This window comes from Ochotona curzoniae, unplaced genomic scaffold, assembly GCF_017591425.1.
Source record: "Ochotona curzoniae isolate NIBS_2020 unplaced genomic scaffold, NIBS_Ocur_1.0 contig_2210, whole genome shotgun sequence".
Classification (NCBI taxonomy): Eukaryota; Metazoa; Chordata; class Mammalia; order Lagomorpha; family Ochotonidae; genus Ochotona; species Ochotona curzoniae.
This window is the reverse complement of record NW_024465369.1, coordinates 47,644,386-47,752,546: the sequence shown is the minus strand read 5'-3', so window position 1 is coordinate 47,752,546 and position 108,161 is coordinate 47,644,386. Positions and strand designations below refer to the sequence as shown.

The window sequence follows — 108,161 nt, the reverse complement described above, 5'->3', positions numbered from 1 at the left end:
GAACTGTATCGTGAAACACACACACACACACACACACACACACACACACACACACACGCAAAGATCATCTTAATTGTCATACTAAGGCAACTCAGAATGTATCTTCCCTTTTGTTTTTTTAAGACAAACTAATTTTAAGACCAGTTGGTTGATGAGGGAGCATGTTTATACTGTTGCATCCACTCTATGGTTAAAACAGAATGTTAAATATACCAGTGAAAGTCACCACAAAGTTTTAATTACAATGAGAGGTAACTGACTGACCATCCGGGGCTGACACCCCTTAGCGGAGTGCGGCCCCCAAACAGCACATTTACAGGGTTTTTTAGGGGCAGTTTACGGATGGCTTGCAGTGTAACAGGAGAGGAGGCACTGCTTGTTCCCTGCCTATCTCAGCTGGGCAGCCTGTGCCCATCTCCCCTCCGGTCCAGCAGTCCAGATAACCAGACTCAGGCCTAGACGACATCCGTGAGATAACCCGACTCAGACCTGAATCCCTGGGAACTGGGAGCTATTGGTGCCGAAGGTCTCGTAGGGGTTCAGCCTGCGAGCTTGCAGTCTCATACAGGTTCATAGCCAAGCAAGCAAAGCAGAAGTTACAAAAGTGAAAAGTATTGCAGTTAGCAGTGAGCCATGTTTACTCCATTTTTATTTCAATTGTACAATACCCCCTTTGTACTCTGAAGTGTGATGGATTTATGAGCTGAAACATGCGTGTCTGTGTTAGGTAAGCAACCAAATTTCCAATTTGCTATTGGAACATAAAAGAAAAAAAAAGCTGTCAAAAGGGAAAACAAAGAAACTGGCTTTATTTATAAAAGGGGGAGTGGACCCTTGATGTTCTTGGTGGTGTGGGTGGAATAAGGGATTATCGCTAACAGCTCTGAGAACTCAAACCCCACAAGTTAAGAGTCTGAGAGGCACGGATCCCTCGCATTCCTCCTTTTGCTCCGTGCAGACTGGCGCGGGGAGCGGGACGACGTAGCCCCAGGATTCTGTGGTGTGGGTCCAGGCCTCAGCCCAAGTAACCAGGCCTGCACGCAGGCCGACCCGGGCCAGGTGAGGCGGGTTAGGGTGGGCGAGGGCCTAGCAGCCCCTAGGGCACGGCCAGGGCGGGCGCCTCGGGCGACTCCTCCTCCAGGGAGGCGGTGTCTCCGCCTGGCCCGCGTCCGGGCCTCACCGCCCCCTTCCGCCCCCTTCCCCCGGCTCCTCGAGTTCCCCCGCCATTTGATTTTGGCCGCCGGCCCCCAAGGCTCGGGTGGCGCGGAGCGAGGCCCAGAGGAGGGATGCGGCCGCCCCTGGGGCCCTGGTGGCCGCTGCTCTGGCTGCCGCCCCTGACCCCACTGCCCGCGGGCGGCGTGCGCGGGGAGGAGGCGGCGGCGTTGTCAGGTAACCCCGGGCTCGGGGCAAGGCGCGCACCGGCTCGGCCGGCCGGGGGTGGGCGCTCTCGGTCTCTCTTCCTGGGTCACCCCGGTCACCCCGCGCGCGTGGGCGCTGGCAGAGCTGGCAGCCTTCCCGCCTGTCGGGCTTCGCTGGCATCTCTGCTGGCAGTGGGACATTGCCTGATGTTAGGTTCAGAAGCAGAGGCACACAGTCGGGCCCAGCTCCCTCATAGCGCAGAAGCAGCCGAGGCCCGGAGACGGTTTGGTTTGTACAGGATCACACAGCTAGTCCCGGTCGGGGAGCATCGGTTCCTTTGGACTGTAGGAGCTTCCGGTTTTAGCTGGACCCGGGTTCTGCTGTCTCTGAGCACTGGTAAAACTGGTTGCTTGTAAAATGCAGGAAAGATTCGAGACTGTTGTGTTTCCGGCAAGCATAGCGCAGGAAACAAGTGGTGGCTGCTGTGGAGTGCTCTGGAGGCCATGACATGCAAAGGGGATTCAGAAAATGCGAGCTTTGACTGCAGAACCCTCTACTAATTTTACCGTGAACTTAACATTTCCTGTTTCACTCCTGGATTCCCCCATAAAGTGCCTGAAAGCTTTCCTGGAGGCACTCTTTGTCAGAGTCACTGAGTGGAGGTCTGTGGAGTGCTTACCACGTGCCAGGCAGTGTTGCCAGTGCTTGAACTGCATCATCTGCCCTGTTTAATGTTCCTGGAAGCCTTTTTAGGGGAAGGTACACTGTATAATTGTGGAAACAAAAGCCGAATAAATATTACTGGTAAAAAAGCAAAAAAACAAAGCAATTATCTCTAAGAAGTGTTTTTAGACATGACAACAAAATTAGGAAATGAAATGTCATCTGAGCCCCTGGTTTCTTGTTCGCCCACTTCTTTCTGCACCCTCGGTGAGGTGCATGGCCTGGCGCCTGGCCTGGCTTCTCTGAGCATTTCGGTTTTCCCCTCTATTTTGTAGATATGCGGAGTCGCCTGCTAAAGGGTTTCAGCCAGGGTCCCCTGAACCCCGAGATCACTTGCAGACACATAGGAATTCCTGTCAGGACTTGGCTTGTTGCTGGGACCTGCAGGTGCCCACCAAGCTGGTCAAGTTCTAGTTCGGTGTGGTATGCTCCTGCCTACCCGTGAGCCAGGAAGCAGCCAGGACCCCATGGTGTGCCAGTGACACTTGTTGCACAGTGGGGAGTAGACCAGGCCTAAGAATCCTTGTGGCTCCAAGAGAGGTTTTATGAGGGAACCCGAGATGGTAGGGTAGTCCCCCCTTACCTATGGGGGATGTGTTCCAAGACCCACAGTGGGTCTCTGAAACCTCAGGTAGAACTATATCCTGGCTCTACCATTTTTGTTCCTGTAGATCCATACCCGTGAAAAAGTTTAATTGATAAATTAGGTGCAGGTAGATATTAACACTGCTAATGATAGAATAAGGACAACAGTATATAGTGGTAAAAGTGGCTTGAGGCTTATGAATTGTTTACTTCTGGAACTTCTCAGCGTTTTCAGACCTTGGTTGGCTATACATGCCTGGATAAAGACAATGAAATCACAGGTAAAAGGGGACTGCTGTATTTCCTTCTGTAAAAGAGGGCCGCTTTGTAACAGCTTGGATTGGCTGATCCAGAAGGCCCTTCCTGTTTTGTAGGTCTCTGTTGTACACACACAGGAAGAGAGGACATTGGTCCGAGATCAGCTTCCAGTTATCTTGTTTAAGGACAGTTAGAGGCACTTGGCACAGGAGGGGCACAAGGTGGTCTAGCTGACAGGAAGGGGCACTTGCAGCTTAGAGTCATCCATCATTTGCAGCTCGTCGGTGAAGTCCCTAGAAAACCATGTGTTTGCCTGAGGTTCACTTCATGCCAGTAGTTTCCCAAGCATGAAGCAGCAATAGGCCCTTTCAAATCCACAGGCTTCAGAATTGTCTATTGCAAAGAAAAATCTGCTTACCATTATAATCAGATTTCACTATGCATCAGTCTGTGTTAATTTCAGTTTCATTCTCATGTTCTTGGGAGAAGCAAAAATCAAGATTCAGGTTAAAACACTTTGCTTAGCAGAATGGGGAAGTTAGCTTTGTAACTTTGTACTTTTGCTGCTGTATGCTAATATCTCTGAAAATAGGAATTTAAAAGAAAAAGAACTGCAAGAAAACTAACTTTATTTGAAACTCCTTGATTCCATTTAGGATCTCACAAGTTAAGGTTCACCAGTTTTTGGTTTGTTTTTCCTGCTCTTCCTCTCCTCCCTTGTCCCCAAAGCAAAATAGTCATGTCAAATGGAGAAATTAGCAGCATATTTTTAAGGACATTATATTCTGATTATCTTGTAGTTTCATTTGAAGATAAAATCTTTCCATATAAGGACTGTGTATGGCTAACATTTTGAAAGGAACACAGGTGAAAAATTTTTGTATTAAAAGTGACTTTAAGATCCACTTAAGATTTAAGAAGCCTTTGTGCTTTGTAGTATATTCTGCAAGTCCGTTTTAAGTACTTCCTGCTCTCCTCTGAAGTTTTGATTGAATATTTTTTTTCAAGATTGGTAATTTTTGTTTCTTAAGATTTATTTATTTCTATTGGAAAGGCAAATCTACAGAGAAACATAAAGATCTTCCATCTGCTAGTTTACCCCCCAAACAGCTGCAATGGTCGGAGCTGAGCTGGTCCGAAACCAGGAGCCAGGAGCTCCTTCTGGGTCTCCCATGTGGATGCAGGGTCCCAAGGCTTTGCACCTTCCTCCACTACTTCTCCAGGGTATAAGCAAGAAGCTCGATAGGAGGGGGAGCATCCAGGACATGAATCAGCACCCACTTAGGATGCTGGCGCTTACAGGAGGAACATTAACCAGTTGAGCCTTCATGCTGGCCCCGATGGAATATTTTTACTAAATATTTGATTATCAAACTCATTAACTTAAATATAGACATGCACATTTGGGAAAACTAAATGACAGCAACAAAAACCATACAAGGAAGCAGCTTTAAAAATTAGTTAACTGCATCAAGTGCAGTGTATACCAATGTAACTTTATCTTCAGGAAGTAATAGTTAGACTTTATGTGTACTGTGTTTTTTCTTATGCATCCATATACATATAAAGTTTATAGAGTAGACACAGAAATCATCAACAGAAGTAAAATAGAACAATTGTAATAACGGACTGTAATGACAGTTCTTTAAAAGTTAGGAATTGTTGATTTCTATAGTTTGCCATTGAGTTTTGCTTTTGGACTGTAGTTGGTGACTGAAACTATAGGAAGTGAAACCAGGTGAGGGGGAACTGCTATAATCCTAAAATTAGATTAGTTGAGTATTTGTAAAAAGGGGTATGCAAAGTGAACCAAGGGATCTGCTTTGTCTAGTAAGGCAGCCCTGACCTTTGGTGATAAAATTAATGCCACAGGTACTTGTCCTAACAGTTAAGACATAACAGCAAAAAATATGCTGATCTCCAAAAGCTGTGTTTCTTGGGAGGATTGAGAGCCTGCTAAGGATGGCCAGGAGTTAAAGGGCAGTGCTCATGGTGGGGCTTACAGACCAGTCTCACCTCAGAAACCATAGGCCGCTGTGGAGAACTGCAGTGGGGACCCTGTTGGCAACATGCTTTCAGTAGCATGCCTGTGGTTATCTCTATAGGCACCACGGCCTCCCTCCAGCCGTGCTTTCCCTAACCAGGATCAGCACTGCAGGAAGATGTAAGGCAAGCCCTTGTGCCCAGGATGGACTGAGGCACCCTTAGGAGTACTGTGGTTCATGTGTGTCCACAGACGTTCCTGTGCTTCAGGATCCATCTCCATTGGGCAGGATGGAAGTAGCAGAACCAGGAAGAGATAGGGCCTAGTGGAAGGTTAGCAGGTCATAGGGACACCCCTCTCAAAAAGAGTTCAGGCTGGTGTGATAGCATAGCCATTGAAGTCCTCACCTTGAACGCACTGGGATCCCATATGGGTGCAGGTTCTAATCCCAGCAGCTCCACTTCCCATCCAGCTCCCTGCCTGTGGCCTGGGAAAGCAGTGGAGGACGGCCCAAGGCTTTGGGACCCTGCACCCATGTGGGAGACCTGGAGGAAGAAGTTTCTGGCTCCTGACTTTGGATCAGTGTAGCATAGGCCTTTGCAGTCACCTGGGGAGTGAATCAGTAGATGGAAGATCTTCCTCTCTCTGTCTTTCCTCCTCTCTGTATATCTGAATTTGCAATAAAAAAATAAAATAAATCTTAAAAAAAAGAAAAAAAAGGAATCCATGCAAGTCTCATGGTACTAGACTATCTCTCTCCCCCCTCCCACCACTGCCCAGATTATAAAGGGAACCTGGTCCCTTCCCCAGCCCTTGTTCTGCAGGAACCGCTCTTTGGTGCAGGTGCTCCTGCCTGCTGTCCGAAGGCCATCTACCTTGAGGCCTGCACCCAGACTGATCAGATGCCAGAGCTGTGTCCTTGAACCTCTAGAAGTACAAGTGAAGCAAATCTTCTTAAATAAATAAAGGACTTGGGGGTGGTGGTTCTTGCATCAAGAGAACACGAACCCATGAATTAAACGAACAAACTTTTGGCTCCTTCTTTCCTCCTCCCACCCTCCTCTGCCTCTTCCCCGTGGCATATTAAGGGTTACAGCACTCAGCCCTCTAATTAAAGGTGTGTGGATGCTAGGGTGGGGTGGGGCTGTAGTCTGTGGCTTCCAGAATGGATCTTAGGCTGTGAGGAGATGGCAAGGGTTCAGGCTGGAGAGGATGTCCTCTTAATTCTAGGGATTTTAAGGAAAGGGCTGATGTGTATCTCCTTTTATGGTGCAGACTGGCAGCAGCCAGGCTCAGAGTTTCACTGAGCTCTCAACTGACTAGGGTAGCATGCCAGGGCAAGCCACTGAACCTCTCAGATGGCAGCATGTGTGGCGTGCATGCACACACACACAGCGTTTAAAGATAAATATTTAAATGAGGCTAAAATAATGAATCTGGAAGGTCTCTAACTCACAGAGAGATGGTATAGACTAATAAATGCCTGTGGAATATAAGGAGTAAAGCATAGCCAGAAGAAAGCTGAGAGCACTTGGGTGCCCAAATTCACACAGTGGATCCAAGAAGCCTTCATGAGAGGGTGAAATTTGAGCAAATACAACAGTCATTAGAAGGCACAAGCTCTGGAGAAAGAAGGATAAAACTTGAGGTTTAACACAGGTGGAGGCTGGGATCTTGAAGACAGGAGGGTTAATGTGACTGGAGCGCTGGAGAGAGGGGAGGAAAGATGTGGGGGGTCACCGAGGGGCTCCGGTGCTTGGGTGGGGTTGGGGTTCTGGCTCAGTGTGGTCAGGAGACTTGTGAGCAGGTGAATAATGCTGTGTGGTGGATCCTTTGGAAAGGTCCAGATGCTGACTGGAGAAAAGGTTGTGCGAGCGGGGATTGTGAGGCACAGTGGAAAGTGGAGAGACTAACAGGAAGGCTGTCACAGTGTCCCACCTGCAAGATGCCTGTGTGTTGGCTAACAGAGCAACATTTACTCCTGAATGCATGAAAATTGCATTATCTTGCTGTTAAGAACTATAGTTACCAAATGATTTAGGAGAAAGTCTTAAGAGCAAATGGACAAAAGCTTCCTTTGGAGCTAGGATTTGGTTGCAAACCCCAGGTTCAACAAAGAAGACATTCCTGCAGATTGCTAATGAAAGAGACCGTTCTGTGGGAGCCAACTGTGGGAGCCAACTTGGTTAGCAGGGCCACTTCAGAGAGGTGGCACCCACAGGGAAGCCACCTGAGCCTCGGGGCTTTGCGGCTGGGAGTGAACCTTCTCAGGCCACTACTGCCCTGGGTACGTCCGGGGTGATGGGGAGAGCCTCTTGCATGGAGGACTCCAAGTATGCAGGTCACCCAGTTTTCCCTGGGTCTTGCTGAGAGGCCCACAGGACTTGGCAGAAGCAGCATGTGGGCTCCCAGAAGGCAAGTCCAGAGACCTACCCCCCACTTCTGCTGGTTTATTTTCATGTGCTTATCCAGGTCCCACGCTGCCTTCAGCATTTCCTCTTTTCCATAGCTGGCTGCCAGCCTTGCCCTCTCAGAAATGCCCCTTCCCTAATGCTACTGTTGGCCAGGAAGATGTGTCTGCATTGCTTGCTTTGTATTTGTAACATTGATTTTGCATTCTGCTTTGGGCTCTTATGTATGAACAGACCATGCAGGAACACTTTGTTCTCTCCCTTTCTTCCATTTGCTCGTTCACCTCCCAAATGGCCCCAGCAGCCAGGTATAGGCCAGCCAGAAACCGGACCACCATCCTAGTCTCTCATATGGGTGGCAGAGGCCCAAAACTTGGGTCATTAACTGCCGCCGTCCCAGCTCATTAGCAGGGAGCTGCATAGGAAGCAGAGGCGCCAGGGCTCAACCCCAGGCAACCTGACAAGAGGTTCAGAGGCCTCCTCAGTGGCGTTTTAACTCACTGTGCTGCAGCACCTGCCCTGTTGATAATTTAAAGCATGTGCATTTCCTCAGAACTGAATAAGATGAAATGATATGATTGTCACAGTGGAATGCATTGATCCTTGTATAATTTTCCTGGGCTATATTACCACCTGGGAACCCTGACACTTAAAGCAGTTTGCGTTTCATGTGGTGAGGGTTCCTGGGATCCTTTCCTGAAGTCTGCCTTTCACTTTTCTCCAACGTAGTAACAAGAACATTTCAAGTCAGGGCAGGGACTGAAACTGAGCTTACTCAGTATTATTCTTTAAATGGATGTAATTGTTGACTATTTATTGCTTGTTTCCCAATCCATCCCCGGTGTTGGCCTACCAGGTTGTGTTCCAGCTTGATTTCAGATTTTTCTGGAGAAGCATTTCAGCACACTTTCCTTAGAGTTGTCAGTAGAGTGTAAGGCTGTGTCTGCGTGCATCCATGCACGTTTCCGGTTTCTGTCTTGCATTGAGGAGTACTTGAGACTTTCATCCCATTTCATTTCAAGTTGTAGCTGCAGAGGACCATATATTAAGTGGAAAATTCCAGAAATTATTCATTTTGGATTATACATCTTTCTGAGTACCATGATGAAATCTCACACCATCCTGCTGTGTTCTGTGTTGGACGTAAGTAATCCTTTTGTCCAGTATATCCAAGCTATATGTCCTATCCTCCTGTTAGGCACTTATAGCCATCCAGGTTATCAGCTGTCACTGTTTCATAGTGTTTGTGTGTTCAACTCTTTGTTTTACTTCCTTATGGCCCCAAAATACCAGAGTAGAGACTGAGAGGAGGCACCCAGGCATCAAAGTGTGGTACTGCAGGCATCAACTTTGGTACTGCATGGCCATGCTTCATAGCATGGGGGAAAAACATGTACAGGGCTTGGTACCATCCACAGTTTCAGGCATTATAGCCATGGAGCGTGTCTCTCATTCCTAAGGGAAACTACTTTCCCCTCAGCAGCTTGCTGCTTCTCCAGTTATTTCTTACCTGGTTGAAAAGCCTGACTCTCCACTGACTCACTGGAAACCTTCATGTCATCTTCTCCTTCATCAAAGGGATCTTTAAAGCGTGTTAGTCTTACTTCCAAAGTGCTCCTGCACCTGTTCTCTCTCCCGCCTCGCTCATCTCACTTCTTGCTTGGATTTCTGTAGGCTCCTTTGTGGTTCACCCGGAACTCCCCATTGCTCACTACATGCTCTTTTCTAACAGACACATGTGTTCCTATCACTTGCTTCTGCCTGGGCAACTCCCATTGTTTGTTTGTTTTTCCTACAGATGCATTGTCCGCCCTTCCATTCCCTTGCCTAGAGCCTAGGCAGCTGGCCTCCACAGACTGCATCATCTAGACTTCTTTGCCCTTGGTTTTCCTCTTGGTTTGGCTAAGGCGGCACACTGCCAGGTCTGCTCCCCACATCTTCCTCCACATTCCTCCCAAGTTCTGGCAGTGACTTAAGCCACCAGAGCACTGCGCCCCCCACTCCTATAGCTCTAGTAATGGGCACTCCTCCCGTGGTCATTTGGAGCCTAAAGGTGTCAAATGCTTCCTGCCCACATCTTTGTTGCAGTTTTCAGCTAAGCCATTTTCTGAGTGTCAGCTGTAATTGTTGTGTGCTCTGATTTTAGGCTGATGGCCACATTGGTTAAGCAGCAGTGACCCTTGCTCAGCTCTCCCCATGCTAGTGTCCCTCACTGCAGTTTGGCCTCCTCACCAGCAGTAGTCAGGTGTTACTACACTGAACCACCCATGATCTCTCTGACCTCTGCCGCACACATGTGCCCCCCAACCCCGACTTCCATCTCATCGTCTTCTGCTTAACCTCTGCTCCCCAACTCCTGTTTCATCCTTGCTGGGAAGGAGGCCCGGTGTCAGCGTGTCCTGTACTTCAATTCTGAAAGAGTATATTCTCTCTGTTCTTGGGAAACACTGGACTGTAATATTTTATCTGTTACAGGTTAAAAAGTACGTAGACTGTTATTACTAGGTAGAAGAAGTATTTCCTATGTGTTATTACTTCCCTATGAGTTTTTAAAAAAAAGGAAATTCTTTGCAGATTAACTGTTAAGGAAATTATTCTATTTTCCAACTTTCAGTTTCAAAGTGCACAATGTTAAAGGAGATAGATTCAATTAAAACTTTTCAGTCAAATTGTTACTGCTACAATCAACATTCCCAAATGGAGTGGACAGCTATTTGGTCAACTGTGCAGGTAAGGTTACTTTTTTTCTTAAGATTAATTCTTTTTGGGGAGAGGGGAGAAAGGCAGATTTATAGCTAAAGAAGAAGAGACAGAGAGTGGTCATCTGTCCACTGATTCAGTCCGCAAATGGCCGCGACAGCCAGAGCTGGGCTGGTTTAAAGTTGGGGGGTGGACGAGCTTCTTCTAGATCACCTACATAGGTGCTGCTTCTAGATCACCCAAGTACTTGGACCACCTGCTGCTGCTTTACCTAGGCATACTAACAGGAAGCTGGATTGGAAGTGGAGCAGTCAGCATTCGAACTGGCACCCATATGCACCACAGTTGGAGGCTTAACCTACTATATCCAGGTGCCAGCCTCATAAGATTACTTTTAAATCACATCTGAGGAAACTAAAATATTTCAAGAGAAGGGAAAGTCTCTGGTGTGATGTGGAACAGAGTGTCAGGATGGATGCTAATGTGAGGATCTGAGGAGTAGTGTGGTAAAATGTGTGGGGAGATTACTTCCTGCCTACTCTTCAGCCTCTCCCCAGACCACCTCAAGTGAATATGAGTTCAGGAGATCGTAGCGTGCAGCGTGCTCCTGTCTCAACTACAACGCAAGATAACACTCACTCAGCTGCTTTCTGAAATAATTGCATCTCAAGTTCTTACGTGTCAACCTTGTGGAGCAGCCATGATGCCGGTTGCTGTCAGTAGCCCAGGCCTCTGCTTCATTGAACATCTAGTGAATGTTTAGTGAGCACCTCCTATGTGCCAGGGACCACTCTAGGCTGTTAGGATCTATAAATGAACAAAACAGATCCCTGCCCTTGTGGACATTCACATTATTGGGGTGGAGAATAGCAAGCGGAAAATGCAATGAAGATGACAAAGCAAATGTGCACTATGAAAATGGAAAATGTTAAGTAAGGTAAGTAGGACAAGAAGACATTTGAGACAGATTCTGATGAAATGAGCAAGTTACCTCAGGGAGAAATCTGGGAAAAAAGAGTGCTAGGCTGAGGGAACAGATGGGCCCTTGTAGGAGCGAGGTGGATTTGGACCTTACTGGTAAGGCATACCATGTGGGGCCCTTGGTAGGGTGGTATTGGTTAGGTTTTTCCACTGTAAACTTCACTGTTTTCCCTTTAGTGAGTATTTTGGGAAAATGATTTGAGATGCCCATATCCAATTCCTCATCAAATTTTCACCCTCTAGACTCATCGTCTATCGGTGGTGCTTATTTTAATCAGCTGTCACCATAAAGCTTATCAATGGTGATTTTTTAAAAAATTCCTTTATTCTGTGCTGATTGACATTCTTCTATAAGGAAACATTTCTTCCTCTTGTTTATATAAATCCGCATTATCTCATGAATTGTTAATTTATTCAGTGGACAGCCTAATGCTCGCAAAATTTATTTTGACACTCAAATCGTTCTATATTTGTCCGGTAGGAACTCCTTCAAGCTAACCCCTGTGTCCTCTTAACTTGTGCCTGTCATTTTTGATCACTTATTCATGCTCTAATAAATCCAGGCATTCCAAGTTCATGTTGTAGTTTCCTAGCTCCAGCTATAAAACCCTACATTTTGCAAGGAGTATTCAGCATTAGGTGTGTTCCTTATTAACTGGTATGTCACTGCCATGTGTTTATCCACTCACAAAACTACATACATATCTGTTTCCATCTATCAAAAACCAAGGTTCCAATATCTGCAATAACAAAGGAGTTCATGCTAATCTTCCACTTTTTGGTGTCTAACTCCATTCTCTAATAGTGAGAAATCTGGTTCCCATTATTCTCAAGGTATGTATGTGTTTGTTTGCCTAGTCCTGGAATGTAGTGAAAGTGGCTTCAGAATTGCTAAGTCATACAGTTGTGAAAGACGAACCTGGAAGCAGGAACTCAGTATTTGTTTACACTGTTTATCTTCTATGTGACCATGGCTGGTCTGAATACTGTGCCCAGAGGTTCCCTGAGTGAACTGATTCCCAGGCCACAGCCTGCCCTTTAGTATAGTCTGATTAGTGATTCAACATGTAGTTGGTTTTAGTTGTTTTCATTTCAGGCTTTCTTCCTGTCCTGGTTGATGCTATCACCACAATTTCTGAGTAAATATAAAACTGAGGTGGCAAAGTCTGAACTCTAAAGGTATTTTCAGGTATTCTTTCACTCCCCCTCATCCCTTCTTTGAATTCCTACCCCACCTTTGTTGGGAGTCCATCTCAGCAGTTTCTGGTGGATTGTTCCTGTATGTCTACTGATGACAGCAGGTGGTGAAGCATGCAGGTGGGACTTGCAGCTGTGAGACTAAGGAATAATTGTAGATGGAGAGACCCAGAAGGACCTGGAAGAGCAGGGAGAGAAGAACTGGCCTGAAAGTTCAGGGAAGAGAGTGTAACAAAGAAAAGAGAGCTGTTGGTATGTTACACAGCATGACTGAGGATTCATTGGATGTTTGAGTTAGCAACATGGAGACTGAGGTGCCCTTGCCAAGGGCAGCCTGTTGGGGACAGAAGCCTAATCGTAGTGGGCTGATGAGAGAACAGAGGGAGAGGAACTGGGGACTGGAGTGTTGGGAACTTTTTAACGGAATTTTGTTGCAAGGAACTGGAAAAAAATGGGGGTAACTGGTGGGGCAAAGGGAGTCCTTGTAAGATTGTGTGTGTGTGTGTGTGTGCACGCGCACATTTTTGATGGGAAAAATATCTTTGTTAAGTGGGGGAAATATCAGTATATTCTGATAGGAATGATCTAGCAGAGGGAAAACATGTGGATGGGATGTCCTTGAGCAGAGGTTGATGGAATCCAGTGCACAAACTGGGGGCCGGCCTTTAAAGGAGAATGTAAGTTTCCTCCATGGCAGGAATGTTCTCTCCACAGGCAGGAAACAGGGCTCATGTCTACAGATGTGAGCAGGTGGATGGATATAGGCATAGCAGCCAGCCTACATTTCTTGCTGATTTCTTCCTTTTTGGTGAGTAGGAAGACTTTTTGGCCATAAGTAAGGATGGAATGGGTACTGGAGAGTCTAAGAAGGAGAAGTTGTAATGTCGTTTGTGGAGAGTAGATGGACAGGAATGTGTGACACAAATGATTGCAGCTTTCAAGTCTCACTTCAGGTCCACAGTCTGGACTTAACAAGTGAAGCCACTGTGCATGTCTGTAGCACAGTGAGTGGCACAAATGCCAGAGTGGAATACTTAGAGTTGGATTTTTTTTTCAGTGAGATTGACAAAGCAAGAGAAGTCCAAGGGACTCCAGACTCCTGCATGTGGATAATGCAGCACTGAGCATGGAGTTGAGCTGTGTAGGAAGGGATGGAAGACATGAAGAGGGTGAGGAACAGGGGAGGGCTACTCAGACCCTGAGCAAGATCAGAATGCTGAGAGGATGTGCTGGTCATGTAGGCAGGGTGTCAGCCAGTGCAGGAAGTACTGTGGGGACGGGTGGCAGTTTGGTAGAGAGCGTGGCCAAGGCAGTATTTGGCGGAAGGGTATAGGGTGAGAGCACACAGAGAGTTCTGGGGCCTGGGGAGTTAGAGCACTAGGAGGAGTTTTGGTATGTAGACTCTATAGGTTAAAAATCCCCAAGAAGAATGACAAAGGTACAGCTGTGTGCCTGGAACCCAAGTCCAAGAGAATTGAGGGTTTGGTGGGCGACACTTCCTGGTGACAGAGTCTAAACTAGTGCCTTCACTCCACTGTAGACTTATTCTACTGTGGGGCAAAGAGAAGGAATGTTAGGAGGCACAGCCAGGAGTGGCATCAGTGCTTGCTGACCATGGAGTTGTCACCATCTGCTGGTAGCTGTCAGTGGTTGTATAGCTGGTATAAGAGCCAAGGCTGGGATCTGGTCCTTCTTCAACAAGCATGGTCAGAGAAGCCTGAGCTATGTACAGAATCAGCTAGTCCACAAGGAAGCATTTTTCCTTCATTTTAATACACGTTGGTACAGACAGAGACCCTGTTTTCATTATGTTTGAAACTGAATAGTTTGCCACGCTAGCATGGAGGCTTAGCAGGCTGATCCTCAGCCTGTAGCTTTTGCACTCCATATGGGTGCTGGTTTGGGTCCCAGCTGCTACAGTTCTGATATGGTTCCCTGCCTGTGCCTGGGAAAGCAGTGGAGGATGGCTGTAGCTTTGGACCCCTTCACCCATGTGGGCTCCCTGGAAGAAGCTTCCGTTTCCTGGCTTCAGGTCATCAGCTCAGTTCTGACAGTTGCAGCCATCTGGGGAGTGAACCAGCAGATGGGAAAATCTCTATCTCCGTCTCTGCGTATAAATCTGCTTCTCAAGTAAAAATTTTTTTTTTTGTAAAGATTTATTTATTTTTATTGCGAAGTCGGATACACAGAGATGAGGAGAGACAGAGAGCCAGACCATTTGTCAATGATTCATTCCCCAAGTGGACCAGAAACAGCCGAGATGCTCTGCCTATCAGAAAACTTCCTCCAGGGTCAACCACGCTGGTGCAGGGGGCACTAGGCTTTGGGCTATCTCCAAGCTTTCCCAGGCCACAAGGAGGAGCTGGATGGGAAGTGGAGCTAGCCAGAACTAGAAGGGGCCATTGGGTTCTGGGTTCATTCAAGGTGAGAACTTTAGCTGTTTGGCCATGAGTACCGGGCCCAACTTAGAACTTTTAAGTCATGGTCATTTTTATATCTAATTTGCAGAGGATCTTTTCATGAAGTTTTTTTTATTCTTTTTTTTCGATTTATTGATTCTTGATTACTTCACAATTCCTTATGCAGAGATACAGGTTTGTTTGGGGTTGAAAATAATAGTACTGTTTCAGATTGACCATCAATTTATAACAACCACTTCAACAACAACACTAACAACGTCGACAAACAAAGTATAATCACCTGATAAAATGTTAAACCATTGAATAGCAACACATGCTGACAAAAAGGAACACACAGAAAATCTCTCGGGAAAAATGATGCCATCATATACTTCATAAGCACATGATGGAATTCAATACTAGAGAATAAAGTTATTTGAAGCAAACCAAATGAAGTAAAAACATCAAAAAAACCGATAGATTGGACTGTTGGAGGTACGCTTTCCATGTTGGCTTCCTATATGAGAGAGAATATATGGTATTTGTTCTTTTGGTGTTGACTCATTTTCATCAGCATAATTGTTTCTAGTTGGGGTCACTGTTGAAATAGAATAATTTGTTTTTCTTATAGCTGCATAATATTCATGGTGTAGATTTTTTTTTTTTTTTATACCCAGTTTCTTAACCACTCTTTCCTTGGACGCACATTGGTTTGCTTCACGTATTTGCTATTTTAGATTGTTGTGCTATAAATATTGAATTACAGATCCCTTTCACAGCAGATTCACTCCTTTTGGGTATATTTAGGAGGGGATGCTGGGTCATATGGCGGTTTATGCATTTTTCCAGCCACTCCATACTAATTTCCATAGTGGTTGTACTAGCCTACACTCCCACCAGCAGTGAAGGAGGGTACCTTTCTCAAGTAAAAATTTAAACATGAATCTTTAAAAAGTAGTTTGTCATCTATTCACTTTCTATCTCCTCCTTCTGTATGTATCTCTTGCCCACAGTAACGTGCTAGTACAGAGCTCAGCTCCGGGGAAGGAACGTGTTCTTTCGGGGGCTTCTGTGGCCCGGCGTATGTTTGGACTGAGATGCAGACCCACGGGATCAAACCCAGGGTTGGAACGTGACCATGCATGTCGGAGTGTCTGTCCTCAGCCAGTCTCCTCTGCGCAAATCTAGAAACTGCTTAAAGGAAATGTGTCCTTCTCTGCTCATGGATTTCCCTGTTTTTGTTTTGTAGGTGAAAATTACTAGTCCAGGCCTGTTCACCATTGTGTATATCACAGAAAGCCATCATTGCCAGTATCCAGAAACCATTCTTTCTTTTACCAAATGTGTGATTCATAACTTTTGGGCACCAAAGGAATCTAATGATGTGACCATAATCATCCATCCGTATGTGGAGATGGCGTGTTTCTCTGTGAAGCCTGCTGGGGAGATGCTGGCCTACAAGATAAGTGTGAAACGAAACAGTGAGTCTGTGTTTATTGTACTCAACTTTTTAGATTCAGTGTTTCTGATGTGACATTTTAATAAATCAACTTTTCTTTCACCAACATTACATTGACACAAAATATTTGTTGTGTGTCTTTTTTTACTCCAGTTGTAGATTTCAAACTCTTGCTTGCATGTGTGGTGGGCGTTTTTATGTTCTTCCGCGCAAAGGTCTTGAGTCAGTAAGTATACATTTTTACCTTCTTTGTGAATCAAAAGGAGAGTACAGGAACCAGCGTGTAGCACACCAGATCAAGCTGCAGCCTGTGACACCGGCATCCTCTATGGGACTACCACTGAGATCCCATTTCCTGTGGAGCTTCCTGCTAATATGCATGGGAATGCAGCACATGATGGCCCAAATGTTTGGAGCCCTGCCGCCTGTGTGGGAGACCTAACTGGAGTTCATGGATCCCGACTTCAGCCTGGTCCAGCTTGGGCTGTTGCAGCCATTTGGGAAGTGAAGCATCTTATGGAAGAGCATTCTGTGTCTCTTTCTCTTTGGCTCTGCCTTTTAAGTAAATAAATCTTTAAAAGTAATTGTGGGAGTATAGATCACTTTGACCCTAGGCTAAATGTTTTTATACAAATGTATAGCTCTTGTTTCAAGTTTCTCAGATACTGGATCTGAGGATTGTGCTTGGAAGATCTCGAAGCAGGAGCGGTTATCTGTAGAGCATGATAGTCCAAGTTACACAATGCTTTCGCGCACATTGTTTCATTTTATGTCTCAGCCCATCATCACACAGCTGGTTATCAGCTGAACTGAGATGTGCACACAGCCTTTTAAATGCCAGGTGCCTTGCTCTGTATTCTGTTAGAGCTGCCTCACAGATATGTGGCTCTGGGCCAGAAGCTAAACTCAATAACTGACTCTTGGATAAACATTCTGATGTCTAGTTTCTTGCTGTTTTTGTCTTGAAAACACACACACACATACAATACTTCATAATATTTTATTTGCTTATGCTAGTTATAACCCAACATTTATCAGCTGTCTTTGAAAAACGTGTTGTATCTATTTGAAAGGCACTGGGAGAGAGAGGGATAATGAGAGAGATTTCCTATTCAGTGGTTCACTCTCCAGAGGCCTGCAACAGCCAAAGCTGGGAATTCCATGGGTAGCAGGCATCAACATCTTGAGCCATCACCTGCTGTACCCTTCAGGGGACACATTAGCAGGAATGGGGAACAGAGCTGGGACTTTGAACCCAAGTACTCTGGTTTGGGAGGCAGGCATCTCAGTTGACATCCAAACCATCACTCCAGACAACCTGCCCCATTGTCATCTATTCTCAGTGTTGTGCATTATTAAGCTTTTCCTTATAGTGCATGTGTTAGGGAACCTTTTTTCTGCCAAGGACATTTTGAACATTAGAACATCACTTGCAGGCCATTCAAAATTATTAACTTAAAACTTAGCATGCTATCTATCTATAGAATTTCAAGTCTCACCTATGGTTACCTTGGTAGGGCCAAACTGAATGTTCTTGTGTACCTTGTATGTCCTACTGGACAGGTACTCCTCACTCTATGTATGTTGAATGTCATCCATGGGCCTCTAAACCAGACAGACCAGGCAATGGGTACATAGCACGAATAGTAAAGTTTGGACTCAGAATTCCAAATTCTGAAATCCAGAATCCTCCAGTTAGTAGATAACTGGCTTGAGGAAGGTCCTGTAACTTCTTAGTGAGTTAGTTTCCTCCTTTCTAAAACATAAGTGGAGGCAGGGGAAAGGGGAATGTGGCTTATTTGACGGCTGTTATAAAAGCCATGAAAATACCTGCTGTGTGATTCGTTCTCAGCAATTATTGCTGGATTAGATTCTGAATCTAGAAGGTAACACAGGCATTCTGTTTTGAGTTAGTGGCAAGGTATTTACCATAAACTTGAGTACTTGAGTACTGATTTAGTTTTTAAGAGTACACTCACAGTATGTAATTTCAACTGCATCTGAGGTTTTTTTCCTTTTTGGCTATTGTCACCAGACTAAATCATGTGTTTCATATTGACAGTGCTCCTTGGCAGCTCAATGATTTCTGTGTGCTTATCTTAACAGGAGTCCTGTTTTCTATTACTCTTCGGGGACTGTGCTAGGTGTTCTAATGCCATTAGTCTTCATCCTGCTCTGGGGCAAAAGGTACATCCCAAAGGTAAGCATGCTATGTGCAAATGAATAAAAAGTAGAAACTGTGATTCCACAGACATGGCTCACTAATCAAGATCAATTAGCGTACTGCAGTTTCCGGTACAGAGTGTGTTCCTCTCTCTATTCGAACTGGTTTCCAGTGCTCGCTTCGGCAGCACATATACTAAAATCGAACTGGTTTCCAGTGTGTTGGTGTCTTGATTTTGTTCTGTTTTTTGGAGATTTGCTTTTATTATTATATGTAGGTCTGAGTATTACATTTTGGGGATACTTTTTGTTTTCCTCTGGTTTCATGTGTCTTGCTTCTGAGTGGCAAGAAGCTGAGTCTGTGTGGAGTTTCTGTTACCTTGACAAGCCTAGGAACCTCAGGTTACTGACCTTCGAAGCCTTAAATAAGAGAATTGCTACATCTTGGGTTTTCTCTGTTCCTATTATTAGCTCCCCAACAGACTGTGAATTAAATCATGTTCTAGACTTAGTTTAGAACAAATAAATAAATCACATAGTAAAAACAATCATCAACTGATTAAAGCTTGCCACACGCCAGCATTATTTTTGCAATAGTTCTTTTCTTCATGGCCGTGATTCAACCTTAACATCCACACCAGCCCCTTGGGGTAGCTTGTCACCATTCAAGTTTGGTTGAGCAAGGGGCAGCTCCTGGGCAAGCTGGAGCCTGCATCCTGTGGACCGTCTGGTGAGGCTCGGCTTTGTAGAGAGTTCCTTAGGTCCAGTTCAGAGTGATGGGAGTTTCTCAAGCCAGGGGTTTATTTGCTTGCTGCTGTTTTTGACAATGAACAAACAAACAAAAAAAATTGTATCATTTATTTTCTTCCACACACAGTATAGCACCTTTTGGGCTCTAATGGTTGGTTGTTGGTTTGCTTCAGTTTATGTTGTGTACCAATTGATGGAAGATATGAACTGGCTGTGGTATGAAAACAGAATATTTGTATTAGGTAGGTAAATTTTCTAACAGTATGTTCTGTTATTGGTAAATCTGAAGAGTGCCACTAGAGACCTTCTTTTGACATCTGTTTCTCTTTGGTATCTCAATTTCGGTTTTTGGAACTAAAAGGAAGTGCTGTTATAATATTGTGTTTTATTTGCAGAAGCTGGTGATTTTAGCTATTTGAAACTTTGTGTTCAATTATTTTCTACTATAGCATCTTCTGTAGCTTTTTATACTTGTGCTCAAAATAGCAAAAAAAAAAAGAAGATATTAACTGCACATGCTTCTGAATTGGGAATAAGCTGTACCATATCTAACTTATAATGTAAAAGTTACTGTAAAGTGTGGCCTTTAGCTTCTTCATATTCAGTGTAAAGGTGAGAAATCCTAAAAATAGATGATTAATGAAAAAGTGACGTTTCAGAAAGGGTCTGAGAAAGCATTCGTTTTCCTTTTGTTTTTGAGACGAAAATTTTATTTTGTCCACTGCTTAGAAGCAAAGCGAGTGAAAATTAAAGTGTAACATGCACATCAGTGGATGTTCCAAAGTAAAAGTAATAACAGTGAAATATTTGCATAAAAATTCATCAAAAGCACAAAACAATGGCACTTTATGAAGAAAAGCTGTGAGTTAAATGTAAAAACACTTTTATGTTTAAATTTAAAACATTGAAAGTTCTTATCCTTGATCTAAAATGAATTTTGATTAGTTTTGATCTAAAATTTTTACATTCTCCAGAACAGTAATACTTGCTTCTGCTCATTATTTGGCGTATTCTTAGAAAATATTTAAAAAATTAGTTTATTTTAATTAGGAAATAATGACCTTGGCAGAATGAATTTTCCCCCAACTTTTAGGACCAAGTTCCTCTTTTTTTTTTTTCCTACTTAAAGAACTTGTTTTAAGTTTATTTTTCTTTTTATGTTAGTTTTCTTCCAAAAGTAATTACAGGTATCATGTACGTTACAAAGAATACTTCAGGATTCATTTCTTTTCTTTCTTTTTCTTCTTTTCTTTTCTTTTCTTTTTTTTGAAAGAAAAGGAAGGGGAGAAAGAGGAAGAGAAAGGTGTTCCATCTGCTGATATATTGCCCAGCAGACTATGACAGTGGACCTGAGCCAGGCTGAGGCCAGGGGCCAGGGGTGGCCAGAGCCCAAACACATGCCATCTTGTGCTGCTTTTCCCAGGTGCATTAGTGTGGAGTCGGAAAGTGGCACGGCTGGGATGTGAATGAGCACCAGCATGCGATGTTCATCTTGCAATTTGAGGCTCTACCTGCCATGCCACAAAGCCAGCTCACATGATTCATTTCTAAAAAGCAAGAGCGTTGGTGGGCGGGGGGTGGTGCTGGATAAAGACGCCAGCATGCCGTATGAACACCGGTTTGAGCCCTGGCTGCTCTACTTCTGATCCAGTTCCCCGCTAGTATGTCAGGGAAATCAAAGGAGGGTGGCACTTGGACACCTACCATCCCCAGAGACCCAGCTGGGATTCCTGTCTCTGGCTTTGGCCTCGCCTAATCTGAGCTTCAATGGCTATTTGGCAATTGAACCAGCAGATGTAAGATATCTCTCTCTTTCTCTCTCTCTCTCTTTCTCATCTGTCTCCCTCTCTCTGTGAAGCACTCTCCCTTTTAAATAACTGGACTAAAATATATGAAAATAAAGGCAAGAGCATTTTCCTGTACAATCATCAAATATTAAATTAAAAAATCATCTGTTCTCCAGGCCATATCAAGATTTCTCACTCATCCTTGATGATTAGTTTTTATGAACCAGGGTATAGTCCAGAACCACATTTTGCAACTGTGGGTCCCTTTAAATCTGTAACAATGCCTGTTTTCCGCACAGCGATGTGCTGAAGGGGCCAAGTTCACTGTCCTGTAGGATGCGTGCTAGAATCTTCATGGCCAGAGACCGAATGTTTTACAATTCATCCATGAGGAACAGGGAGACTAAATTGCAGATTGTCATTTAAAAAAAAATTCTTATTCCTGACCAAGGTAGTATTTTTCTATCTAGACCAGTTCTGGCTGACATTGTTTACCTTCTTCTGCTTTCCCAGGCTACGTCCTGACATCCGGACCTTGCAGCTTTGCCGTCTGTTACAGACACGGCCCACTCACTGACAGCAGGAGCCTGCTGATGTGGACACTGCGGTTCCTGTCCCTGGCTCTCATATATGCTGGCATGGCCATGCCTCAGATAGCCTACACACTCATGGTCCTTCTTGTGTCCTTCCGCTATTGGGGCTACCCATTGAGAGCCTTCAGCTATATCCGCTGGTGCGTATCTTCTGTTGTGGTTGTTGGAGCGCTGGTTTTACTAGTTTTGGGGGACGTGAGGAGACATACTGTATTGACGTCATAATCAGTGCAGTGATTTCACTTTGAGGGCAGGGAAGAATTCTGATCCCATCTCCATTTCTAGTGTTTGTTCATCTTTCAGAGGAGCATCAGCAATGACCTTTGTGGAAATCAGTAGCTGAATTACTTGGACTTTTCTACTTTTATTCAACATTGTCATTCTTTAGAGTTTTAGGGGTGATAGTTGGCTCTTAGAAGAATTAGGAAACAAATGAATCGTAAATAATTGGAAAATATTATTCAAGATTTTCTTTTCTCCTAGGTTTCCTGTTAAAGTGTAACTAAGCCCAGAGATAGCATAGAAAGATGAGGTGGCCTCTGCCATCACAGCTGTGTGTTGCCTCTCTGCTGTCACTGAGGCCAGCACCTGTTGGTGTGTCAGGCGCACAGATGGAGGTGATGTCTCCCCTCAGATGTCCTTGCTGAGACACAGGTGTGCGTCTCCATTTCTTATCAGTGTTAGGGTATAGGCTTGCCCAGGACTTGGAGGATGTAAAGAAGGTTTAAGACTACTTTGCTAGAGAAGCTGTTACTGGGGGGAGACTTAAAGATGAATCAAAACAGCCAGAAGAATGGGTGCAGAGGTCTTACCTGACAGGGAGAAAGCCCCTACAGCACTTAGTGATACAGTTGGTGCTATTGCTGCTGCATGGGCAAGGCAGGTCCAGGCCTGTTGCTGGGGCACCAGAGGCAGGATCAGATCTGGTTCCTTCGTGGGGCCTGGGATGCCATTTTGACTTATTTGTTATGCTTCAGCGCCCAGTAGCAGCTCCCGCAGGAAAGCCTTGGTGAACTTTGGATTTATGACTCCTGTCTGAGCTGCATCAGAGAGAGAGTACTTTTTTAAAAGCTGGAAAAGTGAATTAGGATATGAATATGATTTTTAATTGGCAGCTAATCTAATTAGTAATACATCCAACAAACAAACCAGCATCCATGAACACCAGGAGACACCTGTAACACAGCCCAGCCCTCAGTCAACCCAGTGGCCCAGGCAGTAGCCAAGGAGAGCCTGGGGTGAGTCAGGGGACCCAGCACTAGCAGGTACTCAGTCACCTTGTCCTGAGGAAGGAGGTCTGGTGAGTGGTGTGGCCTTGTCCTAAGGCACCAAATGGAGATCGGTGGCAAAGCTGAAAGACAGCAGTGCAGGTCAGAGGAGTTGCCCTCCCTGCTGTGCGTTCCTGTGCTTGCTGTGTGCCTTAGGAGCCAGGATGGACTCTGCCTCCCTCACCTTGCTGTGTCGCTAGTGAACCAGTGTTTGAGGAACTAAGGAATCAAGCAGGAGTCTACAGGTTAAACAGTAAGCCAGAGAAAGAAAATGACTTGATTGTGTGTAGTACGTACTAGTGTGCAAAGAGCTGTTTTGGTGTATTTTAATAATCCATAGTTGTATCATCCTTGTGGGACACACGCACTGTGCCAGCTCCTGTACACAGACTATCTCATCTAATCTGATTGGAGACCTCCTAAGGTGGATAGTCCTGCTCTTGTTCATTTTTTACATGAGCAATGTGGGGCTTAGTGCCCTGGGAGGTGCCCAGTTCACACAAGCCTAGAGCTGGTCTTCTGGCTCAGAGTCCAGGGGTTTCCATCTCGGGACAGCAAGGTGGGCCTTCAGAAAAGGAGAAGGACATGTTAGGGGGCTCCTTGACCCGGCTCGTCAGCCATCACAGAATTGATAAAAGATAAAAGGTTTTTCGATTCCTTCTTCCCCAGGAGTAAATATTTGGGACCTCCTGGTGATTCTGAGTCTGATTTGATGCGTTCAGACTTGGAAACCTGGCTAAATGTAAAACTGCCTCAAAGTGTTTTTTTTAAAGTTCTTTGGCAAGTGTGGTATAAATGGTTTTAAAACCTCAGTATCGTTGTCCTTTTTATGCAGCTCTCAGATTCCTAAATCTTTAGATGCCTACATTTTATGAGATTTGGGGTTTTGTTGGTGGAAAAAATATATATAAGAATTTTCAGTTGTGAACACTCAGCATGTAGTGAAAGAGGAATTATTGTAAATTGTACCTAAAAGACCTTTGTGCAGTAGTTCCTGTTTCTAGGATTAGTCAAAATCCCTGCCACTAGGTGGAACCGACACACTGCAGACGGAGCTGCTAGGCAAGAGTAAGGTGTTTTCAGCTGGCTGTCTGCAGGACATCTGTCTCCAAGGTGGGCTTCTGTTAGCGCCCAGCAAGTTCAGCAAGTCAGGCATGAGGAAGGCAGACTCGGTCATCTGATTGCAGCATTAGAAGCCACCAAGAAAGTTAGAACAAGCAGCACTAATAGAAGTTGATTCTTAGATGTCTCCAGAAATGATTTATGCTGGTTCAGGAAGTAGGGAATGCGTCGTTAGACTGTAAGTTACCTGTTCTGTATACTTTAGTCATGGTAACAATAAAAATGTGTAGCTGTAATATAAAGGGGGTTTTGAAATGCTGCTGTCTGAGAAACATATATTTTTTGTAAAATTTAAGGATTGGATTGGACAGGAAGCTAGCAACCAAATGCTCCATGTTTTCAGGAAAATGAAGGAATGGTTTCAATCGAAAAAGCTGGTGGTGCGGTTTCTTAGCGAAGAGGAGTACAGGGAGCAAGCTGAAGCCGAAACGACCAGTGCCCTGGAGGAGCTGCGCCAAGCCTGCCGCAGAGCTGACTTCCCCTCATGGCTGGCCGTTTCCAAACTCCAGGCTCCGAAAAAGTAAGCCCTGCTCATCCGTTCCAGCCAGAGCCTGGCCGAGGGGTCCCCTGAACATGGGGGGCTTGAGGGCTTGGTACAGGCACCTGGACCTAGACAGTGACTGCTGCCTGCTCAGGCTGGCAGATGGCAGACAGGTGGCCAGGGGAGATTGTGCTTCAGCGTGTGGATGTCAGGATTACCTTTAGTGTGATATTTTGTAAGGAAGGCCTTGGAGATGACTTCCATGTGAGAAGGAAGAAGGGATGGCGTGCATGACCTTGTTTCCCTTTCGGCTGGGACGGAAAATAGTCTTTGTAGAGTTTACTGTGAACGCACGTATGCCCCTGTGTCTTCCCTTCTTCCTAGCTGTGTATATATGGGCTGTCACCCGTGCAAAGATTGAAGGGGCCAAAGTTGTTTGCCGCTAAGATTAACCAAGTAATTCAACTAATATAGCATGGCCAGGAGACAGAACTGGGAAACAGGAGTGGGGATGTTGGGCTGCCCTGGATGCTAGATCTGCTTCTCTCCCCTTTTTCTGAGCAGTAGCTGCCTCAAAGGCGATCACTTAAGCCATTCCCTGTGTTTACACCTGGTGTGTAGATGCCTAGCTCTCCACTAAAGGGGGATCTATAGCAAGGGAAAATGTTATCATTCAAATGAACCTTTCTGTGACAATATTGACTTCATTTCAACCTAACCAACCCTTCACACCTCCCTACCCCACCAATGTCTTAGATTTGCCGAGTTCGTCCTTGGGGCAAGCCACCTGTCGCCTGAAGAGATCCGTCAGCATGAGGAACAGTATGGCCTGGGGGGTGCCTTCCTGGAAGAGCAGCTCTTCAGCCTGCAGGCCGACGGTCTGCCCACGAGCTGACCTGCTGTGCAAGGCAGCCAGGAGGAAGACACAGCTCCTGCCACAGTTGGGTGCAGCTGGTTATAATGGACAGGGACAAAAGCCATCTGCTGTGGAGAACATATGAGCCCCCCACCCCTGAGAAGGTCGTGTGTTGAGGCTCACTCTCCTTGCAGAGGAATATTTCAGTGGGTGGCACAAAGGTTGTGTGTGTCATGACCACTTTCCTTGCATGGAGACTTTCATCAGGAACCAAGGAGCCATGTTCAAAGAGCCAACAACCATGAACATGCACCTTGGCGGCACCAGGACACTCGCACTGTCTTCATTCCCAGAACCTGTGTCACCATGCTGCACTATTCGTCCCACCTTTGATCACCATTGGTGCTCCAAGAGACCTAAGACATTGCTGGACCAGTGTGAACCAAAGACTAGTCCAGAGCCCACCACTGAGTACTAGTGGGATTCTGAGGGAGTCAGTTATTTACAGAATTAAACCTGTATCCTGGAGGACTTTTCAGAGCCTTCAAATGCGCATTGTGTGCTTGGCTTCTGCCTTCATAGGACCAAAGAAGCCTTTTTTTTTCCATGAGGATAATATACCTGGGAACAGGTTTAGAAAATGCCGATGATGGTTTGGTGGCATTGAGGTTTGGGGAGCTTCAGTAACTTGTCCAAGACTGCATGTAAAGGCAGCACGGAATAGAATCCCAGCCCTCTGGAGTGAGAAGAGGTCATCAGATGCAAGCTGAAGGGACTGCAGCCTGGGGTCTCACAATCTTTTTATTTTTTAATAATGTCTAATTAGCCATTTAATAACTGGGATACAGAGAAATATTTCTTAAGATATGTTTTAAATTTTGATATGATTTTTATACATATAAAGATTAGAAACTAATTCCTTTCTTGACTTGTGTTTGTGTGTTAAGTTGGAGCCATTTACCCTCTTGACGTTTACAATAGACATCACCATTATAAATAATTGTATCTATTTGTAACAATTTTCCACCAAACACACTGTGATCTTTTTGCCAGAAAGCAGTTTTTTTTTTTTCTCAATTCATAATACCAGACTCCAGTGGGAGCTTTGACCCTGGGGCAAGGTGGCCAAAGCATAGATCTGAGTAAAGATTTGGGCATGGCAACCCATTCATGAAGTTAAAATGTTGCTACACCAACTCCCTGGGGTCTCACACTTGACTTTTTTTTTTTAACCTGGATGAGACCACAAAGAATGAGATCAGTGCTATTGTGTTCCTGAGCCCAGTTGAGTGGAACTTCTCTGATAAAAGTGCAGCCCAGCTGGAACTTTCTAGATTGGTTTTCAAATGATATGCCCTCTGTGAAGCAGTATTTAAATATATATATATCTAATATTAGGAGTTTTGTCTTTTTGGCCAAAATCTATTCATTCGAGCTATGCCTTTATGTAGACTGACTTGCAGAATTCCACTCAGGTTTCTAAGGAGAACTATTTGGCAAGTATAAGCACAAGTTCTGACATTGTTTTATTGCACTTTCATGTGACTTTATTTTTTTATCCTTTTTATGGTGACACACTATAAGTGTTGTAGATGTGCTGATGCTTCTGCTGCAGAAGCTCACCTCCCAGGGGTGTCTCGTGGAGTGGGAGTGTGACTTAGCGCAGCCCACCTGCTGGAATTGCCAGCTGGAATCGTCATTGTGACCCTTGCCGAGCCGGAGAAAAGAGGCAGTGCCCGCGGAAGGGGGTCATCCCGAGAGGGCTGAGGAGCCGACGTGGCCATCCCAAACCGGCAGCTAGAGAAGAAACAGCCAGTCTTCTTGGATGTTGTTTCTCATGTTACAGTGCGTCCGTACTCTGTCCATGTCAATGTCCTCTCTGCCCACACGCCTAGAGGAAATCACGTATTTGTCATTTTCTATTGTATGAGTGTGGTGAACTGCTGAATAATGAGAAATTATTACTTGTGCCATTTCTGGTGTCTTTCTGTTTCGATTTGGGCTTTAACAGCACTGCTCACAGGTCTCAGCTCCATCAAGCAATGCACAGACAACGTTCAGAGGTTCTTCTTCTCCTCCTTGCTCTCTCCCGTGGGGTCTCCCCCACAGATTCCTTTAGTACCCCATTGCCAGAGGGGATGAGCCTGCTGCCCACCACCCAGCCTCCCGGCCCGCGAGAGACAAACACACGGACAGGGGTTCTGTCTAAGCAGTTCCGATTTATTGGGGAAATTCGATTTCTTATATAGGGTAAGGTATAGCCTCAGGCTAGGAACTTTGGGAATTCCAGGAGGGGAGAAACTAGGAGCCAATTACTAGGAGAATGACTGTGGAAGCCACCTCCCATAGACCAGGTATAGGTGAGCGAGATGGCCCTGGTCAATCAGTATTTCCTTGGAGCTGTGTGACTCCTGCCCTGGTTCATGCCCAGGGCTCTGTCCTTGGCTGCCATCTTGCCCTCCAGTGACCTGGATTATTAGTCGCCATCTTGTTGACTCAGTGACCTCTTTGCCCCTGAGCCCCACATCTCCCAGTGGTTCCTTATTCTCTCCATGTTGAGATGTCCTCTCTGCCCTGTCTACGGGCCTTTGCCTGGTGTGTGCAGCTGTGTAGGTCAGCACCGCCCAGGCTGTGCACTGTGGAAAGCTGGGCTTTGTTGTGTTGCAGCTTGCGCCAGGTGCCTCACGAATGCTTACTGTTACCTGACACCAGGCGTGTGGGTGAGAAGTGGCCAAGCTTAAGCAGTCATCCCATACAAATGGCATCTGAAAAGGCTTTTAAAATGTATTTTGTATATCACAAAAAAATCCACTTGTGATTAGTTGCATAGTTTGCTAGTATACAGCTGAATTTAGGAGAGTGTTCATGTGACACCTAAGACAGTGCTTCACTTTGACTTTTTTAAATTGTGGAAATTTAAGGGATTTTGCAGTAGATGATAGGTTACATCAATATATGTAACTGTGTGCATGACTTAAGACCCTGTAATGTCAAAAATGGGATCCTATTCTCCAGAATTAGACATACACTTAAAACACTTTTTAAAATCATTTTATTTGAAAGGCAAAGATCTCCTAAGCCCCTGTGACAAACACCGCCCAGAGAAGTGCCCTAATCATGTCAACTGCTCTTGTGCACCCACAGGTAAGAAAGATGATGTCTGATCTTGAAGCAGCCTGCAGTAACACAAAAGTATCTCTAGGTGGCGCATTCTGCTATGCGGCATGGTCCCTATTTTCAATGTCACACCTTCAGGCCTATACCCTTAGCTATAAGGTGTCTCCACTTAGTGATTCAGTCATAAACATAACTGGCACAAGGATAAGAATGCCTGATTTGCTCTGCAGTCTCTCCAATGAGATATGATAGGGATCAGATTATAGCAGGAAGGCTGCATGGACAGCACAGTTACATAGTTCACGTCTGGTGTCTGAAGCCAAAGTCTTCATCTAAATAGCCACAGTGGGCTGGCTAAGTGTGAAGACAGCCAATGTGAAGGCTAGCACCTGGTCAGCTTCTGCTGCTTTGCTCAAGCCCTGTCAATCCATCCCCCCCAGAAGTCTTAATGTATTTCTAGTCTTGTTGTGGATCAGCATCCCATTCCCTTCTTCAAGGCCTTTTTCCCTCTCTGTCGTATGTTGCCCTCTTTGTCTAGCCTAGGATTCAAGTTGTCTCTCTTTAAGATTTATTTATTTATTTATGTTGGAAAAGCAGATTTGCAGAGAGGAAGATCTGTCTACTGATTCACCTCCCCAAGTGGCTGCAATAGCTGGAGCTGAGCTGATCCAAAGCCAGGAACTCCCTCCAGGTCTCCCACATGGGTGCAGGGTCCCAGTGCTTTGGGCCATCCTCGACTGCTTTCCCAGGCCACAAGCAGGGAGCTGGATAGGAAGTGGAAGAGCTGGGACATGAACCAGCACCCATATGGAATCCTGGCATATGCAAGTCGAGTACTTTAGCCACTAGGTTACCACACCCTCAAGTTGTCTTTTAAGGTAAGTTTGTCTGTTTTTGCCACAAACACTAAATGATACCTTAAAGAGGTATCCCAGAGATTTGGGATGAGGATTTGTTTTCTAGCACAAGTCCTGGAAGATGCATCAGAGTGGTAACTGCTTTATTATTTGGGGGATCTACTTGCGTTTAACATTGGATCCCTTTTTCCAAGAAGGAAGTAATCAAGAGGAGAAAGGTAGGGATCTTGCCCTGTCCTGGAGCCCCATCAGCCCCTGCTGGGTGGAGATCCATCTGGAGGTTGAGCATCCCCTAGGCCCATATGTGAAAGGTTTGGGCTCCAAGGGTGGATGCAGGGTCTCCCCTACAGGTTCCTTTAGTACCCCGTTGCCGGAGGGGATGAGCCTGCTGCCCATCACCCAGCCTCCCAGCCCACAAAAGACAAACACACGGACAGGGGTTCTGTCCAAGCAGTTCTGATTTATTGGGGAAATTCAATTTCTTATATAGGGTGAGGATTAGCCTCAGGCTAGGAATTTTGGGAATTCCAGGAGGGGAGAAACTAGGAGCCAATTACTAGGAGAATGACTGTGGAAGCCACCTCCCATAGACCAGGTATAGGTGAGCGAGATGGCCCTGGTCAATCAGTATTTCCTTGGAGCTGTGTGACTCCTGCCCTGGTTCATGCCCAGGGCTCTGTCCTTGGCTGCCATCTTGCCCTCCAGTGACCTGGATTGTTAGTCGCCATCTTGTTGACCTCTTTACTCCTGAGCCCCAAGGTGGAAACATTCCTATTACGATGTCTGAAGTTGCGGAACCCAACCTAGTAACTGGGTTGAGTTAGGCTGGTAGAGTGAGGCCTTCAAGGTGAAATCCAGTTGGCATTATAAGGTCGCACCGAGACAGACACGCACCCTCTCTTGTCATGCTCTGCACCACCTCAGCCCTCTGCAAGAACACATCACCAGGAGTAGTGACAGCGAGGCCCCCTGATCGTGGAGTGTGACCCTCTAAAAGCAGGAGCTAAAACCAACCTCCCTTCCTGCCAAAGTAGCTTGCCTTAAGTATTTTTTTTTTCTGTAGTAATGAAAATGCTGTAACACTAGCTGGGGACCTTCTGTACCTCTTCATGTGAATCTCAAAACCACTCTGTGATGTGTTTTAAAGCCCTTTGTAGCTGAGGGAAGACAAAAGAAGCAGGGTACTGACACACATACACCTCAAGGGACAGAATCAGAATTTAAGCACTAATACGTCTGCTGCTGGGGCCCACGTGCTTCCTGTTTCCTCAAGGAAGGGGTCGATAACACATTCAAGAGATGACTGCATCTGTCAGTGTTCTGGCATCCAGCGACGTGTGCCTTGGAGCTCTGTAGGCTATGATCAGAGTAATGCTCCTGAAACTGGGGTGATGCACCAGGGCCACCTCCTAGCCTCCAATCATTACAAGTAAAACATTCGTGAGAAATACTTCAAAGTGCATTAGCAAAGTGAGGCAACCTTTAAACATGCAGGCAAAACTTAAGTGGAAGGATCAGATGCCAGGATGTCACCACAATGTCAAATCGCCATGCCATGTTTAACATGCTTCATTCTTGTTTTATCAACACACCTGACAGAGTCTGCAGGTGACACCCACCCACAGCCACACCAAGGAACACTGCTCTTCCATCCGCTGGTTCATTTCCAAATGGCTGCAACAGCCAGGGCTGAGCCAGGCCAAAGCCAGTAGCCAGGAATTTCATCTGGGTCTTGCAGATGCGTGGCAGCCACCTTCTGCTCCCTTGTCAGGTACATTAGCAGGGTGCTTGATCCAAAGCTGGGACTTGAACCCATGCTCATATGGGATGCCGGCATCGCAGATGGCAGCTTCACTGCACTGCACCACAACACTGGCCCTTTATTTAAGTTTTGTCTGTGACCACCTATTGTTTACAATGCATGTTGGCAATGAAACACCTTATACTTAGCTAGGTATAGATAAATTATCATGGCACAATGATTTGGGAGAGTGAAACAGAATTATGAAAAAAAGTACAAAGAGGCAGGCCCTCCCTGGGAAAGCATTCTTGCGAGCCTCAGCTCTGCCACACTACACAGTGGCAAAGCATTATGACATGAGCGTTGGCTGTCACGTATTTCACTCAGACATCAGAACATGGACAGCAGGGGAGGGGTTCTGTGTATCGGGGAGACTAAGGCACACAGCGTGCTCCTCACCCAGCAGGCTGAGGCCTCCGGGGTGCTGCCCTGCGGAAGTGGGTCTGAGTGAGCTGTGTGAGGGCCCCACATCCTAAACGGCAAGCATCCAGTTCTTTCCTTCCTGTAAGCTCGTCCTTTCAGAAATTACCTTCCAACTTGAAAAACTTCCCTTTCCTCTTCTGTCCCTCTTGTGTTCTGCCCCCGTCCAGATGCCAGCTTCTTTGCCACTTCAAAGGCACACTCTCACACACACATTTTCTATCTGCTGGTTCACCTCCCAAAATGGTGCCAGAGCTGAGCCAGGCCAGAGCCAGGAGATCATGGTTTTCCCTTGTGGCGGCAGGAGCCCAAGCACTCAGGCCGTCCTCTGCTGTCTTCCCAGGCACATTTGGAACTGGATGGGAAGTGAGGCAGCCAGGACATATGGAGTAGCAGTGCCCATAAGAGATGCTGGCACTGCAGTTGGCACTGTTTGTTATGCCACAGTGCTGGCTCCAAGGCCAGGCGTTCTTCAAGCTTTGCTGCAAGTACACGAGTGAAGCCTGAGAATTGCCTTAGAAACCGAGTTTTCTCCCCAAGAAGTGGTGGCACAAATATGCGTCATCTTCAGAACATGACATCACCCTAAAGATGGGGAAGCAGGCTCAGGGATCTCTAGAGGTGATCTCTCTACCCAGGCTGTCAGCCAGGAGCCCACAGGTGGGTGGCTGGAATCAGAAATTGAATTCCTGAGACACACTAGCCACGTGCCTAGTGTGTGGCTGTTTCCTGTGGCTCAGGACACCCACGCTCTGCGCAGAGGACATCCCGGCTGCCCAGTGAGCCGTGCTGTACTGCATGCCTACCGCCCTCCCAAACTCCAGGTTCTCTCTGCAGAGTTGTCAAACCCCCCAACTCACCTGCAGAGTGAAGTAGCTGGAGTTTGAAGGTGCTGATAATATAATAATATTCTGATAATAATATGCAGAAATTCTAGATGGACATCAAACCACATGTGTCTCAGACACGGATGGTCATAGTTTGGGTCATGGCTTGCTTTGTGGTTTGCTCTGGCACAGCGAAAGCAGGGATAGCTTTGTGGCATCAGGAAAGGTGTTGGGATGACCAGCGCATGGGTATGGAAGGATCTGCATTTGGATCCTGCCTTTGTGACTTAGTTTCTACTAGGTAAGCTCTGTCAGTTCCCAAATCCTCTTACTTGAACAGGGGACAGTGACATGTACCAGGAGGGTCTTGGTAAGAGGATCGTCTCAGTGTGTGGTAAACATGTAATGGCCATGCCTGTGAGTCTCCTTCCCCAGGCTCAGTGCCTATCTGCTGAAAGGAACGCGGGTTAATTGCTGCCCCCAGCCCACCTGCAATGCCAGAAAGACCTGCCTATCCCAGAGCAGTTTTCATCAGCTGTTGGTGTCATGCGGCCACTAGCAAGACCTTAAGCCAGAGAAGTGGCATTGTCTTTCCTAGGAACTTGACAGACTTTCTATGAGGCTTCCCTCCTACTGAAGGCTGTCTATATGATAACTGTCCTTATGGCTTTGGGGGATGGTCACCTGCAGTCCTAGGGCATTTCCAGGGGCTTGACAAGGGCTGTTATATGCTCAAAATGCAATCTGCATTCACTTTAGTGCTTTTTAAGGTGGCATGTGGCACCACCAGGACAGAAAGAAAACAGGTGCAGTGTTCACAAACCCTGAAGGGTCAACCAGCAAGGCCAGGAGTCCAGCGTGCCCGAGTCCACGCTGGCAGGCAGTGTTCCCCACCAGAGGCAGCCTGAGTGGGGCTCTCATAGAGACAATGACTTGATTTGGTCACATCTTACTCAGTGAAGAAATATTTAAAAATGGTCTTTTTATTTCCACATGTCAACTGTGCATTTCCCAAACAGCAGGCTTTTTGGAGGAATGAATCAGAACTGTAAACACAGGAAACAATGTAAGTGTCTGACTTCCAGCAGTCAGGTGCACAAATCCACAGGCTACATTCACGGGTGAGAGTCCGCCTGTCACCCACTCCTTTACTTCCATCATTACGCAAGCATAATAAATAGATCTAAATTTAAAGGTCACTTAAAATGAATCATGATAATTTACAGTACAGTACATTTCAGTTCAAGTGCAAAAATAACTATTTGCTTAGTTCTGTTTCTTCCACCTACATTTTAAGCTGTGGCTTGTGGTGAAGTGAGATATGCTTGTGTAGCATTTCTTTCTCCCAGGTGCAGTCTCAGGCAGAACTGAAGTGTCATGGAGAACCCCCGTCTACACGGACCCTGTGTGACCAAGGTCACAGGGTAAGGGGAGGCACCCATCTAGAACTCCCGGTCTTTGCTTCCTGCCCTGGCCTCGTCCACCACTATTGGACACAATAAAACCGATCTTCCTTCAGCTATAGCAGCCTTCCTGTTCCACAGCGCTTCCTGTCCACCTCCGCTGCCATGTTCAGCGACAGCAAGCTTTCTCGTGGCGCCCCTGGCATTGCTCCAGCTGTACTCGCCAACTGCACAGTTGCATTTCCGTGTTCACTGTCCAGCGTCTGACCAACTGTGTCTTGGAAAAGAGCATGCTGAGATTTTTTTCATCCTGGCAAAGAACTTCCTACCCCTAATCTTCCCATGCTGGTTTCCTCTTTGCCACCTCCCCAGAAACAAAACCAAACCGACCCCTTGTGTCATTTTTAAAAACAGTATCCCTCCCCCAGGCACTTAAATCGTATACTGTTAATTGTCTGCAGTACTGCTTCCTTATACGAACCCCTGGGAATTCAGTCATTTGTTTTTATTCCCATTAGCTAATTAGAGCCCAGATACTACAAATAGCAAATAGGGAGCTATTTACAGTATCAACATGTGATGTAAACCCTTGCCTGTCAAGCCACATGATACTGATTGGTTGATGTATTTTTTTTTAATAGTCCCTCATTTCTGGTCATTTCAAAGCCCATTTAAAACAAAAGGCATCTTAAAGCTCAGCTAAGCTGGCAGTAGCCACTCATGGCTTCCACTGCTCAAGAAATCGACTGCTTCAATGTATATCACACACATAGAAAAATACATTTACTAGGGAGATGCAAAGTCTCTGATGAAACAACTTCTTAAACAAAAGCGTATGTTTTATGTAACTTGTATCTGGTTATTTTTTAAATCTTTTTTTTTAAATGGTTTACTTGAAGGAAAAACAAAATTACAGATCTATAGTGTTTCTTCCCTGTTTGCATCAAGAACCAAATCAGAAGATAGAAATTAAATCAGCCATCCCCGTGACACACCTTAGCTCCCTACCACTGGCTGGCTGCTGGCTTCTGCCCTCGGGGTCTTGGAGAGAGGCCCTCAACCAGCCAACCCCAGCCAACCAATTCCAGTCCTCACTGCACCCCAGCACACTGGGGCAGTTTGTACTGCAGCTCCTGAGGGCTGAAGTTCCCGCATGAAGCAGTTTAGCTGATTTAGAAGCATGTGTGGTGCTGTGTGTCCGGTGCAGGTGGGATGGATAGTTAGGTGTGTCCTAGGTTGGGAGGCTCCCTACCCTACCCTGGTGGAGCCCCATTCCATGCAGGACACTGGTCGAGCAGGGTCCTCATGGTCCCCCCTGGCTGGGCTGAGCTTGAGGCTCCTGACCCTCAGCTGCACGCGGGCCCAAGCTGAGGTGAGCAGGGCTGGTCTGCTTCAGAGATGCTGCTGCTGCGTCAGGTGGAGGCTGCCTTCCTGATGGGTGGGAGGGAGGCTCACGGGGTGCAGGCTGGGCTCCACCTGTTGTCGAGTTTTCCCGATGCTCACTGGTCTCCTGAAGGGAAATAAGCAGGAGATACCTACGGGTCAGTGATAGCCAAGAAATCTACTCCTTCGAATGTTCTTAAATAAGACACGGGACACATGGGGAGATCATCCTACAGGGCCCATTCCAGGGACCAGGCAATGGAGGAAAAAGGACAGAATGTCTTACCTTTCAACTCCTTTCCTATGTGCAACTGCCAGAGCCGCATGGAAAACACAAACACTATAAGCAGACGGATTTTGTTCATAAAGGAACATTATTACCAAAATGCCACTCGCTCCTGCGTGCACAACTGACATTGTGCAAGTTTGTACCGAGCAGCCCCAGCCATGCAACCAGAGACCACTTGGGAAGGAAGGCCATGGCTATCAAGGGCCAGAGGACATTTCGTCTAAGTAAATGAGAGATTTCAGACTTAGAGACAGAGGCAGGAAGGGAGTGAAGTATACTCAGAGTCCTCATGTCCACCTGGGATTCCAAGATAAGTATAAGGAGGTAAAAAGACCCAGAAGACCCAAGTAAAAAGGGCAGTGCAGACTAGCAGTGGCCGCTCAGTCACCCACTCCCAGTCGCTCACCTACAGTGATTCCTATGAGATGCCACATGGCATTTCTCCATCAGTACCTGAGCATCCTCCCTACCACCTCCCCTAAAGTTACTCAAGAAAACGCACCACCTTGCCTGGTTTACTGACCTTATAATGTGGGAAAGGCAATGCTATGTTACCCTGACAGGTGTCTGTGAGTAAGGATGAGGTGGCAAAGTGACGCACGCGCGCCATCCTACCTCTTTGTCACCAAAGGCGCTGCCGCCTCTGTGCATTCCCACCCAGGTTGGTCGCTCAGCTGGGTGGAGGACCCATGGGAGATGATGGGTACACAGGCACCAGTGCACACATGGCTCCCAGGGGAGAATGAGATTTGGTTCAAATGATAAAGATTTTGTGTTCATTTATAAAAATAAACTAAGGTAATGCTACACACTTTCTAAAAGGGAAATGACCCAAATCACTTTTTATTTTTCAGTCCTCTTCCCTTTTTCCCTGTGTCACCTTTGAAGCCATTCTAAATATAGACATGACTGTGACTCATAAACTCATAGATAGGGGGAAGTGGAATTATGACTTTGGCCACACTATTCATACAAGTCATACTCAACTTCCAAAGTCATACTACAGCTTTGGAAATAGGATACTGTTTGGACACCAGGACGTGACCTTACTTAGGAGGAACCATTCCTGTAGGCCAGGGGTGGGAAGTGTCTGAGAAATCATTTGGTCTGCTGCTGCCAGAGCAACTGCAAGCAGGACTGGAAATTCTGCAACAAACAGCAGGCTAATTAAGTTGATGATTCTGCATAGTCCACAAATGATGTTATAAATAGCCAAGTGGCCTGTGTAGAAAAGATTCCCACTCCCTAGTCTAAGGGACAAGAACAATCGCACTTATTTTTAAGGTGAGGCCACCTGCAAAGTCATACTTGCACTGAGCCGGTGCCCTATCAGGAGCATGCTAGGGCTCCGGATGGTTAATGCATTCAGCCAACAGCTCTGCTGGGCCGGTTTTATATAATGCTCCCGCTACAACTTCAGGATTACAGGAATTCATAAATAATGGCCCCCAGAGGCAAGAACCACATCTTCTCAGTGCCACCAGTATCATTCACAGTGAAATTTCAAGGAAACACACAAGATCAGCGTGGACATCATTACGCTCTCTCTTTCAGCAATGCCATCTCCTCTGCAAAGCCTGCCTGAACTCCAGATGGGGCAGAGGCTTCCCGCTCTGGGAAACAGACATCTTTAACGCCATTACCACAAAGCACTGACGTGGTTTTTTGGTGCACCTATTTCTCCCGATGGGCTTTCAAGTAACTCTTGCTGAAGCACAAATGGGTAATTCAGACACATGAGCTCACTGAGTGAGTCTTCACTGACAGGTGCCACGCCAGCCCAGCAGAAGGACCTTACCTGCAGTGGCTGTATCTCAGATGCCCGGCTGTCTCTTGTTAGCTGCATCATCTCTTTGATCTGGTAGAGAGCGTAGACAAAGGTCACCCAGGGAGAAGAGCTGACCCCCCAGGCCGGCTTGTTCACATCCTCCTGCTCTTCCTGGTGCTTGGTTTTCTTGGGCGGAAGTCTGGCCTCAATGCGTGGCATGACATCTTCTGTCTGTTGTTGTACCAAGTCGATGGTTGCTATGGGAACAGGACTGGAGGGAACAGGAATCCTTTCTGCCAACATTGTCTTGTCTGGGAAGGAAATATTTAAATCATTTTTCAGAATTTTCTATGTATTTAAAAACAGAATTTAAAAATGTCAGCTAAATAACCCTATCATCCCATAAGTCCATCCCAGTATGTTTAGCAGCAGTAAGAAGCTGTGGTTTATCTAGGAATTCCTGACTTGGTGCAAGTCTTGAGTAAATCATCATGCTGTTTATTTTTTAATGTCCCTTCTGGTATCTAACAGGCATTAACGTGCATACTTAAAAAATCTATTTATCAGGCCCAGCGTGATAGCCTAGTGGGTAAAGTCCTTGTGTTGCATGTGTCAGGATCCCATACAGATGCTGGTTCATGTCCCGGCTTCTCCACTTCCCTTCCAGCTAGCAGCTGAGGACGGCCCAAAGCCTTGGGACCCTGCACCCAAGGGGGAGACCTGGAAGAAGCTCTTGGGTTTGGATTGACTCAGCTCTGGCTAATGTGGCCACTTGGGGAGTGAATCAACAGATGGAAGATCTTTCTGTCTCTCCTTACTGTAAATCTGACTTTCCAATAAAAATGAAATAAATCTTTAAAAAAAAAAAAGAAATCCTTCACTGATCTTACAATGAATGCCACCGCAAATGAGATTACAGTGATTGTGGCCTGAAGCCCCTTTCCAGGCCTGCAAGTTTACAGACAAGCATCCAAGCAGGGAAAGCACATGGTGGCTACTGCTCACTAGTCCGGCCAGGTGGGCCTGTTGTCCTGGGGCCATCTCTGAGTTTCTGAGGGCCATAAGTGGGGCTCCCGTGGCTTAACAATTAGAAGCACTGAGAAAGAATGGGCTGTTTACCTTCTTCTTCATCTGGCACTGCCAACCACTGGATCAGGGCGAAGAGCAGGAGGATCACCAGGCAGGCCATGCCAATCCCGCGAAAGGTGGCCGCAGCCCCTGTGAAGAACAACGAAGTGCTCTGTAAGCATGCTCACAGTCCCATCCCAAAGCCAGCGCTCCAAAGCCAGGGAAGCCCAGCACGGCGTGACTGAAGGAAAGCACCTGGCCGTCAGCTGCTCTCCGGAACAGGAAGACACAGCATTCCCAGTGCTGCTGTCAACTCACCCTGTCCAGCTAGAGAACACGCTTCTAAAGGCTTGTCTCCACGCAGCTTTCAGCAGAACACACATCTTCAGTGGTGTGTGCTCATTCCTCCAAATGAGCCCACCGACCCCTGACCACCCACCAGCCCTGTTCCCTGTTAATCTGTAGCTGGCACAGCATAGCTCCCACTGGGGTAGAAATTCCCGCACTCCTGGGCCCATGCTACACATATGACTGAGCTATCGAGGTCCCTGCAGCAGGATAAGCCCACGGGTACCCCAGCACCTCTGTTTCCAATAAAGTACATCTGACAAGGCACACAGTCTTATCACAGATCTCATGACATGACCAAAACCAGTACAGTTAAATTATCCTGGTTCTAAATCTCCAAATGGAGTAACAACGGATTCTTGTTCCCTTGACATTAACTTCAGCAGAGTTAGGGTGCTTTACTTCGAACTCAGTGCACTTGCACTCACTTCCGGCTTTGCTCTGCCAAAGTTATCTGTGCGGGCCCTTGTCACACTGCTTGTCAGGAACATGCACGGGTACAGGCCAACCTGAATCATCTTACCAACAAAGCGCACTGCTTCCCAGCTGTGGCTGTCGGCCACGCTGAGAGAGAGCAGGCACATTGGAGGTCCGCTGCAGGCAGTCTTCTGCAGGGATGTGGGTGCTTACGAAAGTGTGCCTGAGAAACCTTATTCACATCCAAACCAAGACAGAACGCTTTCTTACCGAAGTAATTGACTAGCACACCACCGATCATGGCACCGCAGCCTCTGCCCAGGCCCAGGTGGAGGCCCTGCAGGATGCCCTGGGCAGATGTCCTCAGCTCCGGGGGCACAGCCGCACTGAGGTAGGAGATGCACGCTGCCCAGATGGCTGCATGCGTCACTCCTAGAAGGGGAGAGTGAATGATCATGCTGTCAGTACTGCTTGCAGTGCTGTTCTGAAACGCGCATTGTATTTTTTCAAAGATGGTAAATGGAGGAAAGCTACACGACAGACCAGTGACCACTTTAGCCTTTTTTTTTTTCTTTCAAAGGACTTATTAATTTGAGGGGCAGAGTTACACAGGAAAGAGAAGCAACAGACTGAGAGTTTCTGTCTGCTGCCTCACTCCCTTGATAGTCTGAACGGCCTAGGCTGAGCTGGCTGGGAGACAAAGCCAAGAGGCAGGAGCTTCACCCAGGTCTCCCAGGTGGGTTCAGGGCCCCAAGCACAGAGCCCATTTGTGCTACTTTTCCTAGATGTTAACAGGGAGCTTGCCTGCAAGTGGAGCAGCCAGACCATGAGCAGGACTGCTCACTATGGAAAGCCAGCCTCACAGGCATTAGCTTTGCCAGCTATGACACAACGCCAGCCTCATTTTAACCAGTTTTAAGTCTACAATTCAGTGGTGTTATGTATATTTACCTCACCCTGTGACCATGAGCACCTTCCATTTGGAACTTCCTGGTTGCAAACAAAAACTCTCACCCGCTGAAGAGCAACTACCATTGACCTCTGACCCCTGTCTTTGGTAACCACTGTTCTACTTTTTCATGTCTGTAAGTTTGACTACTCTGGGTAATTCATATAAGTGGAATTATGCAGTGTGGTTTATTACACTTGGCATTATGTTTTCAAAGTTCTTTGATGATGCCGTGTATGTCAGAACTCCTTCCTTTGTAAGGCTGCACACTATTCCGTCATAAGCATGTTCCACATTTTGCTCAACTACTCCTGCACTGTTGGATAATCTGCATTGCTTCTGACTAAACAGACAATACTGCTAAAACACTGGTGTGCAAACATCAGCTTGAATCCCCGATTCCAATTCTTTTGGGTATAAACTGCTTTAAGTGGAATTCTTTGTTCAATATTTAGATTTAAAAGTAAATTATTTTACAGAACCAAGATGGCGGAATAGGGTAAGGACATGTTTAAATGGACGGAAAAACATTTAATCAGGATGAAGCAGAGAGGACAAATTCCAGGAAATAGGAGAGGACAGAACAACAGCAGAGGGGTTCCTGGAGACTGACAGACACAGGAAAGCAGCTAACACAATGGTGTGGTGTTGCAGTGACTGATACTCCAGCAGCATTCAGCTAACGGCAATCTGAACTCCACCAGCAGCCAGAACTCCACCAGCAACCAGGTGGGAAGGGACTTTCACTGGGAGCTTGGGAGGTGAACCCAGACAAAAAAACGACTGTTCTGCTGGTCCGTTTAATTTGACCAGGAGCAGAGACAGAGCAGCAGATCCCAGATGGGCAGTGCAAGAACAGGGTGGAATTCACAGCCCAGTCTGCCCTCTAGAGCCGAATTGGGTGCCATTTTGCATAAGGAGGCAAAGGCAAGGAAAAGGGACTGAGCATATGCTGACATACGCTGAGCTGAGAGTGAACTCATTTCTGACTCAATGAACTGCAGCAACGTGGCACTCTACAGGTTCCACCCTGGGCAGATCTCGGTAGCCCTCAGACCTGATGGACAGTAGATCAAGAACTCTAGTAGTGGCACGTCAGGCGACATTTTGTACACTGTGGCAATAGCCTTGGGACTGCAGCGGACAACAGTGAACTGTGCATGTGTTGAGCTCGCTAGAACTCACTGAATTCATTGGATTACACTGGTCCCACAGGAAAATAATACTGACTGGGACATCGTATGGGTCAAAATAGGTCCATGTGGCACTCAGACCTAACGTCCAATAGGTTTTGGCAAGATCAGCACCACCAACAACCTAGCTACATAGGACACCCGGTACCTTCCTAATCCTGGGACCTGCTCTAACCAGAAGTGGGAGAGAGGTTGTACAGACAACGGTGCAGCCTCAGCATGGTAACACAGGAGGTGGAGAGTGGTGAGCCAGGAGTTGTGGCTACAGAGTTCTTTGTGGAAATGTAACATAAGAATCCAGACCTGGAACTCCCTGGAGGGAGTGGCACAATTGGCTGCAAGCAAAGAATTGTGTACCAACTGCAATAAATAAAATCAAACTGTTGACCTGTGGGTGACACAGCTTAGAAACCTGCCCCAAGGAGAATAATCTGCTAACCAGAAGTACAATGACCAAGAGCAAAAGAAGAGACAATGACGATTAGGAGGCTAATATAAGAAGGCTCAATGAATATTACTGAAAACTCCCCTGCAAAGGAGCAAAACCCCATGCCAATCTCAGAGTTAACTGAGGAAGACATGGAGAAAATAGGGGACACAGAATTCAGAAAACTCATTTTAAAGCTTCTGATCAACAATGAGAAGCACATACAAGAGTTCAAAGAATTTAAGGAATATTTTACACAAGCAATAGCAGCAATAAAGCAAATCAAGGTTGATATATCAGAAATTAAGAACACAGTAGAGCAAATTAAAAGTACAGTGGACAGTCTCCAAAACAGAATGAAACAAGCAGAAGAAAGAATCTCAGAATTGGAAGATATTTCCTGTCATCGGGGGAAGCAAACAAAAAGCTGGAAGCAGAGCTGGATCAGGCCAAAAATGTATTAAAGAATTGAAAGACACTATGAAGAGGCCTAATATAAGAGTTATGGGAGTCCCAGAAAGTGCAGAAAGAGAAACTGGTTTTACAAATATATTTAATGAAATACTAAAGGAAAATTTCCCTAATCTAGAGAAAAAATTGGGAAAACAACATCCAGGAGGGGCAAAAAACTCCCAACAGGCCTGATCAAAAGCAATCTTCACCAAGACACATGATCATCAAGCTCTCTTCAATCGAACATAAGGAAAAGATCCTTAAATGTGCACGTGAAAAAAAAAAAATCAATTGACATATAAAGGAATGCCAATTAGGCTCACAGGTGATCTCTCACAGAAACTCTACAGGCAAGAAGAGAAAAGAGTGACATATTCCAGATTCTAAAAGAAAAAAAAATTGTCAGCCTAGGATAATGTATCCAGCAAAACTTTCCTTTGAAAATGGAATAAAATTCTTTCACAGTAAAGAAAAGTTAAAAGAATTTGCCTCTTCCAAACCTGCCCTACAAATGATACTTCAAGATGTTCTCTTGACAGAGAAGAGGAATAGCACCAAACAAAACCAAGGGCAAATATGAAGAACATGCCAATAAAATAAAGTACTACCCATAGATATTAACCCTGAATGTAAATGGTTTAAGCTGAATCAAATGTACATAGATTAGTAGACTGGATTAAAAAACAAAACCCATCTATTTGTTGTCTAGAAGAGACACATTTCACCAACAAAAATCAGTGGAAACTATATTGCATGGGTTTTGATGTTTTCTGTTAGTTTCATCTTTTCAAAACACTTTCTTCTGATTAAATCATTCAATGACTCGTAGATCATGCAGTGGCATCATTTTCTTCAAGAAGGTTCTTGATTTTCATTTCTTCAGCTACACATTAGTCATTTAATAGCATGTTATTTAACTTCTTGGTGTTGTTAATTTCTTTTTTCTTCTTGATGTTGATTTTGTTTTGTGGCTTTTCATTTAAGGGGATGTATAGTAGCTGTGTAATGGAGACTGTCATATCTAGTAAGATGTTATTTAACTTCATGGCATTGTAAATTTCTATTTTTCTTTCTATTGTTGATTTTGTGTTATAACTTTTCATTTGAGGGGAGTTACAGTGGCTGTGAAACGGAGACCAATATAACCAGATGTGAGAATACAATGTAGTATGCATTCTACTTCCAAAGATGGGACTTACAATGAAACTGTTTACAATATCTTGACAATAGGATGCTGGACTCTCTGCCATTGACCATACCCGCAATGATGGCCATATGACTGTGTATGAAGAACTATACTATAGTAATGATACAGAGAAACTAGGTGGGGGGGGGTGATTGGGGGTAGGATAAAGGAAATACCAGGAGCCTATGGAACTGTATCATAAAATAATAATAATGATAATAATAAAATTTAAAAAAATTTTAAATAAAATCAGATTGATGAAAAAAAGTAAATTATTTTACCTGAAAGGCAGTGAGGGGAGTAGGAGGTATACAGGGAGGGAAAGGAAGGAGAGAGAGGCTGGGATGGGATGGGATACAATGAGCTGGGGTGGTATGAGGTGAGATGAGGTAAGGTGATGAAATATGAGATATGAAATATATCTTCTATCCACCACTTTACTTTCCAAATGCTTATCATAGGTAGGGCCAGGCAAGGCTGGAGCCAGGAGACAGGAAGTGGATCAGCATCTCACATAGAAGTGACACAGGCCCAAGTATTTGAGTCATCCTGCTGTTTCAGAGCGTACCTCTGCAGGGAACTAGATCAGAAGCAGAGCAGCTGGGAACCGAATCAGGCACTATAGAACGGGGTACAGGCTTCCCAAGCAGTGAGTTCATCACTGTACAAACACCCCACCCCTGGCTGTTTTAAGACTTTATTTTTATTTGAAAGGTAGATTTACACAGAGAGAAGGAGAGAGAGAGGAAGAGATCTTTCATCTGCTGGTTCACTTCCCAAATGGCCATAATGACTGGAACTGGGCCAATTAGAAGTCAAGAACCAGGATCTTCTTCCAAGTCTCCCACTTGGGAGTAGGGTCCCAAGGCACTTGGACCAACCTCCACTGCTTCCCTAGGTCATAAGCAGGGATCTGGATGGGAAGTGGAGCAGCCAGACTTGACCTGGTGCCCATGTGGGATTCCAGTGTCAGAAGCAGAAGGTTACACCACTACACCATAGCGCTGGTCCCTACCCTGTTTTTTTTTTTTTAAAAAAAAAGATTTATTTTTATTATTTTCTTATTGGAAAGGCAGATATACAGAGAGGAGAGAGAGAGAGGAAGATCTTCCGTCCGATCATTCACTCCCCAAGTGAGCCGCAACGGCTGATGCTATGCCGATCCGAAGCCAGGAGACTCTTCTGGGTCTCCCACTTGGGCGCAGGGTCCCAAAGCCTTGGGCCGTCCTCGACTGCTTTCCCGGGCCACAGGCAGGGAGCTGGAAGGGAAGCGGGGCTGCCGGGATAGAACCGGCGCCCATATGGGATCCCGGGCGTGCAAGGCAAGGCCCTTAACCACTTGCGCCACCGTGCGCTGGGCCCCCTACCCTGGTTTTTAACACTTCAAAAAAACATCCACTGGTTTGCACAGCAGCAGCACCATGTCGTACTCCCATCATGCATGAGATCAAAGTTCTCCATACCCAGAATGCTTCTGTTAAATAGCAGCAAGCCTATGGGTGTGAGGAGTAGCTCACCATGGTTTTGATTCACATCCCTCTAATGGCTAATGATGCTGAGCAGTTTTAGGAATTTCTCAGCCATTTATTTATCTTCTTTGGAGAAGTTCCCATTGGCATCCTTTGTCCATTTTTGAATTGGGCATTGATTTGTGTGGTAGAGTTACAGGAATTCATATATTCTGAGTTTCATCCCTATTGGGCACCTGCTTTGGTATTGAGATTTATTTCCATTTTAACTGGCATTATTGCTAAGGATCCTGGAAACACCGCTTCTTACAGATCTTAGGTTATATACACTAGCAATAATTCTATAAATGGGATTAATAATCAGGATTTAACTAACAATTTTTAAGAGATAAATTTTTACTTTGTTTTCCACAAGTATGCAGAGACAACTTATAAGGCCTCACTGCTGGGTTCATTATATCATTCCATGTGTTGTGGAGATAGAAGGGCAGAAACAATAGGTGAAGAAATGGCAATTACTTAAAAAAAAATTTAAGGGGTCTGAGCTCTGGTGTAGTAGGTAGATGTGCCACCTATGGTACCAGCATTCCATACATGAACCAATTTTGTGCTGAATGTTCCAATTTTGATACAGCTACCTGCTAAAGCACCTGGGAAAGCAAGGCGGCTACCCAAGTCCCAGGGCGTCTGTGCCCACGTGGAAGACCTGAGAGAAGCTCCTGGCTCCTAACCTTGGACTGGCTCAGATCCAGCAGTTGGGGCCATTTGGGGAGTGAACCAGCAGATGGAAGATCTTTGACTCTCTGTAATTTTGCTTTTCAAACAGTTGTATTAATAATTCTTAAGATTTATTTGGAACAGTTGCAGAGTGGAGGGGAGACAGTGAGATGGTCTTCCATGCATTGGCTCACTTTACAAATGGCTGCAACAGCCAGGGATGAGCCAGTTCAAAGCCAGAAACTAGTAGCCGAATTTATCTGGGCCTCCCACATGCAATGGTGGGGCCCAAGCACTCAGACCATCTTCTGGGCCCTTTCCCAGGCCATTAACTGGGAGCAGGATCAGAAGTGGAACAGCTGGAACATAAACTGGTGGCCATGTGGGATGACAGCATTGGGGAGGTTTTACTAAGTCACAGCAACAGCCCCTTTGGTCATGACTTTAATACATAGCAACATAAAGTCTTCACTAAGGCATTGCTTTCAGGGTAATATAAAGACATTGTCACAACAGATTTTGTAGCCTGAAGATATTAAGAAATTAGACGCTGACGATGTGACATCATGTTAAGCCACTGTCTGCAGTGCTTGCATCTGTACGGGTACCAGTTCAAGTCCTAGTTGCTCTGCTTAAGATCTAGTTCCCTGCTAACCTACCTGGGGGAGCTGTGGAGGATGACCCATGCACTTGGGCCCCTTTACCCATGTCGGAGAGCTGGAGGGAAGTTTCTGGCTCCTGACTTTGGCTCAACCTGGGCCCAGTCACTGCAGCCATTTGAGAAGTGAGCCAATGGGTGGAAGACTCTCTCACCATCTCTACTCCCCTTTAAATAAATAAAATATAGCTGAATTTTGCCTGGATTAAGTCAGTTTCCTTTGTGATCATGGTATCTCCCCTACCAGGTAAGTATGAGTCCATTACCTTTGAAAAACAATCTCATCTTTTGCTCTTTTTGCAGGTGATTATAGGAAATTAAGACAGGAAGTGAAGCAGCCAGGATTTGAAATAGCACCCGTATAATACTAGCACTGCAGGCAGCAGCTTTACGTACAATACCAGACCACAATCCCCTCATCTAAATAATCTTAAAAGCAAGATCCAAAGGATCCTATTATTTCCAAGTAACACAGCTGGGTACCAGCACAAAAATAACGAATATATACATGCATACAAAAGTATCCAGGTATAATTCCAATGTCTGGAAATTAGACAATCAGAAATTACCAGCAATGGGAGCTGCCATTTTAGCACAGCTGGCCAAGCTGCCACTTACAATGCGAGTGTTTGATATGAGAGCGCCAGTTAGAGTTACACCTGCTCTGCTTCTGATCAAGCTTCTGGATAATGTGCATGGGAAAAATCCTTGGCCTTGCCACCCATGTGGGAGACAAGGATGGAGTTCCTGGCTTCTGCTTCAGCATGGCCTGGCCCTGGCTGTGGTGGCCATCTGGGGAATGAACCAGTAAGAAAACATCTCTGCTCTCTCTGTCATTTTGCTTTTCAAATAAATATGCATGATTTGGGGGTTGGTGCAGCAGCACAGCACAGCACAGCACATTGATCTTCCACCTGAAACTCCAGCATCCCATATGGGTGCCACTTCTAGTCCTGGATGCTCTCTGCTTATGATCTGGAGAGCAGTGGCAGAGGGCCCAATGCCTTAGGCTCTGCTCCCATATGAGAGACCCAGAGTAAGCTCCTGGCTGTGCATTAGCCTAGCTCCAGCTGTTGCAGCCATTTGGGGAGTGATCTGGCAAACAAAAGCTCTCTCTCTAACTTTTTCAAGGAAAATAAATAAACCTTTTAAAAATAATAATAAAAACCAAAATAAATATGTTTTTGAAAATTAGCGGGAATAATTTTTCTTAAGTAGATCCATAATGAAATAGACTTTTTTTATTGAGTACAAGGGATCATTTGTCTTATGTTGACTAAGAAACATCAAAATAATGTGCCTACGCTTTATGTAAGTTTCAGTTATCATATTTCAACTGGGTTATTTTTAACTAAATGAGATACATGACTATAATAGCAATCAGTTATTTTTCACAAAACCAAAAAATATTTGTTTTATCTGTTTAAAAATGACAAGCAACAGCTCTCAGAACTGAATATTGCATTACAAACATAGACACAGTAGCATAAAATGGGAATAATTCCATTTCTATTATTGCAGTGATGCTAACTTCCTTTGCAGATACTCGTATTTTTTCATTAGCACTAGGTAAAGCTCAAAGACAATCCAACAAATAGATTTATTAAAAATTAGATTCCATACTAAAATCGGAATTGTTCGGAAATTTTTTCTTAAAGATCAAATCCTCAAGCACTTGAAACCACATCAGTGCTTGTCAATTAATTTTCATAACACCGATCTATTGTTATGGTCATGTCTGAGCCAGCAAGTGCAGAATATGTAAATATGTGCCTGTGCATGAATGTGAGCACAACTTAAAATATATATATTTATTATAATTCCATATAAAATGTAAATCTTACAGGTATTCTTTTTAAAAAAGATTTACAGAGAGAAAGTGAGAGGTAGAGATCTTCCATGCACTGATGGTTGCAGTGGCAAGGCTGGGCCAGACTAAGTCAGACGTTAAAACCCAGGAACTTTGTCAGGGTGTTTCATGTGGATGCAGGGGCCCAGGTACTTGGGTTATCTTCGGGTGCTTTCTCAGGCCATCAGCAGGGAGTTGCGTTTGAAACAGAGCAGCTGGGACTCATATCTGCCCCAATATGGGATGATGGTATCATTACCCACTACACCACAACACCAGCCCCCAGTTACTCTCTTAAGCATGAAGTATTGTTTATGTCCTTCCCATAATAGGGTGTCTCTTTTAGTTTCTTCAAAACTTTAAATACTTTCTACAACTTTTGGTTTCATAAGATAAACTTGCACTCTTTCAGCAGAATGGCTTAGTATGCACTTAGAATTTCTTAGAATTTATTGGCTGGTTAGATTAACTGATAGTTATTCAAGTTTCCCTGCAGTTAGTTTTCTACAGTTTCTTCCTGGTTTGGGGGACTGCACAGATAACTGGCAACTATATTCTTTCAGGGCTGGGGAACGTCCAGCCTTCAGCTACAGGATGCCCACAAAATTAGTTGGTCTGGCTCTGGCAGGGCAACTGTGGGCAGGACTTGAAATTCAGTAAATGTAAAATAGGCTAATTTTTAAGTTGACAGTTTTATATGACCTGCAAGTGGAATTATAGATATCCCAATGGCTCTTAGCTGAAAAAAGATCCCCACACTTGCAGGTAACTCAGGACAGTGACTGAAGGAAAAAACAGAAAAGCATGCAATAAAAGAATTTTCTTCTGGTACTGAAGGCAGAAAGAATAACAGAAACCAGTCCACCAGTCACTGCCAACAGTCTCCAAGAGATGTAGGGCTAAAATAATTTCTCTCAAATAACCTTTATCCAAATGTCAGTGAAGATCAATTAACCCTGCCACAGTTCCAAGAAACTTATGAAGCTTGATGATCCACAAGAAAGGATGGGGTGAGTGACAGCCCTTGTAGGTAAACTACGCATATGGAACTCTTGGCCTTATCTGTAAATGTGAAATGGCCTAGCAATCTTCTTTACTGTGCCATGAGCACTGGCCCCTAAAATAAATATATGTAAAAAGCTATTTATTGGAGATGCCAAAATATAGATAAACAGGCACAGAAAAGGAGTGCTCCCAATCAGTTTCACACCCAAATGCCTGCAATTTCCATAGCTGAGCTAGTAAGGACAAAGCTAGCAGCAGATTGCTACACAGTCCTCCCTGTAGAACTCAGTAACCCAATTACTGGGGCTGCCATAGCATGTTGCTGGACTGTGTGGCTGGAATCCTGAGCCAGGAATCCAATGTAGGCACTCCAATGATGGATATGGGCATCTGAGCCAGGGTCTTAATCACCAGACCAAAGCCCTGCACCAAAATGAATATTCTTCCTACCTTGCCCTTCCTCCTCTTCCTCCCTAAAGAGCCAAGATATACATTATCAAGCTTTTCTGTGCCTCAAATAATGCTTTAACCAACAGCACTTATATCTGATTCTGCAACATGCTCTTCAGAACTTTCTAGTCTTGGCCCATGAAAACATTCCAGTGCAATAAATGGCAGGTATGAGAAAAAAGATCCCAAGTAGACAGCTGCTGTTTAGGAAATGTTGCCTGGTTTGGGGCAATCTCTTGTCTCAGGAGTTTGGAGGAATGAGAACTGCCAGAGTACTGGGAAACTGGGACTATTTTTGCTTTGTGTTGTTTTTCTTGTTTCTACCACTGACATACCCTCACCAAACAACACATAATTATCCCTTTAGCACTGGCACATAAGATCGGCTGTGAGAAACCTTTTCCACTAATAGACCCAAGCATACATTTCATCTGGCGTACCTCTCAGATGCTGGGGTAAAAATAGCTTCTGTGAATGAGCCTGGTAACCATCAGCCAGAGACTGCTCTTCCTAAGAACTGACTTCCAGCGGACAGGCAGTAAAGGAATCTGTATGCGTTAATGTGCAATTGGCTGTTGTTACAGAGAAGCCAGGAATTGTACTGGCCTCTCACGTCAGAAGTTTCTTTTCTTGTTCATATAAAATTTGCTATTGTTTGGATATAAGTTTGGGTGTTACTCAAAGTTCCACATGTTAAAAGCCTGGCCCTCTAAGTCTTATGCAGATAGCACTAAGAGGATAGAAACTTGATGTGATTCTGGTGCTCAGAGGCAGGGCCTTTGGAAAGGGATTAGATTATATCAGGTTGCTGGGTGGAGCTTCCATGAATCATGGTGAATCATGGTGGCTTTCTCAGAGGTGACAGATAGACACATATTCCCTTTTACCACACGACTGTCCATGCCACCTTGGGACTTGGCCTGCAAGAATGCCTTCACCAGATATCAAACCTACGAGACCAGCCTGACCAATCTTGGGCTGCTAACAGTATTTCTTGAGTACACTCGCTTGTGGAGTATACTTGCTCATTATAAACCAAATACCCTCCTAGGCTGTGAGAATGTGATGACATACAGGAAATGTCCCAACCATCACAGAGCTTATAGGATACTGGATAAAAAGAAACAGAATTTACTGGGAACAGAGCAAACATATCCAGCATCCAGCAAATGGCACTGTATGACAGCTGAACAAAAAGACGCTAAACTGGGGCCTGCACTGTGGCAAAGTAAAAAAAGCTACCATCACATCCCCTATGGGTGCTGGTTCGAATCCCAGCTGGTCCACTTCTAATCCAGTTCCATGTTGATAGCCTGAGAAAGGCAGCAGAGGATGGCTCAAATCCTTGGGCCCCCACTGCCCACATGGGAGACTGAAGAAGCTCCTGGTTCCTGGCTTCAGCCTGACCCAGCTCCGGCTGTTGTGGCTTTCTGAGAAGTGAACCAGTGAATGGAAGAGAGAGCTTACACTTTTTTCTCTCTCTACCCACCCCTCCCTTCCAGTAGCTCTTTCAAGTAAATAAATCCCAATGAAACTGTTAAAAAATGCCTCAGATGCCGGACTTTCTGCCTCTGTCTATACCTACAATGTCTTAATACACTTACATATCAGAGTGATAGAATTGTGCTATGATGCTTTGGGGGCTGCCCTTCTTAAATTGTACATGCTGACACTGCACCTGGGCATATCTTAAAGCAGGTTTGCAAAGACTACTACCCAAACCTAAGGACAATTAATGACAAGCCTTGGCAACATGGCAGAGTACCTCTCTGTATTTTCCTAAAGGAAGTTCACTTAAAAACTGCTTTTATATCAAAGACAGTAAAAACATCACTCCCCCAGAGGTACTGCTAAGAACACTACGCACTGGCTAGTTACAGTTCTCTTAGGCCACAGAGTCCAAGTTACAGCCAGGTTTTTAGGCCAAATTTCTGCTTAATCTCTTAAAAGAGAACTATTTAAATTACTTTTGTCTGGATCCTACTTTTTACTTATTTATACATTTATTTTACTGTGTTACTGCACATTAGCTAACATTTACTGGGGGCTGTGCAAATACTTCCTCTGTGCTGATTTATTATTCAAATGGACCTCTTCTGTAGGTCAAGAGTCTGAGGTTTCCAAGATTAAGCATCTTTCCCGATGACATGGAGACCGTTGGCAGAGGAGCTGGAATTCAAACCCGAAAGTTTCTTTCAAGCCTACTGTACTTCAGGTTCCTAGACTGGTCCATATTTTGGTAAACTGCCGTAATTGATTTCTAGAATGACATGGGAGTGTAAGTAAAAGATTAAAACACACTGATGCTTTTCCATATGTGCCATGAAGGGCCACTGTATTTTTCTGAGGTAAAATTTCATCTATTAATCAAAACACTTAAAAATTAGAAAATGTCAACTATAGTATTATATAGCAGGAGCCTATAAAAAACAATGAAGCAAGAATTCATAGTCTGCCTAGGTATATACACACTTTTTTGGAGAATTCAAAACGTACAAGGTATGACCTTTGTGTTCAGGGGGTTAAGTAAAACTTCACGACTTAATTTAACCCCCTGAACACAATCTGTAAAATTATCGAGGTATTCCTAAGGACTAACTATGTAACAGGCTATAAGTTTGAGGACAATTCAGAAAACAGCTAAATGTGAGAAGCAACTGCCAGGAGGGATTCTTGGATCAGAAAATATCTCACAAAACTTCAACAGAATAACTTCTATTCTGAAGAACACATTTGAGAAGACTTACTAACTAGAAAACATGAGATGACAAAGAATTCAGTTGTTTCACTGCACTTTGTAGGCTACTCTATAAACAGCAATAGCAGTGCCTTTTGGGTGCCAATTTTTCAACCGAACACTAAACACAAAGCCTTTGCCTATCTTACGTATCCATGTTGCAAACTACTTGGTTTCAAGGGTTCAGCCAGACAGAAAATTTCTCCTGTGGATGATAACAGCTTGAAATGAGGTCTGTAAGATTTCCGCTGTGAGGTGAGGGCTCCGTAGTGGTCCTCTTGAGGTTCCCTTCCTGAACACAGGAGGAAGGAGAAGGTGGTTCTTCTGTGGCTGAACAGGCGCACGCTGATGAAGATAACAGAACAATGGCTCCTCAGTGTTCCCTATGGTGACCTTACAAATCCAGCCTCCACAAAAATCTGAACCTGACTCCCATTTAGGAGAGCATCCCAGAGAGAAGGTGCCAGCCCCACCTCATCTGCAACCCTCAGCAGGGCAGCCATTAATTCAAGTCACTGGAAAGGACCTCTTTAGCACCTGCAACTACCCGGCTGCTTTGCTCTCTCTGTACACACATTTCAATCACCAGATGAATTTTGATCACATTCTCCTCTGAGTCCACAATGTTTCACAACCAATATGTGCCTGCATTAACATAGAGCATAACACATCTGGGCTTTCTACCCAATGATTACACTCCTGATCACATGCACGCTGGTTTAAGTGCTTCCTGGGCAGCAGTAAAACTGAAACTCCCTATTGGTTTTTAAATGTGTTCTTCAGAAACAACATAAACCAATCACTGTTACCACCACCACTACTTCTACCAACTGGCAACTTTTCGCAGGTATTTAGACTCACTCTTTCTGAGTAAACTGCAGATTCACTGCGGGCAGGAAACACACCTTCTGCTTCTTTATATGTGACTACCAGCTGCCTACTGAGCAGCACATTTGCTGCAAGTGGCAGTCAAATCACTAAAGGGTAAGGCTGTGCAAGACCAGCAGCAATGAGCGTGAGAAAGATCATGGGAAAGAAGTGAGTGCACAGGGACAGATGCTGTGGCACACAGCAGGCCGGCCTGCAGTGCCAGCATTGCATATGGGGTGATGGTTTGAGTCCAGCTGCTCCATTTCTGATAGTGAAACCTGCTAATGCATCTGGGAGGGCAGTGGAAGATGGTCCTTGGACCCCTGCCCTTATGGGAGAGATGTGAATGGAGTGCCAGGTGCCTGCCTATCTTTGGTCTGGTCCAGTCCTAATCGTTGTGGCCAACTGGGGATCAATCTCCTTCTCTCTTAACTCTTTCTTTCAATATATATATTATATATAGTGTGTGTGTATATATATATTATATACACACATATAATATATATATTATATGTATATATATTCAATACACACACATGTGTGTGTATATATACATTTTATGTGACTTCATAGTTCCAAAAAAGCATCCATAAATCTTACTTTGAGTCCCTAAACTGCAGATGTCCACTCAGTCTCCTTCCCAGCAGCCTAGACAGCAGGGAATTCTGCTTCTTTTTCTGTTCCACAGGGAACTGATCATGACAGCCATGGCATGAGAGGGGAAGGGGGATGAGAGGATGCTCAGGATCCCTAAGACATCAGGGTGGCAAGGAACCTCCACCATTAGTTACAGGGAACCCTGGGGAGAGGGAAATGGCACAGAATGAGGGCCTCCTGCCTGGCTCTTCCCTCCCTGTCACTCACTGGAAGCTCCTGTTCTTCCAGGGCCCAGGGAAAAGGCAGGGGAGGACAGGGGAGAGAGATTTTGCTTCTGTTTTGTGTGATGCTGGTTGAGAGAGTGGAGATGCTGCTTGCCCTGTGTCACAATGGTCGATGTTGAGAGCTGCCCCAGCCGCTCCCTCTCAAGACTCGGTCTCCAGCTCCACTCAGTAACCTTCCCTTCCTGAATTGAGGTCTATCAGTCATGATGGTGGGCTGGTCCTGTAAGTGAACTTCTTGGTGTTCTGTTGCAGTCACTCCCTCCATTTACTGTGTCCAAAGCAGAGTCTCTGTTTTGCACAGGAACTTTAGAGCCTTCAGATGAGGTTTGTCAAGGAATAAAAATTCACCTGGGCAAGATAACCCTGCTGAGGCAGACGTGCATCCCTGTGACCCAAGGATGAGTCTGCCCATGACCTACCACTCCCAGTGGGGCGGAGGTGGGTCTCACAGAGGCAAGGGAGTTTGTTTCCGTTGCACAGCACTTAACTTATACCTTGCAAACCCATTCCAGCAGCCCTGGGGAGTGGTCCCAGAGCCCTGGGCCAGCCCAGAGCCCATGTGCTGACAGATACAGCCCCTTTGACTGGCTTCAGGTCACTCACTAGGTTTCCAGTAGCATAAGGGAGGAGAAAATGAAGCCTGCCACAGGAAGCCATATTCCTGGCTGAGTTCAGAACTGCTCCTCAAGCTCCGGGCTGATATGATACACCCTGAGCTGCAGGCAGACCAGGCCACCAGCCGGAGGTGGTGAAATCCACAGGGCCTGTGCCAGGGCACACTTCCCTCCTGCCCCATTCCCTGAAGAAGCCATCCTCTGTTGGCCCTCTCGCTGCTAGAATATCTGTTTTCTACAGGCCACCTTGACAATTCCTACTCACTACCCTGCGGCCAGCTTGTGCACGGCATGGTTTCCTCAAGGAATTTTCCAACACAACCTTCCTGCTCTTGCTCCCTGCCTGACAAAGCCAATGATTCCCTCCACCGAGTTCCTTGTTTGTTACCCAGCACATTTTTCTATGACTCCATTAAACACAAAATTAGGTGTCTTCAATCTGGTTTCTGGAACAAACAGAAATGTCTTGGGGAATCAGCTAATTTGTTTACTTTTTGAATAGCTGCCTGGTTGCCAGTAGCCACTGAATGCATCTTTGATAAATTAACAGAAAAACTAAATTTTAAAATTCACAACCACACTTGTTTCTCCCTCATAGAAAATTCTTCTATTGTTCTGTTCATCCATTTCATGAATGTTCTGAGTCCCTTATGCAAAAATGTCCTTTCCCCTCTAATTTATATTAAATTAAAGTGGGAGGGAGAGAAAGTGCATGCGTCTACTATCACACAATACTTACTTTTCTGTAAGCAGAACATTTTTCTTTAGTGTCAACATACTGTGGCATATAAACAAAGCAGTGAACTCAGGGATAGACAGAACAGGAACCAGACATAGGAAATTCTAAGAACTGTCTGCACACACCTCGACACGGTACTTCTTTCCGGTAGTTCATGTTCAGTGCTTTGCTGTTGTCAAGTGACACAAGCAGGACTGCATGCCTTACCACATGACCTTTCCCGAGTTCTAATTAGTGTGATCAGGTCAACTTCCCAATTTCAATGTACCGGAAAGCAAAATCTCTTCTCACTAATTATTCCATCTCATCAGACTTGAAAAGACCATCTTTGAAGGATGTGTCTTTTAAAACGATACTATAATGTGAACATACATCCTATCTCCTTTCCAGGAGGATAAGTTCTTTGGTTTCAGTGGCATGATAGACTCTGATAAGTGAGCTTGCACCCTCTAGTGAGATGTACAGCTGGGAACCTCTTATCTTAAAAAGCTGAAATCTGACAAGAAACTGTTGATTATACAGCATTTGGCAATGTTCAATAAAGCTAATGAAGTTGTAAATGATCACAGCCATGCATATACTGAATGATGTCAGAGTCTGGAATGTCAGATCTTACGTACAGTGCTCTTGTTCTGGGCTTTTTTTTTTTTTTTTTAAATCAAATTGCAAGAAGCATATAATTGGTTCGACCCCAAATGATGGTTTACTGGCAAAATCCTTGCCTTACAAGTGCCGGGTTCCCACATGGGCACTGCTACATGCCCCAGCTGCTCCATTTCCCACCCTGCTTGTGGCATGGGAAAACAGTAGAAGACAACCCAGTGCCTTGGGACCCTGCACCTGCACAGGAGACCCAAAGAAGCTTCTGGTTCCTGGTTTCAGACTGACTCAGCTCCAGCCTTCACAGCCACTGCAGCCATTTGGAGAGTGAACCAGTGGAACGAAGCTCTTTCTTTCTGTCTTTCCTTCTCTCTGTAACTCTGATCTGCCTTTCCAACAAAAGTAAATTTTAAAAATTTTTTTAAAAATTAAAAATTAGTAATTAGTTTAGCTAAGCTGCTAAAAGATGTTTTTACATATCGTCTGAAACATATATAAAGGGTCTTGAAAAAGTTCATGTAAAATGTGTATTAATGAAAAAAACCATGAACATATTTAAAACATTTTCACTCCGAAATAAATTTAACTTTTAATTCTACTTCCCAGGAATTTTGTAAAGTCTCCCAGTATGAATGAACATGGCAATGAGTACTGACTAGAGATCTATGTTTTCAAGAACTTGCAAAGTAGGTGACTGACAAGGTGCTCCTGGAAGTGCTTCCATCTTGACAGGGAAGCAAAGAGCAGAATGCACGTCAGAACATCTGAGCCAAAATTTAGAAGGTTCATGGAAAACCACAGCAGGACTACAAAAGCTGTAGCTGTAAGTCATCAGACATGATTTAAAATAACAAGAGAAATAATTATGGCAACAACTTTTTTTGGTCTGCATAGCTAAGCTGAAAAACCATCAAAACGTTTAAAAGCTAAATGCCATTATAGTTTAAAACAACCTGTGGACAGCTACCTCTAACAGCTTGCACTTTTCTTTCTTTTTGTCTTGCTTTTGTTTAATCACAAGGGTGTGGGTCAAATCCAGTTTTATTTGGCTCAACACAGAACAGCCCTCAGGGCTTGTCCCCTGACATCATCTTTCCTTTAATAACCACCTCAAAACCATGCAAAACAGCAGGTCCACCTTTCCCTGGAATCAGATGCTCTGGGCACTGGCCTAGGTTCAGTAGAGAAGCAATCTGAACTCCAGCTGCTGCCTTACCTTGAAGAACTTCCATAGGGAGAACAGTCCAAGCATTTTCCAAATAGGAAATGTAAATATAGCGAGCGGTGTTGCAGGCGAGGCCAATATACAGGACCCTAAAAAATTAAATTAAATTAAATTAAATGAATAAAATAAAAAGGTAAGAAGGATGGAGTGAGTCCCTACTATATATATATATAAAAAAATGCAAATATTGCCTACTCTTCTTCTCCAAACACAGTGTTCCAAATTTAGGCTGGAGTATGAACCATGAATGCAGGAATTAGAAGATTGCTCATAATACATGTGCTCTCAGCCCTTCCAAGAGGTTTAATATAAATGCAAACATCAGCCTTCCTGAAACTTAATTAGTAGCTGAGACAATGCTTTTATTATAAGATACTCTGGGCACACCGCCATCTATAATGACATCACTGGCTTCATGCCAGGCGGCTGTAGGGTAAATACGCTTGGGATGGAAGACACTACCATGGGAGCAGAACAGGATAAAAATGAGAACACATGAACACATACGGGTATTAGTGGCAATATCCAACATACCAAGCAGTTTCACCTGGAAATTCACTGAACACTGTCATCCAATGAACAATAAGTTATATGGAAATGGAAATACTTAATCCTATCAATTGAAACGTGCTATTTAAAAAAAAATATTCATATACACTTACGAAATGGAAAAATACGTATCAATGTCTTGCTTCTCCTTCCCCCTTACACACCACAAACAAAAGTAAAACAAGCAAAGGCCTAAAGTGATCAAATCAAGCATAAAATTAAATCTCTTATTCTGAACTGGATGGGCTTGTTTTGAAGCAAATGCTAGCTGCTTCTCCAAGCAAAATGCAACCTGATAGGGGCACTTTCTCATTTTCCACTGCCTGCTCATTTCTCATAATCTTCTGCCTTCCTCATTTTCAAATCCTAGTGGATACAAACCAGAAGGCAAAAGAAACCAACACAACAACCATTGCCATTTTCCTAGTCTTGATCAACTACAATTCTACATTAAAGTCCTTGCTGTAAATAATATTTTCCATCTTCCAAATTAGAACCAAGAAAGGGAAGTGCTTTCAGACACCCAGGTGGCATTAATCACAAACACGGTTGAGAAGAAAGAAAAAAGGGACCAGTAGTGTTGTGAGCATAGGGAGTCACTAGGAAATGGCTATTACTCAGAACAGACGCAGGAGATCCTCAGCAAAGCACTGGAAAGGGTTGGACCACCTTGTTCTCTGGACACTATATTCTTTTTACTTGTGTGTTCTGAGGACAACGGTATGTGTTGCAACGACGTCTGATAAACATTTTGTCAGTCATCAGCATCCTTCCTCTTGGAAAAACCCACAGAAATTAAAATGCAAAATACACTGCATACACACATACACACAGAGAGAACACAATCCTTTGCCACTTTTTAAGTTCTAAAGCAGCTCTAGGCCTGAACCCTACCAGCACAAGAGTTACCAAATACTTTCTACAAAAGGCCACACAGTAGACAGTTTAGGCTTTGTAGACCCCTCGGTCTCTATTACAGCTTGGTCACTATGGTGTAACAGGAGTCATGAATAACATGCAAACGAGTGAGCAAGGCTGGGCACCAATAAAATTTAGACTATCAACACTGTAAATTTCAGGTAATTCTCACGTATCACAAAATATTCTTGTGATCTTTTTCAACCATTTAAAAATGTATAGCTGAAGTTAGTGAGTAATCTGAAAAGATGCCAAAGGTAAAGTTAGGCTCAGAAACCATCCCAACCATGGCTTCCCTCATCAATTCTTAACCATGGCTGTCCATCAGACTTAGTCCAGTAACTGTTAAAAAAAAATGACACCTGTCCAGGTCCATGGCCATCTCAACAAGACCTCCATGGTAAAACGCAAGCACTGCTTTTAGAAGCCCTTGGGTTATTCTGATCCTGAGCCAGTAATGTACAGCCACCAGGTGAGCCCATTCTAGCCTGTCCTTAGTCATACTTTCCTATAATTCCATCATGAATAAATTTAGCAATTTACTCTCCCAGCATTCATATTACTTATCTTGAATCTTTTTTGGAGCCCACCTCTGATTCAGAGTCGCCATTATTCAATCCAAGCCAAAGCTGCAGGCCTGAAGCAATCCACAGTCCATCAATTCAGTTAAAGAGGTAGACAGTGTAACACCATCAAACCTCTACCTACATGTGATTTAGATGCTGGGTTTCTGTCTATAACCTCTGAGGTTCTTAGTTCATCAGCAAATAGAGTGGGTAAAAACTTGAAATACCCTTCATTTCTTTCCCTTATCTAATGTCACAACTGACAATCCTTTAAGAACAAATGAGGTCGGGCCCGGCACGGTGGCGCAAGTGGTTAAGGTCCTTGCCTTGCATGCCCGGGATCCCATATGGGCGCCGGTTCTATCCCGGCAGCCCCGCTTCCCTTCCAGCACCCTACCTGTGGCCCAGGAAAGCAGTCGAGGACTGCCCAAAGCTTTGGGAACCTGCACCCGCGTGGGAGACCCGGAAGAGGCTCCTGGCTTCGGATTGGCATAGCATCGGCCGTTGGGCTCACTTGGGGAGTGAATGATCGGATGGAAGATCTTTCTCTCTGTCTCTCCTCTCTGTATATCCGCCTTTCCAATAAAAAAAAATAATAATAATAAAAATAAATCTTTAAAAAAAAGAACAAATGAGGTCAAAATACAAATAAGAGAAAAAAATCAGGATGTACACAGGTGAAGTTATTTCCTCTCCTTTAGTTTCTTCAAATATTTTTAAGAAGGGATAATCAGTTCTACTCTGAAGGTTTATGGTGATATTGCTAACATTATGACTCACTCAAAACAAGCACTCAATAAATGGTAGCATTATTATAATTTTGTGATTTATTTATCTGGAAAGGCAGATTCACAGAAAGAAAGACAGGTCTTCCATCTGCTGTTTCACTCCCCAAATGGTGAAAATGATCAGAACTGAGCCAGTCTGAAGCCAGAAGCCAGGAGCTTCTTCCAGGTCTCCCATGGGGTGCAGGTCCCAAGGACTACGGCCATCCTCTGCTGTTTTCCTGGCCATAAGCAGGAAGCCAGACTGAATGTGGAGCAGCCAGGTCATGAACAAGTGCCACAGGCTGAGGCTTGATGTACTACAGCATCATGCCTGCCCCAGCATCATAAAGGATTCAACAACACTTTCTGCTTTCAGACATTGTTTCTGTCTCAGAATTCCAAAACACAATGGAGCATCAGGACCCCATTCTCACGAACCATTGTGAGGAAGTCGATGGCTTCAAGCAATCAGCCATACCTTCACAGGTTTGAACTGAAAGGAATGTAGTATTCAGATCAGTAGGAAGGCAGAACAGACACACATTATTTAACAGTCTCTGACTTATTTTTGAAAGTTTAAGGATAATGTGTCATGGTGATGATCTTTTCTAAACACAATTAATGGGAAGTATTCCAGCAATTTTAAAGTATCTTTAACATCTGTTTGGAATATTTAAATTGCTTTATTAATCACATTTATGCACTGAACTGTGTCATACATTCCCAAATGCATATGTCAAAGCCCTAAGTCCCAACAATCACTAACTTGGCACCTTTGCAGTGGTACTTCAGGTGAAATGAGGTCACTTGGGCAGTTCCTAATCCCATAGTACTGATGTCTTTGTAAGGATGGCAGATTAGCACAGAGACAAACCTGGCAGGAAGACCAGATAAATAAAAATCATGGAGGAAGACTAGCCAAGGAGACCCTCAGAATAAACCAACCTTATTGACACTTTGAACTTGGACTTTTAGCAACTAGATCTGGGAGAAAATACATTTCCGGTTATTAAGACACTGGTTCTATGGTTATTTGTTGCAGAATCCCTAACAAGCGGACACGCTCACTCTTCTGCAATGAAGGATTTACTTATAAAAATAAAACTCATGATATGTTCTTCTAGATAAAATTTTGCACAACCAAATTCTTTATGCTCAGTAGAAAGCACACACATGTTCAAGGTCTTGAAATATTCCTGGGATGGAAGCCTGGAAATATAGAAAACTAGTCTGAAAAATGCTCCTCAGCGAGCTAGACACTTAGGAAAATCTCTAATGATAGAGGTCAGTAACATCACCACTGTCCTAGTTCATAACAGGCAATCAGCAAAGTAAATAAAGTAGGCAGCATACAGGCAACTGTAGAACAGGTGGTTAGTGTGGGTGAGGTTATCTACAAGGAGGGACACAACTGGCAAGCAACAAACGACTCAAGAGAAAACACTACAAAATCACTTGTCAAATATCTTGAAATTCTGCAGGTGAGCAAAATTCTAATAGAAGGAAAATTGCTTTTAAGATTCAGATTTCTTATTTTCACAATTCACAGTATTAGCAACTGATTACTAATTATGCTGTAAAAAAAAACTGGCATTTTTCAAAAGATTTTTTTAAGATACAGATACAGCTAATTGTGAGTCATTCCATAATTGCTAACAGGGTGTAGGTTAGCTATTATGCTCTCGTTTTCTAAACTTAACCAGTTATCATATAGCTCAGTGCCGTTTGAGAGCCTCAAAACCACAATGAATATGAATTTCCTCAATAAACAGTTACAAGAAACCACCATGTACCATAAATACACTAGGCTGGACTTGCAGGAAACAAGAATAAAGAGGAAACCTTGACTTTGAAGGAGCCTTAAGAGTGTAGCGGGGAGAAGACATAGAAGCAAAACAGTGAACTATGTGATAGGGCATGCACAGCATGCATAAAAGGGAGGTCCTCTACTAACCCTGTGGATGAAGGACACCTAGGTTAGAAGCAACTGGACACAGATGAGGGCAAGAGTACCACAGGCAGAAGAAACAAGTGAACAAAGGCTAACCAAAAAACCTTGAGCAGCTGTGGCTGGAAAGACTGATCACAAGAAGAAGGAGGCTCAGCTTCAGGACTGGGAAAGGGAAACGTGAACTTCTCCAGTCTTGACCCAGTCTAGACAATTTCTGAGCAGCAAGAGTGTCTGACAGCAAAGGAAAATCCAAGATCATCCTATAGCGCATGCAAGCCACAAAGTCTGGGAGCCTGGCATTCCCATAGCACAGCTTCAGGAATCACCAACAGAGACCCTGGGATAACCAACATGGTACCTGGTTACCCATTGATCTGGGTGGAACAGAGCATAAGAACATCTTGGTACATCAGAAGAGCTGAACGCGGAAAACAACATTTAGCTGTGTGAGTTCTATGTAGCCACCAAAACTTTGTTCTATTGTTTCTGCTAGGAAAAAAAAAAGATGAAAGTCTATGTCTCTGCTGGTCTTACATCTTCCTTTATTTTGCTACTTTCAAAACTTTCCCAAGTGATCAATGAGTTAAACCCAGAGTGTGGTTAGGGTCACCATCAGCAGACTCACTAGGCTGATTCCTGGCCACGTATGTGTTTCTCCATTGATCTTTTAGCTTCTCTACATTTTAAGTCTGGTAGTATGTCCAAGCAGAAGGTCAAGACTGTTTAAGACAAAACAGAACCCTGACTAGTGGAACCCAACCCCTGGAAGACGTAATATGCTGCTGTGTCGATGTGTTTTCCATTTAGGTAAAAGGCAAGTGACTGAGCACACACATACTCTCTCTCTCTCCTTCCTCCTCTCTCTCAATCTCCTTCTCCATGATTCTGTTTAGAAATTTACTAAGATTTGGCCTGAGGTATACTACTGACACTTGGTACAAGAATTAACCTGAAAAAGACTGCCACAGTTTAGCTGATCCTAAGCTAAATTTGAGGAAATCACACAAGCTCCTTTAGTCTGAAGGAATAGAACGGTCAAATCAAAAGGACGTAATACTCCCATGATCCTTGACTTTGGCCACAAAAATGGTGGGAACAGGTACAATTAGGAGCCCTTCACTTTAAGAGAACAATGACAAAAAAGGAGCCAGAACAAGGAGGTGAAAGAAAAAAATGGAGTCCTGGATAAGATGTTCTGGCACAAAACTCTGAAGCAAGTGAAGAAGTAAAGCTGCAAGAACATTCAAGAAGGTGGAAGGCTGTTCTACTGAATAGCAGGTCAGACCTGGGGATAGATAGAACAGAGGCTGTTGTTTCAGCTGTTTCTTTCTCAGTTGATCTTGAACCTGGGCTGCCTGAGAAATCCAGCATGGGCATGAGTAAGTCTACTTGACAGGACACAAAGCTAATAGTTGGAAAAGTAGGTTAAGATAACATCATTGGAGGCCTGCCTAAAGGTATGACTAAGGTCATATACCGGGGTTTTCACTTAGGCAAATACACTTCATGCTTTGCTTAAACCACTTTGGGAAAGGTTTTCTGACACTTGAGAGTCCCAAATGTGCTGGCAAGTTTCCTGTCACAGAAGAGCACAAACAAGAACCCAACAACCACCTGGATTGTGGGAAGGGAATCCAAAGGGAGATGGAGCTAGGCTTCCATGTCTGTGTTGGCCTGCTTGAGCTGTCAAAAGGGAAACACATACTAAGTGGCTTACACAATAGACATTTATTTATTCATTTCTTTTTCACAATTCTGGAAGCTGCAAGTTTAGAATCAGGGTGTGGATCTGGCTAGTTCTGGAGAGGGGTCTTCTTGGCTTGTGGATGCAATCTTCTTCCAGTGCTTTAATTTCCCCTTTCTTCTGTACCCTAATCTCCCCCTAAGGACACCAATCAACTGCTTGGGGCCCACACTAATTATCTCTAACTTTAACTTAATTTGTTCAAAGATCCTAAACATAGTCACATACCAAGGAACTGAGGGTTAGGAACCTCCAAACATGAATTTTCAGGTGGCAGATTTCAGCCCGTGGAAGGATCCCATGAGATTACTTACCGATATCAACACTAAACAACATTTAGTAAAGAATGCCAGTGTTAGAGCCAGCATTGTGTCACAGGGGGTTAAGCTGCCACCTGAGAAAATGGCATCCCATATGGGCACCCTTCAATTCCTATCTGTTCCATTTCAGAACCAGCTCCTTGATAATGCACCTGGGAAAACAGCAACAGATGACCCAAGCACTTAGGTCCCAACAAGCCCTGAGGCAAATCCATCTGGAGTTTCAGGGTCCTAGCTTTGGCTTGCCCAGCCCAATTGCAGCTGGTATGGCCATATGGGGGAGTGAACCAACAGGTGGAAGATTTCTTCCTTTGTCTCTCCTTCTCTCTCTGAGATTCTGCCTTTCAACTACATAGATAAATCTTTTTAAAAAAAATGAATGCACCATTTTCCTTCAGAGCCATTTACTCCCATGCCAGCAACAGAGCACACAGCACCAATAGCAGCTCCCAGGGCCTCTGTACCCATACGGGAAGACTGTTGGCATTTTAAACAACCTAATCTGACATATTTACTCATTTACTTTATCTAAGGGATTTCTATTTACCTTTCTGTGTTTGGTGTAAAACGAAGGGCTTTTGCAAACAACGCTAATTAATGCATTTCCACAGTGGGCGGCACGTGGCCACTCGTACTGACTCCAGCTAAGGTGGCAGAATCCACAGCATAGAGGTACTTGCAATGGACCTGCTACACAATCACAACTTCCCTGGTTGGACTGCAGGTGCTTGGAAATGATCAAATAAGCATGTTAAAACAGCTCTAGAAACAGGTGCTTGACCTTGAGGTTAAGATAGCCATGTCCCAAATCAGAATGTCGGGGTTCACTTCCCAGCTCTGCTTATGACTCCAACTTTCAACAGAGCAGTAGGGAGGGTTCAGGCTGGTGCCCTGCCATTCAAGACCCTGGCTCCTGGCTTTGGCCAGCTTGACCTAGACCAGGTTACTGCAGGCAGACGGGGAAGTCTCTCTCTCTTTTTCTCATCCCCTTTTCACACCCCAATAAATTAACATTAGAAATAAAAGAAAAATCACCAAACTTTGTACAGACATGGAAGCTGCTATTATAAAATGCAAATGTTTCAGTAAGAGCAGCCATGCCTTCCATAAGTTCTGCCTTGGTCAACCCACAAAGAAGGGTCCAAGAGTCTGGGTCTCCGTTTCCATTCAATTAGCTTTTAAAAAAAAAGAGGGGGTGAAGTTCCTCACAGGAATCCCAAAGACTATCATAAACTACACCCCTTACCCTGGCTGGGTATTCCACTGTCATGTCACCACCTGGGCAAGCTACATGAATGGCTTTGTGCACATTTTTTCACATACCAGAAAAATCACTGGCAGTGGGATGAGGAGGGGGCAAGCATAGAGGGTTTCAATGGGTAAATTTACACACTACCACCAACCAAAGCAAAACATCAGATAACTAGGGTCAGAACTCCAAGAAAGTATAACACCCCTTCCCACTCACTCCTTTCCTAGAGACAATGAAAGGGCGTAGAGAAGAAGTAATGGGCCACACAGCCTGCTGGCCAGAGGTCAGGGTCCCTGTCCCCCTGGCCTTACAGGGCTCCTTCAGCAGCTAATGCGGTACTTTCCTAGTACAAGATCTCCCTTAAATCAAGTCTATACAGGGGCTAGAAGAAACACCATTAAATGACAGGGACCGGCAGCATTAGCCTAGTTGACTTTGGGCAGCTCTGTCTGTGTTAGCTTTAGATGATGGTTTCCATTTTTAATCTTGATGACTTGTTGGGAAAACTAAGGTAAAAGAAAAATCTTAGACCACAAAAGAAAATATTGCTCAGAGCAAAGTTCTCCATTATGAGAGCTAAGCCAAAAGACCATCCCTGGTGAGGTGGCAGTAGAATCCACTGGTGGCACTGTTGAGACAGAACAAACAAGGAGCCAGGATTTCCACTGCTACCTGCAGGGTGGGGGCAGCATCCTGCAGAGAGACTTTAAAACCAGTCATCACAAGCTGACTGCCTGGCTGGAGGAGGATCGGCAACTGGCGAGTGCCCCACTCCTGAGGATGGTGGGTGGGGAAGAGCCACAGTAACAGGACACAGAACAGCAGCAACAGGGGCTCTCAGGATGGCCCACCACAAGCACAGGCCAGGTCCATAAACCCTACAGGTCCAGAGGAGCCTGGAGTATCCCCACGCTATAATGACCTCACCAGGGAAGTGAAGACCCTGCATCTTGTCCATCCCTGAGCCGTGCTGCAGCTCCTCGGCACCACGTAGGACCATGCTCCAAGAGCCTCACAGGAACGCCAAGGCCACTAGCACAGGAGCAAATGCAGGCTCACTCCAGGATTTGATTTCTCAGGAAATAACACCAAAAGAACATTAGATACAGTCCCTTGGCAGTTGTTCGGCACTGCAGTTAAGACATCACTTGCCATCCCATACCGGAAGTAGTGCCTGGGCTGTGCCAGTTATGCTCCTGGTTCCCATTCGCAGTGTTTGTGTACCAGGGAGGCAGCAGCTGATGGCCCTAGTAGGTGGGTGCTGTCACTTGTGTAGGAGACCAAGCTAGGGTCCCCGCTCTAACTGTCACAGGCATTTGGAAAATAAACCATTAAGATAGCAGTTTTTCCCCCTCTCTCTGCTTTCAGAACGCATAAAATAATCTTAAAAACTATATTAATCAAGGCTTTGTGTATTAAGATTAAAGCATAATTCCCATCCTAATCTTGGAAGCTGCACTCCTTACTAAAGTGGCATCCGTTCCAGAAGTAACGGTGACAATAACATGTTCCTTGTCGCAGGAAGATCTTACAAAATGGAGTGACTAACCAAAGGAAAGGTAAAGAGTACAAAGGGGGAAAGAAGGTGGTTACAGAAAACCTCGACCATTGAATGGAATTCTGCACATCAATGTTTCCCAAAGACAGTTCCAACTTCAATCTTTCTTCCAAGATCTAGACCTGTAACTTCCCAGTGGGCATTTCCACAGGCATGCTTCATGTCTTAGAGAACACGATACGTGACGCTACCTAGGACTTCCACCAGCAGGAAGGCTACCACCACAAGCAGCCCCTTGGTCTCCAAACCAGAACTAAGAGCCAAATGAAACCTTTTCTTTATGGTTTATCCAATCAGTGATATTGTGTCAGCAACAGCAACAACAAAAAACATACTGGGGTGGAAGGAATGCTCTGTGGTACAGCTTCTTAAGCTTTAGCTTGCTGGACCCAGCGCAGTAGCCTAGCAGCTAAAGTCCTTGCCTTGTACTTGCCAGGATCGCATATAGGCACCAGTTCATGCTCCAGCTCCTTGCCTTTGGCCTAGAAAAAACAGTGGAGGATGGCCCAAACCCTTGGGAGCCTGCATCCATGTGGGAGACCTGGAAGAGGCTCTGGGCTCCTGGCTTTGGATTGGCTCAGTTCTAGCTGTTGTGGCTGCTTAGGGAGTGAATCATCGGACAGAAGATTTTCCTCTCTGTCAGCTTGCCATGCCAGCATCTCATACTGGAATACTGGTTCAGGTTCCAATTTCACTTCTGATCCAGCTCCCTGCTAATGAGCCTGGGGGAGCAGCAGAGGACCCAGATGCTTGGGCAAATGACATTCATTCTGGGCTCCTGGTTTTGGCTTGGCCCAGCCCTGGTGAATTAGCAGAGGGAAGCCATCTATCTCTCTGTCACTTTGCTTTTTGAATCAATAAATCTTTTATTTATTTTTTTTTTTAAAGAAATAGGGCCTGGCGCAATGGCCTAGTGGCTAAAGTTCTCACCTTGAACGCCCCAGGATCCCATATGGGCACCGGTTCTAATCCCCACAGCTCCACTTCCCACCCAGCTCCCTGCTTGTGTCCTGGGAAAGCAGTCGAGGACGGCCCAAAGCCTTGGGACCCTGCACCCGCGTGGGAGACCCGGAAGAAGTTCTTGGTTCCCAGCTTCGGATCGGCAAGCACCGGCCGTTGCGCTCACTTGGGGAGTGAATCCTTGGACGGAAGATCTTCCTCTCTGTCTCTCCTCCTCTCTGTATATCTGACTTTGTAATAAAATAGATAAATCTTAAAAAAATAATAATAAAAAAATAAAAAAGAAATAGATTATGACAGGTTCCAATCTCAAGACATCCTATTACATAAGTACAAACATTTCCAAATTCAAACATACTGAAACTCGAAACAAATCTGGTTCCAAGCACTGCAGGTAAGAGATATTCTACCTCTATCACTCATCACTGTCAGAAATAAAATAGCCTGTTTGCTGCTTACTGTCTGCCCCCAAGAGAATGTTAGTCCCACTGAGGACTGACCTTTGTCTATTTAACCATATACTCCATAAATCCACAGAGTCTAGGAAACTGCCTGGCACCCGTGTGAACAAATGTTAGAAGAGTGAACGAGAAGCAACGGTAACAACACAACCTACCGTTCACAAACACTGCCTATGCTTTTTTTTTTTCGTTTTATCCAAAAAACAAGCAAAAAAACAATGCAAAGAAGTCAAGTTCAATAATAACCCCAAATGAAGAGCCTGAGACTTGCCAAAGCTAAATCACTGACTCATATGGGATCAGACATGTCATAAGGGCAGGGTCTGAAGTCCATGCTTGTACGCATGCACATAAGTTCACACACACATATATTACATGTTAAAGTGGCAAAAAGAAGAATATAAAGAAGCAGGATCACTATCCACACTACCCAATAATTCTACCAGGACTTGCAAAGACAACTGCAGTTAAGTCTAGACCAGTTCTGTTTGTTACTCTCTGTACGAAGTAGGCTGGCCAGCAATTATAGGCATGCACTACCAGCCAACACTCCAGCTCTGAGGATTCCTCACTGCCCTCCGCAGTCCATCATGGCACACAGCAGCGGGTCCAAGGATACAGTCCCCAGATGAATGGAACCAAGAGCTCATTCTTTTTCACAACCAGTCTGCATATTAGCTTTTCAAAGGGAAAAAAAAAACAGCTATTTATCTGCTTTAGATTATAATTCAAAGACAGTTCAGACAGGAAAAAAAAGAGAACAAAGAACAGCTGCTTAATATTTCAGAAATAAGAATGGAATGTGGCAAGTGGGCAGCTGGTCTAGAGGCTAAGATGCCAGTTAGCATACTCTCATCCCATACGGGAGTACCAGGGTTCACTATGGCTCCTGATCCCATTTCATACTAATGGCGACTTTAAGAGGCAGTAGTAACGACTCAAATAGGCCCTGGCACCCACACGGGAGACCTGGATGGAGTTCCTGGCTCTGGTCCTGGTCCCACTCCCATCTCTGCCATTGTGGGCATCAGGGAAATGGATCCGGACATGGGAGATCTCCACCAGTCTTCATCCCTCTGCCTTCCAATTCAAAAAGTAAAAGAGGAAGAAGAATGGAACTACATTCTTCCTTCATGTTGGAAAGACTGTAGACATAGATGGTATCAAGTATGCTTGTAAGAAAAGTTTTTGCCCACATTTCCTATAAAATTACCTCAGTGTCATCAATGAAGGATTTCCAGACATGTAGAAATACAATTACTCAAATTACTTCACCTTTTGACTTATACCAAAAAAAAAAAAAAAAAAAAAGGAAATAAACTGACGCTGTGTGACTCAGGGTGATTCCAGAGCAAACACGTGTCCTGGGCCTCGCTGCCTTACCACACCTTTATGATCTCTGCGATGTCATTTGGCTCTGGATATCTTGGCTTCTTTTAATTCATGAAGAAATTCTATAATTACTACTCACACCAGAGCTACTGAGGCACAATTTTGTGTTAAGTCTTAGCAAGATACTGTAAATTTACTACTCATCTCATTTTGAAGAAAAGGAACTAAGACCTGCACTTACATTTATGTTTAACAAAAAACACATGAATTATGTGCATACTGAAAGAGACACAGAATCTCAATGTTACCACATAAATTCATATAAATACATCTACATAAAACATGTGTAGCTGCAATTATATACATACATGTATTGGTTCGTTCACTGGAGAGGGATCAAGTTGATCTGCTGTAAGTAGACAAATGCTTGAAATTATTTTCCAATAAAAAGTACCCAAGAAAGTAGAGAAAACTGAATATCGCACCATAGTTCCTCAAGGAAAAAAAATATTACTAGTAAAATGGAGGTCTCCTTGGGTTCCTATTCTTGGTCCCCTTCTCCTTAGGCCTGTACAGAAAACTAGAACTAGTATAAATGTAGAATATCTTCTTCCTCTTCAAATTTCAACATATTTCTCTCTAAATAGGTATAACCATTGAAAAATGTTTAAGGGTTTTAAAAATGTGCATAAATGGGGCCCAGTGTGATAGCCTAGTAGCTAAATTCTTGCCTTGCATGCACCAGGATCCCATATGGGCATCGGTTTATGCCCCAGTTGCTCCATTTCCCTTCCAGCACCCCACTTGTGACCTGGGAAAGCAGAAGAGGATGGCCCAAAGTCTTGGGACCCTGCACCTACACACGAGACCCAGAAGAAGCTCCTGGCTCCTGGCTTCAGATAAGCTCAGCTCCACCCATTGCAGCCACTTGGGAAGTAAACCAGCAGATAGAGGATCTTTGTCTCTCCTCTCTGTAAGTTTGCCTTTCCAATAAAATAAAACAAAAAAAATTGTTAAAATGTGCATAAATGCATCAAATTGTATATCATTCTGAAACCTGCTCTCTCCCCATTCAACATATTTTTGGGTATCTTTCACACTGAGATATTTAACTCCATCTCTAATGACCCCATTTGACTGTGTCCATCCATGTAGCGATGGCTGCTTAGACTGCTTCTCTCTTCCACTATAAGAAAGCCACATCCTCAGGCGTGTCTTCCAGCATGTGTAAGAGTTCTCAAGGCAGCTATGTACCTCAGCATGTCATTTGGGGTCACAGAGAATGTTCACCTTGATTATTTCTGCACAGCACTAAGCTGGTCTCCACAGCGGTTGTTCAGGTAATGAACTTGCAAGACCACCTTTCCTCCTGCCGGGGCCTGTTACAAGGTGGCAGTCTGGGGCAGCTGGACTGTGGTGGGGGTGGGGAGTACTTGCAGTCTGGCAACAGAAGCCACAGTCCAAATGGTATCAGTCCTTCTCTATTTACCTCAATCAACCCACCTTCTGCAGGTGAAAGTGAAACCAAAAGTGGTAGCAGTTACTAAAAACTCTGGATTAATTTACACTGCCCTGCAGCAATGGTCTTTTGTTCTGAACTATGAATAGCTCCATTGTAAGTAATGTTGTTAATAATAAGTCAGCCTGTTAGCTATATATGGTAATATACTGCTCTCCAAAAGTGTTCTTTGCTAGAGGCTATACAAACCAAATTGTTCCCTTTCAACTCCTGAACATAAATTCTTATATTTTGGGGCCTCTACAGTTTACAATTTAATAATGAGAAAATACAATTTAAAACATCTAAGAGTATTTATGTATAAAAATGGATTCCAATACCAATAAAGATTAAAATGGAAAAGGAATAAAAAACTTGGAATTTACACACATTTCTAAATAAGGCTATAGGGCCTGGTGCCGTAGCCTAGCGGCCAAAGTCCTCGCCTTGAACACGCCGGGATCCCATATGGGCGCCAGTTCTAATCCCGGCACCCCGCTTCCCATCCAGCTCCCTGCTTGTGGCCTGGGAAGGCAGTAGAGGATAGCCCAAAGCCTTGGGACTCTGCACCTGGAGGAGGTTCGAGGTTCCTGGCTCCTGGCTCCTGATCGGCAGCACCGGTCATTGTGGTCACTTGGGGAGTGAATCATCAGACAGAAGATCTTCCTCTCTGTCACTCTCCTCGCTGTATATCTGACTTTGCAATAAAAATAAAAATAAATCTTTAAAAATAAATAAATAAATAAATAAGGCTATAACCACAATTATTTGGTATGCTGACTACTAGACACGGCAGCTTATAGTCAACAAGCCCCCACCCAGGAAGTGGATCTAAGTATTATATAAATATAATTTACTTCCTATTTAATTACTTATATGATAAGCAGATGGACAAAGAGGTCCCATCTGCTGTCTCACTCTCCAATTAATTGCAACGGCCAAAACTAAGCCAGCCCTGAAACTGGGGCCCTAGGTCTTTCACAAGGCTGGTAAGACCTAATCATCTAAACCATCAGCAGGGTTTTCTTAGCAATGTATTTTGATTTGGGGCTTGGCACAGTAGCCTAGTAGCAAAATCCTCATCTTGCATCTGCCAGGATCCCTCATGGGTGCCAGTTCATGTCCCAGCTACTCCACTTCCCACCCAGCTCCTTGCTTGTGACCTGGGAAAGCAGAAGAGGATGGCCCAAGACACACCCATGTGGGAGACCCAGAAGAAGCTCCAGGCTCCTGGTTTCGGATTCACTCAGCTCTTGGTTAGACATTTCTAACATCAGGTTGCCATCACTCCTCCCTCCCTACCCCGACCACGGGCCCCAGGACTCACCCAGGACCACAGTATTTCAGAAAAGTGCACTGGGAGATCTTCAGTCTCTAAATCCATCACCCCCCAAATGGTGCCCTGTTTTAAAATGAGAATCAATAGTCTTCTATAATGTTCTACACGGTTACCAGCTTTAAAGCCAGAGCACAAATGCCAAAAAAAACCCAGAACCAAGTATTTATTTCTTGTCTTAGCCCTGGGGTTGGGCAGACATGCAGGAAGCATTCATAAATGTGCAGCTACTGAAGGTTTCCCATCTTAGGTCTACCGGAAATCTCCTGCTCATAACCCAGCCTCATTTGAGTCTTTAGAAATAAAACATGCTCCTATCTCCTTCCTCCCAATTTTAGAAACACTGTGACATTGTCCAAACATTTCCTTTCCAGCCCTGATCCCAGTGAGCTACCGCAGCTGGAACTGTAGGGCTAAACATGATGACAGGCCTGGGCCAGGACACTCGGCCTAGGAGTTCAGGGAGCTGGGAAACGCCTAGCTCACACTGGCTTTTTTGTGGGTACTACAGAAACCCTCATCATCTCAAGACTCCTACAAAGTCTCTAATAATCCCAGGGATGATTAAAGTCAGACAAATGCACCAAGGCTAAACTCAGCCTGTGCTCAAGAAAACCAACCTCATCAGAGCAGGGCAGAGGCCTCTGGGAATAACAGAACGGCACAAAAGTAACTTGATTTTGGATAGTGCTATCACACACTCACTGTGTGGGTGCAAGGCTTTCAACTTCAGTCACAAGGTTTGCAAATATTAAGTCATTAAGGAAACATATGACAACAAATCACCAGCTTTTACACCCATGCTACAAGATCTAAATGATAAAAAAAAAAAAAACCTTCATTTTCTAGTGCTAATTAACTTCAACTAGAACAGACTAAACTTTAAGAGGATGACTTTATGGGTCACAAGTACGAAATATTCTATAATACAATATGGATAGTACCCTTCCAATTTAATATTATGCTACTCTCTGGATAATCTATGATCATCAGATATGGAATACAAATTTTCAATGCAACCATGATGGTTTTAGAGGGACCATTATTTATTTGGATAGCACATTTTGATTTGACAGCATTAACGATCTATACACTTTTGATGTTGTATGTCACTTGTGTTTTGATCAAACTAAATGAGTCTTGTTGTTGAATGACATCATAGTCACAAGACTGATAAAATAATAACAAAAAGCAGCTCACTTCCAAATGTATGACAGTCACTGTTGTAAGCATCTGCTGTGTTTCATCTCCTTTAGTCTTCATTACAAACCTTGGGAGACAAGTACCAATAATAGTATCCCTATTTATGGATGACGAAGCAGAGATGCAGAAAGCTCTATAATTTGTCCAAGACCACATGGCTCCAAGCAGCAGAGCCAGGCTCTGACCAGGCAATTGGACTCTGAGCCCACGCATGTAATCACTGTGTGACACTGGATTGCCTATCCCAGTAAGGACAGGGAAGTACCTTACTCTGGAGGAAATGGCTATTTCCTTCAGTACTTTTCATCTTTCTTCCTCATTTTCCTGTGCTCTTAAAGTTCTTCTCTCCCTTACTTATATCTTCAATATGCTTACAGGCAGCAGGGGTGGGGGATTGGGAATCACTCAGAAAGCCAGAAACGGGCCGGGCATGATAGCACTTGTGGTTGAAGTCCTTGCCTTGCACATGCCAGGATCCCATATGGGCATCAGTTCTAGTCCCAGTGGCCCCGCTTCCCATCCAGCTCCCTGCTTGTGGCCTGGGAAAGCAGTTGAGATCAGTCCAAAGCTTTGGGACCCTGCACTCGGGTGGGAGACCTGGAAGAGTTCCTGGCTCCTGGCTTCAGGTGGGCTCAGCACTGGCCATTGTGGCCACTTGGGGTGTGGACCATCAGACAGAAGATCTTCCTCTCTGTCTCTCCTCCTTTCTGTATATCTGACTTTGCAATGAAAATAAATAAATATTTTTAAAAAAAGAAAGCCAGAAATAAGTCACCATAAATACCACAATAATAAGATATTCCATTACCCCATTAATAGGAGATATTCTCAAGCATCAGGGTAGTTACTTTACACAAAATAAAGCACTAACATTTCATTAAGATCAGAAGCTTGGAACACTCAGAGTCAATGCTAACTGATACTCTTCGTCTACTTCTCTTATTAAATCATGTGATTTCTTTGTCGATCTTATCCATGTTCATGGTTTTAGCAGGCTCAAATCTGTATCCTTTTAGCTCTCCACTAAGCTTCAGGCTTATAATCAGGCAACTGTCTTCCAAATATCCACATCCAGATGCTAAAGCTTCCACGTTAACAACCCTGACACTAAATCTTATGTCATTATACACATCCACACACACCCATTTCTACATGTCCACTCTGCCTTTCCTATTAGATTTAGTGAAACTCCCACACCGGAGCTGGAAATGAGGATTCTCTAACTCCTCACATGCAAACCATTCTACAATTTTACCATCCAATTACCTACCCTCAATTTCTGTTGCCACTGCTGCAGTTATGTCTGTATTACCTTTCATTTGGATTATTTCAAGAACTTTCTCAGTGGGCTCCTGGGCTCCTGGGCTCCTCAAAGTTACCTTCCAGATGGCAAATGAGAGTGATCATACTCTACTTTAAGCTTTGACTCCCGGATAAAGTCCAAGTTTCCAATCCCAGCATGCCCCTGGGCTTCAGCATCAGCTGTATTCTCCATCTTCTTCCCTTGAGGGTTCATCCCTGTATCCTAATAATCTTAGATCCTCTGGACCTAAATAACTGCTGAACTAAACACATATAAAAGTGCTATGGTTTCAATGTGCCCTCAAACGTTCCCTGGTAGAAAAGAAATCCCTAAATTCTTATATGTATGGTAGCTGGAGGTGGGACTTGTGGGAAAATAGATGAGAATTAGATGAGATTGTGGAAGCAAGGCACAAACTATGGCATTATTGACTATGTTAGAAAAGCAAGAGAAATCTGAGCTAGCACCCTTCTATGTTGTTCTTAAGATTTATCTAATTTATTTGAAAGGCAGAGTTACAGAGAGACAATATCTTTCTCCTGCTAGTTCACACTCCAAGTAGGCTCAGTGGCCAAGCTGGACCAAGCTGAAGCAAAGAGCTTCATCTGGGTCTCCCATGTGGGTGCAGGGTCCTAAGGACTTGGGCCATCTTCCACTGCTTTCCAAGTTGCATTAGCAAGCAGCTGAAGTGGAAATGGAGCAGCTGGGACTTGAACCGTTGCTTATGTAGGAGGCAGGCAGTGCACATGGCTATGAGAATTGCCTGGATAAGGTTAGAGGACATTCCACATTCTTAATAAGATAAAGTTATTTTCCAGAATAGCTGCACTGAACATGCCTCCGGGATTCTGCACATCTGGGAACCATCCACACAGAGGCTTACTTTGTTTAGAGAAAACAAAGGGGTCAAACATTTGAGACAGAGAAGGAATAGGGCATAGTCACCCAAAGCAAAACCAAACCAAACAAGAAAAAACATTCACAATTGTTTCAGGAAAAAGAATGATTCTAGGTTAATTTCCAATGAGAAAATACTCCCTCCAGTTTTTAAACCTTGTGATTCTCTATTTTTCCTTTTGATTTCTGACAGAAATATCAGGTTTAAAGATCACCACGTACACACAGTCACACACAGCTGCCTTCTCTTAGTTACAACAAGTTCCAAATCTAGGGACAGACATTTTTAGGAGACCAGAACGCTGAAGTACAGCTGGCTCCACATCTCAAAGTTAGCACTACAGCAGAAAGACCTACAAAGAATAATATGGAATGAGCTGCAGGTAAACATTAACACTCAGAAACATTATGACCTGGAAACAATAAGCATGTACAGAGCTTTACTTTTTTTGGAAAGGGTTCACAAGGGGAGAATCAAGTAAAGATTTCTAAATATCACATGTCTTTAGAGTAGACAAAAATGCAGAGACTTATGCTACAATCAGAAAGGAAAAAAAGAAAACTATGAAGGAATTTCTTCCATTTAGTCTAAGGAGGTTGAATGAAGGCTAAAAACAACAACAACAACCCACAATCTAATTCATCTACTGAAGTCCTCCTTCACTAATGCCTGGGACAGCTGGTCCATTAAGTCACATGGACTGATACAGTTCACTAAGTCGGTGCTCCCAAGCCTCAACATACACAGCTACACATGGCTAACTAGCCTCAAAATCTTGTCTGACAGGTGGAAAAAAACAGGCAGCCACTTTTTGTTTGAAATAATCCAACCATGTTCATGAATCCTTTCTCTTGCTTTTGTTTTAAGGAAAAAAGAGAAACCCTCATTCCCACTCCCAATCCTACCCAAACGCACACTGTAATATCCTTAACAAGATTCCCCATGTAAGGATAGGCGAGAGGAGCTGTACAAAGGTAGGGCTCACTTTCTAGATAGGATACTGATGCATATGCCTTTCTTACCTGATGTGGCCAATCAATTCAATGAGCTTGTGACTGAAAAAATAAGCAGTCAGTTCAGATACGTGACTCAGGACCGAACAGACTCCAAAGAGTGTTGTAGTTCCATTCAGATCTTCCAGATGCCAGTAGAGAAAGGTGAACACAAAGCCATATCCAAACCCCATAAACCACGCCACGAACAACACCGAGCCGTACTGCACGCTACAGAGCAGTCTGATCAAGTCCCAGAAGTTGAAGGTCTGCGAGGGGCTTGTGGAGGGCGGCGTCTCCTCCGAGGACTCTGCAGAGTTGTTTCTTTCCACCTGCGGGATCTCTACCTCCTTCCCCTTATCATTGCTTTGGAAGTGGTTGTAGCGGAACCGGAACTGAGTAGCAACAATCAAGGCCATGGTCATGAGAACACCAAAGACGATGAAGACAATCTGGTAGTTCCGGTACTCGGGGGGTTTACACCCTTTTCCATCGATGAGCACATCTATGTGGGTGTAATCAATCCCAATGCCCACAGACAGCATGGCCAAGCCCCAGCCCAGGGAGCCCCACATGCGCTGCAACCCATAGCGGTCTCTGTGCTTTCCCAGGTACTGGAGTGTCACTGTGTCCACAATCGTGACAGAAGAGGCACTGAAAAATTCACCTATTATGACAACTACCAGAATCACCAAGAATATAGCTTCAACTTCCTCCTGATCATACACAAGAATGACTTGGTCAGCAGGCAAAGATTTAGTGGTAGTGATAACAACAGTGGTTGTCTCTCTGGTTGCATTTCCTGGGGACGTAGGTGTTGCTGTGCTTGGGCTCAAGGTCAAGTCCACAGGGCGGAGAGTTGTTCCATATGTCTGGAGTTGCGGGACAGATGCACTGGTGTTTGAAGCTGTTGAATAGGTAACAGGGTCCGTGGTGTTCAGGCCTGTTTCGATTAGTGGCCAATCAGAAGGAAGCAGGTTCCTCTTATCACGTATTTTTGGTGATGTGGTGAGGAGGGAGGTACCAGAAGAATTTGTTGGCAGGATGGTAAACAGGTGACTTGAGTTGGTGGGAGGTGTTGTTGGGGCAATCTTTGGTACACATCTCAGGGTAGCAGGTTTCACAAACCCAATGCCCAGGTTGAATAAAACCCAACACAAAAGAGAAAACAGGAGAACAATCTTGCCTTTTTTAAAGCGATCTGCAACCACACCCCAAAAGGGTGCACTGCAGAACTCAATGAAGTATCGAATACCTACTAGCAGTCCACTCTGGCTGGGGGACATTCCCAGCTGTTTGTAATACACAGGCAAAAGGGGGTAGAGAGAGCCATAAGCAGAGTAAAAGAAAAAGTAGAAAACCTTGGAAATCAGAAGATCATTGTTCACTTTGACACAGTGTTTCTCTATCCAGTCTATTTCCTCCTCAGGCTGAGCAGGTGTGTCTGTGGAGGAGGGTGTTTCGTTGGAAGGTGGGTCTGGTTCCCTGGAAATGCCGTTAAATGGATCAGCAAGCACATACTTTCTCTTGTGCTCCTCTTCATCATCCGTTAAGATAGCAACTTTGTCATCTGCCGCCATGGCTTACCACCACCATCAGAACCTTTAAATCTTCAAGATTGTGATTGTTGATCTGTAAAGCAAAGTTGAAAAGATGGCTTAGGAAAAAAAAATCCTAACAGGTAAACAGAATTTCAACCTTCAGGAAACAGATATTTTACATTGCATCTAAAGTCATCACTGTGACAGAGAATTTGAACTGCTTATTGCTTGTAACCAATATTATAAACAGGCTTACCAAAAATAAATATTCCTGGTGGCCACTAACTTACATTTTCCAATGTCAGGTTTATAACTCGGGTTCTTATTCTTTTCACTGATTCCCAGGGGAAATGTACAAATGACATGAATCATGTCTAAACTAAGATATGGAGAGGGGAAGAAGAGAGGGAGAGGAGGGGGGAAGGAGAGGGGAAGAAGAAGGAGAAAAAGAAAGGGAGGGAGGGAAGGAGAGGAGAGGGAAGGGAGGAGAAGGAATGGAGAGGAGGAGAGGAAGGGGAGGAGAGGAAGGGGAGGAAAAGAGAGATGGAGGTGGAGTAGGGGACAGAAAACATGAGTGGTCTACCAGTTGTTCACGTTGCCCTAACTCAAACTGTCCAAACATTACTTTTCTATTCAGTGCAACTGGCCAAATAACTACAGATTTTCTCCCTGCACATAAGTTAAAACAGAGGCTCCCTAACCATAGAGTAGCAGTAGTGTGCAGAGCCTAGCAGTACCATGAGTGCACACATCTGGTCTGAATATACACATCTGGTCTTGAACCCTGACTCCCCCACCCACACCTCCCCTCTCACTTTCATGTTTAGGTTCCCAGAGGCTGCAAGACTTTCCTCCTTCAAGCAGGAAATAAGAAGGCCCCTCCCTGGAGAACCTGTCGACTTTGAAGCCTCCCTAAACAATTCTCCACAGGAGTTCAAAGCTATCAACCTTTCCACTAAACAGGAGTGGCTACCAGGGATTGTGTGGGGGGAAAAAATCAAGAGAAAAATACGAAACAAAAAGTCAGCAGAGACAAACCAGGAGCTGTGTAGGAAGAAAATATTTTTAGGTGTATTATTAATATGTCAGAACAGGGGGAAAACAATGCAACCATGAAACAAACAGGAGAGCTTCCAAGGAAAGAGGCTGCAGCAGATAACAGGCACGGATGCTCCAACGAAAGAGGTGGCTGTAAATCATAAGAACTACAGCATAAATGAACTATCAAGAGATGATATCAAAAAAAGATTTTAAAGCAACTTAACTTCATAGGGAAAAAAATCAACAATATGGCTACTTCTACTTTACACTATACATAAAAATCAAACCAAGATGGATTATGGAGTTTAAAATAATAAAAGTACACATTTTTCAGAAAATACAGAAATGTATCTTCAAGAACTAAAATATAAAATAATCTATCAAGCAGGACACAAATTCACTAAGCATGACAAACCAAATAACTGGACACATTAAGAACTTCAATTCACTAAAGTTTAACACTATAGACTGAATTGTTGAGTCAAAGGGTTGGAGAAACTATTCTGGTAAAGGTTTTATATACGTGTGACAAAAGAATGGCTCCAGATAAATAAAGGTTCTTTCTTAAAATTAACAGGAAAGGGATGGGCACCCATGCAGTGGTTAAAACCTCCCTTCAGAGGCAGAAAACACGGGGGTGCCTGGGTTCAAGCACTGGCTCTGTTTCCCATTCCAGCCGCCTGCTGATATACAGGCTAAAGGACTTAGGGCCTCACTAACCATGTGGGAGAACCAAATGATTTCCAACTCTGGGTTGGATCAGCCCTCGCTGCTGTGGGCATCTGGGGAGTAAAGCAGCATTTCTCTCTTTCAATCTCTCTCTCTCTCACAGACACACACACAGACACACATAATTAAATTTTTTAAATTTTTGGAAGACATCAGGAACCCTAAAAGGAAAAAATGAGCAAAAAACTTGAAAAGGCACTTCACAGATTGGCTTATACAAATGGAAGCTCTACCCAGTGAACTGGAAAGAAAAGGAAACAGAAGACAGCCAATCAAAAAGGAAGAAATGAACTACTCCTTTTATCAGTTGATGTGATTGTCTATATAGGAAATCTCAAGAAACCTACAACGACTTCCAGAACTAGTGAGTTCAGCAAGTACCCCAGGCTACAAGATAAACATACAACAAGTCATAAACATGGACACCAAAATTCAAAACATAACAGCAGGTGAGCATTTAACATAGCAGCTCAGACCACACTTTGGAAGCACTCACCTCATATCAGAGTACCTATGTTTAAATTTTGGCTCCATTCCCAATTCCAGTTTCCTGTTTATATACACACTGGTAAGCAGCAGGTGATGGTGCAAGAACTGGGGTCCACCACCCATAAGAGAGACCCAGACTGACTCTCTGGCTTTCGGCTTCAGCCCAGCCTAGCCCACCCTCATCAGCTGGAGGCATGAGGAGCGTAAACCAAGAAATATGCGATATCTCAGTATCTCTCTGTGTGCTTCTTTCTCTCTTCATCTCCATCCAAAGAAACTGAGTTAAAGATACGATCATTTACAAATGCTTCAAAAAAGAAATATTTAAGTATAAAAGAACCACACTCAGGACTATATGCCAAAAATCAAAAGATCCTCATGAAAAGACAAGATATAGAATAGGAAAAAAGCACGCAAACTACATATCTATGGAAGAATTAATTTCTGCAATTTAAAAAAAATCTGTTTAAAAGTACAACTAAAACAAATGATATGAGAAGGAATAAGAGTACTGATACTAAGTACACAAAAAGATGTCCAGGATTTATAACTATCAGGGAAATGCTAAATTAGCAATGAGATATCACTAAACACCTCTAAGAATATTTAAACCAGTGACGATAACAAATTCTAATAAGGATGTACAACTATAGGATTAGATACACATTGCTGGTGGGGACATAAAATGCCCAACCACTCCAGAAAACAGTTTGGCAGTTTCTTACAAAACTAAACATTTCAATGCCACATAACTCAGCAATCATACATCTGGGAATTTATCCCAGAGAAATGAAAACGTATTTTCTCATAAAAATCTATGGTTACAGCACTTTTATTGCTCAGAGTCAAAATTGGAAACCACCTAGATGCCCTTCAATGGACAAAAGATCAAACAAGCTGTAGTACAGCAATCCCATGGAAGATTCTGACATCATAAAATGGGACAAAAAAAATGTCTGACACGTTTAGTAACCTGGGTGAGCTCTAGAAAACAAAAAGAGTGAAAAAAAGCCAATCTGGAAAGATCACACAGGGTATGAATCCATTCAGAGATTCCTGAAATGACAAGAGCATTCAGAAGAAGAACAAGTAAGTGCCAGAGACTGGGGGGAGGGAAGTGGTGGCTATAAACCAGTGGTGAAAGGTGGTTAAGCTCAGAATCTCAGTGGTACCAATGTCAGCTGTGCATCCGTAGCATGGGGCAGGGGGACAGGGCAACGAGCGCAGATCCACATCCTTCTTGAGAATCCACAGACAACGTGAAGCTTAACAGAAAAAAAAGTTAATATGAGGTTACTTTTGAAGAACACAGGAACTAGACTTTAGGGTGCTGACAATATTTCTTTATCCGAGTATTTTACGAACATACTCTTGACTAAAAAGGCCAAACTGTCTCCTTCATCAACAACAACACAAATAAGGAACTTAAGGACTTAGAATATGAAGAAAAAAGAAAAAAAATGACAACTGGAAAAGCAAGTCAAGTGTAGGATCACTCCAGAAGTTAAACATTTAAAAAAAATAAAGAACTCCAAAAAGAGAAGAGAAAAAAAGGTTTAAAGAACAGTGCGTAACCTTAGAAATTTATTTGAAAGAGTGACAGGGCACTGGTGTAGCGGTGTACCCTTCACCTGCAGTGCCAGCATCCCATTCTGGTGTTGGTTCAAATCCTGGTTGCCCTACCTTAGATCTAGATCCCTGCTAATGCCCTAGAAAAGCAGTGGATGGTTCAAGGGCTTGGGCCCCTGCTCCCAAGTGGGAGAATCGGAACAAGCTCCTGGCTCCTGGCTTCAGAGCAGTTCAGCTCTGATGGCTGAGACCATTTGGAGAATGAACCAGCAGATGCAAGAGCTCTCACTCTGCCTCTCCTTCTGTGTATGTATAACAACTGCAAGTCAAATAAATCTTAAAGAAAATATGTTACAGACAGGGGGAGAGGGAGGAGAGGAAAAGGAGCAGTCGTGGGGAAAGAGCTCATGTATCTGCTTGTTTACTCCCCATACGGCCACAACAGCCAACAGTTGCCCAGGGTGAAACTACGAGCCAGGAGCTTCCTGTAACACCTTCTACTACCTTTCAGACGTGCATTAGCAGGGAGCTGGATTGGAAGTAGAGCAGCTGGGACAGGGACCGGCACATATAAGAGATGCCAGCATCACAGGCAGCAATTTTAGCTAAAATACTTTACAAATGAAATTTCTCAAAACATTAACCTCTCATGTATCCTTTGTCAGGTTGTACTCTGCCAAATCAAGGAGGCAAAGGGATATATCAACAGAGAATAAGACATGAGCTGCAGAAGTAGGAGACCTAACATGGGAGAAAGGTGACTGACTGGAAGTCCCAGGATGAGAGCTGCACACCAAATACAAAGGGCAGAGGCTCCGGGGGAAACTCCACCAGCTAGCTACATGACATTAGTAAGATCACCCACACCTGCGACTGCATCCTAAAAGGAAACTGAGACAACAAGCAATGAGAGCAGAGATGAATTAGGCACAGAGAAAGTAAACAAACACTACCAGAAAACAAAAGGCTGCACAAGATGGGGGATAGGCTGTCCTGAGCTGGGCCAGAGCCACCACCAGCATGCACAAGATCAGCGGCTGGGAACAGACCAGGTTGGGGAGTTAAGAGAATGTCACAACTGGGTTGTAGCTTCTACTGGTGAGCACAAAAGCCAGAATGGCGGGGGGTGGGGGGGGGACAGCAATCTGGGCTGGACATACCTGCAATGTCCCTCAGCATGGGTGTGGACTGGATCTGGTGTGCCAGACTAAGCTAGACTCCAGCACCCACTGGTGCTCATGAGAGCCAGGGTACGTGTAGGACAGGCTGGGCTAGATTTTGGCTCCCTCTGAACCACGTGAGCTGTGTCTGGGCGTGGACCAGGTGTGACTGAGCTGTAGCAAACAACAGGAAGAACCGGAATGGGCGTGGGCCGGTTGGCAAGGCCATTGTTCCTGCCAAGACAGGAGGTGGACTATGTCAGGCTGGGCCTAGGATCCACCTGTGTGCCCACGATCTGTCACTGGGAGGAAATCTGACACAGAAGCTTGAGGTACTCCTCTGTAAGGACACAATTTCTGCAAGCGAGCACAAGAACAAAGTCATGAGGCAGCCCAGACCAGCCCTGTTACAGCACCCGCTGGTATAAATGTGGGTAGGGATTGGGAGCGGGCCAGGCTGGGCCATTTCATAACACCTACTGGCAGATTTGAGAACAAGGCAGGGTGCAGGACAGGCCACAACACTAGCCAGTTCATATTAGGGTCAGGGCTTGGGGCTGGCTGGGCACCAGCCAGATGCAGCACGCACCAGCATGAGCTGGAACTGAGGGCAGACTGGCCCAGGCCAGGCTGCAGCACCGGTCGGCAAATACCAAGGTGAGACAGGCCATACCAGACTGGGCCACTGCACCCACCAGCACACCCAAGACCTGGGAGAAGGGGTAGTACAAGCCCAATAGGGGGCAGCACAGGCTCCCCTGCTGGGCCACTGCTCCCAATGGTGAACATGAGAATTGGGACCAAGGGTAGAGCAGGCCGGGCAGGGCTACACCACATATTGGCCTGCATGTGAACTAGGTTAGGGAGAGAGCCAGGTTGGGCTAACCAAGTATATCCACTGGTGCATGCATGAGCCAAAATAAGTGCAGGCTAGTTGGGCTTTGCCACAGCATCACCTGACAAATGCTGAGACGGGGGTAAGTCCTGTCAAGCTAGAACTCAGAATCACCTGGAAAGTGCAAGATCCAGGGCTGGGAATGGGCCTAGTAGGGAAACCATGGGCATCTCTCTGATGGGTTGCAACTCCCACTGGTGAACATGAGAACCAGTGCTGGGCGTGAGCCTGGCTAGACAGGCAACGACACCCACTGGCCTGAATGTGAGCTGGAGAGTGGGTCGGCTGGGTTGAGCTAGGCTTCAAAGCCCGCTGGCGCATACGGGAGCTGAATGGGATGTGGGACAGACTGGACCAATCTGTTGTACACACTGGCAAGCACAGGAACATGGCTGGGAGTGGGTCTAGTGGGGGGTTTTTGGGGGGCTGCTCCAATTAGACTGCTGCTCCTGCTGATGTATGTAAGGATCACGTGTGCGGTGGGCAGGGTTGGGCTGGGCCATAGCATTCACTGGTTTATGTAAGAGATGAGGCTGGAAACAGAACTGACCCAACAATTGCAACTATCAGTGTGTGCATAGGCTGATGTGGGTGATGAACTAAGATGGACCCTGTATTGGCAAGTACACACGAGTCAGGTCTGGAATCACCTCAAAGTTTCTTTGGGGATCCCTCCAACTGAACCACCAGTCTCAGAATTCCAACCATGGAGAGAATCACAGGATCTGTGGTCTGACTGTGGAGTGCATGTGTCAGAACTGGGCCTCCTCAGTTGCTAAGACAAAACAGTGGATGGCATACTCAGATGCACATGGAGGATGTGGTAGTCCATTAGGGCCTGCAGAGGATATCTGGTACCATAGCAAAGAAAGGAGGACAGCACAAATTGGACAACTACCACAGCCAAATGTTGACAGCAAATATCTGGGTAAATGAAAACTCTAACATGGATTACATCAGCCAATAAACCTTGGAAGGATTTCCTCATCCTCAGCTTGGCAAGACTGACAGCATTTCAGAACTATCAAAACCACTTGAGCAGAACCCTTGGAGCACACTCCACATTGAGGATCCTTGGATGACATCGGGTGGCCATTCCCCATTCCCGGGTCCTGAGGGGGTTGGGAGGCCAGTTACGGCTTCTTCCCCTTTTATCCCCTTCCCTTAGATACAGGAAGAAGAAAAAGAAAATTTAGAAACAATGGTCTCATCCTCTTTTCCCTAACCCTCAACCCTTCTCACCCTAATCAACTATGTAAACATCATCAAAAGTAAAATTTTTTTTAAAGTATAATAAAAATACATGGTTCTATGAGCTGTGTCTTTGCAAAGTCAATCATTAAAAGCATTACTAGTAACCTTGTATCACTGACTAAAAAAAAAAAAAAAATCCACAATTGTACAGAATGTCTGACAGCATGACTTGTACCCAGGTATCCATGGTGGCCTTTAATTAACTGTACACCATAAGTTGACTGCTAAGTCTAACAAGTAGATCAGAAAATGAGACAAAGTCCCCGTTTGGAGTACATATCCCTGAACTTCCTGCCTGATGAAGAATCAATGTCTAAATGCTACACCAAGGTACAAAATATCTAACACTAGGGTGTTGAGTTAAATCTTTTATTATTTTAGAAGATGTTTACATAGTTGATTACAGTAAAAAGGATCCAGGGTTAGGGAAAAGCGGGTGTGATCACTGCTTCCAAATTTTCTATTTCTTCTTTCTGTTTCTGGATGGGCAGGGGGAGAAGGAGAGAAGACAAGGGGAGAAGCCATACCTAGCTTCCCAAATGCCTCAAACCTGGAGATGGGGAATGGCCACCGAATATAAGCCCAGCGTCGCAATGTGGCGCACACTCTGAGGATCCTGCCCAAGGTGGTTTCAATAATTCTGAAATATTGTCAATCTCACAGGTCCAAGGATGAGGGACCACTTTCAATGTCCACTGGCTGACACAGTCAATCTTAGAGTTTCCATTCGCCCAGATATTTGCTGTCATCATTTGGCTGGGGGTAGTTATCCAAATTTTTCTGTCCTCCTTCTTCTGGCATGGTACCAGATGTCCTCTATGGCCTCAATGGCCTGCCATGTCCACCATGCGGATCTGGGCCAACTGTCCACAGCTCCATCTTTTCCACTGAAGAGGACCAGTTTCCACAGGTGGATCCAAGGACCCTGGCCAGGCGAACTGGGCCTCACCATTCCCCCCACCCCTGGGGCTCACAGACCCGGGCCAGGTAAACCTGGGTCCCACCAGGTGTGAGTTAAATCTTGATGAGTGACTTTTTTCCAACCTATTCTTTCCTCTTACTCAACTGATTTTTAATTATCGTAAGGTCATACAAGGCTTCTATTATTACCTAAGTCTAGATGTGAAGTTGTCCTCAAAATAACAACAAATGCAAAGCAGTTAAGGAAATGTCCTGTAATACAACATTCAGTGTTTTCTAGCTTGAATGACACACTCAGTAACTTTGACATCAATTTCAAAACTAGAATACAAAAGTAGTTTAAATTTAGGAAATTCTGAGACTCAATATTATCAGGTCATATTTAGATTTTGATAAAAAAGAAACTAAAACTTGGAGAAATTACATTGTCAACAGAGTTATAAAGTCTAACCACGAACCCCGTATAATTCCAGGGTCAGGAACAGACAGGCCGACTGCTGGGGCTTGGCATGGCAATCACACCAAGTGGAATGACTGCAGCCCAGAACATAGCGCCTGCATTCAAATCCTGGTCCCACCACGAATTCTGGCTGCCTGTTAATGTGCACTCTGGCAGGCAGCAGGTAAAGGCTTGAGTAATCAGGTGCCTGGCACTCACGTGGCTCAAGTGGTTGTGTTTTGCGTTCCTGGCTTCCAACTAGCACAGCTCCAGCTACTGTGGTTATCTAGGGGTGTAGAGCAATGTACCAAAGTGATCCCTCTTTCTCGCTCTCTCTTTCCTAGACAAAGTGAAACAGCCTTTTTAAAGAAGGAAACAAACCAAAAAGTACCCCATAAAAAAGTGAAGTAACTCCTAAAACAGGGCACCTTAAACTGAGTTATATTCAGCACATTATAAAAAATTGATACAGCATGTGTAAAGACCAGTAAAAACATTTATATACTTTAGGTGGTTTGCAAGGTAACAGGAGGCTTTGTTTATTAAGAGGTTGATAAGAGCTGAATGTTTGTGTCCCTCCAAAACCCCTAAGCTGAAGTCCTGATTGCCCATCTGACGGTGTTGGAAGATCCTGGGGACCCTGGTTATCCTCATGAATAGATAAACACCCTTAACAGAACAGGAAGACAGAGCAGTTTCCTTCCACAGGCACTTGCTAAGGAAGGCCTAGGCAAGGACACAGCAAGTAGGTCTATAGGCTTGGTAGTGTGCCCTCACCAGAAACCACATCCACAGGCACTTTACCTTGGACTTTCCGAGGGGCAGAACCGTGAGAACCAAATTGCTGTGTAAGCCACCAGGATGAGATTCCTCACAAGCTTCATGGAAAATGTGTATTGTGGAAAAAAACATACAAAGATTTCAGAACATTCTGCATTAACTGAGACCATCCAGGCCTGTTGAGGTCTTGGCCACACGTTGAGGTGGGCAGCACCAGCACTGCCCACTCATTTCCTAACTGGTTAGGAGACTACCAAATGGGGAGTATCTTACCTGTAGGTTCTCGTCCAACAAGGAGGGGTCAAAGGAGGCTTAAAACCCCAAGATCCTTCCAAAAAATCCCTTTGGTGTCTCTCTCCTTCTCTCCTTTCAAGAGGCACCCACCTCCCGGCCTTCCCTCCTGAGGTGCTTTCCCCTTCCCTCTCCCTGCCCTGCTCATCTGTTCCCTTCGCAAATAAACTTTTCTGTCTACAACAGATTCCCAGCTTTTTATTTTTATACTAAGCTGAGGAGAGAACCCACGGGGCATTTCTGGAAAAATTAACTTTTTGAAAAACAAAAACTAAAAAATAAAACTATAACCTGGGTCATACCAGGTCAAAGCCAGGGGCCTAAAACTCACTCCAGATGTTTTAATTCTTTTCCTCCCAGGAGCTTTTTCATGTCCCCTCTCACGGATTGCATGTTTGTTTAGCAATTGAAGTAGATCAAGACAGGGATCACCAACATGAATCCACTCAGCTAACAGTGTGGAATTCTGCCCAGGCAAGCTTTTGTCAAAGGAAAAGGCATTTCAGGTTGTCCACAGAAATATAAGAGCTTCTCTGGACAATCGCTGCCTTAGGTCCGTAGTTAGGCCTAAGTGGTTATGGAGGGCTTTTGCTTACTTTTTAGAACAGCAGCAAAGCTTTCTCACCTAGCACATAATAATGGTAGTAATTAACACCACTATTGTGAAAACACAACAAAGCCTTTCCCAGTCATTCAAACAGCAAGTATTTGTGCATTATTGATGAGAGGCAATAAAATCATTCTTGTTAAAATTGATAGCTTTCTTATTAAGCATTTAAATTATAATGGCTCAAACATATGTTGGTATCCACAAATACAAGTGTATGGAAATGTATACATCCTTTGAAGAGAAAACAAACCACAAAACAAACAAAAAAAAAATCTGAGACCTGAATACATTATTTGGATTAACTTCCAAAGGTCAGATCTGTGCTCATGATTATAATGGGTGCCATGACAAGGTCAGGGACATGACAAGGATGGGGAGAACATAAGCCCTGGTAACAAAGAAGCAACGTGGTTTCTCACACTATTGCACCAGTATCTCACTGCTGCCCAGACACCGGGACAGAAGCTGTGAAACAGGGAAATGTACTTGATGAGCCCTCAGGGTGGCTCCACCTAGTCAATGTTCCTGTCCATTCTCAGAGCCACAGAGCAACATGAGTCCCAGCACGGGACACTAGCCTCAGCTGCAATTTAGCCTCAGCACAGACACAGGGAAATCGCTGTTTAAGAAGTGCTGACTTTTACACATGACATTAAAAAAAAAGAGAGATTTATTTATTTATTTATTTAAAGTCAAAATTACAAAGAGGCAGGGAGATGGAGGAGGGGGGGAGGAGAGAAAGATTCTTTCATCTGGTGATTCACTTCCCGGGTGGCCACATCAGCCAGGTTGAGCCAAGCAGAAGACAGGAGCCAGGAGCTTCTTCCAGGTCTCTCACATGGTTGGTGGAAGCCCTTACACTTGGCCCATCCTCTCCTGCTTTTTCCAAGCCAGCAGCATGGAGGTGAAATCAGAAGTGGAGCAGGTAGGACACAAACTGGTGCCCGTATGAAATGTGGGCACTGCACGCAGGTTGGGACTTTCTACCTGCTATGCTACAATGTTGGGTCCAGATTTACAATGCTCCAGAACATTCAGTTAAAACCCCAGCATTTTCAAGAACCAAGCTCTCTTCAGAGACACAGCAGGCAATGTTAACCTAAATGGACCCTTTTAAAAAACAGTCTGACGTAAACATCTGCTAAACATATAGCCAAAATCACAACATAAAAATTTAATCTTGGTTTTATAACAGTCACACAGCCCAAAGGGGCATTAAAGTATGATTATTTTGGAATCTTTCTCGGCCTTTTGGGGTATTTTAACCTGGCTCCTCTGCGGCTGAGACAAATGGTGAAAAAGTCCCAACCTGTGCTGGTCCTGAGTCCCCCTTCCAGCTAGCCGCCTCAGTGCTGCACCCAATAGCATTCCACAGGCATGGAAACCCCTGCCAGAAACCAGAGCCTGCCACGCTAGTCCTGCTCAAGGCTCCTAGAGACACCTGCCTGCCTGCCAGATGAGAAACAAACTGCTCTCCACAGCACCAACTGACCCTTACCCTGTGGCTCCCCCATCTCAACAACATATTTCTATTTCCATTGGTGCTCAAGGGGCTACATTATCATTATTATTACTAACTCAACACAATTCAAGTAATATTTGCTAGGGTTTGGCATGTACTAACTACTTTAACCCTCTCAACAGTTCTTATCCACTTTTTAGATGAGGAAAATGAGGTACAAAGATAGCAAATAGTTACTCCAAAGTCATACACAGAGGACGTAAAAGAGGTGGGATTCAAACCTGGAGACTCTGCTCTTAAAAAGGCCAGTCTAAGAATGCTCAGGCAACTATAGGGACATCAAGACCTTGGACTTCAAAGCCATGCATTACAGCTGGCAAGAGGAGTCTAGCAACAAAACATCAACCAACGTGAAAGAGTAAAATCACGAAGAAGCAGCCATCTAGCTCTTCATAACTAACAAACAAGAAATATTACAAATAGAGCCACTCCTGTAGTTCTGAGTAGAAAGTCCACACTTCAGGTTATCATAGAAAATGAAGGATTTAACTTGAAACCTGAAAGACAGATAGAATTTACCTTTAGGTAAGGCTAAGTGGAAAACCATCCCAAGTGGAAGATTTACACCAGGGCTGAAAGGCACATGAGGCTACCAAACAGTAATAGATTATAGAAGACCTTAAATATCCGACTGAGGAATGACAGAACACAGAGTAACACTAGAATTACAGAGAAATGCAGAAATTCACTGCTTAAAAAACTAGAGCTATAAATTCAGCCCAGCTGTGACAGAGAAAATGCACATGGTGACCCATGGTTCACCTGATGATGGCGAGGCAGTCCCTGTTCTCACTGCCCAACGGCAAGAGGTGGAGTGCACATGGGCACCACACACTGTATGAAATGTTAATCCAAGGAGGCACAGGTGACTTAAAGTCCAGGCAGTGGGGATGACGAAGCTTTCAGATACTCACAGAGGCAGCTCAGAAAGGGGGACAACAGACTGACCCCGTAGGAGTTGGAAGGCTGTAACCTGGTTCTCAGTGAAGGCTTTCTGGCCCCAGACAGGATCTTCTCAGAGGCCTTGTTTCCTCACCTACAAAATGAGGAAGTAAATAACACTGTTCCACTGGAGTAGCTGTGAGTGTGCAAAAAACAAATGCAGACTGTACTCAGCATTATGCCTGTCCTATACCCAGAAGCTGGAGGTACTACTACTGACTTCCTCACTGAAGAAAACCAAGCAGGAAGGCAGCATGGCAATCTCTGCATCTTTCATAGGCCATCAGTGCTGCTGTGTGGAAAACAGCTTGCAGTTTTGCTAAGTGCGACCCCCAGTAAGCTAAAAAGCTGAACTTTGGGAGTGCTAGTCTTACTGACAGCAAGGACTAAAGCCCTCTGAGGATATCATTTCAGAACACAGAGTGCTTTCCGAACAGAACTGAATGCAACCTGTTATAATCTCTGCAAACACAACAGACTTAACTAAATCTTCCTGACTTCTTCCTCTCCTTCTCTGAGCTACTATAGGAACGAAAGGTTAATGTTACTGCAATCTTCATACTGATACCTGTGGTCTGCCCTTGAGAGGGATCCAAAACACAGATGCCCCTGACTTCCACAAACCCTCAATAAATACTGACTGCTTTTGACAACCACCTGATGACAATACACACAGGAGATACGTGTAAAGTTGTGATCAGAGATTCATTTTGGGAAGTGCAGCAAAGAGAAGTCAGAGTTGCCCTTTTGGCTTTGACAAATCAGTGCCTCTCTGAGCCACCTCCTCCTCATCAAACAGAGATAAAAACAAAGCTCATTCACAGAGCAGTTCTAGGGCTTGAAAAAATGTATGGAAAGCCATTTTGCTAATTCAATAGGAATATCAGGTGGTGGTTGCACTCCAATTCCAGGGTATTTAACTAAAACCCCAACCCTGGAGTAGGTGTTGTGGAACAGTATGCTAAGCCACCAGTTGGGATACCCACAGCCCACACAGGACTCTCAGTTCTCTGGCTATTCTGCCCTTCTGATGCAGTTTCCTGCTAATGCACCCTGAGAGGTAGCAGGTGATGCTCAAGTCCTGGGAGCCCTGGTGCCCATGTGGGAGACCTGGCTGTAGGTCTGGGCTCTTGGCTTCAGCTCAGACTAGACCTTGCTCTTCGGGGTATTTGGGGAGTGAGCCAGCAGGTGTTATGATAGAGTAATGATCTCTACCCCCAATCCTCTAGTACTCTGCTCTCAAGAAGACAAAAATAAATTACTCTAAAAGACAAATCCTGAGCCTTATTTTGCAATTATTCCAGAAGCTTTCTCAAGTGAATGCTTCAGAATTCTCTGGCACCACCCTTGTATTAGGCTAGAATTTTAAGCATCTATGCTCATGCATCTGTTCATGACCACTTCCAGGCACACAGGCTTATGGGAAGCTGGAGACACTGGGTCACCAGAGAGAACTCTGTTGTGCCACAGACTGAAATGAAAGCTAAGTATTTCCAGGCCAGAAATAACTATTCACTTAAAATACAGTCCTGTAGAACACTGAGATTTGTAACATCATAAATCTGGAAGAATCTGCAATCCTCTAACATTTCTCTCTATATGCTTAAAAAAAAAAAAAAGGAATTCTTTTAATGTCCTAAGGGTGGAGGAAATAGCTTTCAGCCATAAAGGTTGCATTAGCAATAAAAGCCCAGTAAATTTCTGTCTTCATTTTGTGAAAAGAAAGACTAAAATGTCAATGAAATGTTTATAATTTTGGTCCTTTAAAATGCATCAACCAACAACCAAGGAAGCAAATTCCTAGTTATTTCTTGTAGGCTTTTGCTTAAATACCATGCCAAGATAGCACAGTTTGTAATATAAATCTGAAGCAGCCCCAGAACTTCACTCCCTCCTACCTTTCAAATAAACATCCTGTCTTAAAACAGGCCTGAGGGGAAGAGCAAGCCACAGTGCACATTATAGCATGAAAAAAATTTTTAGAAAAGTTATTTACATCTTTGTCTTCAACAAAAGATTCAACAGATATTCAAGAAGAGAAGCAAAATTAATTAAATTTGCTCCTGATCCTGTGACTCTGTTTGTCGAGAAGGAAGGATTTAAGGGTGTCACAGAGCTTTTGAAAGGAGAAGCAATGTATATTTGTCTTTCTCTAAACACCAACCCTGGAGTAGTCAGGTGGGAACTGTTTAGGGTAACCAAAACAATCTACAAGCAGGGTTCCTACCATTCATTGTACTTCAGTTGCTGAAGTTTAGAAACCCTTTCCCTGTTGAAACAATGTGACAAGTAATGGTGAGTTTTCCAGTTAGTCAACTTTAAGAACAAGTGCATAACTTGTAAATGCTTCCTGCTTTTCAATTTAGGATGTCAGCAGCACTCACCCAGGCATCCCCATCCGCAGCATGTAGTCCAAGCCTAGAATGCAGCCTTGGACCAGGGCAGGGAGCCTGGGAGCACCAGCCACCACCAGCAGGGAGGAGGGTATAGGGAGGGAGGGGTCCAACTTGCTGGAAACGTGTCTTCACTGGGAAAGGTCCTTGAGAGCCTTAAGTAAATGTATCACACATACAGTGTTTCCTTGTCTTCCTATGTACAATTGTACCTCAAAAAGTTCATGCAAAATGAAAATAACGTTTTGCTTGTTTTTGGTGCAAACCATTTTTGAAGTTTATGCATAATTTTTTAGGTGTATTTTCCATTAACTTTCTGAAGATGTATCTCACTGTTAGCATTCACTTATCAGTTTTTTCAGATAAGAATATAACAGGGCAACTAGGATCATGCATGGGAAATACCCTAACAGCAAAATAGTGTCCTCAGACTGTTTAATGATTGTGGGACAAGTAAAAAGTTAGGAGACAACAGGAAGGACAGAACGTGTTCAGAACATTCCAGACCACAGCAAGATTAGGAGGCCCCACAAACTGATGCGATTTGAAAGCTGTCTACAATATTATCAAACCATTGACTATGTTAGTGAACATAAATTTGTCCCAAGATTTTCACACTGCAGACTTAACCTTTTCAAGGCATAAAACAAAAGATTTTGAAAAGACTGACACTGACAGCAGTTTGCTAAAGGTTTTACAGAAGATTTTTCCTCAATAAACTATAGCATGCTATACTTCAGAAGCAATTTATACAGAAGGCATATTACCAGTTTGGGATGGCTTCTGGATTAAGCCTATGTGAATCCCTCTTTCATCCACAAATCCATAAACTGAAATGTTTTTAATAAAGGACTGACATGAATGAACATAAGTACAAGGACTACATGACCTAAAAATACTATAACAAACAGATCATGGAAAAATAAGAATTATAATGAGAAAACAGCCCCAATTCTAGGCATTACTAACATAGTATGTGGTCATAGCAATAGCATATGTGTGATGCTAATACAATATCTGCAATGTGTCTTGATCAAGCCTGTAATGAAGAGGGTATTATTTGTTAATTTTGAGACTACTAGACACTGAGAAGGTTAAGAGTGCTAAAAAAAAAAAAAAAAAAAAAAAGCACAATCTGTCATAAAGCAGGGCATCTTGATAGAATTTCTAGAAGCTTTGGGGGCAGGCGTTTGGCACAGCTGCTAACATGCTGGTTATGACATCGGCATCCTGCACGGAAGCACCTTGTTGTCCTGGCTCCACTTCCAACCCCAGCTTCCTGCTAATGTGCACCTGGTAGGCAGCAGGCTGAGGCCCACGTGTCTGCATCCCTACCACCAACTTGGGAGACTTCATTTCCAGGCTCCTGGTTTCAGCCCAGCCTATCAGGGCTACTAAAGGCATTTGGGGAGTGTTTCAATGCATATAAGGTTCTGTCAAAAAATATATAATTACACTTTTTTTTAAATACAGGTTATTATTTTTCAGATAGACCTTTTACATCTAAAACAGATCTCAAGGCATAAAACATTTTCCTATAGGCCTGTATATAAATGTAAGTTTTTCCTTACATTTCTAAGTACATTAGAAATAATTTACAGTCAGCACATTCCGTTATATTTGATCTAAAATTGCTTCATTTTCTTAAGCTATTAGGAATCTGATCAACTTAGGTGCAGTTAACTCTTACATTATAATTCTTCTCAGAAAAGGTGTCTTCCCCAGTCCCTGCTATTACAATAGAAGAAGCTACTACAATAAACATGCCTTTCCAATGCTTGTAAAGATGCAGATACTCAATGCAAGAGGGCATGAGGACGGAGAGCCAATCTCACTCGTCAGCAGAAGTATAAGCTTTCTAGAAAGCAAAGATTTAAGTGGAAAGATGTTCACTGCACTTGTTTTCACAGTAATCAAAACTGAAATAAGAAATCAGAAAGGGACTCAGCTGAGTAAATCATGATTATTCCTATCACAGGAAGGGAAATTTGTGTGGGAAAATGCACTGCACTAAGTGGGAATAAAAAGAAGGACATAAATTTCCATGTTTAGGGAAGAGTTTATATTTGCAAGTCTATGTACTACACACAAAATTCATCTTGTAAAACTACTTAAAGAAAATATTACCAAAATGTTTGTAGGCTTTTCTCTGTGAAGTAAAATTAACAGCTATCCTTTTTCTTGTGTCTGGCTTAATTTTTCTGAAATGAGCAATTATCACATTTAAGATACATACTTTTGGGCTCAGTGTGATAGCCTAATGGCTAAATCCTTACCCTGCACCTGCCAGGATCCCATATGGGCGCCAGTTCATATGCTGGCTGCTCCACTTCCCATCCAGTTCCCTGTCTGTGGCCTGGGAAACCAAAGACGGCCCAAAGCCTTGGGACTCTGTACTCACATGGGAGACCCAAAAGAAGCTCCTGGCTTCAGATTGGCTCAGCTCTGGCTGCTGCCGCCAATTGGGGAGTGAATCAGCAGACAGAAGATCTTTCTCTCTGTATCTCCTTCTCTCTGTAAATCTGCTTTTCCAATAAAAATACATTTTTAAAAATACATATTTTACACATTATTTATTAAACAAGAGAGGAGCCAGCCTTCTGGTGCAGTAAGCCAAGCTGCCACCTATAAGACCAGCATCCCACAGCAGAATGCCAGTGTGAATGCAGGCTGCCCGGCTCCCAACCAGGTTCACTGCTGACGGGCCCAGAAGAGCAGCCAAACGTGGCCCAGGTATTCAGGACTCTGCCAGCCAGGTGGGAGATCCACGTGAAGCTCTGGGCTCTTGACTTCAGCCTGGTCCAGGTCCAGCTACTGTGGCCATTTACACAGTGAATCAGCAGATGGAAGACAGATCTCCCCCTTCACTCCATCACCTGGCCTTTTAAGTAAATCTTTAAAAACAAATAATACAGAAATCTTAAGGGCACTTGAGAAACTCATGGAAAATAGATTTGAATGTTTATTCTTGTATAAAACTTTAAAATCCATGCAAATGTGGAGGTGTTCAAAAAGTTCATGGAAAAATGAGAAAGCTATTATCAATGGATTTCAAGGTTTTTTGGGCACCAAAACAAATATATTGATGCCACTGCCGTGCACATTTTGCAGTGCTCTTGATTTATGTCCCAACTGAAACACCTTGATCCTGGAGTTCCTAGATCACAGTGTTGCCAGGTGGAAAGCCTAACTCACCCAATGCCTTGGGTTTCCCAGGCACAGAAAGGCTGGAGACATTAAGATATTGTACCTTCAACAGAGAGTCTGACTGCCACCCTAATTCTTCTGAAAGTACAAAACAAAATCTTTCATTGACACCCCTCATAAAGGTAGACTGGGAAATCAGTTGTTCATTTTTTTTTAAAAGATTTATTTTTATTATTTTCTTATTGGAAAGGCTGATATACAGAGAGGAGAGACAGAGAGGAAGATCTTCTGTCCAATGATTCATTCCCCAAGTGACCACAATGGCTGAAGCTGAGCTGATCTGAAGCCAGGAGCCTTGCCTCTCCCGAGTATCCCATACGAGTGCAGGATCCCAAGGCCCTGGGCCGTGCTCGACTGCTTTCCCAGGACACAAACAGGGAGCTGGATGGGAAATGGGGCAGCTGGGATTACAACTGGCGCCCATATGGGACCCTGGCATGTTCAAGGCAAGGACTTTGGCTGCTAGGCTACTGTGCTGGGCCTGTAGACATCATTTTAAAAGATAATTAAGCAGGCACTCTACAGCACAGGTGTAGCAGTGTGGGTCTACTGGATTAGGTCATAGTCAAGCAGAACAGGACATTTCTGCAAACTCCCTCTACAGGCTCACGGCACAGCCTTTGTGCTTTGTCTTGTAGGAGAGAAACCTTGCTTAAGTTGAGTTCAAGTCTGCAAAAGCTCACACCCAAAGTCCCCACAGCAGCTGTGAGAGGACTCCCAACCTAGCTCCCAGATGCCTACTCCTGCCACTGTTCTGGGGTCCAGGGTGCTCTAGGAACCGTGGCTTCTTGGGGCCATATCTGCCTGCCTGCCTTCCTGACGCAGTGGACTCTCCATGTGTGAGTACGCCGGTGTATCTGGGCTCAGGCTGAGCTGGCTATCTAGCAAGTAGAAGGGAGCGCAGAACTTTCTACAACCCCTCAAGGCAGCTTAGCACCAGTCCAAACTCACTACTCACTTTCCCTTGGCACAATTAACCCACAAATCAGGCTTGTTCAGGCAGTACAGTTTCCTCTTTCTAGTTCTCCTTTTCAACCTCTAAGAAGTCACCTCAGAGCTCCCTGTGGCCACTGCTCACTCACAGCGGACCCCAGGTCCACTTCTGGACTGAGATCAAAGACTTCCACACATTCTGGACTTCCCTGTTTTCTGTGAGCAGAAGGTTCTCTATGTGTTCCACATACATCAAAGAAGGGGGTCTCTGCCCACCTCCCAAATTCAATCCCTCTGCACAGCCCCTGACCATGATTTTTCTAATATCCTGAATTTCTTCCCATTTTTTCCCATTCCCTCCCATTCCATTTTCTACATCCTAAACAGGAACATGGGATCCCGAGCCACCACAAGCTCTCCTTCACAACCCAGACTCCAGCATTCCTGCAGCCTGTCAGTGCCTCATCTGAGCCACGTGTACTCTGCTGGACCAAGCTACTGTGAATATACATCACACTAAGGATATCCAGTTTTTCCTTTTCAACTGATAAAAATGGTTGTTATCTACGGGACATTATGTGGCCTTTCAGTGTACAGGTAACGTCCAAATCAGGGTAAACATTTATCTCCTCACTTATTTTCTCTTTATAGTGAAAATATCCATATGATCCTTTCCTCTAGCTTTTTAAAAAAAAGTTACATGGTAAACTATCATTATCCATAATTAACTCTACTGTGCAATAAAACCTTGAGTGTGGTTTTTGTTGGTGCCCCGGTAAGGGTGTGTGTGTACTTTTCACACAGTAGATACATTAATGTACTCAGGTAAGGCAAGATGTAAGTGTTCCACACTTTTTTAAAAGCTATTTGCTTTGTTTCTTTTCTGGCCTCTGTACTAGTACATTAAACATCACAGAATAAGGATTTCCAAAAGATACCCAGCCAACTAATTTACTTGAGAAAACAACATTTTATGAAACAGGAAACGTCTTGCAAATAAAGTATATCTATAAAGTAAATGTCACCAACTCAAACCATGAGACTAAACATTGGATACCATGTCATTCAGGATTCAGAAAATCAGGCTGGCCCAAGTCCCTCTCATTCCCAGAATGCTGGTAAATCCAGTCAACAACCGCAGATGACTCACACTGAGCAACGACCCCGGAAGAACTGTCCACCCAAATGGAAGGCTTACATGGAATCATGCAAGGTATTGCCCCACTGAGGACATGTGGCAGATGTGCTGTCTGCTTCCTCAGGAGGCCAAAACGCTGCACCCTGGGAAGTGCCATGCCAGTTTGCCTTGAGGAAGAAAGTTTTACCCACACTGGCTTTGTAATGAGGTAAGAACACGTACCTGGGATCCTTGAAGAAACTACTAAACACCTATATCAAAGGATTCAGAGTTGCTTCTACCTAACATATAATCAGAACTTTGAGTGAAACTTTACATGATACCTAAAGTCATCAAAATATCTCTTCTGCTAAATAATTTTAGAGGTGGGTATTCGGCAGAGTGGTGAAGGCACAACTTGGCACGCCCGCAGGTCACACTGGGAAGCCAGGGCTAGCGTTCCGGCTCTGCTGTGAACCCCAGCTTTCTGCCCACGTGCACTCCACTGGCCAGCAGGGGAGAGTTCTAACACCAGCCCCAGAGCCCCCACCACCTCAATGGGAGAGCCACTGAGTCCCGGGTTCCTGGCTTCAGCCTGGCCCAGCCCTATGCTGCAGGCATTTGGAAAGAGAAACAGCAAATGAAAGGTCTTTGTCTTTTTTCTGCCTGCATTTCCAATAAAATGAAAATAATTAACAATTTCAAAGTTGAAAAATGAAACAAAATTTAGGACTACTTCTCAGGCTGCTACATTTATTCTGAACCATGGTTACTCAGATTTCCTTCATGCATAAAACAGGAACACAGGTTTTTTGCTCTTAAAAATCTGAACCTATTTGATTCTGTATTTCTAAGTCAGAAAAGAAATGAGTTCATTTTGAAGGATTCTAAGAAGCAAATTTTTGCTCATTTTACTGGGCAGAAATGTGGAGGCCAAATCATAATACATTAGACTAACTTGCCTTAAACTGTTGCTAAACAAATTGCACCTGAAGTCATGCAGAGCGCTGTAATTTCATGAGTCGACACAACAGCAAATAGATTTCTCCCACTCCTACTGTCTCTACCAGTCTGTTTGGGGAAAAATAAGTATGCATCCAAAGACTGCATCAACTAGCAAGACCTGGAAGAAAGAAATTCTGTCACCTTAGTCTAGCAGACAAATTGCTATACGCATCAAACAACTCCTGGCAGATTAGAAAACTGGCACCTCTAGTATACAGACCCGTGACACTTCACTTCCACACCTACTGTTCCCAGAATGCCACCCGTCTCTTGCTTCTCACTGTCTCCTTTCGCTTCCTTAATCACATTACACAGTTTAGACACATCCAACTTTCTCCGCTTTGGATTTTTACAAAATGAATTAATGTTAGTCTTTTTTTTCCTTCCTGGTTTATATAATAAAAGTATATTTCAAAGAAAAGGTTTAAACCCAAGTATAACTTTATAAGGGGAAAAACAAAAATATCATCTTATGCCCACCCCATGACACTACCTCAAGTAAGACACTGGCCACAGTTTTGGGACAAGCTGTACAGGTGACTGCATGCAGGCCTGAATTCTGTAGGTAAATCTTGTCTGCAGCTCACACTTTTCACTTAATTTATCTAGATTTCCCCCAATCCAATGCATTAAAGCAGCAGCTGACATTTTTATTGCATTTCTGCCTTTCCCCATAAGACTGCCTCCTCAAGATTTACTGAATAGAAAAAGAAAATAGAAGACCTACCAGCCTGATAAAAAATGTGTCACTGGCAGTATCAGGTGGTTTTTAAAATTCATTTCAATATAAAAATGGTAAAAACAAACAAGTAAGCACAGTGCTTTCACACAGTATGAATATTCAGATATCCCATGTGGATCAGTGTGAACATTTGTGAGACACGTATGTTGCAATGAAAATATCCAAAGGCAAGAAGTGAAGGCAGGCATATGCATGGGCAGGGAAGCTTACTGGGTCCAGAGTAGGGAGGGGCACCAAGTGGAAATTTCCTGGAGCCAGAGACCTAGGAACAAACAGAACTCCACCTCTTTCTGATTGTTCGGTTAGTGTAAATGCTATAACCTTTCTTCATTCCCTTTTTAATCATGAGCACTATTAGAAGAAAGACCGATCTTAGAGAGATTTTCAGATGGTGTCTTCAATTTAGTGAGTGCTCAAAAAATGCCTCTTAATAATCCCAAAATTGGATATAGCAGAATGGATGATCCAGTACCCACCCTGCCAAACACCGGGAAGCTTTGCAGCTCCGTCAGGTTCCATCTGCCTCCATGTTTTCATACCTTTCTGCATAAACACAGTAAGTGTTGCAGTGATAAATGACTGTCTCCAGGCTAAGCAGCACTAAGGCATTACCGAAACACAATCTTTCCTCACCCAGAGTATCCTGCACTGGCTTAACAACGGCAGTCTCCCAAGCAACCCTAAATTTTACATACAACTTGTGATCAATAAAAGCCCAGTAACTACCAAGAAATGAGCAAAATTGTCCTCCATGTCTACTAAAGACCAGAAACGCAAAGTATCAAAAAATCAAGCTTCCCAAGAACACACATTGGAACATCTTTCACTGAACGCACCCCTGCAGCTGGCTAGCGCGCATGACTGGGGAAGAGACCACATACTGCCAACACCAGGGACCTTCCCAAACTCCCTGGACTCCACCATGTTACTCAGCCATGTGGTCACTCGCCCTTCACACTCGTCTATGCTTAGGAAGCTAGAGGGCTATAGAATCACTGACTTCTAGATGAAGGTTTAACCATTAGACTACGCAATCATCTCCTTCCCACACGTGAGCAAACTGGGGCTGAACAAGATGGGACATACCCCAGGACACACAACTATGCCTATTGATAACCCACCCGGATTGGCCCTCCCCTCTGTAAGACTTTTTTCCTAAACTGTCTGTAGGGTAAGGAATTTTGTGTTCCAGCTGTTCCATACGGAGCTTATTCAATATGTGGGGATGAAAAGAAATGTTTCCAGTGGGTGTGGGAAGCAAGATGCACCGTGTGCCGACCTTGAGAATAATTAATCCACCTGTCTGCCCACGTGGGACGAGGATAAACGAGGGAGAGGTTGCATTTTAATTTTTTTTCACCTGAACCAACCGAGAAATCAAATCCCTAGGACCCAGGACTAGCAGCCCCCGTGACTACCCCAAGGGACTGCTGGAACCCCTTTAGACCAAGTTGAAGTAAAGAAGCACGAGGTGTTGGAATCTCCCAAGAAGTCACCTGGCGAAACAGGCGGTGTCGATGTCTTCCTCCTGCCTCACAGGAGGCCAGCTCCTCGTCCCCTCGGCTGCGGGGCTGGTCGCGTCTCTCGCGTTCTCCCGGGGATGTTTACAGCAAGGGCACCAGTGAGGCTCGGCCGGCAAGGGCCTGGCCCTCGGGGCCCACTCCTCGTCCCCAACACCGGCTGCCGGCGCCCGGCGAGGGCTCCCTGGGCAGCGCCTTTGTTTTCCCGACTCCAATTACGTTTGCGGAAGTGCTGCCCGCGCCAGGAGCGCCCGCGGCAGCCTCCTCCAGCACCCCACGAAGATGACACCCGTCCTCGCCCACCCCTCCCAAGCCGTGGGGGATGGCCCTGCGTGACTGGCGAGCGAGCGAGCGAAGCCGGCCCGCGGAAACACTCCAGCAAACCTCCCCGGGGGGCCCCCTCTCTCCCACCCCACCCCCGGCAGCAGGTGCACGGGGCCCGCGGGGGGAAGAGCGGGTGCCGGGGCGGAGCTGCCTGGGCCGCCCCCTCCTCGCCAGCCCGCCAGACTCACCTAAGGCGGCGGAGGCGCTCAGCTGCGCCCGGCGCGGGGAGCCCTCTTCCCCGGGCGCAGGGCGGCGGCTCGCGGCGGCGCCGGGGCGGCGGCTGTCCAGGCGGGGCGCACCATCTCGGACCCGGCTCTCCGGTTCCTGGGGGCTGCGGCGGGCGGAGCCGGACAGGGCGCGGCGGAGGGATGCGGGCAGGGTGGGGCGACCTGCAGCCGCGGGCCTGGCAACCGCTGTCGCCACCTTTTCTCCTCCTCCTGCTACGCGGCCAAGGGCCTGCCTGTCGCCGCCGCGCTCAGCCCCGGCTGGACCCGTTTCTGGGCTGGGTGCCGACGACCGGCCGCCAGGTGCAGCGCTCCGCCTCCTGCGGCGGCGGATGCGTCGGCCGCCCCCTCCCGGCCTCGCGCGCACCCCTGCGGCCCCGCGGGACCCCGGGCCTCAGGTCGGCTGGGCAGGCGCACGGAGTAGAGAACCCCGCGGCGGGTGGCGTCCCGCAGCATACAGGCGCGCACCCCGGCCCCAGGTCAAACCCCCAACCCCAATGCCCGGGCACGCGATCGGTGCCAGCCCGGGCGCATGGGCGGGTGTCGGCGGTGCGGGGTTGTTAGACTGGCGGTCGTGTCGTGAGCGCGTTCTCAGAGCCAGGCCCGGCGTTATCCTGGGTCTCTGGTTGACTACACTATCTGCAGACAACCCTGAGAGAGGAACTGGGCCGGGCACTGGAGGCAGACAGCCTGGTGAGGCGCGGACTCGTTGGCGACAGGTACGCTGAGGCCGCAACGCCGGCTGGATGAAAGACACACTGCCGCGTTAAAGTGGTATTTTTAGTCAGACGCTCAGAGACCGTGGGAAGAGTGGCGTGGGTTAACAGGTTGTTCCTTGTGCAAGTCTTTCAGTGCCGGATCCCTGTTCCAGGGGAGTTTATGGTCTCTTCTGGCAACAATAACACAGCCATGGTGGTAGCTGGCCTATGTGAATGTGCACCGTGTGCGACATTGTTGGAGCTTTGTCACATCTTTTGTGCATAAGTACCGGTATTCTCCTTTTATAGCTGACAAAACCGAAGCTACAAGTAAGTGTACCTAGTCAGAGTTAATACATAGAGAAGAGGGGAACAAAAGGGGGGAGGGGCTGACTTCTTCTATTCTCCAGGCTTTCAGCTCTTCCCCATAAAACCGTACTGAGTTCATAGTCTTGGAAGCTTCACAATTTGGATTCCCTCTTTTGGAAGAACAAAACAATTAGCTGCCAGGGTGGGCCCTTTGCAGAGTCTACATGGGTCCTTGAAGCGTAAGCCATACGGCCTCTTGGTAAATGTGCTTGCAGTATTGATAGGAAAAGCATAACAAGTATAGGCCCTAGTGCTGGGCTCTCTAGGCAAATTCCAGGGTGGCTGTAGGGCACAGAGGAAGACCCATCCTGGTGTGGCCTGGAAGCAGCTGCTTCCTGCTGCAGCAGGTGGAGCTGAACATACCCCTGAAGTACTAATAGATAGCTGTTAGGACAGAGGCTTCATTGGTCTTATCTTTCTAGCTATTAAAAAAAAAAAGGAAGAAAGAAACAGTTCTCTAAAGAGAAGATAGGAATGGACTACAGATCTGAGTGGTTCAGGTCGCTCCTGCTGATGAGGTAAGAGCAGAAAGGACCCAGATAAAGGGAAGGTGGTTCTTCATCTACTAGGCAGGTCTGTGTAGGAAACAGGTTGTTTCAGTTGGCCTTGTTAGGGCAAGGTTTTAACCAGACAGACACACACCTTTTTAATGTGTGAGGATTTTTTTGACCATGTGTAGTATGACATTGTGCCTACTTATCTGTGTGCTGTATATAATTTTTCTTAGTTTTTCAAATACAAAAGCAATCAGTCTGTCTCTGGAGAAGATACAAACAGGCATGCAGAAAAGGTGACCTGTAACTCCTCCCCTACCTGCCTACCTTTGTGAGTGAATCAGTGGGTGCAGTGTGGGAAATCAGCTTCCAAGTCAGGCCCTCTTACAGGTCATTGCGTGGAAAAACTCAAAGACAAGGCCAAGATGTTGAAATCACATGACTTAACAAAGCAATTTTAAAAACATAATGAGCAGCGGGGGCCAAGAGGCTAGGTTAACACAGGAGAGTGTACTGGCAGGTAGCATATTATATAAAATCTATGTACATTCTTTGTCTCCTCTTTCTGTCTGTCTCTTTCCTCCCTCTCTCTCTTCCCTGCTGATGATGCAGTTGTAAGGACCACAGTGGAGGTTGAACAAGGAACATGCCTGGTACATGAGAGAGGCATCTGAAAGCATTTATGGAACAATAGAATTAAAAATAACTGTATTTTGATGTTAAAATTTGAAATCCCTCCTTTTTATCATATGAAGTGCCACGAACTTTTTGGAAGATCTGTCCTACTTGCTCCATATCAGAAGACAAGCTTCTAGTTCAACAGATAGTAAGCTGATTTGCGTTTCCCAGGAAGAGAACAAATACAACCCATGTTGAGTGTCACTGCCAGGTCACCATTTTAAGAGTTCTTGATTGGAGTGTCTTAAGTGCTTCATTGAATACTTGTGTCAAGCATATTCAGTGGGACAGGCATTTGCTGTAGCAGTTAAGATTCCCACATGCCTTATTGGAGTGCCTGGGTCCATGCCCCAGTTATACTGTAGATCCCAGCTAATGCACACCCTGGGAGGAAGCCGATGATGGTGCCAGTGGTTGAGTGCATGTCCTCTCCACGGGAGATCTGGATGCAGACCCTAGCTCCCAGTCTCAGCCAGGGCCAGCCATCGGGCAGGACCCAGTAGATGGCAGCGCTCACTCCCCTCACACCCCCTTTAAAAAGATTAATGAAAACAGGTAATAAATACAATTATGAAAAAGAATATTTAGTGCTTGCTTGGTTTTTCTAACCCTTCACTGTAGTCAGCTCATATTTGCACTTTTTTGTCTCCCAAGCTGCTTGTTTACATTTCAGTTTCACCTATTTTCCTTACATGTTTCTTATTCGCTTTGACAAGCCTGATTTTTCTTAAGGAAAGAAACAAACATTTTAAAGTGGGGTTAATAAAAATAGCAAAAACATCTGACTTGGAGTACCTACCATATGCTGGGTGTGGCTCAATGTACATCCAAAGCATTTATTCATATAATACTTGCCGCAATCACCTCCACGTACACACTGTTATTATTCCATTTTACAAATGAGAATATTGGTGCATATAAAAGTGAGACAGTTTGGCCAGGATAACTCAAATTGAATGATACAATTTATATTGGGACCTAGTCTGACTTCCAGTATCTGGGTATAACCTCTCCTCCCTCTTGCTTATTTGCATGCTGGATATCCACGTCTGGGTGGTTGTGGATTTGATATGCAGATAGTCTCCGCCACCTCTTTCTCCACCTGACAGCAACACTGAATGCTACCCACGTCCCCTCATTTAAAGTTCCCTTCCTTTTGACTTGCGTTTGGTCTTTCTCTTCTCTCTTGCCATTCCCTTGATATGCTTGGATTTTCATTTTTCTTTGGATTTTGTTAAAAGCTTTTTTTTCCTTTCTTTTTCTGTAAATGTGCTCATTCCCTTGCCTTCAGTCACACAATATTTGAGAATTTCTCAAAGTCCATCTCTCCGGGACCACTTCTTACCTGAGTGTCAGATCTGTATGGCCAGTTGTTGAGTAGGATATGCCATGGAAATCCCAGCTTCCTAAAACCCATCGGCTGCTGCCTCTCCATTGCTCACTCTCCTAGGTTCTTAAATTGCCATCCACTCATCTATACAAACCTTTCTGTTCATTGTTCCTTTCCCTTTCCCATTTACTGCATCTGCTTCCTATTGTTGTTAGGACAAGGCACCATAAAATGGGTGGAGGAAAGCAACACATATTTCATACCTTACAATCCTAGAAATCAGAAGTCTAAAGTGGGTTTTGTTGAGCTAACCTCGAGGTACCTGTGGGGCTGCATTCCATCCATAACCTCTGGAGGAGAACCTGTTGGGTTGTGTTTGCCTGCATCCAGGGACTGCTTGCAGTGCAGCTTGGTCTTCAACGTGTACCACTCTCACCTCTGCTTCAGTCTTCACGTCACCTTTTCTCTGACCCTCACCACTACAATGGGTTCAACAATCTAGGTGTATTTCCTTTTGAGAGCCTTGGCTTAATCACACCTGTAGAATCCCCTTTGGAGTTTGGACACGAGTCTAGTAGGGGGCTATGACCCTGTCTGCTGTACCTAGTCTACTGTCCAACTCCCGTAACTGCCTCTTGCAGTGTCTCTGGAGTCTGCCCTCTCCTCTCCATCTGTGCTGCGCAGATATGTGAGATCACCTCTCCTCTGGGCTTAGCACCATTTTCCTGCCTTGGTGTTCTCTTAAGTCATTGGATTTTCCATTTTGCAACCAAAATAATTTTTGAAAATATCTGATTGTCTAGTTTCCTTGCCTCAGAGCTGTATAACATTACATTAGACTGTGCCTCCCCGAAGTGCTACTAGCAAACTTTGTTTATATCTTTTTAAAACTCATCCAAAGAAATTTCACAATCCAGTAATTAAACAGATATTTTAATGTATATATTTTAATATATGTGTGTATTATATATATTATATATGTGCAAACATATATTATACACACTATGTATTATATGTTATATAATTTACATATATTCCCATGTGTGTATATATTTGTATATACATATATATATGTATGTATGTACGTTTTTGTACAACAGGCCACAGGTAGGCTGATGATGTTGCCCCACCATCGATATAAGGCACAGATTTCAGATCTGGTCCAGGGTGACTGAGTGTCACCATGCACAGCACATGGGGCATGTAAAGTATAAGCCCCTGGCCCTCAAGGGAAGTCCTAGTAGGTGTGTGTGTGACATCCTTTCACATCTATTGGCCAAAACACAGTCTCAGACTCACATCTAGGTGTGAAGAAGGGGAATGTTGTCTTGCAAGGAGCTGCTAAGATACACAGCTATATTCAGCCACACATGATAGGGATTTGGGTAATCAACGATCAGTCTTCACCAGGAAGAAAAAATCTGTTGGAGGAAAATAGGGGTATTACTTAAATTCGAGGGTGAGGGAGGGCTCTATGAGGAGCTAGCTGAGACATGAATCCTAAGTAGGTCATGGTCAGAGTTCTGTAAAGACCTTTCATCGCAGAAGGAGCAGGCTTGCGGTAGGAAGCAGAACTGTGGTGTGAATGTGGAAAGTTCCTCAAAGACCTGTGTATTAAACGCTTAGAAGCCAGAGTCGGATGTTAAGGATACTAAGAGGTTGGAAGCTTGATTCCATTAAGGTATTTAAACACAGGGCCTTTGGGAAGTGATGAGACTGGGTTGGTGGTTAAGGTAGAATACCATGATTGAATCCTGGTGGTTTTTGAGAGACCACAAGGACATAGTTGTGCAAGCTCCCTTTGGTTAGGGGATGCCACTTGGTGCCAAAGGGGAGATCTTCATGGGGTACTGAACCAGTGTTGTTGCACTGTGAACCTTACAAATCATGAACCAAAAGAAACCTTTTCCTTCATCAGTATTTCATTGCAGTGACTCATACAGCCAGGCTTGTGACTAGAGCAGCTTGAGCAGTGAGCTAGGGAGAAAAGTCAAGAGACAACGGTAGAGACATAGACAGAATATGGATCATGCAAACACCCATTTGTTGTATTGAATGTTTTGAATTTTTAACTGGAATTCCATGCAGGGGGCAGCATTATGGAAGGCAGCTGTGATCACCACTATACCACCAAGAGTGGGGCAGCATTATGTCACATCAGGTTACGTCACCGCCAGCAATGCCAACATCCCATACAAATGCAGATTTGAATCCTGGCTGCCCCACTTACAATCCAGCTTCCTATCAATGCACCCGTGGAAGCAACGGAAGAGGTTCCAAGTGCTTAGGCCTTTGCCACTCATGTAAAGAACTAGCTAAAGCTCCTGGCTGCAGCTATGTCCAATCCGAGCAGTTGTGGTCATTCAGCGAGTGAATAAAAGATTGCGTGTGTTTGTCTTCCTCTTCCCCTGTAACTCTGCCTTTCAAATAAATAAATTTCTAAATGAAAAAAAGAATTCATGTAGTCCACCAAACTGAGGTTAAGAGATCTTTTTTCTGCTTTTTTAAGACTGCTGTGTGGACAGCGGCCTGGGGAGAGC

At 44.7% G+C, this 108,161-nt stretch overlaps 2 protein-coding genes across 4 annotated transcripts; one reads left to right on the top strand and one right to left on the bottom strand.

The window, feature by feature from the left end:
* The first annotated feature begins 1,234 nt into the window (after positions 1-1,234).
* Positions 1,235-26,673, top strand: NEMP2 (nuclear envelope integral membrane protein 2). Its single transcript, XM_040971870.1, has 9 exons — positions 1,235-1,389; positions 9,935-10,050; positions 15,847-16,078; positions 16,210-16,282; positions 18,163-18,256; positions 19,097-19,211; positions 21,270-21,489; positions 24,083-24,259; positions 24,977-26,673. Exons 1-9 carry the CDS (start codon positions 1,287-1,289, stop codon positions 25,113-25,115), a joined length of 1,269 nt encoding a protein of 422 aa, XP_040827804.1. The 5' UTR covers positions 1,235-1,286; the 3' UTR covers positions 25,116-26,673.
* Positions 26,674-33,063: 6,390 nt separating this feature from the next.
* MFSD6 (major facilitator superfamily domain containing 6) lies at positions 33,064-102,133 on the bottom strand. Of its 3 annotated transcripts, XM_040971867.1 has the most exons (7): positions 102,017-102,133; positions 76,435-78,036; positions 56,788-56,885; positions 39,045-39,206; positions 38,061-38,159; positions 36,972-37,252; positions 33,064-35,011 (listed from the first exon to the last, which is right to left on the bottom strand). In XM_040971867.1, the coding sequence occupies exons 2-7, from the start codon at positions 77,982-77,984 to the stop codon at positions 34,805-34,807; spliced, it is 2,397 nt and encodes a 798-aa protein (XP_040827801.1). In that variant the 5' UTR covers positions 77,985-78,036; positions 102,017-102,133; the 3' UTR covers positions 33,064-34,804. The 3 variants fall into 3 exon arrangements, with proteins under 3 accessions (XP_040827801.1, XP_040827803.1, XP_040827802.1); XM_040971869.1 differs by lacking the exons at positions 76,435-78,036; positions 102,017-102,133 and adding an exon at positions 72,000-73,712; XM_040971868.1 differs by lacking the exons at positions 76,435-78,036; positions 102,017-102,133 and adding an exon at positions 69,543-69,838.
* Positions 102,134-108,161: the final 6,028 nt, after the last annotated feature.

Coding starts and splice junctions, on each gene's coding strand:
- NEMP2 (XM_040971870.1), top strand. CDS start 1,287: ATGCGGCCGCCCCTGGGGCCCTGGTGGCCGCTGCTCTGGCTGCCGCCC. Junction 10,051..15,846: donor CTATTTGGTCAACTGTGCAG/GTAAGGTTACTT, acceptor TTTGTTTTGTAG/GTGAAAATTACTAGTCCAGG. Junction 18,257..19,096: donor GCAAAAGGTACATCCCAAAG/GTAAGCATGCTA, acceptor TTCCACACACAG/TATAGCACCTTTTGGGCTCT.
- MFSD6 (XM_040971867.1), bottom strand. CDS start 77,984: ATGGCGGCAGATGACAAAGTTGCTATCTTAACGGATGATGAAGAGGAG. Junction 56,886..76,434: donor GAATTGATTGGCCACATCAG/GTAAGAAAGGCA, acceptor TTAATTTTTTAG/GGTCCTGTATATTGGCCTCG. Junction 38,160..39,044: donor TGTGCTAGTCAATTACTTCG/GTAAGAAAGCGT, acceptor TGTTCTTCACAG/GGGCTGCGGCCACCTTTCGC.